The sequence below is a fragment of the Aotus nancymaae genome, unplaced genomic scaffold, assembly GCF_030222135.1.
Source record: "Aotus nancymaae isolate 86718 unplaced genomic scaffold, 86718_ANA_hifiasm-v0.15.2.pri h1tg000039l, whole genome shotgun sequence".
Classification (NCBI taxonomy): Eukaryota; Metazoa; Chordata; class Mammalia; order Primates; family Aotidae; genus Aotus; species Aotus nancymaae.
The window spans coordinates 3,725,266-3,850,660 of record NW_026988453.1 but is presented as its reverse complement, the minus strand read 5'-3'; the positions used below and the strand labels follow the sequence as shown (position 1 = coordinate 3,850,660).

The following is a 125,395-nucleotide window of genomic DNA, read 5'->3' as shown; positions in this document are numbered from 1 at the left end:
TTGAGACGGGGTTTTACCATGTTGGCCAGGCTGGTCTCGAACTCCTGACCTTCGGTGATCTACCCACCTCAACCTCCCAAAGTGTTCGAATTACAGATGTAAGCCACCGCGCCCAGCCAATGTGTCATGATTTTTATGACATTTTACACAATAAAGTAGTCATGGATGCAAAAATGTAAACGATACAGAAAATTCCCAATTGAAAACTGTATTTTATATAAATGTGTGTGTGTGTGCGTGCGTGCGTGCACATACACCCTCACACACAGAAATTATTTTTGGAAGGATGGTAAAAACACAAAGATGATAGCCTATGGGGAGAAGACAGCTAGGAGACGTTCACTGTCCGTCCTTTTAAAATAATGAGCAGATTTCATATTCATTTACTTATGGATAAATAAATATTATTCAATTTCCTTTAAATTCTTTTGGATTTGAGAGTGAAGGAAAAGTGTGGGAGTTTGTGCATGTGCTTTGGTATAAGTAATGTACTTTGATTTTATGGAGAAAGACAGCATTGTGTTAATAAATTAGTTTGTAGCCTTAGCAACATAGTGAGACCCTGTCTTTGCAAAAATATTAAAAAATTAGCTGGGTGTGGTGGCATACACCTATAGTCCTAGCCACTCAGGAGACTGTGGTTGGGAGGATCACTTGAGCCCAGGAGGTCAAGGCTGCAGTGAGCTGTGTTTGAGCCATTGCACTCCAGCCTGGGTAATAGAGCAGGACTCTACTACAAAAAAAGAAAGAAAGAAAGAAAGAAAGAAAGAATTAGTTTGTATATTTGAACTCTCATTAATAAATACTCTTTTTTTGTACATCTGTGGCTAGAAATGAATATTAAATAGTACCTGTAAAATAAGTCATTCAAACCTCTAGAAAATTAATTTACCTTAACGCTGTTGGAGACGTATTGGGTGACGATACATTTTTGACTTATTTATTTATTTATTTATTTTTTGAGACGGAGTCTTGCTCTGTCGCCCAGGCTGGAGTGCAGTGGTGCAATCTCAGCTCTCTGCAACCTCCGCCTCTCAGGTTCAAGCGATTCTCCTGCCTCAGCCTCCCAATTGGCTGGGACTATAGGCATGCACCACCATGACCGGCTAATTTTTGTATTTTTAGTAGAGATAGGGTTTCATCATATTGGCCAGGCTGGTCTTGAACTCCTGACCTCATGATCTGCCTGCCTCAGCCTCCCAAAGTGCTGGGATTACAGGCGTGAGCCACCATGCCCGGCCGACATTTTTGACTTTTTTTTAAAAATAAGAGATCATGGTAAATGATTCAAGGAAAATTCATATGTGTTTTAAAGAAAGACCAAGACTAACGTTGTCCTGGGCACATCAATCCAGGAACTAAGGACTCAGTAGTGGCTCCAAGGTGCAGAAGGTCTAATAGCTTAGATTTCTCCTACCATCTTCTCCTAGCATTTAGTGTGTACTGAAGATAATAGGTTCTGATTGAGCTATATGCTTCCTTTTAAGAATATCTATAAAGTAGGATTCTCAGGATTTCAATTTTCTGTATGTGTAATAGAAGCTTCCATAGCTTTTCTTGATTAATCTTTGAGTGTGGTTTTAATCTTGAATACATAGTACTTTCAAAGAACTAATTAAGTTATTAATCTCCTATTTGTTTTGCAAAAATACTGGTTTTTCCAGTTTTGTTCAGTAACCAAAAGCCGAGATAGCCTTTGTGAGACCAATGAACTCAGTAGATTTATTTAAACAAAAATGCAGACCGCCAGGCAGTGTGGCTCACACCTGTAATCCCAGCGCTTTGGGAGGCTGAGGTGGGCAGGTCACAAGGTCAGGAGTTAGAGATCAGCCCGGCCAACATGCTGAAACCCCATCTCTACTAAAAATACAAAAATTAATTAGCTGGGCACGGTGGCGCGTGTCTGTAATCCCAGCTACTCAGGAGGCTGAGGCAGGAGAATTGCCTGAACCCAGGAGGCGGAGGTTGCAGTGAGCCGAGATCGCGCCATTGCACTCCAGCCTGGGTATCAAGAGCGAAACTCCGTCTCAAAAAAAAAAAAAAAAAAAAAAAAAAAAAAAAAATACAAAAATTAACTGGATGTGGTGATGGGTGCCTGTAATCCAAGCTACTCAGAAGGCTGAGGCAGGAGAATCGTTTGAACCTAGGAGGCAGAGGTTGCAGTGAGCTGAGATCAAGCCATTGCACTCTGGGCAACAGGGTGAGACTCCGTCTCAAAAAAATTTAAAAAAAAATACAGACATCAGCTGGGCATGGTGGCTCACATCTGTAATCCCAGCACTTTGGGAGGCCAAGGCAGTGGGCAGATTGCTTGAGCTCAGGAGTTCAAGACCAGCATGAGCAACATGGCGAAACTCCATCTCTATAAAATATACAAAAACTAGCCAGGCATGGTGGCACACACCTATAGTCCCAGCTACTCAGGAGGCTGAGGTGAGAGGATCACCCAGCCTGGGTGACAGAGTGAGACCTGGTCTCAAATTAATTAATTAATCAACCAATCAGACACCTGCATCAGTTAAATATATACCTATTATAACCACTTATTCTAATACCAAAATATGGGCATAATCTTACAGAAGATTTGTTTTTCCTGATATATAACTGCATTTATATGGCTATTCTTTCACAGGTTTAAAATCAATCATATCAATTGTATATTTAGCAGATTGCCAGAAATCCAGGCCATATCATTGTTGCATAGGACTTGTGTAGATAGGCTATGATGGCGACATCTTGCGATATTCAAACCTTATGATCTTTAATGACCACGATTAACATACGCAAAGATCTTTTACAAAAAGTCAGATTTCTTTATGGATCTGAAAGTTTCAGACAGCTTTTGAAAGCAGAGGCCACGTGTCTGTGGCTTGCTTGAGCTTTCATTACCGTCCTTTCTAATCTCGAGAAAATGCCAGTCACTGGAGGGTTCTGGTTAATTGCATTTAAATTTTTGGTCTCTACAAAAGCTAACCAGGAGAATGTAGAAGAGGTGGGGCTAGAGTTAGAGATAAAGGTTGGACACATGAGAGCAAGTTCGCAGAGCTGCTGGGCAGTGTAACTACGTGAAGAATGCCCCCTTGAGTTGTGCAGTGAGATGTCTGTAAGTTTTGGGGTGTTTGTGAGATCCAAAATGGTGAACGTTATGATAGTAGTTAACTCCCCACAGCATTTGGAATCTTTGGCAGCAACGCCGTGACTAGGAGCTAGGACAGCTAGGATTTGGCTCTTGGCTTCCTCCTGGCCTCTATGAGCTCCTTGGTTACACCCCTGTATCCCCTCACCATTTATATTCATGGCACATCCTGGCATACTGAACATAGCACAGAACACTGGTGAGTCCCTGCAGTTGGTAGTGGGTGTGGGTGTGCATGGAAGGGCAGACATTTGCCAATACCTAAGAAGAAAAATGACATTTATCATGATTTCATGAGCATCAAGGCTTCATTTTTGTGCTCATTATGTCTTTATTTCATGAGATGAAGGAAAATCTCATAAATATAAAATGTTTTAATTCGGTTGAAAGAGCAACAAAGTAGCCAGTTACCATAAAGTTTCATGCTCTGGTGGAGGAACGCTATTTTATTTCATTATTTCATTTAAAATAAGCATGTTACTAAATAGTAACATGGTAATTTTGAAAATGAAATGGTGAAGTTAACAAAACTGTTAATAATAGCAAATAATCATCAGTTAAGTATTTAGGGGACCAGTTCCTAAGCTTTTAACAAAATAAAATGAAAGTGATGATATAGTTATTTTTAAAATAATGTAGTCAATGAAAATAGAAGTGATGAAACAATCAAAGGTCAAAGAAGGTAAGACCATAAAGCAATGAACCAAACTAAATGAGGATGACTGCTATTCTTTTTGATTAGTTTTTTCACTAACAGTATTAGGGGAAAGCAAAAATACACGGCTAGATGGAGCTGCAACGGTTGAAGTAACTGCACTCTCTTAAATAGATTCTGCTTATTATCCACAATTTAAAGCTACTGGAAATGCTAATGATTAAATTACTTCGAAGACAATAGACTTAGAATTCCTTTCTTAGTAGTTAATAGACACAGTTTCTCTGACAAATGAAAAGGAACTATTGTAGATCAGAAATTAGTTACTGATTCTTTAAGGAGCAAAATAATATCCCAAACTTTTAAACTGTTTAGCAAAGGTAATGAATAACACAGCTGTAACATTTCCTTGGCAGGCAGTGTTTTAACTCCTTTTTTTTTTTTTTTTTTTTTTGAGATGGAGGCTCACTCTGTTGCCCAGGCTGGAGTGCAGTGGCATGATCTCAGCTCACTGCAACCTCCACCTCCCGGATACAGGCGATTCTCCCACCTTGGCCTCCCGAGTAGCTAGGACTACAAGCATGAGCCACCATCCCCAGCTATTTTTTGTATTTTTAGTAGAAACAGAGTTTCACCATGGTGGCCAGGCTGACCTCAGGTGATCCGCCCACGTCAGCCTCCCAAAGTGCTGGGATTACAGGCGTGAGCCCTGTGCCCAGCCTGTTCTAACTACGTTTGATGAGTAATTCATTTAATTCTGACAAAAGCGCTATAAAGTAGGTACAATTTTAAATAATCATTTTACAAATTTCAGGGGGGTTACCTAAGGTGCCCAAGGTAAGTGTCAGAGCCAGGATTCAGACCTAGGCAGTCTGGCCTTTGCACCTGTGTACAGAACCACTTCCCTCTGCTGAGTTTTGGGAGGGATAGGACAACATATATCTTCCTTCCTCTGTGCTTTGGGTATTCTCATTTCTTCTCAAAGCAGGTACCATATCCGCTGTCTAAAAACAAAACATCTGAGACCAGAGAGACGACCTGGCCACTTCTTTTTTCCACTCGACTCCCCTGGAGAGGGAAAGTATGAATATCCATGACCCACTGGCAGCTCGCAGACCGTTTGGCGGCCAGGACCAGAGCCCAAGCATTCGGACTTCTTCCATGGCATTTTTCTGCCTACTCTGTTAGTCCTCAGAACCTCCAGAACACTTCTGTGCTAGACTCTCAGCAACTGCTTAGAGAAGCATTTATATAGTGTATAACATAAAAATAAAACCTATTTAGAATATTTATATATTATTAAAATTCATATGAAGTAACACAATAAAACACTATAAATAACATAGTATTTCTTTTTTAGTTTTTAAATTTATAGTCATTAAGGAAAATGAAATTCTGTAATATTTGGCAATACGTAGGAAGCATCCTTAAAACTGAATTCTGTTCTTTTTTTTTTTTTTAAGACAGAATTTTTGCTCTTATTGCCCAGGCTGGAGTGCAGTGGCATGAACTGGGCTCACTGTAACCTCTTGACCCAGGTTCAAGCGATTCTCCTGCCTCAGCCTCCTGAGTAGCTGGGATTATAGGCACATGCCACCATACCCAGCTAATTTGTGTTTTTAATAGAGATGGGGTTTCACCATGTTGGCCAGGCTGGTCTCGAACCCCTCACCTCAAGTCATCCGCCTGCCTCGGCCTCCTAAAGTCCTGGGATTATAGGCATGAGCCAGGATGCCTGGCCTAAAATTGAATTCTAGACTTTTTCCCCTAAAATATTAGGAAGAGAATAGTCATGTACACTTGATCTAGGTTTTCTCATTCTCTTTGTTGATATATAATTCAGAAATTTATAAATATTAAATTCTCAGTTGTGACAAATTAGATTACTATTTGGCAAAGAGCCATTTCCTTTTCCCTGGACCTTCTTGCTCCACTGACTTCGGCTTGGACAATGGAATGAAAGCAAACATGGTAAGAGCAGAGTTTTAAATGAGCTTGCTCCACGTAGCCAGTGCCCCTTCAACCCGATCCCAGAAAGAGAGACACATGAAGTCGACCTGAACCTCACCAGCAACCTGAAACAGAGCCACCCCAGCCAACTCTCAGACCTGTGACCAAGGAAGTGAATGCTTATTGGAAGCCGTTGAAATTTTGGAGATGTTTGTTATGCAGCATTATTGAAGCAGAAACCTGACCGCCATGGAAATCTTCATAGTGGTAGAAGAAAGGAAGTCATGTTTACTAACAACTTACATGTGCCAACTGGTTTCTATTCATTAACCCATATAATCCTTTCAACAACCCCATGTGGTAGAAAATATTACCATCCCATTTTACAGATGAGAAGACTGAGGCACAGAGGGGTTAAGTAACTTCCCCAAGATTACATTGCTGATATAGTAAAACATGGGTTCAAATCCAGGTCTATATAATTATAAAACTTGTGCCTTTTTCCCCACTGTTTCCTCTTATAAGTTTGCATGATTCTTTATTTTATATATTATTATTATTTTTTGAGACAGAGTTTCACTCTGTTGCCCAGGCTGGAGTGCAGTAGTGTGATCATGGCTCACTGCAGCCTTAACCTCCCAGGCCCAAACAATCTTTTCACCTCAGCCACCTGAGTAGCTTGAACCACAGGGGCATACCACCACACCTGGTTAAATTTTTTTTTTTTTTTTTTTTTTTTTTTTTTTTTTTTTGTCGGGGGCCTCTAGTACTTGCCACTGGCTAAGTTTTTATTTATTTATTTTTTAAACAGGGTCTGACTGTGTTGCCCAGGCTGGTCTCACACTCCTGGTCTCAAGCAATTCTCCCCTCTTAGCCTTAATGCTGGGATTACAGGTGTGAGCCACCACGCCTGGCCCTATGTGATTCTTTGAATTCCACATATAAAGCGAGAATTTTTTAAAATAAAAATTATTTAAAATAACACACAAATCAGTATTATTATTCCAACAATAATAAAATATTTTAAAAGGGAAATAACACTGTTGGAAATAGATGCTGGTGCCACAAAGAAAAATTAGCACTGAGACAAAGGATCTTTCAGTAACAGAGTTTTTACTTCCTGGACTGCAGGAAGGGTACCCTTGCTAGCCATCGTGCCACGAGAGTACCTTGAACAAAGGAAAACACACACATTGATCCCTTATGCATTTGGGGTCGTCCTTACTGCTGTGTCTGATCTCCGTTGGCTGGAGCCAGAACTCGCAATCTAAAATAAAACCTGATTGGCTAACAACTTAAAAGTTCTCTAAACAGGTAAAAGCAATGGAGAGCTGGGACATGCCTGTGAGCACGTCCAGCACAGATATTGTGGTTAAAGTACAAGGACATAGAATGTACTACATGCCTGTAAGCATGGCATGTCTAACAGCTACATAGGATGGGGCTTAACAAAGAGTTATTAGCACACTTATGATTTATTTTTTAACAAGAAAGGAAACTTTAAAAAGGAACTTTTCTACTTCCCACAACACCAAAGCGAAGATCAAACATTTGATTCTACATGTTCAATGTTAAACATTAACTGTAAGAATACAGACTCGTGGCAATTGGAATAAACTATTGGAATTCAGACACCTGTAGCTATATCCGAGGAGATAAAATGTTTCTTTGTGGGCATTATTAAAAACCAAATAAACTTGGAGGGCTGTTTTCAAGTTTCTAGGAATAAGAAACAAAAGGTTTATTCTATTCTTGTGGCCAACTGTACCTACTTGTCTTGGGAGTTATTTATGCTTTTATTCATCCAGACAGGCCTTGGGTGAGAATCTGCTCAGTAGATGACCCAGATGCTGTGGTAGACAAAGTCTGTGACATATGGTTTCTGCCCTCAAAAGACTTAAAGTTCCATTGGGAAGCCCAGAAGTGGGTTGAACCATATTGGGTTGCTATTCAACTTGCCCCCGTTTATTTTTGGTGGAGGGTGATAGAGGAGCTAAGGGAGATGCTGACCACAAGGGGCCCTTTATTCAGTTTCCCCTCAGCTGCCACTGCAGATCTTTTTCACTCTTTTCATAGGCAGTGAGAGAACAGGTCTGTTTGCATTCCCTGGTGTCCAGTCCTATGGGGAGGGTAAAACAAAGAGAAAGATGAATTAGCTGGGTGTGGTGGCACATGCCTGTAATCTCAGCTACTTGGGAGGCTGAGGCAGAAGAATCGCTTGAACCCAGGAGGTGGAGGTTGCAGTGAGCCGAGATTGTGCCACTGCACTCCAGCCTGGGCAACAAGAGCAAAACTCCATCTCAAAAAAAAAAAAAGAACCAAAAGAGAGCCTGCATAGCCAAGACAATCCTAAGCAAAAAGAACAAAGCCGGAGTCATCATACTACCTGATTTCAAACTATACTACAAAGCTACAGTAATCAAAACAGCGTGGTACTGGTACCAAAATAGAGATATAGACCAATGGAACAGAACAGAGGCCTTGGAGGCAATGCCACACATCTACAATCATCTGATCTTTGATAAACCTGACAAAAACAATCAATGGGGAAAGGATTCCCTGTTTAATAAATAGTGTTGGGAAAACTGGCTAGCCATGTGCAGAAAGCTGAAACTGGATCCCTTCCTGACACTGTACATTAAAATTAGCTCCAGATGGATTAAAGACCTAAACATAAGACATAACACCATAAAAACCCTAGAAGAAAACTTAGGCAAAACCATTCAGGACATAGGCATAGGCAAGGACTTCATGACTAAAACACCAAAAGCATTGGCAACAAAAGCCAAAATACACAAATGGGACCTAATTAAACTCCAGAGCTTCTGCACAGCAAAAGAAACAATCATTAGAGTGAATCAGCAACCAACAGAATGGGAAAAAAATTTTGCAGCTTACCCATCTGACAAAGGGCTGATATCCAGAATTTAAAAAGAACTAAAACAGATTTACAAGAAAAAAACAAACAAACCCATCCAAAAGTAGGAGGAGGATATGAACAGATACTTTTTAAAAGAAGACATATATGAGGCCAACAAACATATGAAAAAATGCTCACGATCACTGATTATTAGAGAAATGCAAATCAAAACCACATTGAGATACCACCTCGCACCAGTTAGAATGGCGATCATTAAAAAATCTGGAGACAACAGATGCTGGAGAGGATGTGGAGAAATAGGAACACTTTTACACTGTTGGTGGGAGTGTAAACTAGTTCAACCATTGTGGAAGACAGTGTGCTGATTCCTCAAGGACCTAGAAAGAGAAATTCCATTTGACCCAGCAATCCCATTACTGGGTATATATATCCAATAGAAAGGATTATAAATCTTTCTATTATAAAGACACATGCACACATATGTTCATAGTGGCACTGTTTACAATAGCAAAGACCTGGAACCAACCCAAATGCCCACTGACGATAGACTGGACAAGGAAAATGTGGCACATATACACCACGGAATACTATACAGCCATAAAAAAAACCATCAGTTTGTGCCCTTTGTAAGGACATGGATGAATCTGGAAATCATCATTCTCAGCAAACTGACACAAGAACAGAAAATCAAACACCGCATGTTCTCACTCATAGGTGGGTGTTGAACAATGAGAACACATGGACACAGGGAGGGGAGCATCACACACTAGGGTCTGTTGGGGCAGCAAAGGGAGGGACAGTGGGGGTGGGGAGGTTGGGAGGGTTAACATGGGGAGAAATGCCACATGTAGGTGACGGGGGTATGGAGGCAGCAAACCACATTGCCATGTGTGTACCTATGCAACAATCCTGCATGATCTGCACATGTACCCCAGAACCTAAAGTACAATAAAATAAAAAAAAGAGAGAGAAAGATGGGGCAGCAGGGACCCTGGCTTCCCAAGGACCACGACCATTTCTCTTCATCCCTCCTCACACCTTGGCAGTGGATGGAGAGCCAAAATAACCTCGGCACCTTCCCCTCCTTGTTCTGTGCCCATCTCCCTTCACGCAATGCCATCCTCTCCATCCCCTGGAGGCTGGCACTCTTCTGCTGTGGCCTGACGGCCCAAACCCAAGCCCTCCTCCAGGCCTGCTCTCCTCCTCAGCACCAGTGCCCCACACCATGTCCCCCGATTCCTCATGACTAAAGTTTGCTCTCACTCCCATCAGAATCTCTCTGATGAGTTCACTCATACTGCAACTTTGGCAAAATGGCTTCCTTTATTTTTTGCCTGTTTCTGTTTTTTTCTTGAAGGAACAGTTAAATGTCCTATTTGGATAAGTCGTAAGTGGGTGGGATTTCAGGAACCAAGAAGTATGAAATGATAATAGCTAAATGTATAATGTTATGTGGCAGGCAATTGTACTATCTCACTGAATCCTCATAACCCAGTGAGATAGGCACTATTATTATGTCAATTTACAGATGAGGAAACTGAGGCACAGAGAGGTTAATTAAGTTGCCCAAAGCCATGCGGCTAATAAGCAGTGGAGCTGGAATTCAAGCCCAGGCAATGTGCCCTGGAGCCTCACCCTTAACATCTACTGTGAAAGAGGTGAGAGAGATTTCTGGTGTGCTTCATGGCATCCCACAGACCGTATCTCTCGAGTGAAGTTACACCATCCAAAGCCTGACCAAAGTCCTGAGATCAAATCTTAAGTGACGAACATTGCCTAACACTGTCTACTTGATAAGAATGAGTAAAGACAATTATGAAAGCCAAGGAACCCTGGCTCTAGAATGTAACTGACATTATTTTGTTCAACCCCATTGGTTCCCACATGAAGAGATAGAATCAAAGAGGTTTAACTGATTTGCCGGGGCCTCCTGACACTCGTTCTGTGATCTGAAAGTGCCAATCAGTCACCTCCCTCTTCCCTACCCCCACCATAAAACCAGTTTGCCAAATTACATTGATCCTCAACCTCAAAATGCCCGTCCCAGCGATTGCCGTGTTTCTGCCCCTAATGCCAGTCAGGCTGCTCATTACTTCACACCTGTCCCAGCACCTTCTCTGATCTCTCCGCCTGCGATTCTTTTCCCACCCCTCTCTATTTCTCTTAACCATGCACAACTGTCTGCTGATCTTCCTCGAAGCCCAGCTTTTCCTTGAGTGCAAACCTGGGGTACGAAAGCCTGGATTCAAATTCTCATTTACCGTTCTGTCACTGAACAGACCCAGCCATTGCTGTTAAACACAAAACCAGGAGAGGTGTGAGAGATTTAAAAGCTCAGCTTGATTCACTGAATGGGACAGAAGACCAAACTAGCAGTTTGCCAAACTAGCAACCTCAATGAATCAAAATCAGTACGGAGAGACATATGAGTTATGAAACAGCAGTCTTATCTCTGTTCTGAGCACAGTTGAGGGTGAGGAAAAAGAGGGCCACATGGAAGGGGTGGGGGGACGGTGGGGAGAAAGGGAATCCCCACATCCGCTGCCTGTTGCACTTCTCAATGATAACTTCTCCCCTCCCTAGAAGTAGAAGCAGCAATGAAACTTTAGCCAGAGCCAAGGGTTATGGCAGGGCAGGAAGCCCAGAATTAGGAGAAAACTCTGTCTATGAATATGAAAAGCAGCCTCCCCTCTTAACAACTCCAAGGCATTGAGTAGAGACAGCGAGGGAGCTCAGCTCAGAGGAGCCAGGACCCGGCAGCCTGCATTCAGGTGCACCCCACCATCCCAGAAAAGCAGGACCTCTGTCCTCAGTGTGCCATTCTAATTACTCCACGCTATGTACCTTTAAAACGAAGGGAGAATGGAGTCTACTGTGTCCTGAGGTAGGAAGCTAAGTTTACAGATGAATCTGTGATGAAGGAATATCAGTTGCTACATTCTAGGAATGGACCAGATTGCTGAAGATTTAAAGAGTTTAGGGAAATGGGCAGAAACGAGGCTAATGAAATTCAGTCTCACAAAGCCGGGAAGTCATGCATCAAAGTAGCATCCAAGATACGTTTAAATGGAGCTCTAATAGGTAGAATTGCAGAAAATAATGAGGAAAGAGCCCTAGGGCTACATAATAATATCATCAAGAGTCTAGTTGCAAACAGGGGATTTCCTTGTAGAGTGAAGTAATAGTTCCTCTCTGCAAATGGTCTCATATTTCATTTAGAATCCTGGGTGTAATCCTGGGCTTGTAGCTACCCAGAAACTGAGAATTGTGTTAAAAAGAGAACAAAAGAGAAAAAAAGGAAGGGATGGTCTGAGACTCAGGAACATGCTATAATATATATGTATATATATATATTTTGGTTATAATATTTTTAAAGGCATTTTTTTAACCTCTTCCCTAGCTGAATACAAAAAAATCATTCTTTAAACTGTGGCTCAGGGGTCACGAGGATGGAATAGGGGTCCCTGCAATTATTTTATTTATCTACTTATCTATCTATTGGTTGATTTATTTGCAGATGGGATCACGCTCTGTTGCCCAGGCTAGAGTGCAGTGGTGTGATCATATCTCACTGCAGCTTCCACCTCCTGGCCCCAAGCGATCCTTCTGCTCAGCCTCCCAAAGTCTTGGGATTACAGGCTTGAGCTACTGTGCCTGGCCCACACAATTCTTTTTATCTTTTGTCCTCACTCTTTGGCTGACTTGGCGCTTTTCACTGGCATCTATTTTTGAGATAAGACTTCTAAATTAATTACAGGGAGAGAGTGGGGGTTTTAAGCTGAAAAAAAGGAAATGGAATAATTTTGAAGTTAGAATTAATTTCAGCACAGTCAGGTACATATAAAACCAGGTTATTGTAGAACCATCAGTTCAGGGTAAGCCCCAACTTCATGACATCAGAAGCACCTTAAACCACAGTCCTTTGCCAGCGAAGACCAATGAAGACCAGATAGATGAACATGAAGGCCATCGAGTCTGTGGCCAGAGAGACACCAGGAGATGTGGGAATTCCTTCCCTTTCATCCAGTTAGAGTGCAATTCTCTTACTATATTTAATACATTTTGAATCCACATCCTAAGGCCCTGCTATGCAATGAGAGAAAGAGAGAGACTCCTTAGACCTGTGCCATCCAATATTGTGGCTGTTAGACACTTGAAATGTGGCTGGTCTTGGAAATGCTGTTAAGTGTAAAAATATAACTGAGTACCTGAAAGAATGTAAAATATCTGATTTGATTTTTTTTTCTTCAAGACAGAGTCTTGCTCTGTTGCTCAGGCTGGAATGCAGTGTGCCATCTCAGCTCACTGTAACCTCCACCTCCTGGGTTCAAGCAATTCTCGTGCCTCAGCCTCCTGAGTAGCTGGGATGACAGGTGCGCGCCACCACGCCCAGCTAATTTTTGTATTTTTAGTAAAGATGGGGTTTTACAATGCTGACTAGGCTCGTCTCGAACTCCTGATCTCATTATCCACCCACCTCAGCCTCCCATAGTGCTGGGATTAGAGGCATAAGCCACCATGTCCAGCCATGAAAATTTTGTTTTTGATTATGTATTGAAATGATAATTTTTCTAATGTATGAGTTAAATAAAGTGTAGAATTAAAGTCAGCCAGGCACAGCGTCACACTCCTGGAATCCTAGCACTTTAGGAGGGCAAGTCAGGAGGATTGCTTAAGCCCAGAAGTTCGAAACCAGTCTAAGCAATATAGGGAGATCTACATCTCTACAAAAAATAAACTGATTGATTGATTAATTAAATCAAATAAATTGTCCCTTTTCTTTTTACTTTAAGTGGGTACTAAAAGGTTTAAAATTCACATGTAGCTCACACTATCTTGGACGGTCCTGCTTTAGATGTTTTTTTTTTTTTTGAGATGGAGTCTGACTCTGTTGCCCAGGCTGGAGTGTGGTGGTGCTGATCTTGGCTTGCCACAACCTCTGCTTCCTGGGTTCCAGCGATTCTCCTGCCTCAGCCTCCTGAGTAGTTGGGATTACAGGCATGTGCCACCATGCCCAGCTAATTTTTGTATTTTTAGTAGAGACAGGGTTTCATCATGTTGGTCAAGCTGGTCTCGAACTCCTGACCTCATGATCCACCTGCCTTAGCCTACCAAAGTGCTGAGATTATAGACGTTCAAACAGTGGAATAAATTCCAAGATAGCAGTTTGCATTACCCTTGTAAATTTCTGGGGTAAGGGAGTAAACTGATAAAATGAGTTTGTTTTCATTTTCTTTTCTCAGGAATATAATCTCAAATTGCTCAGGCCCAATTGTTGTCAGTTGAAATGGATGTTTGAGTTTAATGAATGCTTGTAGTACAGAAACTTATTAATAATATTTAAAGAAATACAGCTGGGAGAAATACAGGACACAGAGAATGGGCTCATTCTTTAGCATAATTTCATGTGAATTAAATGAAACCCATCAAGTCCACATAAACCTACACCATGGCTTGCAAAAACACTGTTTATCACAGAAGACAGAAAAATGCCATCATTTATTCATCTTTGTACGCTAGAGGAAACAGAAAATGTTAGTCCAAATAGAACACTCAACTCTCTGTTGAACCCTAGACTGTTGTATCTGAAAAAAAAAAAAAAAATAGCAGAACTCTTTCTGATGGTGGATTTTTTTCCCCCTGAGTGAATCAGAGAACAGCCTGTGGTCTAAACCAAAAAAAAAAAAAAAAAAAAAAAAAAGGCTTATGTAAACGGGTAAAGACATGTGGATGGGTGTGGAATTATTCATGAAGCTACAAGACTGAAGAAAAACTCCCCTTTCTCCTCTCTAGGGAGACTGACATGATGCATAATTCTTGAGATCCAGGTGGCTTCTTACTTGACAGTTGCCCTTTTATATCCACGAACATGAGAAGCAACTACTTGACACAATCTTTTTTATGCTGTTTTTAAATTAGAAAATTGTTTTATGTGAATACACAAACTAAAAAGTGATTCTAGAAACAACTAAACGTGTCATTCTAGGCAATTCTAGGCAACCTAGACACTGCTAGTATTGACATGTACCACTGAAAAGAAATGAGATTATGAACTATTTTAGGGTTAGTACAGACAGCTGAGTGATTTGTACACACTCAACAGTCTTACTGAGATCATCTAATACCTCTTTGTAAATTTGTTGAAAGGTAAATGACTTGAAGCTTTTCATTCTCCAATTTAGGAAAACACCTATAATTCTACTTGGAGGAATCAGCAACATTTTCAACAGGATGTCAGAACGACCTTGGGCTATGTTGGCAAGGCACGATGGGAAAAAGACAACTGATTGAAGGTCAAACTAGGCCTTGAAAAAATTTGTTCTTCCTAAGCGAACCTTTATGTAAGACTCAGAGCTTCCTCTATGTAAAAATAGGATACCCACTAGGCTTTGGGGCTGACAATGGTTTTTAAATCTTGCTAATCTTTCCTGGAATGACACCAGCATGACTCAAAGAGAAAAAGTTGATAATATTTTCTAATCCCTGAGTTCTTTTCTTTATATATTAAAAAGGATTACTAGGCTGGGTGCGGTGGCTCACACCTGTAATCCCAGCACTGGGAGGCCGAGGCGAGCGGATCATCTGAGGTCAGGAGTTCGAGACCAGCTCAACTAACATGGAGAAACCCCATCTCTACTAAAAATACAAAATTAGCTGGGTGTGGTAGCGCATGCCTGTAATCCCAGTTACTTGGGAGGCTGAGGCAGGAGAATCGCTTGAACCTGGGAGGTGGAGGTTGCAGGGAGCTGAGATTGCACCACTGTACTCCAGCCTGGGCAAACAGGAGTGAGACTCCATCTCAAAAAAAAAAAAAAAAAAAAAAAGGATTACTAGCCTAACATAATTGTTCTTTTAAAATTACTGGCAGTATTGCTAAATGTACTTAGATTGTTTCACCAAGCGACCACGACTGAATTCATAAAGATTCATCAACCAGACCTGATTTTAAAAAGTGTAAGTATATTATAACGGATAGTTCCAAGACTCTTGGTCTAACATGTATTAGAAATTAGAAGGAGGCCAGGCACAGGGGCTCCCACCGGTAATACCAACCCTTTGGGAGGCCAAGGTAGGCAGATCGCTTGAGCCCAGGAGTTAGAGACCAGCCTGGGCAACATGGTGAAACCCTGTCACCACAAAAAAATGCAAAAATTAACTGGGTGTGGTGGCATGTGCCTGTAGTCCCAGCTACTCAGGAGGCTGAGGTGGGAGGATCACCTGAGCCCAGGGAGGTCGAGGCTGCAGTGAGGCATGGCCATGACACTGCACTCCAGCCTGTACAACAGAGTGAGACTCTGTCTCAAAAAAAAAAAAATTAGAAGGAAAATACAAAATATGACAGATTTTAAAATACTGTTAGGTTCATGCAGTTTAACTCTTGTCCTTATTATAAAGCCATAGGAATTTGAGATCCAGAAAGGGTCTTTGTAAAAACAGTTATACAGGGTAGCGGTCCAGAGCACAGGCAATGGTGCTCAGTTTCCTGAGTTCTGAACCTAACTCCTCGACCTGATAGGTGTATAATGTCAGGCAAGTTATTTAACTCCCCGGAAACCCAGTTTCCCTCATGTGTAAAACAGCAATAATACCTTATAAGGTTACGGAGCTAAATGAGGTTATTTCTCTTGCACAAAGAAAGGACTCAATCCTTGCTGGTATGATGATTTAACCCAGTACTTTTGTTAGCCTATTTCCGTATGATAACGAAGAAGAAAATACCAGAGGTATCTGCAGTGAGGAGACTTACCTCTGGTCCCACCGTTAGGTTGTGACAGATCCTCAGCTAGAATCCAAAGTGGTGCTTTTACCACTTTTCCACAACTTTTGCCTTGTCCGTTGCATTTTAAAATTATTAATTTCCTATTGCTCCTTTTCGTTATAGACCCCAAGTGCAACTAGATACAAACACCAGGGAAATACATCCCACATTTTAATAATTTTAAAATTATGAAATTGGCTAAGTTGCAATAGATTTCATCTTAAGAGACCATTAATTAGCATGAGTTAATCATCTTTCTTTAAACCTTACATAATCTGGAAATCTTCAAATGCGCCAGTTTTACTTCCACTCTTTCCACGTTTTCTTTCTGTTTGTCTCCCTCTGGTGGATTAAAAAAAATACTTGCTTTTATTAGGATGGTGCAAAAGTAAATGCTAATTTTGCCATTAATGGCAAAAATGCCCTTGACAGTTGCCCTTTTATATCCACAAACATGAGAAGCAATTACTTGACATACTTGATATAATCTTTTTTTTTTTTTTTTTTTTTTTTGAGACGAAGTCTAGCTCTGTTGCCAGGCTGGAGTGCAGTGGCACCATCTCTGCTTACTGCAAACTTTGCCTCTCAGGTTCAAGCCATTCTCCTGCCTTAGTCTCCCAAGTACTGAGACTACAGACATACACCACCACGCCCGGCTAATTTTTGTATTTGGTAGAGATGGGGTTTCACCATGTTGGCCAGGATCGTTTCAATGTTTTGACCTGGTGATCCGCCTGCCTTGACCTCCCAAAGTGCTGGGATTACAGGTGTGAGCCACTGCGCTTGGCCGACATAATCTTTTTTATGCTACTTTTTTAAATTAGAAAACTGATGGCCAGGCCTGGTGGCTCATGCCTGTAATCCCAGCACTTTAGGAGGCCGAGGCAGGGAGATCACGTGAAGTTGGGAGTTCAAGACTAGCCTGATCAACATGGAGAAACCCCGTTGTTGGGGCGAGACCCCAAAAGTGCCGAGGCAGGAGTCAGAAGCCTTAGCCTATTTCCGTATAATAATGAGGAAGAAAATTACTGGAGATATAACCATAGTAATTATTCATAGGCGATCTTAGTTATTCATATGTGATCTTAGTTATTCATATATGATTGTAATTCTTTTACTAATGCCTTTCAGGTTGCGAAGTGTGAACCTGGGGTGACACTGTGAAAGGAATGACCCTAACACAAGATGCTCTGAGCCCTCTGTCACGCCAGTGTAAGGGCTGCTGGAGGGCGCCTCAGCTGTGCGGCAGTGCCAGCGCTGGGAAAGCGCCCACTGTTTAGCCAGCTAGGGAAGGAGACATCCAAGATGGCCGAGATGTCTCCTTTCTCCTAGGAGTTAGGAGAAAACTCCGCTCCTCCAAGCTCTTGCGATAGGGCCTGGCGACTGTCAGGGAGGCCCACGGACCTCCAGGAGGCTTGATTGTCTCTATGTGATGCTGTGCTTCAGTGGTCACGTTCCATGTCCACTCTCATGTTCCGCTTCTGCACCTGGTTCCTGTTTTCTTAGAAGAGATAATCAGTAAAAGTAATATAAATCTTAATGTCTTTGTTCTTTCTTGACAAGTAAGGAAAAGCGCTGACACATTAGTCTCCTTACCTCATCTCGGCTACTAAAAAGTCTTGGGCCCCTACCTGTATGACACGTGATGTACTTGACCCTATCCCTGACCACCAGTGCCACGCCCTACCTACTCTGCCCCCAGCTTTGTACTCAATAAAAGTCAGAGTGTGTGGACCGTCGGGACCACTGCTGGACTCCGAGCTTTGATTGGCAGTGGACCCCTGGGCCCACACTCTCTTCTCTGTGTCTTGTGTCTTTTATTTCTACAGTTTCTCGTCTCCACACCAGCAGAGAGAGGCTCACAGGACCCTGTAGGGCTGGACCCTACACCCCGACTCTACCAAAAAAATATATATATATGTATATATATATAAAGAAAATTGATTTATGTGAATATACAAACAAAAATGATTATAAAAATGACTACATTTTTGTGGATGTAACTAATTTATGTGGATCTAGAATGGCAAAAATGCCATTAATGGCAAAACCTGCAATTACCTTTGCACCAACCTAATGTTTTCAGAAGTACTGTATGGATTATTTGGGATAGGCTTTGCTCTTTAAGAGTTTATCTGTTGTGTCCTGGTTCACAGTGCAGAACCTCTAGAAGACTGCCTTGTTTTAATGGGAGTCTTTGCAAAGGCTTCAATTCAGGGAGGGTAGAAACAGGCCTAGGGCACCTGTTCCTTAATACCCACATGAGCACCAGGAAGCACGTGGTATATTCAGAGAGCTACAGTAGCTCGAAGTGACTGAGAAGAAACTACAAGAGATTAGGGGAAAAGGCTAGGGCAGGAGACCAAACAGAAAGGGAAGCGGGGGCCAGATCACGGGGCCTTTCCAGAGATACTTGAATTTCATTTTGTAGACAGGTAATGATGGTTGTATTAGTTAGAATTAGGCTGCAAAAAGGGAAAACTCAGATGAATGGTTTGAAAAAACAACAACAAAAAAAGAGATGTTGGCCAAACACTGTAATCCCAACACTTTGGGAGGCCGAGGCAGGCAGATCACTTGAGGTCAGGAGTTCAAGACCATCCTGGCCAACATGATGAAACCCTGTCTCTACTGAAAACACAAAAACTAGCCAGCTGTGGTGGCACATGCCTGTAATTCCAGCTACTTAGGAGGCTGAGGCAGGAGAACTGTTTGAACCTGGGGGGCGGGGGCTGCAGTGAGCCGAGATCATGCCATTTCACTCCAGCCTGGGCAACAGAGTGAGACCCTGTCTCAAAAAATAAATAATAAATTTTAAAAAACCACAGATGCTTATTTCTGTCTTATGAAAAGAAGTCAGGAAGTAGAAAGTCCAGGGTTTTAAAGCAAGCTCCCTGTCATTAGGGATCCAGGCTCCTTCCAATTCCTCCCGTCCTAGGGTGTGGCCTTTGTCGTCACATGTATTTATCCAGCTGGACCTCCACACTGGCAAGTGAAATTCATTTTTTTTCCAGAAAATAAACTAACTCATTTCTATCCCCAAGACAGTTCTGCCCCTTTGTTCTCTGGCTCCTTGTTTTACTAGAAGGAAGAACAATGAAATGAGAGTGAGAAGGAGGTGAGGGAGACTGGAGCTTGGGAGAGTGAGCATCTCAGGAAACAATAGAGGAGCGCTTTAAATGATGTGAAGCCACATGAAGTCTGAAGCTTAGTTTTTATTAGCGTTAACAGTGAGGTTACTGGTGACCTTGGAGAGGGTGTGTCTGCCTTTTTTCATAGAGCAGAGCCCTGTTTAATGTTGAAGCTCACTGACTAGAATCACACCTTTCTCGTCTCTTACTATGATGATAATGTTGGAATTGTTGGGGAAGAAGTTAGCTGCCAGTGAACTGAGGAGTGAAGGGAAAGAAAAAAAAAGCGGGTAGAGAAAGTAAGAGTCAGCCTTCAGGAAACCCTAATGAAGAGGCAGTGGCCTGTCCTCATCCCTATCGCGCTCAGCCCTATTGGAATGAACAATATTCCTTGGGATTAGCATCCAATATGAAAGAGCTGTGGACTCCTCAGTTGCGTTCATGGAAAAAGTTACTAACTCTTTTACTGATTCACACCTTGGTCTCTCCCCTCCCCTCCCCTCCCCTCCCCTTCCCTTCCCTTTCCTTCTCTTTCTTTCCTTTCCTTTCTCCTTTTTTTTTTTTTTTTCCAAGGCAAAGTCTCCCTCTGTCACCCAGGCTGGAGTGCAGTGGCACAATCTTGACTCACTTCAACCTCCATCTCCTGGGCTCAAGCGATTCTGCTGTCTCAGCCTCCTGGGTAGCTGGGATTACACACATGCACCACCATTTCTGGCTAATTTTTATATTTTTAGTAGAGACGGGGTTTTGCCATGTTGCCCAAGCTGGTCTTGAACTCCTGACCTCGAGCGATCCACCCGCCTTGGCCTCCCAAAGTGCTGGAATTACAGGTGTGGGCCACGACAACTGCCAGTAACTTGATTCTTCTGCTTCAGCTGTATTCCCATGGTTACAGGAATATTTGGGGCCTTAGTGGCCTCTACTTTCCCCTTGGTTTAATGACAGTTTTTACTTCTCAGTACTTTCCTTAGGGCACATTACGTTTCCTTCTGGCTTCTACCACGTCCAGCTTTCCCAGACTGACAGCTCTGACGTGAATCCAAAGGGTGTCACACCCCATCTTGACCTGGTGTACCCTCTCTAAGAGGAACTGAACATGAAGCAAGATAGAGACGGAGTTATCTTAGGTGACTGAAGATTCAATTGGTTCCGATTAATTCACACTTATGTAGTCTTTATGTTTCATGCAACATACTTGGATGGAACATAAGGAGATTATCATACACGTTATCTATTTTCATATACATTTTCTATTTTAACTATCATAAATATATATAACTGTATATAGTCAAAGTGTATCAACTTAGATTTATATACAGTAATATGTCTCATTTTATTTGTTTTTATATTTTGAGACAGAGTCTTGCTCTGTCACCCAGGCAGGAGTGTAGGGGTGCAGCTAGGCTTACTGTAGCCTCAACCTCCCTAGCTCAAGTGATCCTTTTACTGCAGCATCCCAGTTAGCTGGGACTATAGGCGTGCACCACCATGCCTGGCTAATTTTTTGAGTTTTTTGTAGAGACAGGGTCTCACTATGTTGCTCAGGCTGGTCTTGAACTCCTGGGCTCAATCGATCCTCCTGCCTTGGCCTCCCAAAGTGCTAGGATTACAGGCATGAACCACCGTGCCTAGCCCCATATGTCACTTTTAAAAGTATGCCACATATATTATGAAATTTTATTTTTCTAGCAATCACTACTGTATAGCTGGGATGCTAGCCACTGACTCAGAGGAAGTAAGCCTTGAAGGGAACTAAGGAACTAAAGAACTAAGCCTTGAAATGAATTGAGAAGTTAAACACACTTCCCTCTTCTATTGCCTGCCCTAGGAACCTCGTGCTGGCCAGATTCATTTTGTAGATTCCTTTTTCTTGCCTTCCTTCAAAGAGCACAAAGTTCTGAATTTCTAAAAAATGTAATTAAATTGGAGCAAAATCGAGACAAGGACTGCTCCCTCTTAGAGACAGTGTTTCATTGTTCTCTCCTGGTTTTTAATAGAGTACAGGGAGACCATTAAGAAAGGACTCACTATTTCATCTTGTTGGTTATTTCTAGGGATTAAAGCATAATCCTTATCCTTCATAAAATAAAATATGTCATTATCATTATAACGGGGAGCCTATAAAATGCACAATCCCAGTTCCTCAGCACTACTTTGAATAGGGCTTTCCAGTGCCTTGGAGAGTTACATTAGGATACAAAATTTAGTAGCTAACATTATTGAGCATTAATCCTGTGCTGGATTCCATGGCAAGCACTTTGCATACATTATCTAATTTAATCTTCATTACAGCTCTTCAGGGCAGTTAGTATTATTATCTGCAATTTCCAGATGAGAAATTTGAGTCACCCAGAGGTTAAGTGACTCTCTGCTGTCAGCTGCCAACAGGATTTGCAGAGAGAAGCGTCATCTCTGCGTAATAAATAACAGATCAAAATCTCTCTTGTGTAACCTGGAGGTGGCTCACAGGTGACCCTTGATTCTATGGAGTATTAATCCTGTGGTTAGAATTAAATTGGAAGCATCTAAGAGAAAAAGAATAAGAGGAGGGAAGTGGCCGGGCGCGGTGGCTCACACCTATAATTCTAGCACTTTGGGAGGCCAAGGCAGGCAGATCACCTGAGGTCAGGAGTTTGAGACCAGCCTGGCCAACATGGCAAAACACTGTCTCTACTAAAAATACAAAATTTAGCCATGTGTGGTGGCGGGTGCCTGTAATCCCAGCTACACGGGAGGCTGAGGCAGGAGAATCACTTGAACCCAGGAGACGGAGGTTGCTGTGAGCCGAGATCACACCACTGCACTCCAGCCTGGGTGACAGAACAAGACTCTATCTCCAAAAAAAAAAAAAAAAAAATAGAAGAGGGAAATGTGTTTAGTGTTAGATGATGGTCCTGATGGTCCTAGGAAGGCTCCATGTCAGGCACCGGAAGGCAAGGGCAAAATAGACAAGGTCCTGCTTCATCCTGGGTGGGGCATATTATGGTTTAGTCTATAGGCCATCATTTTCTGGCCCTATTTATATTTAATTCGTAATTCTAACTTTAACGGACATTTCATAGTTGTAATAATTTATTAAGTTTTCCTCATTGTTATGCATTGAAAGCATTCTCTCGTGGTTGTGTAGTTCAATTTTTGTTGCCAGTTTGGGACCAATATGGATAGACAATATTCCTACATACTTTTTGGTTTCTACTAAAGTATTTTCTTAGAATAAATTTCTGGCTGGGTGTGGTGGCTCACACCTGTAATCCCAGAACTTGGGAGGCCAAGGTGGGCGGATCACGAGGTCAGGAGTTCGAGACCAGCCTGACCAACATGGTGAAATCCTGTCTCTACTAAAAATACAAAAATTAGCGGGGCATGGTGGCACGTGCCTGTAATCCCAGCTATTCAGGAGACTGAGGCAGGAGAATCAGTTGAACCCGGGAGGTGCAGCTTGCAGTAAGCTGAGATCATGCCCCTGCACTCCAGCCTGGGCAACGGAGTGACACCCTGTCTCAAAGAAAATTAAAAAAAAGAATAAATTTCTGTAGTACATTTACTAGGTCAAAGATATGAATTTCTTTATGGTTCTTCCAATATATTATCACATTGCTTTCTTTCTTTCTTTCCTTCTTTTTTTGAGACAAAGGGGTTGTTATTTACTCAGCAAGTATTTATCCAGCATCAACTATATATCAGGACTTATACTAAGCACTAGGGATGCATTGTAACAGACATGGTCCCTGTCCTCAAAGAAGCATACCAATTTATGTCACTAGAAATGTATACTTTAGGCTGGGTTCCGTGGCTTATGCCTGTAATCTCAGCACTTTGGAAGGCCAAAGCAGGTAGATCCTTTGAGCCCAGGAGTTCTAGACCAGGCTGAGCAATGTAGCAAAAACCTTGTCTCTACAAAAAATAATTTAAAAAAATTAGCCGGAGGTGGTGGTGTGTGCCTATAATCCCAGCTACTTGGGAGGCTGAGGTGGGAGGACTGCTTGAGGCCAGGCTGTTGAGGCTGCAGTGGCCTGAGATCACAACACTGCACTCCAGCCTGAGTGACAGAGTGAGATTCTATCTCAAAAAGAAAAAGAAAAAAGAAGAAATGTATACTTTTAAATTTTGGTGCAAATCACCAGCACCAAAATTATAATTTTTAAAAACTTGTACCTATTTTTTTTTAAAGTTGCACTTAATGGTTGGGTGTTTGCATTCTATTTTTATATAAATTATTTTTGTAGGTATGTGAATTCTTTTTTTGAGATGGAGTCTCCCTCTGTTGCCCAGGTTGGAGTGCAGTGACATAACCTTGGCTCACTACAAGCTCCGCCTCCTGGGTTCAAGTGATTCTCCTGCCTCAGTTTCCCGAGTAGCTGGGATTACAGGCGTGCACCACCATGCCGGGCTAATTTTTGTATTTTTAGTAGAGACAGGGTTTCGCCAAGTTGGCCAGGCTGGTCTCCAACTCCTGACCTCAGGTGATTCACCCGCCTTGGCCTCCTGAAGTGCTGGGATCACAGGCATGAGCCACCGCATGCAGCCATGAATTCTTTTTTGTGTGAAATACCTTTGCCAATTTTTATAGTCCATTTATTTTTTTGGTTCTACTTATGAGCCTATTTTCCTTTTCAAATGGAAAAAGGTTTTTATATTTTCTGTAATGTTTAATGTATATTTCCAGTTACCTTACATTTTTATTGTTTTGAATTATACATGTTTACAATTTTTATGTATTTGAGTTTGTCTGTCTTTTCTTTGATATATCTTGCTTTGTTTCTAAACCGAATTATCATTTTCCCATATATCTGTTATTTATTTATTTATTTGAGACGGAGTTTCGCTCTTGTCCCCCAGGCTGGAGTGCAATGGTGCAATCTCAGCTCACTGCAACCTCTGCCTCCCGGGTTCACGCGAGTCTCCTGTCTCAGCCCCGCGAGTAGCTGGGATTACAGGGGCGCGCCACCACACCCGGCTAATTTTTGTATTTTTAGTAGAGACAGGCTTTCTCCAGGTTGGCCAGGCTGGTTTCAAAATCCTGACTGCAAGTGATCCACCTGCCGTGGCCTCCCAAAGTGATAGGATTACAGACGTGAGCCACCGCACCTGGCCCTGATAAATATTAAATGACATTTTCTGATAGTTTCCCTATACTTTAATTTTAATTGAATTTTAGAATGATTTTTAGAGTAAGTTTCAGAATGACTACTTTATCATTTGTTTGTCTATATAATCGGAGCTACTTATGGTCTCTGTCTCAAGGAATACTTCTCCAATGTGTCTGTAGTTTTTGCCTGTTTAAAAAACATTATTGCTTTACAATATCTATTTATCTAGTCTTTCTCATTTATCTGGTTATTTTTCAGTATGTATTTGTAATTGTGTTTCAGATGTCAAAATCTTATGGGGGCCCAGAGGCATGGTGGCTCACGCCTGCAATCCCAGCACTTTGGGAGGTTGAAGCGGGCAGATCAGGAGGTCAAGAGATCGAGACCATCCTGGTCAACATGGTGAAATCCCGTCTCTGCTAAAAATACAAAAATTAGCGGGGCGTGGTGGCGCGCGCCTGTAATCCCAGCACTTTGGAACACCAAGGGGGGCGAATCATCTGAGGTCAAGAGTTTGAGACCAGTCTGACCAACAGGTGAAACCCTGTCTCTACTAAAAATATAAAAATTAGTTGGGCATGGTGGCGCGCGCGTGTAATCCCAGCTACTCGGGAGGCTGAGGCAGGAGAATCGCGTGAATCGGGAGGCGGAGGTTGTGGTGAGCTGAGATCGTGCCACTGCACTCCAGCCTGGGTAACAGAGTGAGGTTGTGTCTCAAAAAAACAAAACGAAACAACAACTTTTGGGAACTTTTACTGAAACAGAGTAAAATTGTACGGCAATAACTTTGAAGTCCTAGTTATGCCACTGCTAGTTGTCTGATCTTTTACATGTTTAGACCTCAGTTCCTCATCTGTAAACTAGGGATAACATTAATACCTATCTCAAAAGATTTTCAGGACTGAGCGTTTAAAATGCATGTAAGACATTTAGCCTATCCCCTACTTGAACGCCTTGCGTGGGAAACACTAGAAATGTCAATTATTATGATTAACTTGGGGGCAAATGTCCATTTACAATGTGAAGTCTTCGATGCAATGGCTTCTTTCAGATTAAAGATCGACAAGAGCGTCGCTGTCACGCGTCTCGTTTAACACCCGCTTCAACGAGGTGCCCGTTACGCCCGCGACTGCCGCCACTTCCTCTGTTCGGATTTAAAAGGGCCCAAGCTCCACGCTGCAGCGGAACCCGAGTCGGCTACCAGAGCCCAACCACCAGTGCTTCCGGGGGGCGGGAGGAAGCGAAGGCGCGGCGCCCGACGCGACGCCCAGCAGCCAATCAGAAGGCAGGGCGCCCATTCAAATTGCGGCGTTCCTGGGAGCCGACACTGGAGGGTGTGAGTGGTGTGGGGACTGTCTCGAGGGGGTCCCCGAGTTGCCGGACCCTGCGGAGGGGCAAAGTATCGGCACTGAGGGGGCGTGCGGACGCTTTTCCTATAGGCGACCGCTGCGCTGCGGGCGAGTGCTCTTAGCTCCGGTCCCCTATTCGAGTCCTCAGACTTCCAGGTCGACGGCGAGGGGGTCCCGGAAGGAAGGGCGCAGGGCAGCGTCTCTGCTGGGACCCGGAAGCCCACCCCAAGCCTCCCGGAGTCGGTCAGCATTAAGAGGTAATTCTTAGTCCTGGGCCCTGGTAATGACTAGCAGAGAAAGAACGGAATCACCGGATGTTTTGGTTTGCATTGTGTTATTTTCGTTGTATTCCTTCCAGTCCTCTTTAAAATATAGTGAGGAAAGTCCTCAAACAGAAAGCGTGTTGATTTGTGAAAATCGCAAATCGTTTTTAGTTGCAAAAGAATTTTCAGAATCTTTTTGCCTTTAAATTCATTTCATAACAGGAAGATTCTATGTTTTGAGTTGAAACGTTGATGGGAGATGTTTATAACCTGACGAAGTTTTTTTTTTTGTAATGATGACTGTTATTTACGTAAAAATTTAAAGGACTCGCTTAAAAATTACCTTCCATCAATTTGTTCCTCGATAGCAATAATCTCTGCAGTAATTTGAACCAGTGTCATTTTACGGGGTTAGAAACCTGCGTGCAAATTTAAAGTCTTGTTTACATCCTTGTAAGGAGTTGAATGCAAAGTTGACTAGAAACCAGGTCTCTTAGCTGTCACTGCTGTTCCCTTTCTTTAAAACGTTAATGCCTGATAGATATTGTTGATGTATATTTACGTACATCTCTGTCTAATTTGTTGTCTTATTGCTAAAGGGCAGGTTGTCTATTTATCTAATCTTGCATGTTTTTTTCTCAACACAATGAGTCAACTTAACAGTACTTATTGTACTTACTGCCTGTAATACTTGGGAATAATCTGCCTCGTGACACCAATCAATTTAATTTTCTCTGTAGGCATTCCTGTATTCAACACCCATGTAGCAGGTATTTGTGAAAACATTTTGCTTCACACTCTGATTTAGGCGTTAGGGTTTCCTTTAGTCCTTCTTCCCGCTCCCAAGCTGGGAGTACTTGAAAATCTATGCTGACATGCACTTTTTTACATCTCCTAAGTCACTTGACACATTTGGCCTGATATATGGCTTATCTGTATATTTCTTCTAGACTAAGGAAATGAGAATTGTATTCTTTGAAGTCTACAGTATCTATCAGAGGGCCTGGCACATAATGGAAACTTTGTCAGTATTTGTTGAATAATGATCATAAATTCTTTGTGAGACTTGTCTGAAGTTGCTTGGAAGCAGTATCTGAGCTGCAGATTGTGATCTTTTGTAATGTATGCCTCTGGGAATTTGCTTACACAATGGAATATAATATGCTCTCTATAGTTTTAAAGCTTGTTTGTAGTCCAGGTAATCTAAATCTTTTTTTTTTTTCAGTTTAGCAGATATTTTCGGAAATGACTACTTAAGAAATGGCTGGAAACCAAATTAATGTCCAAAGAAGAGCTTAGGGACTTAGTAACATTCTTTTTAAAAATAACTATCTGCCAAAATGTCATTAAACACTACTTATAATAGAAATAACAGCGGCGATATTCTTGCTATTCCTTCTTCCCAAAATAGTTCATCACTCAATACCCTCACCCACGGTAGCCGACTTAAGCTGCATTTGAAGTCGGATGTGTCAGAATGTGAAAGTGATGATCTATTATTGAGATCTGCAGGTAAAGTCAGAGACATAAATAGCACTTACGTTATTTCTGCCAGTAAAAAAGCAGGAGACATGCCCCTTACCCCTAACCCTGTAGGTAGATTGTCACTTCGGAGAAGAACTACAAGGAACAAAGAATCATCTTTGCTTGCTAGTGAGTTCAAAGACACAACTGAAAAAACAGCAGAAACATGTCTTATATTACAACGTTGTGCTAACACAGCTTCTGCAGAAAAGTGGAAAACAGCTGAAACAGATTCTGTCAAAAAGTGGCAAGTGACACCGAATGTGGGAGGCAAAATAGAAAGTAATTGTGTTTCTAAGGAAAGTAGAACAAATGTAAAGACTGTAAATAATGCTAAAAACTCTTTTGTGACTTCTTCTGTACCTTTAGATGAAGACTCAAAAGTCATTGAAATAATGGCTAATAAGAAATACAAAGAAACATTTTCTGCCCCCAGTAGGGCAAAAGAAAATGTTGTGCTTAAGTACTCGAGTAATAGAGCACCCACTGCTTCCTTGAATCAGACTGAAGTTGTTAGATCAGGACACTTGGCAACGAAACCTACTCAGAGCAAGTTGGATATCAAAGTGTCGGGAACAGGAAACTTGTATCATAGAAGTATTGGGAAGGAAATTGCAAAAACTTCAAATAAATTTGGGAGCTTAGAAAAGAGAACACCTACCAAATGTATAACAGAACACAAATTGACACCAAAGTGCAGCACACCTCAGCTTAAGAGCCCAGCTCCATCAATACTGAAGAATAGAATGTCTAACCTTCAAGTTAAACAAAGACCAAAAAGTTCCCTTCTTGCAAATAAACAGGAAAGGTCAGCAGAAAATACAATCCTTCCTGAAGAAGAAACTGCAGGTCAGAACACCTCTGCAGACAAAGACCCCTTAAAAGTAGAGAATAGTCAAGTGACAGTGGCAGTACGCATAAGGCCCTTCACCAAGAGGTATGTGACACCTTTTAAAAATCTAAAGCCAAGCAGTGACATGTAATATACCTTTAATTCCTCTCTGCCTTTGGAAGGTCAGTGTATTCATGCATCTTCAAACTTGTTAGTAATATTTTTATGTAGAAAGAACTTTTAGGTCTAGTTGTCGTGTTGATAATTTTTGATGACTGACTATAAAATTAAAAAATTGAAATCACCGTATTTTGTATATTGAAGTTTCTCTAGATATATTGCTTTTAAAAAGTCTAAATGAGTCACTTAGGTCTCTAATGCAGTCTTCTTTCAAATCTGCAATATATGCTGGAATGTTATACCTATCCCTATAAAGAGCCACAACAGGCCAGCTGTGGTGGCTAATGCCTGTAATCCCTGTGCTTTGGGAGGCTGAGGCAGGTGGATTACTTGAAGCCAGGAGTTTGAGACCAGCCTGGCCAACATGATGATACCCTGTCTCTACTAAAAATACAAAAATTAACCAGGTGTGGTGGTGCCCACCTATAATCCCAGCTACTTGGGAGGCTGAGTCAGGAGAATTACTTGAACCCGAGAGGTAGAGAGCTGAGATCAGCCACTGTATTCCAGCCTGGGTGACAGAGTGTGACTCTGTCTCAAAAAAAAAGAAGAGCTGTAACAAATTACTCGTTCCCTAAAGAGGTCCTTTCAAAACCCTTTCCAAAGTGGTGATTATCATCATCATTGTTTTTGATTACTATATAGTAGTTATAAATGCAGCGATTCATTAGATTTGATTTTGATGGCAAAAAATCTCTCTAAAAGTGATTGTGGGTGGGACAGACACAGATTGAGGATAAGGCTGAAAAAGATGGACATGACAAAATGTGAATGTGACAAAATGTAATTCTTTTAAAATATTTTAATGTAATTAAAAAATACTTTAAGGGACAATAAAAAACTTCACAGGGTTAGTGCTGTGTATCTAAGCAAGTTAGAAGAGGATATGGTGACCACTGCATTGGGAAAGGAACCTCCAGTTTGAACCTAAGGGGTCAGTAGTTAAAGGCAAGTTATATAGTACTGTGCAAATGGGTTAGTATTAAGAGGAGAGAACTGAGGGTGAGTTGGTTTGAGAGAATTGGGATGCCTAATAAAGCCTCAAGAACCATGACAGGAAGAGAAGCAATAGAAGGACCTGGTAGGGACAAAATGCAAGATGGATGACTATACTGAACTTAGTAAGTGTTGGAAGTAAATGCTTTGTGCCACAAAGAAAAATAGCACTGAGACAAAAGCTCTTTCAGCAATGTGGTTTTTACTTCCTTGACTGTAGGAAGGGTACTCTCACTAGCCATCTTGCCACAAGAGTACAATGAATAAAGGAAAACAAACAAATTTATCCCTTATGCATTTGGGGGTCGTCCTTACTGCTGTGTCTGATATTTGTTGGCTACAGTCAGACCTCACAATCTAAACTAAAACCCGATTTGCTAACAACTTAAAACTTTTCTAAACAGGTAGAAGAGCTGGGACATGCCTGTGAGCACGTCCAGCACAGATGTCTTGGTTAAAGTGTAAGGACATAGAATATACTATGTTCCCGTAAGCATGGCATGTTTAACAGCTACGTAGGATAGGGCTTAACAAAGTTGTTAGCCCACTTATTCTTTAACAAGAAAGGAAACTTTAAAGAGGAACTTTTTTACTTCCCACAGTAAGGGACCAAGTGCCTGATTCCAAACTCATCAGACAAGGCTTGAAAGCAGGGACAGGGTAGAGTACTCATCAAATTGACGAGGCAGCTATCTTTTCCAGAATAAATTCTGATTTAAAGCAGAGTCTCAGAGTCGGGAATGGAGGGGTGAGGGAGTATATGTCTGGAGATAGACAAGGAGTAATGACGTTTTTCCGGGCATCTAGAGTAGGTGAAAGATTTCCACCTAAGTCTCAGAGGGAAGAGATGTGTACATGAAGATTCATGATTTTAAGGGAGACAATCTAGAGGAAGGAAGAGAGACCTTTAGTAGCCAAGAGAGACACGATTCAAACTTCTAGTCAACTGAGTTTGTTGAAATTATATTTGCATTTTATGCCAGCTTTATTTAGATTGACGTCTCCCAAATTTGTGTAATAAAGATGTTTCTAGATTTGAACTGAAGGGCATAGATAGATTCTACTAGGTAGGATGGGAAAAGCTATAGTTCAAGAGAAAAGTAAAAGAGGAAAAAATCTTACAAAAGTAGAGTAGGTTTTCTGGAGAATAAATCTGGAATTTTCCCTTTGATTGGTGGCACTGGAACCACAATAAATAGATTTTGGAAAACCACTAGAATTAGGTTTGCTTGTCTGCATTTTCCACATAAAAGTAAAGAATTATCCTGCCTTGGAAGATTGTTTAAATAGTTTTGAGGTCCTTATTATATTCTGTGGGAATAAAACCCATGATAATTATAGTAACTTGATTTTTTTCTTTGTGCTTCTTTCAAGAGAGAAGATTGAAAAAGCATCCCAGGTAGTCTTCGTGAATGGGAAAGAGCTAACTGTGGAACATCCTGACATGAAACAAGTTTACAATTTTATTTATGATGTTTCATTTTGGTCTTTTGATGAATGTCACCCTCACTACGCTAGCCAGACAACTGTCTATGAGAAGCTAGCAGCACCACTCCTAGAAAGAGCCTTTGAAGGCTTTAATACCTGTCTTTTTGCTTATGGTCAGACTGGCTCTGGAAAATCCTATACGTAAGTTGTATTGGAAATGCAATTATCCAGAAGTGTTTAAATATACTTTTGTGAGAAGCAGCATGAGGGTGATAGAAAGAATGTAGTTTTGAAACCACACAGATCTTGGCCCAAATCTCATTTATTTTATATACCAGTTCTGCAAACTTGGGCAATTTACTTAACCTCTGGGCTTCAGTTTACACATTTACCTTGATACAATTCATCTTGTAATTATCATTGGCCCCACTGTACTTTATATATTTTATGTAAACTGAGGCCCAGAGAGGTTATCTTAAAGTATGTTTTTGAGAATTAAAAGTAAGGCATCTAAGCTAGATGTGGTAGCATACACCTATAGTCTCAGCTACTTGGGAAACTGAGGTAGGAGGATTGCTTAAGTGCAGGAGTCCGAGTCCAGCCTGGGCAACTTAGTCCCCATCTCTTTAGAAAAAAAAAAAAAAGGTGGGTGGGTGTGGGCATGTGATAAATGGTAGCTATGATAATAATGTCCTAGAAGGAAATACTCAACATTTTAACAATACTAACATTTGAGTTCTTACTATATTCCAGGCACTGTGCTAAAGACTTTGCTTATATTCTCCAGCAACAATTCTCGGAATTGGATACTTTTATTATTCCCATTTTACAGTAGAGGAAATTGAAGTTTAGTGAGGTTAAGTATCTTGGAGTCAAGATTTGGACTCAGGCAGATTTGGTTCCAGTGTCCAGATTCTTAATTATGAGATTCACTCAACTTACTTCCTACCTCCTTCCCAGCCTATTTCCCCAAAAAGAATTAAAAAAAAAAACTAATTAGTTTCATTTTCCCCTTATTCATAATGTATTTTCCAGGATGATGGGATTTAGTGAAGAACCAGGAATAATTCCAAGATTTTGTGAAGATCTTTTTTCTCAAGTAGCCAGAAAACAAACCCAAGAGGTATGTTCTTATAATATCTGCAAGCTTCTTATCAGAGTAGAAAATAGTCAAACCAAGTTCAAATCAGTCACGGCCACTAAGGAAATACTTAATGGAAGATAGTTCTGATTTATAGATCACTGTTCTTGGAACAGTGGTATGGAGAGGGAGGGTGGAAATTCTAAATTCAGAGTCAATTCCAGCTGGTGGGCAGTGAGAGTGAAGTCGTCCCTTCTGTCTTCTCTACCTTGTTTTTGTTTTACTTCTTTTGTGTATATGTAGAGGCTCACACGTGGTAGTTATGTGCTATTATACATGTCTTTGTAGTCAGATAGGTGCGCAGACTTAACTAAGTAAAACAGGCATAAACTTTTGGACAACGTGAATCAGAAAGAGTAGTGAAATGGGATTTAAACCCAGAGTTGACTTCAAAAGCCATGCTCTTTCCACTGTACTGCACCTGAATAGGCTGTACTGGCTCCCTATGTCACTTATTCATTTACACATCCAGCAAGCTTTTACTGAGCATTCTGCTGTTGCCAGGCAGCCTGTTAGATCATTTTTTTTTTCTCAAATTTACTTGGTCATAAGAATCACCAGGAATTCTTGGCAGGGACATATATGTGTATATGTGTATGCACACTTGCTAAAAATCTCTTCTGGAGGTTCTGAGTCAGTTGGTCTGCTGTACAGCTTGAGATTTTATAATTTTCATGCTTTTCCTCCAGTATTTTTTACGATAAGGGAAATTGGGAAAATTGTGCTAGATTAGGGGTGTAGACTTAAAAGACCCAGTCCCTGTATTCAAAGGAGTGTAGTGGAAAAATAAGCCAGTTAACAGCCAAGTACAATCAATTAAATGCTAAACAAACTAAAGTAGATGCTATAATAGAATATGTAACTAAGAACACAGTAGATTGGAGGGAGACAGATTCAGATTCTCTCAGAGGAAGGAGCAACTGAGTGTATTTTTGAGGGATACATAGCATTATTAGCTTGGTGAAGAAGGGGAGAAAGACATTCCAGGAAGAGGGAGCAGCATATATCAACATTTGAAAGCAAAAAAGTAGGGAACCTTTGGGAAATCTATAAATTATTTACTTTGTTTTGAGGATGAAATTTGAGGGTGGAGAGTGATAAGAGAAGAAACTAGAGACTGGGAGTGGTGGCTCACACCTGTAATCCCAGCACTTTGGGAGGCCCAAGCGGGTAGATCACCTGAGGTCAGGAGATTGAGACCAGCCTGGCCAAAATGGTGAAACGCTGTCTCTACTAAAAATTCAAAAATTAGCCGATGTGATAGTGCATGCCTGTAGTCCCAGCTACTCGGGAGGCTGAGGCAGGAGCATCACTTGAACCTGAGAGATGGAGGTTGCAGTGAGCTGAAATTGTGCCACTGCATTCCAGTCTGGGGATAGAGTGTGACTCCGTCTCAAAAAATAAAAATAAAAATAAGGATAAGAAACTAGAGAGGCAAGCAGAACTTGGCTTATGAAGGTCTATCTTAATAAATATAACTGGTAAGACTTGCTGATTATTGGAAATGGAGGATGAGGGAGAGAGAAATCGGTGTTTCTAGTTGGACAACTGGATTAGATATTGATGGCATTTTTTGAGATCACAAGAGGAAAAGTAGATTTGAGTAAGTGATGAGTTCTGTCTTCTCTGTGGATACACTACCCCTCCTCTGTCTTCTTCTACCCTCAACCTCTCATTCTCAATAATTAAATTGAAAATAAGAGGAGTAGGGGATCAATAGAAGTATGGTGGTCTTGAGACCATGAGATGAGGTATGATTCAGGTCCAAGTTTAGTGGGCATAAGAGAGTGAGAAAGCTGTGGGCTTGTGGGGCAGAGTCCTGTATTGGCTGTTCAGATTTTAGAGGGAGAGAAATTTGAAGGTAAAGCCAGGGAGAGATAGACAAGTGAAGTTGAGGCAAAGGTCTTTGGGATGATTTCAAAGGACTGGGAGGCTCAGATTTTGCGTTGAATGACATAGTGTAATGAATGCTTAAGAGCATGGTAAGCTGGGCGAGGTGGCTCACACCTGTAATCCCAGCACTTTGGGAGGCTGAGGCAGGCAGATCACCTGAGGTCAGAAGTTTGAGACCAGCCTGGCCAACATGGTGAAACCCTGTCTCTATTAAAAATACAAACATTAGCCCGGTGTGGTGGCAGATGCCTGTAATCCTAGCTACTTGGGAGGCTGAGGTAGGAGAATTGCTTGACCCCAGGAGGCGGAGGTTGCAGTGAGCCAAGATCTCACCGCTGTACTCCAGCGTGGGTGACAGACTGAGACTCTGTCTCAAAAAAAAAAAAGTAGAAATGTGACTTTGAACAGTTTACTTAACGTCTGTTTCAGACAGAAGAGATGATATTGACAATATCTTTCTCATTGGTTGTGAGGATTAAATGAGTTGATCTATACAAAAAGTTTTGAAGTGTGCCCAACACATAGTGCTCCCAACTAAATGTGTTTATATCAACTTTGGAATTAAATTAATACTATTCAGGTAGAAGATAATAGTATGTGGATGGGGGTAATAGAAGGTGGTATAGCAAGCCTCATGGCAGGAGCCTTAGAGGAGAAGAAAAAAGTAGGTCCTCTCCAATGTGGCCCCAACTACCTTCTCCAATTTGTTTCCCACACTACATTTTCATTTCTAAGTCCTTCTGGAGCCTCTATAACATAAAATACTATTTTACATATAATAAGCATTATTGCTTGTTTATTGAATTCTGACAGCCCCCATACCTATTCGTAGCATTTGTCAATGACATGATAATTACATGGTGTTCCCATATATCTGATCTCGTTTTCTGGAAGTGTTTTGTTTCTCTCTCATTTCACCAACTGTATTCTGCCTTGTATTACTCATGTACTATGTTGCATCTCCAATTAGATTCTGAGTTCTTTCAGGATAAAAACTATGTCCAGTTTATCTCATGTTTTCCCACAGCTCCTAGAAGAGTGCTTTGTACCTAGAAGGGCACAATAAATATTTGGTGAATTGAACTTAAATCTCTTTGACACTCCCTTGAAGCTTCCAACTCTGTTAGATGCTTGCTAACTCACTTCTGGGTCAGCGGATGAAATTTATTTCTCTAATAAGGAAACTATGCCCTAACTGTCAGAAGAGCTATTTGGAAGCAAAATTTCCCCTTTTGGCCTCTACGCTGTATCTTTCTAAGTCAAAAGGAGGAGAATTTCAGCCCCACTCAGTCTAATGATTGCTTTCTGCCCCAATCAGGAAGAATTGTTGATTTAAGGTTTTATCTTACTAGATCAAATGTCAACCTACAGGGTGTCTTTCCTATTCTCAGCACATGTGACGCACAGATGCTGTTGTCCTTACCCAAGAATGCCCTTCCCCCTCTTTCTGGTTCAATCTGCTGTGTCTCTCATGCCTCACATTCTGTTTACTCCTTCCCTGTTCTCTCTGGCCATCCTAAATATTCCCCTTTCTGATTAGTCATTTTATTTATAGTCATCTCATTTTTTTTTTTTTTTGAGACAGTGTTTCGCTCTTGTCGTCCAGGCTGGAGTGCAGTGGTGTGATCTTGGCTCACTGCAACCTCTGCCTCCTGGGCTCAAGCGATTCTCCTGCCTCAGCCTCTCAAGTAGCTGGGATTACAGGCATGTGCCATCACACCCAGCTAATTTTGTATTTTTAGTAGAGATGGGGTTTCACCATGTTGGTCAAGCTGGTCTCGAACTCCTGACCTTAGGTGATCCACCCGCCTCGGCCTCCCAGAGTGCTGGCATTACAGGCATGAGCCATTGCGCCTGGCCATAGTCATCTCATTTTGATTCTTTTCTATTGCTCTGTTTTATCTATTGGAAGGTATGTTATATGTCTCTGAGGTGTTAGCCTCATAGGCAAGAACCTTGACTAAGACTTCTTTATGTCCTTCTGACAATAACCTAAAGCCATACACATAGTAGGTAGGTACTTAAGAAATGCTTATTGGATTGAATTGACCCTTATGTAGAAAGTAAGAAGAAATGCAAGGACTTTTGTTATTGTTCATATTAAATTTTTTTAAATTGAGATAAAATTCATGTAACATCAAATTAACCATTTTAAAGTATACAGTTCAATGGCATGTAGTAAATTTATAATGTTGTACAACTGTTACCTCTATCTAGTTCCAAAAAAATTTCATTGCTCTCAAAGGGGACCTTCTACCCATTAAGCAGTCACAATCCATTCCCCCTTCTCCCCAATCCCTGGAAACTACTAATTTGTTTTTGTTCTATGGATTTACCTGTTCTGGAAATTTTATATAAATGGAATCATGCAACATGTGATGTTTTGTGTCTGGCTTCTTAGCATAATGTGTTAGGGTTTATCTATATTGTTGCATACACAGTACTTCATTTCTATTAATGGCTGAGTGATATTTCATTGTATGGATATACCAGTTTTATTTATCCGTTCATCAGTTGATAGGCATTTGAGTTGTTTATACCTTTTGGCTATTGTGAATACTGCTGCTGTGAACATTGGTGCACGTTTTGTTTGAATACCTGCTCAATTGTTTTCTAAATTTCTATGGTAATCCTATTTTTTTTTTTATTTTTTTGAGATGGAGTCTTGCTCTGACTCCTAGGCTGGACTGCAGTGGCGTGATCTCAGCTCACTGCAACCTCTGCCTTCTGGGTTCAAGTGATTCTCCTGCCTCAGCCTCCCGAGCAGCTGGGACTACCATTGCCCACCACTATGCCCAGCTAATTTTTGTATTTTTAGTAGTGGTGGGGTTTTACCATGTTGGCCAGACTGGTCTCGGACTGCTGACCTCAAGTGATCCACCAACCTTCACCTCCCAAAGTCCTGGGATTACAGGTGTGAGCCACTGTACCCAGCTCAGTAATTCTGTTTTTAACCTTTTGAGGAACTGTCAGTTATTTTCCAGAGTGGCTGTACCTCCACTATCGATGGAGGAGGGTTCCAGTTTCTCTACACCCTCACCGACAGTTGTTGCTTTCCACTTATTATTATTATTATTGCCATCTTAGTGGGTGTGAATTGGTTTTTCATCATGATTTTAATTTGCATTTCTCTACTGCGAAGTGATGTTGAGCATCTTTTCATGTGCTTGTTTGCCATTTGTACATCTTCTTTAGAGAAATGTCTATTCAAGTCCTTTGTGCATTTTAAAATTGGGCTGTTTGTCTTTATGTTGTTGAGTTGTAAGATATTTTTATATATTTATATATTTTGGATACTAGATCCTAATCACAGATATGATTTGTAAAACATTAAAATAAATTATATGCTGTTTCTATTCCTACTAGGTCAGCTATCACATTGAAATGAGCTTCTTTGAAGTATATAATGAAAAAATTCATGACCTTCTGGTTTGTAAAGGTGAAAATGGGCAGAGAAAGCAACCAGTAAGATTAAAACAATTTATTATTGGTTTTGAATTTCTGTTATTATAAATGCATCTAATTATATGAGTTCTCCAGATGATATAGCTTAAATTTTTACTGTAATTCTATGATAGCATATGCTTGAAACTGCAGTCTAATTTAGGAAATAAGCAGAACATTGGCCAGGTGCAGTGGCTCACCCCTATAATCCCAGCATTTTGGGAGGCTGAGGAGGGTGGATTGCCTGAGTTCAGGAGTTCGAGGCCAGCCTGGGCAACACAGTGAAACCTTGTCTCTACTAAAATACAAAAAAATTAGCTAGGCATGGTAGCGTGTGCCTGTAATCCCAGCTACTCGGGAGGATGAGGCAGGAGAATTGCTTTAACACGGGAGGTGGGGGCTGCATTGAGCCAAGATCGCTCCACTATACTCCAGCCTGAGCAACAGAGTGAGACTGTCTCCAAAAAAGAAAGAAAAGAGGCAGAACATTATCATTAGTAGAAATTAAATTAGTTATTAGATTTAACCTCTTTATATTGATCAAGAATTGTGTAAAACTAAAGATAAAATATTTGTTCCAAGATTTAGTTGGACCTCATAAGTTGAACACCAGATTTCTAATAGTCTATAAGCCAAAACATAGTAAAAGTTTTAAAAATTGTATTTTTATTATAGAATATGTATTTCAGTGGATTATTTAGCAAATTCATACCTTGTAGATAATCTGTGAAATAGAAAGTTTCACAATTATACATCTTTTTAAAAAACTGCTATTCAAATTTAAAATTTTTAAGTTTGCAGTGAACCTTGGAGCACAATAAAAAAAAATCTAAAGACGTCAGCTGCCTTCTTCACTTGCCTGTGGTCATGCAGTTTACTATTGGCAAGATCAAGAAGCTTAAACAAAACTTGACATTTGCTTCTATAATTTCTATATGTTTAAGCGTTTTTTTGAGACAGAGTCTCTGTCCCCCAGGCTGGAGTGCAGTGGTGCAATCTTGGCTCACTGCAACCTCCACCTCCCAGGTTCAAGCGATTCTCCTGCCTCAACCTCCTCCTGAGTAGCTGGGGTTACAGGCACTCACCATCATGCCCAGCTAATTTTTTGCATTTTTACAAAAGAGATGGGGTTTCACCATGTTGGCCAGGGTGGTCTCAAACTCCTGACCTCGTGATTCTCCCACCTCAGCCTCCCAAAGTGCTGGGATTACAGGTGTGAGCCACCGTGCCCAGTCAGAAATATTTTAATGTCTGAAATTTAACAAGTATGTTTTAGAGAGCATTTAAAAGTGTATAAACCATAGCTACGCAAGATTTAACATTCAGATGTCTTACTGGAAAACTAGGAAGACAAGCTGGGTTCAGCGGCTCATGCCTGTAATCCCAGCACTTTAGGAGGTCGAGGTGGCAGGATTGCTTGAGGTCAGGAGTTCCAGACAGGCCTGGCCAACATGGTGAAACCCCGTCTCACCATGGCTACAAAAGTTTGCCAGTGTGGTGCTGCTGTCTTGTAATCTCAGCTACTCAGGAGGCTGAGTTAGGAGAATGGCTTGAATCAGGGATGTGGAGGTTGCAGTGAGCCAAGATTGCACCACTGCACTCCAGCCTGGGTGACAGAGTAAGACTCCATCTCAAAAAACAAAACAAACAAGAAAACCAGTAAGACATCTGCTCTATTAGACAATTCTAATAGCAGTCTTTTAAGAATAAAAAACTAGTGAGACATTTGATGCTACACTATGTTGTTGCATATTGTGCTACTATAAACAGTTTTTTATATCTAAGCTGTTTCCTAATGCCTTACAGATTTGTTTTTGTGAGAGCTTTTGTGTTATTTTTTTTCCCCCTGGATAAAATAAAGATAAATCTCTTACCTTAAACTCAAGATACAGAAAAAGTGAGCATTTAAAATTATATGAAATATCTGTCATACTCCTAATGATTCATGTATTTGCTTCTACTAGCTGAGAGTGAGGGAACATCCTGTTTATGGACCATATGTTGAAGCACTGTCAATGTAAGTGTTTGGCTCAGCAAGGGCAAGGAGGATAAAACGAATAGAGTGAATGTTACTCTCCCATAGTCTTTATTGTATTCCCATTGGCCTTCCTAGCTTGGAAACCCTGGGTAAGTATTTAGACTTCTACCCTTGATATTGCCCAGTTAAGTTTTCCCTCTTTCCATAGAGTGTTAGTTATTTGTTTTTACACTTGCTTGTATCTTTCACAGTACCTGTAAAGTATCTGGCATGGAGTATTCATTATACTGAGTATGAAGTAAATATTTGCTTTTTCTCCCTTTTACCCCTTCCTTTCATCATTAATTAAATCTTCCCTCTCAACCTGCTTTTTTATACCTATGACTCTAAGCTAAACAGAAGGTAGTAACAAGAGTTAAGAGTTTGATACTTACCAAGAGTCACTTACTTTCTTTTTCAACACTCCAAATTCTTTCTTAAAGGAAAGGAAAAGTGATTATTAACTCAGCTGCATTTAATACATCTGGGATTGTATTGGGACCCACATACACCCACATATAAATATGCCTATGCATATACATATGTGTTAAAGTATATCTTTTGGTATTGTGATTTAGACTTGAATATTGTGTTAAAATGCTAAGGTGCTTCATTGTGTTAAGAAAAATCATACTTTTTGTTAAGATTAAAGCATTGTTTCATTTCCTGTCCTTTAAGAATGGGAAAAATAAAAGATTCTGGGAGAATCAGCAAAATAATATTCATGAATTAGTCCGTTGTGATCTTCAGAGAGTAATTATGTAATTGAAATGTTATCATTACTTTATGGAACAAGAGTATAACCATCAGTAAAATTGATTTTGTCTTTTCACTTCTTAAAAATAGGAATGTTGTCAGTTCTTATGCTGATATCCAGGTAAGACTGATTGTATTTTGTCTTCTTTTCACTAGATAGAGCATAATCCTAAATATTCATAAGAATATTTTTTCTTAATTGTTGTTTTACAAATAAAAGATTAGTTTCCTTAATTTATCACAAACATTTGTTTGTTAAGTTTTAATCAAAATAATTGCTCTTCATATTTAAAATAAATACTGACCTTCATGTAAGCTTAGAGTTATATGCCTTTTAAAGTTATTATTTCCTGCCTCAGATTTCTACGTCAGAAAAAAAGGCAATGATAATACAAATTATTAAAAGATAAATACTCATTTAATTTTATAAATTAATTACAAATGTGTATATGTTACCTCTCTTAATTTTTATACTAATGAATTACAGTCTGCTGATCTGATCTGCCTTCCTTTTTTCTAATAAGAGTTGGCTAGAACTGGGAAATAAACAGAGAGCTACTGCTGCTACTGGTATGAATGATAAAAGTTCCCGATCTCATTCAGTTTTCACCCTGGTGATGACCCAGACCAAGGTATTTTTTTTCCACAAGCAAGATAGTAAATACATTTAAGTTTCATGTTTTTCTTATTGTCTTCTTTAAATTAAAACATAAAAGTACAGTCGTATAAATATATACACTTAATTTGATTGTAGGAAATATACCTAAGTTTGAATGACTTTTGGTCAATGACCAAATGATGTACAGCAGTATACTGTTTACCAAATTTTTAAATCAGTAATAGATGCTTGTTATCGTGATATCATTGATATGAGCATATCAACATATTATAGTATATTTTACATAATATATAGTAATTATGCAAGTATTTAGAAAAACATCAGAAAGTAAAAGACTTTTAAAAATTTAGCCACAGGTTCTACTATTCAGATAAACCCCTCTAAACATTTTGGTATATAATCTTTCAGGTTTTTTTTACCATCACAATTAAATTCACTAAAATCACACTGTTAAAATCTGTAACAATTTTATGTTATTAAAATTTTTATAAAGTAATTTTTAATAGGTGTATAATATTCCATTAGCTCTTACAGTTCCTCAAGGTTTTCTCTACTGTTGGACATTTGTATTATTTTTAAATGTTTTGCTGTTATAATGCTGGGATAAGCAACATCTTTGTGCATTAAACTTTTTCTCTATTATTATTTCCATAATATAACTGAGTGGTTACAGATTTTAATCTCTAAAGCAATTTCTTTTATTTTGGCATAATCCATCCACTGCTCAATATATTCTTTTCAGTAGACCATGTGAATATTTTTATGTTATAAATTATCACAGATTTACCAAGGGATGGTTTTAGGCCAGCTGCGGTGGCTCACTCCTGTAATCCCAGCAATTTGGAGGCCGAGGCAGGAGGATCTCTTGAGCTCAGGAGTTTAAGACCAGCCTGAGCAACATAGTGAGACCTTGTCCGTACTAAAAATAAAAAAGTTAGCAGGTGTAGCAGTGCATGCCTCTAGTCCCAGCTACTTGGGAACCTGAGGTGGGAGAATTGCTTGAACGCAGCTGATTGAGGCTGCAGTGAGCTGTGATCATGCTGCTGCACTCCAGCCTGAGTGACAGAGCGAGACCCTGTCTCAAAAAAAAAGAAGGGACGATTTTAAAAATAAATGACTGATGCGTAATCTTGTACAACTTTCCCTTTATAAAACCTCTATTGATAGCAAGTCATAGAACTTAAATTATTTTCATTTAATATCATTTTGCTGTAGACAGAGTTTGTGGAAGGGGAAGAACACGATCACAGAATAATGAGTCGAATTAACCTAATAGATCTGGCAGGCAGTGAGCGCTGCTCTGCGGCTCACACTAATGGAGATCGACTAAAGGTAAATGAGATGCTTTTCTCCTTTTGATGAAATGTATTCCTGAGGTCATTATTTTTAAGGAGAATACAAACTTAATACACTTAACCCCCCAAAATGTATCTTTATCTGCAGTTTATAGACTGCAATGCTGTGGTTGGAAAAGAGATACATACTTTTTGGTTATGACTAATTTTTAAAGAATAAATTTTTGGGCCGGGCGCGGTGGCTCAAGCCTGTAATCCCAGCACTTTGGGAGGCCGAGGCGGGTGGATCACGAGGTCAAGAGATCGAGACCATCCTGGTCAACATGGTGAAACCCCGTCTCTACTAATACAAAAAATTAGCTGGGCATGGTGGCGCGTGCCTGTAATCCCAGCTACTCAGGAGGCTGAGGCAGGAGAATTGCCTGAACCCAGGAGTCGGAGGTTGCGGTGAGCCGAGATCGCGCCATTGCACTCCAGCCTGGGTAACGAGCGAAACTCCGTCTCAAAAAAAAAAAAAAAAAAAAAAAGAATAAATTTTTGCCTAATGTGGTGGCTCATGCCTGTAAAGCTGAGGCAGGTGGATTACAAGGTCAAGAGATCGAGATTATCCTGGTCAACACAATGAAACCCTGTCCCTACTGAAAATACAAAACTTAGCTGGGCATGATAGTGCACACCTGTAATCCCAGCTATTCAGGAGGCTGAGGCAGGAGAATTGCTTGAACCTGGAAGGCAGAGGTTGCAGTGAGCCCAGATAGTGCCACTGCGCTGCAGCCTGTGACAGAGCAAGACTCCATCTCAAAAAAACAAAAACAAAAAAGGAAAGAAAATAAATTTTGAGTCATAAGAAAGTTGGTAGTTTATAGAAAAAAGTATTTATAGACAGGCGTTGTGGCATGTGTCTGTAGTCCCAGCTAATCAAGAGACTCAGGTGGGAGGATCACTTGAGCCTGGATGGTCGAGGCTCCAGTGAGCCGTGTTTATGCCACTGCACTCCAGCCTGGGCAACAGAGCGAGACCCTTATCTCAAAAAAAAAAGAAAAGAAAAAAGTATTTACTCAGACATATGAGGGGAGAAGTATGTTTTGTAAAATAAATTTCTTGTTGAGAAGTTATTTTAAGTTTCTTTTTTCCTTGTATGCAGGAAGGTGTGAGTATTAATAAGTCCTTGCTAACTTTGGGAAAAGTTATATCTGCACTCTCTGAACAAGCAAACCAAAAGAGAGTTTTTATTCCTTATCGTGAATCTGTTCTTACATGGCAAGTATCTTTCGAATTACAAAGAATTGCATAAAATATAGTGAATACTATGGGGAAAAGAATGATAGACTGACTTCATTAACTTTGGGATGGAGAAAAGTGGTAAGCATTATGAATTCTAGAGCCAAACTACCTGGATTTGAATCTCAGTTTAACATCTTAAAAGCCCTGTGACTTTGGGCAAATTACTTAATATTCTAGCCTGTTTCCTCATCTGTAAAATACGGACAAAATCAATACCTTTTAGGGGTAAGTGAGGATTAAATTATTAGTGTAAAATTCTTAGTACATAATATGTACCATATGAGTGTAAATAATTATTCTTGTAGTTAACTATTATTTGTCCCTGATGTTTGAACGTATATGGTACTACCAAACATATTGCTAGTTGTATAAAGAGAAATTGAATCATTTTGTTTGCGTAGCACACAGTGCTAATATGTGGGTGCTCAATAAATGTTTTCATTAATGAATGTAGATTTAATTTTCAGTATGTTACATTCAGATTACATCTGTATGGATTTAATATTCAGTTCTGATATTAATACACAGTTAGTATACAGGCATTAATATACAGTTATGGTAAGGACTGCATCTCTACTTGAGGGTAATCTGTCTTTATAATTGGTTTATTATTATGTGGTTGCCACCTTGAAACCTATAAGGGAAAATCTTATTTTTTTCATGTCTTACGAAAGTTAAAAATAGTGACATTCCTTCTGCACTAATACATGTTTTAAGTCTCATACTCTCTTTTTCCTCTAAAGATTTTGCATATAGTACAATATAGAATTTTTGTTTCAATGTTCATTCATCATTTTCAACATTTATTGAGCACCTGCATCAAAAGGTTGTGATAGCACTGGAAATACAAAGATGACCAAGCCACATAGTCCCTTCCCTATGTAGCTCACAGTCTTGTAAGAGGAGAGGTATCTTAAGAAATATTGGGGGGTTAACCACATTTTAAAGTCTGCACAGACTATTACCTCATGAAACAATATAAAAAGTGTAAGAGAAAAAAAGTGTTTATGAGATCTAGAAATCGTTACAAATACCAGTAAAAGTTTTAAATGGTATTTGAGTAGACTATAATAATACTGTATTATATACCCTATTAGTTTGTTTTGTGCTTTCTAGATAATTACTGTTATTAGATTGTTGTAGAAGCAAAGTCTAATTATGACTTTTTTTTTCTTGCAGGCTGTTAAAAGAAAGTCTGGGTGGAAATTCAAAAACTGCAATGATTGCTACGATTAGTCCCGCTGCCAGCAACATAGAAGAAACATTAAGCACACTTAGATATGCTAACCAAGCCCGTTTAATAGTCAACATTGCCAAAGTAAATGAAGATACGAATGCTAAGTTAATTAGAGGTGAATATTTTCTCAGAATTTAAAAAGTATTTTGCCACAGTTTAGTCTCAAATATTAGTTGTAGTCTTAAAATATGTAATTTATGAAAATCAAAGGTTTTTTTCTATACCTATTTTAATAGATTCTAGTCATTAGCCTATAGTGATGGAGTATGATAGGTAGAAGGACAGAGTGAAAGAGAATAAGTAATAAGGAGGAAAACAATCAGAAAAAAACCCCACAGAAAACAGAATATGGGTAAAGGGGAAACAGCAAGCATTAAACAATAAATGTACATACCGAGTCATAGATGTGTACAGCAAAATACCAATGAAACTATTTGTTATTTTTCTTTTATGACCTTTCTTCCATTGTCATTTTATGTACTAGCTCTGCTCATGCTTAGTTCATTGATCCAAAGGCAATTTAAGCTTGAGTTTCTAACATAGGCTGAACTTACTGATGCTAAATACTGCTTTCTCTTTATCTCTAGCTAATCATCAATTTAGAATAGATTTTAATGCCTGCAAGATTTCTTGATGTGTACAGTTCTATCTTTGCTGATATAGAACTATCATTTTTTCATGACCCTTTGTCTTCTGGCCCTTTTTAGCAGCAGAAGGTGATAGACATTTCAGATGTGTGAGCCAGGGAAGAATCTGTTTTCTCTGTTCTGATCCATCCTTTCACTTTTGGATCCCTTCTATTTCACGAGTGGGACTGTTTTCATTAAAAATAAGTATTCCAGGCTGGGCATAGTGGCTCATGCCTGTAATCCCAGCACTTTGGGAGGCCAAGGCAGGCGGGTTACTTGAGGTCAGGAGTTTGAGAGCAGCCTGGCCAACATGGTGAAACCCCATCTCTACTAAAAATACAAAAATTATCTGGGCATGCTGGTGGGTGCTTGTAATCCCAGCTGCTCAGGAGGCTGAGGCAGGAGAATTGCTTGAGCCCGGGAGGTGGAGGTTGGTTGTAGTGAGCTGAGATTGCACCACTACACTCTGCCTGGGGTGACAGTGAGACTCTGTCTCAAAAATAAAGTAAAATAAAATAAAATAAGTATTCTGAATTCTAGCTTGAAAAATCTTTGATCTTGGCTGCTCTGCCTAGCGAGTAGGCATTCTTTTATTCCTTTACTTTTTAAATAAACTTACTTTCACTTTAACAATTCCCCCTTTGCCTCTCAAAAGTGTCCCACTTTGGTCAATATATTATATAGCTTTTCTACTTATGAACAGGGAAAGATCATTAATATGGGAGCATATTTCATATTAAGACTAAGTAAAGATTTATGGGCTATAAAAGTAAAGCTGATTTTTCCAATATTCTGTTTTATTTAGTGATACTGTATTAAAAACCTCAAATGAAATAGAAGATTGTAGGATTGTGCTTACTTTGGAAATCATTATATATTAAATGTAATTTTCATGCATCTTTGTATAAATCTTCAGAATTGAAGGCAGAAATTGAAAAGCTAAAAGCCGCTCAGAGAAACAATCGGAATATTGACCCCGAACGATACAGGCTCTGTCGGCAGGAAATAACATCCTTAAGAATGAAACTGCATCAGCAGGAGAGAGACATGGCAGAAATGCAGAGGTAGAATATAGTCAGTCCTTTAAATGTTAAGTGTGTTGCTCTGGAATCATAGGACTGGTAGGGACCCCAAGAGGATACTGAGTGTTTTTCCCTACCTTCCTTATGAATAGAGCAGCCCAGTCCCAGACTATCATATTTTAAATATTACTGGGTAGTTCCCTAATTTTCACTGATTGTCTCTTGACTCTCAATCTTATATATCTGGATGTTTTTAACTCTTATTTTCTTTGTCTTTGGAAAGAGTATGGAAAGAAAAGTTTGAACAAGCTGAGAAAAGAAAACTTCAAGAAACAAAAGAGTTACAGGTATCATTTCAACTTTCTCAACTGATTTGAAAATAAAAGAAATATTCCAAGAAATAAATATTGCCAATATGCCAATGCATGTAAATTTAATGTTTCAAATACTTACTGTATACTGCCTCTGTACAAAGCAATACCATAAGGAAAATTAATATAAGAAATGTTAAGATCAAGATTGATTGCTTAGAGCTAGCCCATAAGCTAGTTGAAAAGTTAAGAGTATGAATAAACCATCTTGTTATATTTACTTTGGTTTCACAGATACATATTAAATGTCTATGCCATGCCAGGAACAGGGGAAGCCAAGGTGATTAAATACAGTTTCATCCCTCAGAGAGCTTGTGATCCAGAGAGAGATTTACAAAATGTAAATAGAAGACTAAAATGCAACATGATTTCATTAGATTAAGCCATAAGCAATTCCATTTTTGTAGGTAAAGAATGGTTGAACACTGGCAGTTTCATATGGTTGAAACTTATGTAATGAAAAGTATTTCAAGTGATTGGCAGTGGGACAGTACTATAAGAATTCAGGAGAAGGAAGGAAAATTCCTTGGGCATGGCCAGTCCAACCTCATAGAAGAGGTGGCATTTGAGATGGGCTTTGAAGTTTGCATAAGATTTTAATAGGAAGAGAAAAGGAAGAGAACATTCTCTGGAGAGGAAATTTTGTGAAAGTAAAGGTAGAAAAGTTTGAGGTGTCTTTAGAAAGGGTGTGTAGATCATTTTTATTGGAAGTAGTTTATATTAGATCATAAGGAGATAAAATTGGAAAGATACGTTATGATTAGTTTATGAAGGACTTGATTTCCAGGCCAAGGAAATCAAGTTTTATCCTGTCGGAAGTGAGAAGCTGTTGAAAGTGACCAGGGAATTTACATTTTGAGGGTACCCTTTCAAGAGAATTAATCTGGCTTAGGATATGAGATGGCTTGATAACAGAAGGTGTTGACAGTGATCAGGAGACTGCTTCAGTAGTTTTGGTGTGAGTTGACAGGGGCCTGACTAAGGTGACGGCAATGAAGATGCAACGAAAGAAACTGATCTATTCTAAAGATGGCCAGTCAGTAAGAATAGACAGAATTTAGTGATGATAGATTGATATATGAGTAGACTGAGGATGGTGAAGGACAAAGAAGGTAACAGTTACAGGGAGGTCACAAAGGAGAGATTCTAAGGAAGGAGGAGAGAGTCTAAAAAATGTTTATGGCCGGGTGTGGTGGCTCACGCTTGTACTCCCAACACTTGGGGAGGCCGAGTCGGGTGATCACCTGAGGTCAGGAGTTTGAGACCAGCCTGGCCAACGTGACACAACCCTGTCTCTACTAAAAATACAAAAATTAGCCGGGTGCAGTGGCACGTGCCTGTAGTCCCAGCTACTTGGGAGGCTGAAGCAAGAGGATCCCTTGAACCTGGGAGGCAGAAGTTGCAGTGAGCTAAGATTGTACCACTGCACTCCAGCCTGGACGACAGGATGAGACTCCGTCTCAAAAAAAAAAAAAAAAAAAAAAACGTAAAAATCTAGTTTATTGAGACTTCTTATAGAATTGTTCTAATGTTTAATATAGACTATTTGTTTTAGGTAAATTTAACAATTTCATACTGTGATTAAGATTAATTTCTTTTTCTGACTTCTACCAGAAAGCAGGAATTACATTTCAAATGGACAATCATTTACCAAACCTTGTTAATCTGAATGAAGATCCACAACTATCAGAGATGCTGCTATATATGATAAAAGAAGGAACAACTACAGTCGGAAAGTATAAACCAGACTCAAGCCATGATATTCAGTTATCTGGGGTGCTGATTGCTGATGATCATTGGTATGTTAATCCTCTAAAAAAAAAAAGGCATCTGTTCTATATCTTGATAACATGTGGTTTCCTTCATGGCATATTCATTGATGCTGACCGTTTGGTATAATTCTTCAAGCTTGTTGTTTGGCCAGGAAAAACATACATTCTGAATGATTTGTAAGGATGATAAGGTCAGTTACTCTTAATATAAAGTGCATTGTAATGCTCTCTCTGTTTTTGTTTTGGCGTACTTGATTGGTTGATTGAAGAATAATATCTTTTTTGCAGTTATAATGATGCACATGAAAGTAGACCATCTATCTTACATAGCAGAATTTTTGGTTAGATTGACCAATTTAAAAATGTTTTATGTTAATTTTGTTCATATGAATGGAATGATACTTGTATATGTTGTTGGAATGATAATGTATGTAAACTTTTGTGACTCCGCATTGTGTTTCTGAGATTTATGTACATTGGTCCTGTTTTATTTTCACTGCTATGAAGTATTCCATTGTATGAATTTATCTCTTATAAAATTTAGGAAGCACTTTTTAAGAATAAAGATAATAGGTTGTAGAATATGTACATATTCAACTTTAGTAGATAATTTCAAATTATTTTCCAAAATGATTACCAATTTTTATTCCCATTGGCATTGTGTTCATTTATTTTCCACATGAATAGCCGTTTCTCCCAGTACTGTATATTAAATAGTTTATTGCTTCTTTTGGAATCTATAGTACTCCTACAAAAATTTCTAAAAATATGGGAATCTGTTTCTTCCTACTAATACCCGACAGTCTTACTTACTTGAGCTTTGTAAAGAATCAATCTTTCTTTCGTTCTTTTCTTTTTTGATGGAGTTTTGGTTTGTTCAGGCTGGAGTGCAATGGCACCATCTCAGCTCACTGCAACCTCTGCCTCCTGGGTTCAAGCAATTCTCCTGCCTGCCTCAGCCTCCCGAGTAGCTAGGATTATAGGCACCCACTACCACACCTGGGAAATTTTTGTATTTTTAGTAGAGATGGGGTTTCACCATATTGGCCAGGCTGGTCTCAAACTCCTGACCTCAGGTGATCTGCCCATCTCAGCCTCCCAAAGTGCTGGGATTACAGGTATGAGCTACCGCACTTGGCCTGTAATGAATCTTTATATCCTTTTTTTTTTTTTTTGAGATGCAGCCTCATTCTGTCACCCAGGCTGGAGTGCAGTGATATGATCTTGGCTCACTGTACCCTCCAGCCCTGGGTTCAAGCGATTCTCGTGCCTTAGACTTCCTAGTAGCTGGGATTATAGGTGCATGCCACCATGCCCAACTGATTTTTGTATTTTTAGTAGCAACAGTTTTGCCATGTTGGTCAGCCTGGTCTTGAACTCCTGACCTCAGGTGATTCACCCACCTTGGCCTCCCAAAGTTCTGGGATTATAGGTGTGAGCCACTGCACCTGGCCATGAATCTTTATATCTGGCAGGGCATATCCTCATTTTCTTTAGGTTCTTTTGTTTTTCTATTAATTATGTTATTTAACAAATAAATACAGTATTATTAACATCTGTGGCAAAGATACAGAACATGCTCCCAAAGAGTTAAGAGTCCACTAAGGAACTTGGAAGCCCCCTGCTTGCCTCTAACTCTCTACTTTCATTTTTATTCCGTTCGTCAGTTTATCTCATTCAGTAGACCATGAACTTCATGAGAGCTGGTTTCGTGTCTGTCTTCATTGCTGACACGTAACTGGCTCTTGGAGGCCTAATGAATGAAAGAACTCCATGGCTGAAGCTGGTCATGTGAAAGGGAAAAAAAGAACTTCAGTGTCCATTAATGCATATTAAGTGTTAGATGAGTACTGCATACTTACTACTTAAAAGTAAAGAGAAGGCAGAATTGACTTCTAACTTAAGCCCTAAAGAATAGCTTCTTGGAGGACTCTAAGTTGCACCTTCAAGAATGGTTGCAATAAGGGAGAGGATGTGACTTTTCGCAACCTCTGGAAGGAATGACTCAAATAAAGGAAAGCTGGCATTAAGGCAAATTCAGAGTATTCATATGGTTGGTTGAGTGTGAAATGGAGTTCTTATGGGAAAATAGTGGCAGATGAGGGAGGTTGGTGGTTGAAGCCAGATTGTGGGGAGTCCAGAATGGTAGGCCATGGAATTTTGAGAGCAGAGTAGACAGAATTAGGAAAGGAAGGGGATCAGAACAAGCACACATGGTGTAAACCTTCACCTGGATAAGACACTAGACTGGTGGGAGGGATGTAGTGCCTAAGGATGAACTGTTTTTTTCTATATACTTTTCTCTAGATGCTTTAATTGAACTATTATTCTCCAATTACAGATCTTGGAGCCTAATCAACAGCTAAAAAGGTCTTTGGTTAGGACTCAGCTTTTGTCACAGTTTTCCTTTTCTTTCTATCCAGTTAATCCAAAGATGAATTGGACTTTGGAGTTTATTTCCTATTCTCTGAATAAACAGACTCAAAGAAATATATAGCACTTATAGCTGATTTTCCACAGTATCACCTTATCATCCAGTTAATTAGGTGACTTGAGTATGTTTTCATCTCCGTGCTTTTCTTCCTCTGTAGTACCCCACTTTTTTCAAGAGGGGAACATATTTGTTCTTTCTGTTTTTAAAGCTCATATGTAAAACCATCAGCTTAGAAAATTAAAAAGCACTTAAAACTGTTTTATGTTTTATTCAAAAGAAATCATTGTCAATGTGTTAATGTTTTTTCCTTGAGGTTTTTTTTTTTTTAAATTTTGGGGGGAAGTTTTTTGTTTGTTTTTCAAAGAAGTTGTAATGAAAATACACCCAATGAAAAATGTTTCCACAACTGGTGGATCGGATTGCTAGAGGCCAGGCTTTTTACACCAAACTTCAAAATCTAGTTGGAGGCTGGGTGCAGTGGCTCATGCCTGTAATCCCAGCACTTTGGGAGGCTGAGGAAGGTGGATCACTTCAGGCCAGAAGTTCGAGACCAGCCTGGCCAACATGACAAAACCCCGTCTCTACTAAAATACAAACATTAGCTGGGCATAGTGGTGGGTGCCTGTAATTCCAGTTACTCTGGATGCTGAGGTGGGAGAATTGTTTGAACCTAGGAGGCAGAGGTTGCAGTGAGCTGAGATTGCACCACTACACTCCAGCCAAGGCAATAGAGCAAGACTCCGTCTGTCTCAAAACAACAACAATAACAAAAAATCTAGTTGGAGAAAAATAAAATAATCTTAAGTTATTGTTACATATTGGTATGAACCTTAACACCAAAGGAATAGCTCAAGAAGAATTATTCCATATTGCCTTTTTCTTATGTTTTAGTGTGTTCTATAATTGTAACAATGTGTTTCTTATTTTAACAGTACTATCAAAAATTTTGGTGGAACAGTGAGTATTATCCCAGTTGGGGAAGCAAAGACATACATAAATGGAAAACATATTTTGGAACTCACAGTATTACATCATGTAAGTGGATGGGTGCTACAATATAAGAAGCTGTTTGACTTTAGACAAGCCATTTAATTTCTTTGAGTTGTAGTTTTCTCTATAAGGTAAGGGTGTTGAAGTAGATTAAGGACTTTTTTGTTTCAAAAATTAATTTTCCTATTAATTGCTTTCTTTTGTGCAAAGACAGAAGTTACATTTATATGAATCAGAACCTGAAGAGCTGACCACTAACAGTATCATTATGTGTCCTATAAAGAACTAGGCTTTAGAATCAGACTAGATAGGGTTGAAACCCTGGCTTTGCCATTGCTATGTGACTTTTGGCAATTTATTTAACTAGGTGATTAAACAATATCACCCAAGTCAGGACACTTTTGAGATCATTATTAATCATTACATCAGGAGAACAAATGTCAGCAGTATATTGCAGGCGAACCCAGACACATTGTGATTTTATATATCCTGCCTTTCAGGGATAGCGAAGGATCAGCAGAAATAATAATTTGTGTGTATAGTTCTTAGAACAGTATCTGCAAATATTAAGCTCTCAAAGAATATCCGTTGTTATTAAGCTTTGTGCTCTTTAGTTTCCTCATTCCTAAAATGGGCGTGCTTATATGTATCTCACTGAGTTGTCGTGAGTCGTAAATGTGATAACCTGCAGTCACGCACCTCAGGATGATGCTTTGGGTAGTGAGGGACCACATATACAACAGTGGTCCAATAACACTGTAACACTGTATTTTTACTCTATTTTTTTCTGTTTAGATATACGAATATTTACCATTGTGTTATAGATGCCTACACTCTCCAGTACAGTAACATGCTGTACAGGTTTGTAACTAGGAGCAATAGGCTATACCATATAGTCTAGATGTGTAGTAGGCTATACCATCTAGGATTGTGTAAGTACATTCCATGATGTTCACACAACTATGAAATCATCTAACAGTGCATTTCTCAGAACATATCCCTGTTGTTAGGAGACATACGACTGTATATGTAATGTGCTTAATGCAGTGTTTGGTATATACAGAGTAATAAATGTCGGGAGGCTGAGGTGGGTGGCTCACTAGGTCAAGAGTTTGAGAACAGCCTAGCCAACATGGTGAGACTCCATCTCTACTAAAAATGCAGAAATTAGCTGGGCATGGTATCATGCACCTGTAATCCCAGCTACTCAGGAGGCTGAGGCAGGAGAATTGCTTGAACCTGGGAAGCCGAGGTTGCAATGAGCTGAAACTGCCATTGCGCTCCAGCCTGGGTGACATAGCAAGACTCTGTCCCGAAACAACAACAAAAAGTAATAAATGTTAGTTGCTGTGATGTTTATGTTTATCATTAACACTAGACTATATTGAATTGTTGGGCATAATGAATTTTCTCGTGTAATTTTTGGTTGAGACTCACCTCAAGTAGTTAATTCTTTTGTGTGCTTTAGGGTGATCGAGTGATTCTTGGTGGAGATCATTATTTTAGATTTAATCATCCAGTAGAAGTCCAGAAAGGAAGAAGGCCATCCGGAAGAGACACTTTTATAAGTGAGGGTTCAAAAGACTTCGAATTTGCAAAAAATGAGTTGCTTATGGCACAGAGATCACAGTAAGTATTGCTGTTAATATGAAATAGTAAATAGTAAGTGTATGAGAGAGAACTACAACAGAGTTCATCACATTGTGCCAATCTCTAGTAATTAAATCTTTGGGTGCTGGTTTCTAGTGATATTATTTTTTTCTCTTGGTACATTCATTAGTTCAGTAAATATTTATTGAGCATCTATTATGTGTCTCACTGTACCAAATGCTGGGGATATAAAGAGTAAGGGTTGAAATTTAGCTCATGTCCTGGAGGAATTCATCATCTCAAGGGGCTGACAGTTTTAACAGTGCTATGATACCGTGCTCTCAAAGAGTCCTGCACTGTGTGGTATGGAAGCTCATGGGGTGACACCTGGCCCTGACCAGTTATCAGCAAAGGTTTCTGGAAGGTGAGAAGATGTTCTGTAAAGGAGAATCCCAATAGACAATTCGAATTTAGCCAGAGAAAGACTGGGAGCGTGTACTTTTGTTTTCTTTTCTTCTTGTGCCCCAGTTTTAGTTCATGCAGTATTGTAGGATTTCTGGCATAAGCACTATCCTTGTAAGCTAACTGGTAAAGTATATACAAATAAACTGCTAAAGAGTTTGGACTTTCTCTTAAAGGACAAGGGAAACGTTAAAGAATTTTGAGCAGATGTGAGACACTCATAATCAAAATCACATATTTAGAGAGATCACCAACACTGAAATGTGGAGAGTGGACATGGAATGTGACCACTGAAGCACAGCATCACATAGAGACAGTTAAGCCCCCGGTCATCTGTGGGCCTACCTGACCACCATCAAGCCTTACCACAAGAGCTTAGAGAAGTGGAGTTTTCTTTAAACTTCCCTAGGAAGGAGATGTCTTGGCCATTTTGGACATGTCTTGGCCATTTTGGACATCTCCTTCCCTAGCTGACTAAACAGCGGCGCTTTCCCAGCACTGGTGCTGTGCCACAGCCGAGGCGCCCTCCAGCAGTCCTTATGTGGGCATGACAGAGAACTTAGAGCAGCTTGCTTTAGGATCACTTTGTTCACAATGTCACCTCAGTTCCATGCTTCATAACCCAGTAATCATCAGTAAAATTAAAGGTTATATTGAGTATATATCTTTATGATTATAAGTGAGTAACTTTAAGATTTTATATGATTATATAAAGGAATAACTATGTGCCTATATTTCTAATTATTTTCTAAATCAATATTTACATGGGAACAGGCTCAGGCTTCAGACCCTTGCCATGGCACTTGCGGGGTTTCCCCCCCACATCATGATATATAAAGAATTCTTGGAGAGAGATCCAAGATGGCTGATGATTAGCAGCTCGGGCACGTACCTCCCAGTGAAAGCGCAAAGAACGAGAGGACGCCACACTTTCAGACGAATATTAGTTGCTCACGGACCAGGAGATTCCCAGTGGAGGAGCTCCACGGGTCGCCAGGGCGACTCTTGTGGCCGGCGTGGCGGTTTTGCTGGTGCCTTAGCACGCCAGTTCTTGGTGCAGAGTCCGGAGATTCCCGGGCAGAAAAGCACCATCAATCTTAACACCGCTGTTTTGGCCGGCTCAGTGGATTGCTCAGATTTCGGCACAGGGAATCAACAAGTTGGACGTCAGAGACCCAGTTAGAAAGTCGGTAATTATAAAGACGACAGACGGACAAATATATAATGAAGGGAAGAAACCAGCGTAAAAAGGTAGAGAATACGCAAAACCAGAATGCCTCTCCCTCTACAGGGGATTGCAATTCCTCATCAGTAACGGAACAAGGCTTAATAGATTACACGTGTGTTCCAATAACAGAAGCAGGCTTCAAAACGTGGGTGATAAGAAACTTCTGTGAATTAAAAGAACTTGTTCTAACCCAATGCAAAGAAACTAAGAACCTTGAAAAAAGGTTTGACGAAATGTTAACGAGAATGGACAATTTAGAGAAGAATATAAGTGAATTGATGGAGCTGAAAAACACAACACGAGAACTTCGCGAAGCATGCACAAGTTTAAACAGTCGAATTGATCAAGCAGAAGGAAGGATATCAGAAGTCGAGGACCAGCTCAGTGAAATGAAACGAGAAGACAAGAATGCAGAAAAAAGGATGAAAAGGAATGAGCAAAGTCTCCAGGAAATATGGGACTATGTGAAAAGACCTAATTTACGTTTGATAGGTGTACCTGAATGTGATGAAGAGAATGAATCCAAGTTGGAAAATACTCTTCAGGATATCATTCAGGAAAATTTTCCCAACCTGGCAAGGCAGGGTAATATTCAACTCCAGGTAATACAGAGAACACCACAAAGATATTCTTCAAGAAGACCAACCCCAAGGCACATAATCGCCAGATTTATTAGGGTTGAAATGAAGGAGAAAATACTAAGGGCAGCCAGAGAGAAAGGTCAGGTTACCCATAAAGGGAAACCTATCAGACTTACAGCAGATCTCTCAGCAGAAACCCTGCAAGCCAGAAGAGAGTGGGGACCAATATTTAACATCCTTAAAGAAAAGAACTTTCAACCCAGAATTTCCTATCCAGCCAAACTAAGCTTTATGAACGAAGGAAAAATTAAATCTTTTGCGAACAAACAAGTACTTAGAGAGTTCACCACCACCAGGCCTGCTTTACAAGAGCTTCTGAAAGAAGCACTATACATATAAAGGAACAACCAATATCAGCCTTTCCAAAAATATATCAAAAAGCAAAGAACTTTAACACAATAAAAAATTTACATCAACTAATGGGCAAAACAGCCAGCTAGCATCAAACGCCGGTATTAAACTTATATATATTTTAATTGGATAAAAAGCCAAAACCCATCGGTATGCTGCATCCGGGCCCATCTTACATGCAACAATACATAAAGACTCAGAGAGAAGGAGGAAGATTTACCAATCAAACAGAGAGTAAAAATAAACTAATAAACAAAAAGCAGGAGATGCAATTCTCGCCTCTGATAAAGTAGACTTTAAAGCAACAAAGATCAAAAGAGGCGAGGAATGACATTACATAATGGCAAAAGGATCAATGCAACAAGAAGAGCTAACGATTCTATAGATCAACGAGACAGAAAATTAACAAGGACATCCAGGACTTGAACTCAGACCTAGAACAACTAAACTTAATAAACATTTATAGAACTCTCCACTTCAAATACACAAAACATACATTACCACCTCACACCTATTCCAAAGGGGACTATATAATTGGAAGTAAATCACTCCTCAGTAATCGCATAGCATTTCATAGGTTTAAATGAAATATTGGTTGGCTGTTTGTTTGTTATCTTCTTCCGTTATTCCTTCCTGACTACATCATTAAGTATAATTATCAGTATAAAAGAGGTTTTCAATACCCATTACTAAATTGCATTCTAGCCTGGGCAAGAAAGCAATACTCCCATTCTCTCTCCCTCTTTCTTTTCCTTCTCCCTCCTCCCCATTCTCTCTCTCTCTTTCTCTTCCTTTTTCCTCCTTCCTATTCTCTCTCTCTCTTTCTCTTAAAAAAAAAAAAAATCATTTCATTAGTTGCTAAGTTATTCTTGCTATGTTTCTTTTGGGGGGGAAAGACTAAATCTATATATTCATATTTCCCCTCCTTTATTACATAAAAAGCACCATAACATATGCTCTGCTCTGTGACTTGCTAAAAAAAAAAAAAAAAAAAAAAAAAAGAATTCTTAACATGTACCCTGTAAACATCTTGCTACATTGTAGACTCGAAGCAGAAATAAAAGAGGCGCAGTTGAAGGCCAAGGAAGAAATGATGCAAGGAATCCAGATTGCAAAAGAAATGGCTCAGCAAGAGCTTTCTTCTCAAAAAGCTGCATATGAGAGCAAAATAAAAGCATTGGAAGCAGAACTGGTAAAAGGCAGATTTTTTTTTTTTCTGACAGCGTACCCCAAATGATGTGCTGCCTGTAAAGTTGATTATGTCCCTGTAAGGGAACTGGGGGAGATCAGAGATTAGTGACTCAAAGCTACAGTGAATCTTCGTCTTCTTTATTTTTACTTTAAGAAATAAGTCGGGGCTGCTGGGCATGGTGACTCATGCTGTGATCCCAGCACTTTAGGAGCCTGAGGCAGCAGATCACTTGAGCCCAGGAGTTCAAGACCAGCTAGGGGCAATGTAGGGAGACTGGACTCTCCAAAAAGTTTAAAACAATAGCTGGACGTGGTAGCAAGCACCTGTAGTCCCAGCTATTCTGGAGGCTGAGATAGGAGGATCATCTAGCCCAGGGTAGTCAAGGCTGCAGTGAGCCTTGACAGAGTAAGACCCTGTCTCAAAAAAAAGAAAAGTGATAGTAGACAATGGCTACTGGAAGAAGAAGAAAAACAAACAGAGAAACTTCTGTCTTCTAGCCACTTGAGTCATGGCTGTCTCCATGGTTTATTGGAAATTGTGTATTCCCAGAAGCCCATTTTAGAGAATACTCTAAAAAGTTTGATTAGTGATATTTATTTTTAGTTAACCTGAATGAAGTAGAGAAGCTCTAATAGGGCAGCTTTTCTATTAGTGAGTTGTTGTACATTGATTAGAGAAAGGGATTTTTATACTTTTTTGTTACCATTTTTGCCTGAGTTATTTTTTATTATTGTTCTTTAAAGAGAGAAGAGTCTCAAAGGAAAAAAATACAGGAAATAAATAACCAGAAGTCTAATCACAAAATTGAGGAATTAGAAAAGGCAAAGCAGCATCTTGAACAGGAAATATATTTCAACAAAAAGCGATTAGAAATGGAGACTTTGGCTACAAAACAGGTGATTTCATTGTATAGCCAGTTTGCTCTATTCTGAGAAAAAGCAGGTTTGTTTTTTTTTTTCCTAAAAGAATTTGCTTATAGTATGTTGACAGAAGAGAGCCAAATCGGGGTTTGTAGATGTGTAGATGAGAAAAGTTCTTCTTGCCTTATATCCTGGTGCTGCTCACAGATCTGCTCACACATATCACATAGAGATTTTGAAAGAGACAGACTTGTTATCTCCAGCTAGTTCCACTCCAGTTTTCTCTTTTTACGCATCTACAACTATCTGGTCATCAGTCATGCCAAGTAGTTTGAATAAGTGAAATAGTACTAGGGCACATAGAGGAAGGAAGAAAGGCACAGCTCCTACGCTGGGTCACATCTTGATGTCACAATGAAACATCTGCTTGTGGAAAGAGCAGCAAGCAGGCTGTTTCCTAGAAGAACTCACAGTATGGCGTTTGTTACCTCAGTCTTATGAGCTCAGGCACCTGCTGTGTCTTTGAGGACAGAGGCATCTCTCACACACAGGCCACCTCACACTAATCAATTTCACAAGCCTAAGGGATAAAACCAGCATGTTAATACCTTCAGGCACCTTACTGTCAACATTTTTGGTCATTCTTTCTATGAGTGGTTCTTGAAGTGTGGTCCCTAGACCAGCAACTTCAACATTACCTTGGGAACATGTAAGAAATGCAGATTTTTAGGCCCCACTCCAGAACTTCAGCAGAAACTGGGAGTGGGGCACAGAACCTATTTTAAGAAGCCCTGTGGGATATTCTGATGAACACTAAAGTTTGCAAGCCACTGTTTTGATTCCTTATATCTTAATCTTTAGGTTTTACTCTCTCAAATGGCAATTTTACTTCTTTTTTTTTCCAAGTTTGTGGGGTCGAGGAAACTAAGGTGGGAGTTAGGGTGGAAGAAAATACTCCTAATAATTGCAAAGTATGGGTACCATAATACAGTTATTATACATCTGCTAGTCAACTCCTGGACACAAAGTGGCTAGTGAACCACCTCAGAGAGTTTTAGGGGACTTGAACAACAATTATTATTACTGGGCTTATAATACTTATTTGTGCTAAACTAGATTTCTTGTGTCTTTTAAATTTAAATTATTTAGTCAACAAATGTTCTTGGGTATGGCCTTTTTTTTCTTTTTAAAACAGTTTGTCCTTTCTTCTTTTTTTCCTGCTTTGTTGGGTTTTCTTATTTTTAATTTTTTATTTCAATAGCTTTAGGAGTACAAATGGTTTTTGGTTACGTGGATGAATTGTATAGTGGTGAAGTCTAGGATTTTAGTGCACCTGTTACCTGAGTAGTGTACATTGTACCCAATAGATAGTTTTTCATTCCTTGCCCCCTCCCACCCTTCCTCTTTCTGAGTCTTCAGTGTCCATTGTATCAGGGGTCCCCAACCCCTTGGGCCACACAGTCTGTGACCTGTTGGGAACCAGGCCGCACAGCAGGAGGTCAGCAGCAGGCAAGCAAGCATTACTATCTGAGCTCTGCCTCCTGTCAGATCAATGGCAGCGTCACATTCTTATAGGAGGGCAAACCCTATTGTGAACTGCACACACTTCACAATTTAGGTTACACGCTCCTTATGAGAACCTAATACCTGATGATCTGAGCTAGAAGCGTTTCATCCTGAAACCAACCCCTGCCCCACTGTCCGTGGAAACATTGTCTTCCACCAAACCAGTCCCTGGTGCCAGAAAGGTTGGGGACTGCTGCTTTATACCACTCTATATGCCTTTGCATACCCACAGCTTAGGTCTCACTTATAAGTGAGGACATGTGATATTTGGTTTTCAATTCCTAAGTTACTTCACTTAGAATTATTGCCTCCAGTTCTATTCAAGTTATTGCAAAAATTTCATTCTTTTATGGTTGGGTAGAATTCCATGGTGTGTGTGTGTGTGTGTGTGTGTGTGTGTGTGTATCACATTTTCTTTATCCACTCATTGGTTGATGGACACTTAGGTTGATTCTGTATCTTTGCAATTGTGAATTGTGCTGTGATAAGCATATACATGCAGGAGTCTTTTTGATATAATGACTCGTTTTCTTTTTTTTTCCTAGTTTTTTTTAACTTCTATCAATGAGAAGAAAAAAGATTAATTTATGTCATCAAAAATCTCTAATGATATTGTTGTGGGGAAAAATTATAAGGAAATTTTATAAATAATTTTTAAAAGCTTATTGTGTTTAATAAAACACATAAAACATGTTAACTAGGCTGGGCACGGTGGTTCACGCCTGTAATTCCAACAGTTTGGGAGGCCGAGGCAGGCAGGTCACCTGAGGTTGGGAGTTTGAGACCAACCTGACCAACACGGAGAAACCCCATTTCTACTAAAAATACAAAATTAGCCGGGCGTGGTGACTTGTGCCTGTAATTTCAGCTTCTCGGGAGGCTGAGGCAGGAGAATTGCTTGAATTCGGGAAGCGGAGGTTGCGGTGAGCTGAGATGGTGCCACTGCACTCCAGCCTGGGCAACAAGAGCAAAGCTCCATCTCAAAAGCCAAAAAGCAAAACCCAAAAAACCATGTTAACTATATAGGCTTAATAAAACGTGTACTATAAAATGAGGTTTGCTATAGTGTGTTATTATTATCAATCTGGTGTTTTCTAAAATAGGCTTTATTGTGTATATTTAAGTTATACAATGTTATGAGATATATAAATAGTAAAATGGTTACTATAGTGAAGCAAATTAACATGTCCATCATCTCAATATGGTGTTATAATTTCTCTCTTTGCATATTCTCACGCGGGGGTCTGTATGAATGAATATCAATTAGGCTTTAGAAGACCATAGCATCCGCCATGCAAGAATTCTGGAAGCTTTAGAAACTGAAAAGCAAAAAATTGCTAAAGAAGTACAAATTCTACAGCAGAATCGGAGTAATAGGGATAAAACTTTTACAAGTGAGTGTATGCTGATTTTAGTAAATATTTTCTAAAATTATGCATGTTTTTATATGTAAATAATTACTAAAATGTTAGCATTAGTTGCCTTTATATATTCAAACTATTTTATTCTAGTTTTTAACTTTTCTGGATCTAAATACATTTGTATGAGTAGTTGTTTTTGAATATTCAGTTTTTGGAATATTTATTATATCAATGCTTTAGACTGAATGTTTGTGTCCCCCCAAAATTTATATGTTGAATTTATCACCTCCAAGGCAGTGGTGTTAGGAAGTTGGGGGCTTTGGTAGGTGAGTAAATCGTGAGGGTGGAACCCTTATAGAATTAGTGCCCCTATAAAAGAAATCACAGAGTGTTCCCTCACCTCTTCCACCAAGTGAGGACAGAGCATGAAGACGGTAGTCTGCAACCCAGAACAGGGCCCTCACCTGAACCTGACTGAGGCTGGAACCTTGATCTCAGACTTCCAGCCTCCTGAACTGTGAGCAATAAATTTCTGTTGTTTATAAGCCACCCAGTCTGCCAATTTCTTAATAGTACTGCAACTGAGCAAATAGTAAGCAAAATTTCAATGTGCAGCATGTCTTTTTAAAAAACATCTTATTCTAATTCTTAATCCTTGTTTTTATGTCTGTTAATAGTTGTGCTTAATCATGGAGCACTTTGTGTTTTTTTCACTTAGACATTTTTTTCTTAAGAGATAATTTTTTTCTAGCTTTACTGAGGTATAATTAACAAATAAAAATTATGTGTATTTAAGGAGTACAACATGATGTTTTTAATACATTGCAAATGATTACCAAAATCAAGCTAGTAACATATTTATCACTTCACCTATTTTTTTTTTTTTTTGTCATGAGGACACTTAGGATATACTCTCTTATTTCAAGTATACAATATAGTATTATTAATTATAGGCAATTTTCTGTATGTTAGACCTCCAGAGTGTATTCATCCTGCATAACTGAAACTTTGTACCCTTTGACTGACATCTTCCCATTCTCCTGTCCTGTATTTCCTGGTAACCATCATTCTACTCTCTGTGCCTATGAGTACAACATTTTTAGATTCCACGTGTAAGTGAGATCATATAGTATTTATCTTTCTATGTCTGGCTTATTTCACTTTTGGTAGTGTTATTAGAGTTTTCTACATGTAAGATCATGTAATCTGTAAACAAACAATTTTACTTCTTCCTTCTCAGTTTGGATACCTTTTATCTCTTTTTCTTGCCCAACTGGTTTTGTTGGAACTTCCAGTACTATGTTGAATACATGCCACCTCCCTGCCTATTTTATTTTATTTTATAGAGATAGGGTGTTGCTAAGTTGAAGGCCTTGAACTTCTGGCCTTCAAGTGATCCTCCTGCCTCAACCTCCCAAAATGTTGAGATTATAGACATGAGCCACTGCGCCCAGTCAGAATCTTAAATTCAAATTAGGAGCTGGGTGTAGTGGCTTGTGCCTGTAATCCTAGCACTTTGGAAGGCTGAGGCAGGCAGATTGCTTGAGCCCAGGAGTTCAAGACCAGTGAAACCCCATCTCTACAAAATATAAAAATGTTAGCTGGGTGTGGTAGCATGCACCTGTAGTCCCAGCTCCTTGGAAGGCTGAGATGGGAGGATCACTTGACCCTGGGGAGGTCGAGGCTGCAGTGAGCTGTGATCGAGCCACTGCACTACAGCCTGGGCGACAGAGTGAGACCCTGTCTCAAAAAAAAAAAAAAAAGGAAAGTGAAATTGTGCACCAAATTATTTTCCTGTTTTACTTTAATGTTCTGACATATATATGTCTGTGTATGTGTGTGTGTGTGTGTGTGTGTGTATTTAATTTTTAGGCAAAATACAAAAGGATGTGATTCTATATAAGTAAGGCTATAGAATACCCAATACTTGAAAGAATTTAGAAATGAGAAAGAAAAAAGACATTAGAAAAAAAAAATTTGTAGATATTAGAAAGAATATAATTGTCTTTGACTTATCTTTTTTATATCAACTAATTTTCTTACATCTTTCCACAGGCAAAAGACCTCATTTTATAGGAAGAATGTTTTATTTCACCTAATTACTCAAATATCACTTATCCTTTTGCAACACAGAGTTAAAACCATTCATTTAAAATCAGAAATTTGTTTTTTTAGAAATTGTTTTGCCTAATTGTTAGTGCCCATGTATGTATTTTGAATCTTTTCTATGTGCTTTTTATTAGTACAGACAACTTGGAGCTCTATGAAACTCTCAATGATGATTCAGGAAGCCAATGCTATTAGCAGCAAATTGAAAACATATTATGTTTTTGGCAGGTGAGTAATTAATTATCCTGATTATAAATGTTTTCAACAAGTTGGCCTTTATATCATTTAGTTTCTCTAAAGCCCATTCTACAACTGTAGAAACTCTCAATGATGATTCAGGAAGCCAATGCTATTAGCAGCAAATTGAAAACTTACTATGTTTTTGGCAGGTGAGTAATTAATTATCCCGATTATAAATGTTTTAAACAAGTTGGCCTTTGTATCATTTGGTTTCTCTAAAGTCCATTCTACAGCTGTAGGAAAGAACTGGTATCAGAATCCCCAGTGAAGCTTAGACTCTCCTTTCAGAGCTCATTCTGGAGTAAGAGAGATTTCAACAATTAATATACTAGTTATTTATAAATAGAATAATTTTAGTTGTTTTAGGAATTTGCTCATTTTCTTTTGAGCTGAAAAGTTAGGCTGAGGCAGGAGAATCACTTGAACCCAGGAGGCGGAGGTTGTAGTGAGCCGAGAGCGCCATTGCACTCTAGCCTGGGCAACAGTGCAAGACTCCATCTCAAAAAAAAAAAAAGTTTATCAGTATTCCACTGTTCAAAAGGAATATACCTTATTAGAATTTTTTATTTTAAAAGAATTTTATGTTTTTTTATATGGTATATACTTATATGATTAGTACTATAATAAAAATACTTAACTGTGGAAAGACTTCATCAGTGGACACAATTTTTAGGGAAATTATTCTACTTTAGAAAACTCTTAGTATAAATGGATGTGTATGTTTCAGGATAATCTTTTTTTGTTTGTTTTTCTTTCAGACATGATGCGTCAGATAAAAGTAGTTCTGACACTTCTATTCGGGTTCGTAACCTAAAACTAGGAATCTCAACATTCTGGAGTCTGGAAAAGTTTGAATCTAAACTTGCAGCAATGAAAGAACTTTATGAGGTTTGGAATATTATTAAAATCTCTATAAACTTTTTAAAATAAAAAGGTATAAAAGTTCAAGTATCTGCTTTTGGTGAAAAAAAATATATGTAAAAGTGACATAGTCTCCATATAGAAATTTGGAAAATAAAAGGCAGTCTGTCAATTCCTTAAACCAACCAGTATTAACAATTATATATATTTACTTTTGCATTTAAATGGAGTTTTATTGGGTTGTTTTAATACAGTCTAGGTATAATAGAGAAATTTAATAGCTGAATCTATTGTTATAATTGTATATTTTTAAATTTTTTACATTTAAGTTAAGGAAAGAAGAAATTTGTTAGACATAAATCATATTACATCATTTGAAATGATCTTCTTATGCCTAATATACATTTTTGCATATTTACATTTCTCTGTTGCTGTGCTTTGCGTGCTTCCAACTGTCTACTGCCTATTATAGTCACAACTAAAAAATCTCTGTACATATTAGTTTTAAATATCTTATTTTCCCATCTTTTATTTTCCAAAATGAAACTAAAAATGTGAATACATTTGGATGCTCACCAACAAATTGCTTGCCAGAAATACTGCCATTTACCAATGTTACCAGTTTGCATTTTACCAGTGTGTGTGTGCGTGTTTTAATAGAGACAAAGTCTTGCTATGTTACCCAGGCTAGTCTTGAACTCCTGGCTTCAAACAGTCCTCTCAGCCTCCCAAAGTGTCGAGATTACAAGCATGAGCCATTGTGTCCAACCTGTATTTTAATACCTAGTAAATCTGGCGATTTGACTCTTGTTTCTTTATGGGTTAAGTATGTGTTCATGCCCTTTGAATTTTTTGTTAAATGAAATGTAGGAAATTAGCTAATATAGCTATAAAAGTTATTTCCATATTTTGATAAGCCTTTATATTTATCATATATATTTTTTTCCTGATTATATCATCTTTTTTTGGTTTCATTTTGTTATGCAGGCATTTTTAATTTGGTAAATTTGAATCCATCTATTATTCCAGAGATCTTACTGCAACATTTTACAACCCCTGCATTTTCTTTTAATTAAAAAAAAAAAAATTCACATCTTCGAATCACATGGAATTTATTATGGTGTTTTGTGAGTGGTATGAATTTAAAGTTTATGTCATTATCTAATTGTCCATAAAATTATCCCTAAAAGAGTTGCAACATATATTAAATTGTTGCATTGCTACTACTTGTCAAATATACTACCTTTAAATAATGTGACTCTATATTGAACTATATACTACTTAGATCATTATAGTAATGAAGGTATTATATGGAAAAACTTAGAGGATGCTGCCAAATTGTAGCCTAACACTTGAATTGTTTAATGGAAAAATGAAAATAAAAATAAAATAAAACAAAGGAAAACAATTAAATTCATTTTATCATTATAAGATAAAAGCCATAATTAATGAATTAGAAATTAATAAATATAAGTTCTTATTCTTTGAAAATATAAATGTGATTTCAGAAATGAGAAGTGGCATTTAAGTAAACATAAAGAAAACATTTAAAAATTATATTACCTATAAAACTTTATGCTAATAAATTTGACAATTTCCTACAAAGAAGAGACTTTTTAAAAAAAGATAAATTATGAAAGTTGACTTGATAGGTGAATAACCATGCAGTAATTTGAAATGTTAGTCAACAGACTGCCCTCAAAAAAAAAAAAATAAAAGTATAGGAAGAGAGGTGATAATCTCAGACACTCTTAGGAGTAAGCTCTTTTAAATTGCCAAAGAACAGGTCAATCTTATTCTGTTTAAACTGTTCTAGATTAAACTATTCTAGAACATAGCAATAAAGTATCGCAGTTTATCTTATGCTTGAATAACTGATTAAAAACAAAACAAGCAAAAACTACAAAAACTGAAATGATGACTCAAAAGAAAATTACCAACCAATCTTTTTTTTTGAGACAGAGTCTTGCTCTGTCGCCCAGGCTATAGTGCAGTGGTGCAGTCTTGGTTCACTGCAACCTCCGCCTCCCAGGTTCAAGTGATTCTCCTCTCAGCATCCCAAGTAGCTGGGACTACAGGCACACACCATCACAACCAACTAATTTTTGTATTTTGAGTATAGTTGAGGTTTCACCATGTTGGCCAGGTTGGTCTTGATCTCTGGACCTCCTGATCCTCCTGCCTTGGCCTCCCAAAGTGCTGGGATTACAGGCATGAGCCACTGCACCTGGCCTACCAACCAATCTTAATATGAACACAGCTATAAAAATTCTAGAAGAAATTTTAACAGGGCCGGGCATAGTGGCTAACGCCTGTAATCCCAACACTTTGGGAGGCTGAAGCTAGAGGATCACTTGAGCCCAGGAGTTCACGACCGTCTGGGTAGCATAGTTTTTGTTAGTTTGCCTGTTTGTTTTGAGATGGAGTATTGCCCTGTTACCCAGGCTGGAGTGCAGTGGTGCAATCTTGGCTCACTGCAACCTCCACCTCCCAGGTTCAAACGATTCTTGTTCCTCAGCCTCCTGAGTAGCTGAGATTACAAGCACATACCATCATGCCCAGCTAATTTCTGTTTGTATTTTTAGTAGAGTCGGCATTTCACCATGTTGGCCACACTGATCTCAAACTTCTGACCTCAGCTGATCTGCCTGCCTTGGCCTCTCAAAGTGCTGGGATTACAGATGTGAGCCAGCATGCCTGGCCAACCTTGTCTCTTTTACAAAAATTCTAAAAATTACACAGATGTGGTGGTGTGTGCCTGTAGTCCTAACTGCTTGGAAGGCTGAGGTGAGAGGATTGCTTGAACCTGGAAGGTCAAGGCTGCCTTCTAATCCCAGCACTTTGGGAGACTGAGGTGGGAGGATCACTTGAGCCCAAGAGTTTGATACCAGCCTTGTCTCTACGAAAGGAAAAAAAGAGAATCTTACACCATCAAGAAGTAGGGTTTATTCCAGAAACGCAAGGGTATATTCATAAGAGAAAATCCAAAAAGGCTGAAAGGAATCATACCAAAGTATTGATAATATTTATGTATAAATGATGGGTTTATGAGTGGTTTTAATTTTTTTCTTTGTGTTTATATGTATTAATAATTTCAAAATTTTCTACAATTAATATGAATTGCTTGTGTTTTTAGAACAACAAAAGCAGTATGGAGGTCATTTGATTATGCTTGCCTTGATACATACTTTAAAACCTAGTTGTTGAATTACCCTAGGTTTAACTTACGTCTTGCTTTTAACCATTCATTGCAATTGTTTTAACTCATTTTTCTGTTTAATGATACTGTCTCCGAATCAAGTTCTATGTAGCATTTTGGTAGAATTGTAATTATTATTACTTTAAATATATAAAATATAGATTATAATCCTGATCAATATATTCAACCAGGAAGTGACTATCTCTTAATTTTGTCAGGTTATTCTTTTATGTCTCTGCTGAGGATTCTATTGTTTGTGTTTTTATTATTCTTATGAATTCCAAGTTTATTATTCCTGAATTATTTAATGATTTCTATTGTTTTTATTAAAAGTAGATATCTTTTAATATCATCCCCATCATCATATGATTGATTTTTAATTTGATCAGGAATGATTTTTTTAGACCTATCAGATAATATATAATCTTGCTAATTTTATGGTTTAAATGTAACAAAGGATTTAATCTTTTTTTCTTAGTTGCTAAGCATTTTTCTCCCCAAATTAACTGAAACTGTATATTGTATTTTTCTTAGAGTAATGGTAGTAACAGGGGTGAATATGTCTTTTGTGATCCTGAAGACGAATGGGAACCCGACATTACAGATGCAGCAGTTTCTTCACTTTCTAGAAGGAGGTAAAGACATTTTTATTACTGGTTTTCTTGCTTTGTGTGTGTGTGTGTGTGTAAATTGTATTATTTTAAAAGAACTGTTGTCATGGTAGATATGTCTGGACAAAAAACCCAGAAATATAAGAGGAATAGTATGTTAATGGTCATTACAGCACTTAGGGCATTAAATGGTTTATTAGTCAGTTATAAGATAAACCAAATATGGTTGTTTCATCATATAAGCCTTAAGAGCAACTTAGGGTAGCATAAATTAAATTTTCCATAAAAATGAGTAGTATTTATTACTTTTAAATTACCCTTTATCAAGAACTTGGCGTCTTCTATGATATTTTCTTTTAAGTTACAGAATTTTAAATGCAGTGAAGTTAGTATGAACTCCATGAAAGAATAAATCATGGTGATAGACCACTTCTATATATAACAAATGTTGCTTATTAACTCGAAACATAAAAGACTTCCATGGTGAATAATGGATGCTTTTCAAGGAAAAACTAGTTCTGCTTAGACCTCAGATGCTTAGATTATATAGAGAAGCAAAATGGTATCATGGAAAGGCCTTGGAGCCAATTTAGCCTCCTAGTTTGGTTTGGTTTTTAAGCGAATGTTTCTTTGATGACTACTGTCTGCCATGCCCTGAGGAAGCAAAGATGAATACAAAATATCCCCTGTCCTGAAAGGCCAGGAATTGAGGAAAGTAGAGGCAGGAGCAGTTGACAAAAACCTGAACTGAGGCTGGACAGAAGGATTTTAAATGCAGTGAAGAGGAAAGTCGAGTTTTCTGCTTATTCAGGCTGCAGAATCAATAGGATGTGGAGACTGGCTATTGGGCTGAAGGTGTGAGGGGTGCAAGGATGACTCCTGGTTTTAAATTGGGTGACTGCCAGGAGGGAAGTGGTGTTGCCTGAGATGGAGCATAAGAGGAGTTTAATTTTAAATATGAAGAATTTGAAATATTCTCAAGGGACATCCAGGTGTATATTCAGGTTTAGAACTTTGGTGGATGGAGCTGGGGATTTTCAGGATATAAGGGTCAATAGTGTTCATCTGTCAGCAGAAGCATTATAGTTATTAAGAGCATTTATTAAATACTTACTAAGCCTTGTCTCACCTAGTACTCACCACAAACTATGAAGTAGATATTGTCATTACCCTCATTTTACAGATGAAGAAACTGAGAATTTAGAGAATTTAGAGAATTTAGAGACATTAAGTGACGTGTGCAAAGTCACAGCACTGATACGAGGAAGAGCTGGTACTCAAATCTGATTTTCTTAACTGCTATGCCATATCGCCTCTTCATTGCATGTGAAAGAGTAGCATCCTCTGTTTAAACGAATTGTTTTATGTTTTCTTAAACTTCATTGCCTTCAGCTGCAGATCAGGATCCATTTGGTTTTTTTTTTTTTTTTTTTTTTTTTGAGATGGAGTTTCACTCTTGTTGCCCAGGCTGGAGTGCAATAGCGTGATCTAGGCTCACAGCAACCTCCGCCTCCCAGGTTAAAGTGATTCACCTGCCTCAGCCTCCCAAGTAGCTGGGATTACAGGCATGGGCTACCACACCCGGCTAATTTTGTTAGTAGAGACGGAGTTTCCCCACGTTGGTCAGGCTGGTCTTGAACTCCTGACCTCAGGTGATCCACCCGCTTCGGCCTCTCAAAGTGCTGGGATTACAGTTGTGAGCCACTGCACCCAGCCTCCATTTGGGTTTCTAAATTGTTTTAGGCCTATAGCATTGTTTTTGACTTGGCTTATTTTAAACTCATTTATAATTTTCCTTAAAGAGTTGAAACTATTTTATGGCAACTTTCCCCCTATTATTTCTGCTTTGTCACATGCTAACCTCTAAGCTACAATAAGAAATTGCTAACACATAATAAGCATTGTATTTCTGAATGAAATACAATGCATATCTTTTACACAGAAATGATGTATAGGGAACATCACTGAGTATAGGGAACATGTCTGTATCCCCTACCATATAGCATAGTAAAAAGGTCACAAGCTCTGTTATCAGGGTCCTGGATTCTAATCTATGCTCAGTGTGGTCATGGACAAGTGACATTACATCTCTAAGCTTCAGTTTTCTCATCTGTAAAATGAAGACAGTCATATATACCTACTTTATAGGGATTTATCATTAAGATTAAATGAGGTCCTATGTATAGAGCATCTGCTGCTCCTGCTATGTCTGCCGTGACCATCATGATTGACAACATGGGGCTGATGATGATCATGTTGCAGAGTTGTTACAAGGATTAGAGACAGTACATATAAAGCTCCTCTTACAGTGGGTGGGCATTCAATAAATGGCAGTTCTGATTATTATTGGATGCTTAATATGTATTGAATAAGATTAAATCTTAGAATACAGAGAAGCTATGGTTTCTGTCCAATACTGGTAACAGATGATAATATCTTCAAGTGATTTGTCTTGAGGACTTGACAGAGCTGGTCTCTGGCACTGAAGTGAGCTAAAAATGGTCCTTAGGTGAAATTGGGTAGATAGAGCTTGAGATATTTAAGCCAACCTAGAAGAACATAAACCTCCCCAAAATGTAAACCAGACCAACAAATTCATCAGAGAATGATTTATGAATATCTTTGGATTTTAGGATTACTAGTTTTGTATTATTTTTATTATAAACAGATTTAAACTTTGTATATTTAGAAATGTAAATCACAATATGACCATTGATAATTAATGAGCATTAAACTTTTAGCCTACTGAATGTTGGTAATTTACATCTTATTTTCTGTTAACTTTTAAGTAATAATAGGGAATCAGCAGAAGTTTTAAATGTTATCAAAAATCAAAACATCTCAATATGTTCTAAGATTTTGAAATTGGGTATTTTCATTTGACAGAGATATTTTTGGGAACTTCTATATTTTAAAAGTACCATATTTAAAAAAAATGAATTACTCTTAGTCTGAGACCTTGTATATGAAGTTTCAGCCTTGTAAGAATGTTTATGACAGAATTCCAAACTCTGAGAATGCCTGCAGGTAATGGAAACGGTGACAGATTCTTAATTATAGAACTTCTACTGGGCAATGATATGCCACAGTTGTTCTGCAATAAAATAGACTGGTTTGGCTCCCTATAAATTTTGATATATACTGTTGACAGTTAAAAGTAAATTTCCTCCTGAGGTTAAGTAAGAGCTCTTTGAAAGGAATATGACAAGCATTTTATTTGGGTTTAAACATTGTTTAACTATGATATTGTTGCAAGAATAACTGTTTTACTAGTTTAGATTTGCTGTAATCATATACCCTTTTTTCACCCCTAGTAGAAAAACTGTAATATTTGAGAATTGATATTTTCTTTCCCTTTTATCAGTCCTATTTCTGTTTTTTTTTTTTTGTTTTTTTTTTTTTGTAGGAGTTCATGGGGTCAATTTTATATTTGCAACATTTAGGCTACTACTGATTGAATGGTTTGGCTTAATAATCTTTTCAACAAATAGTATTTTTCTTTGAGTGGCTAACAGTAGTAGAGAGTTCTGTTAGGAAAAGTGCTTCAAAGGATCCACTCAGTTTGGATTTAGATCACTGCTTGAGTAGTTTCATTGACATAGGAGTTGGAGTTTGGTTTTAGAAAATTTATAGATGAATGGCAATATAGAGGTAGGCTGCTTTCTCCAGTAGCAGAAAGGGTAGCCTCCATTTTCAAGAAGCAGACAGAAAGAAAATAACACCTTGGACAGTCAAGCAAACTCAAAGCAGAAAGTGGGGCATTTTTATATGCTGAGGAAAAAGAGGTCAGCAAAAAGAGCAAATGGAGATAGAAACATTTCTTCCATTGGTACTACTGCTGCACTTCACAGGTGTCATGCTTTACAGACAGTGTAGCAGATATTTACTTAAATGTTTATTTACCTAAATCACATCCCTGTTTAAAATCTTTCCTTGAAACATTGAGTATACATGGACACAAAGAACTGAACAATAGACACTAGGGCCTATTTGAGGGTGGTAGGTAGGAGGAAGGTGAGGATTGAACAACTGTTTAATACCATCAGGTATTACACCTGTTATCTATGTGACAAAATTATCTGTAGACCACACCCCCACAGCACGAAATTTACCCATGTAACGAACCTGCACATGTACCCCTTAATCCTAAAATAAAAGTTGGAGAGAAAATAAATAAATCCTAACTTGGCCACTTAAAAAAATAAGATAAAATCCTTTCCTGGATAATTTGCTCAGGATAAAATCCCAGCTTTATTGACATACGAAGACCACCTCAAGCTGGCCCCTGCACACCTCCCAGCCTCATCCCTTGCTGCTCTGTCTCTTACATCATGGGCCGCAGTCCTTCTGAACCTTGTTTGGTTCTTGGCATTCATTTATCATCGTCTTCCTTCCTGTTGCTTGTGTCTGAGACACTATTCCCTGCTTACGAGGCCTGCCCTCTGTTAGGCTTTTACTCATCCTTGAGGGTCCCTGCTCCAAGGAGGCCCCCCTGACTTCTTGGGCCAGGTCAAGTTCTTTTATAGAGTCTACCACAACACTCTATGCCTTCATCACATTCATCACTTTATTGCAATTATTTGCCTAATTGATCTCTTTTGTTCTGCCTGGAACAGTGCCAATAAACAGTAAAATTCTTAATTAACCAAATGAATTTTTTCCTTTGATAAAAATTTTTAATGAAAAACACACATATGAATGTCCATTTTCTTAGAGAACTTATAAATATTCTTAATATTTATTATCCCATGTGGTATAGAACTAGTAATCTTATGGTTTGTCTTTTTCAGGAGCAGGAGTTTGATGAAGAATAGAAGAATTTCTGGTTGTTTACATGATATACAAGTCCACCCAATTAAGAATTTGCATTCTTCACATTCATCAGGTATTTTTTTCCCCACATTTTTTGTATGACGAGAAAAGCATTAAATCCTAGCTCTACTGTTAAATTTTTTCTTACCCTTGTGCAAATCATTTCATTTCCTGGAAGCTTCTATTTCCTCTAAAATGAGGAGGTTGGATCAACAGCCCCTTCCACTTCAAAAATTCTGTGCTCTGTATAATTTATTTCAGAGTCTTTTAGTAGAGTAACTAATTCAAATGTGGAAGACGTGTATGTTCCAAAATATATGAGAATATTACTTCCTTATAAGTGAAAAAAAGCAAAGTGCAGCAGATTACGTATTCTATCATTTGTGTGAGGAGGAGAAAAAAGAAGATGTGGACACAGATGCCTGTAAATGAATAAGATCTCTCTGGAGAACTACACCAAAACCCCAAAGTGCTGGTTGTATATGGGAGTGTGGGGTTAGGGACAAGACAGGAAGGAAGACACCCTTTTCACTGCATACCCTTTGGTTTCTTCTGAATTTTCATAATGATCTATGTATCATCTATCCCAAAATTATTTTAATTTTTTTAAAAGTTAAGGAATTATTCCTCTGAATAATTATTTTGTACCAATACTTACTATAATGTTAGTTTATCTGTAGAAGGAGAGGATACACTGTAAATTTTGTATGTGTAACTACCTTTAATAATTACAATTTAAATATTACTACCTGCCGGGCCAGGCTCAGTAGCTCACACCTGTAATCCCAGTACTTTGGGAGGCCAAGGTGGGCGGATCACCTGAGGTCAGGAGTTCAAGACCAGCCTGACCAACATGGAGAAACCCTGTCTCTACTGAACATACAAAATTAGCCGGACATTGTGGCATATGCCTGTAATCCCAGCTACTTGGGAGGCTGAGGCAGGAGAATGGCTTGAACCCAGGAGGCGGAGGTTGCAATGAGCCAAGATTGCACGATTGCACTCCAGCCTGGGCAACAAGAGTAAAACTCTGTCTCAAAAAAAGAAATTATTACCTGCTAACAATAGAGTACTATGTAGCAATGAAGAAGAGGGAATGACTGATTCACACAAAACCTGGATGAATTCCAGAAACATAACATTGAGTGAAAGAAGCCAGATCCAAAAGAGTATATACTGCATGATTCCTTTTATATGAAGTTCAAAGACAGGCAAACTAAACCATGGTGACCAAAGCCAGAGTAGTTTAGAATTGAATAGTGTTTACCTCTGTTAGGAGTTAGTAACTGGGAAGAAGAAACCTGTTGGGTTGGGATGGGATGGTGGAAATGTTGTATACAGTACATTGAACTAAGTGGGGTTACAGATGTATGCATATATTAAAAAAATAATCTGTACACTTAAGATATATGCACTTTACAGTACACATATTATACTTAGTAAACAAAAATTTTAAACTAATTATGTAACATAATGTATTTGATAAAGGTTCTGATGGAATATGAGTAGCCATAAAAGGTATTATATCTCATCTTGACTTTAAATTTTAGAAATTAGTGTTTCTTTCAGGAAGATAATTATGATCCTACTACTTATTTAATCTAAGGTAGATTAAAATATGCTGTGGATTTTTTATTACTAGCAAAATAAAAAGGTATATCTGTGGTAACAACTTATTTATTCAAGTATTATTTGAGTATATATTTTACAAAAATAATTTTAAGGAAAGTCAGAGATAGAAAAGGTCTTTGCTTATTTGCAGTTTGCAAAGACAGAAATGGAAACCCACATGTGAACTTAGTAGGACCCCATCTGGGCAGCTGGGAGTGGTGGAAGGGGGACCAGGCCTGGGGGTGAGGGGCTGTACCCTACTGTCTAGCACTTTCTAGCTTTGGGAAGTTGAGCAAGTATCTTAACTTCTGAAATTAAGGGCCATATTTTGCCTGTATTTTTGCAGGTCTTTCTAAAATGTTTTTGTTGTATTTTGGAATGCATTAATACAATTATCTTCTTAAATACAGAATCTATAGTAACTGTTCTCAATGACTATAATATAGTCATTATCATCATAATGTTACTGAGTCATCGTTACTCTACTCTAGCTTTGGGTTTTGTAGCTTTTCTTTTTTCTCTTTCCAAACCAAACTCTTACTTCGTTCTAGTTTTTTTTATATTCCCCACCCTATGCCTTTATTCTACCTCCTTTTAGTTTGCTGCTTTTAAACACCTATAAAGTGGACCAGAAAACTTAATCTTGCCTTAAATAAGAATCATTATACTCATATATTAGCACTCCAGGATAAAGTTATTTCTAGGGGCTCTGAATGAGCTCTTTCAAGCTTTTCATTTACTTCTGGTTTAGACAGTGCTTAGAAAATCCATTTCCCAGAGATGTGCTATATTAACTGTAAATAATCAGTTGGTTTTAGCCTATCTTGATTGTAATATACCTTGAGGAGGAACTATGATAAAGTAGAGGTACTGGGACATTACTTTTGTTTGTTTGTTTGTTTGTTTTGAGACAGAGTTTCACTCTTTTTGCCCAAGCTGGAGTGCAATGGTGGGATCTCGGCTCACTGCAATCCACCTCCTAGGTTCAAGCGATTCTCCTGCCTCAGCCTCCTGAGTAGCTGGAATTACAGGTGCCCACCACCATGTCCAGCTAGCTTTGTATTTTTAGTAGAGATAGAGTTTCACCATATTGGTCAGGCTGGTCTCGAACTCCTGACCTCAGGTGATCTGCCCAACTTGGCCTCCCAAAGTACTGGGATTATAGGCGTGAGCCACCGTGCCTGGCTGAGACATTACTTTTAATATAGTTTATCATTGTTTACTTTTCCAGTTTATGAATCCAATTAAATTTCTAATTTTATTTTATGTAACTGTCATTGGTTTCATCAATTCCAGTTCTTCCGGTGTTAGAGAAAATTAATTCCACTAGACGTAGTGGCATGTGCTTGTAGTCTCATCTACTGTGGAGGCTGAGGCCAAGGGATTGCTTGAGTCCAGGAGTTTGAGGCTCAGTGTGCTATGATCACGCTTGTGAGTAGCCACTACATCCCAGCTTGGGCAACATAGCAAGACCCTGTCTTTCAAAAAAGAAAGAAAGGAAAGAAAATTAATCCCTACCAAAAAGTAAGAGATTAAATCAATGGTTACGTGGGATATTTGGATTCTCTCTTGTCTCATAGTGCAGTTAAGGAGCTACTAAATCTATGGATTGATGCTACTGAGAGGTTAATTGATCCCTGCATGGAATTGTGTTTTCACTTTGGCATATAGAAATCAAGCTGAATTGAAATAAGTATAGCGCCTACTTTGAATTTATTGATCAGTGATCCTATAATATTCTTGCATTAAAACATTTGTTTGAAAGTATTATACCTGAACATTTTTGGAAGAGAAATAGTATACGAGTAACATTAGCAAGCAGCAGAGGGGTAGTTTCTGCAAAATTAACATTATGGAGCACCCTGGAAATGAACATATATAAGTATAGCATGAAAGATATACTCTCAAGTACAGCATAGCATATGATGTTGTAGATACTAATGTTTTTGTTTTTCTAATTCCACAATGAATACAAAAATGCTTTCTTGTAATATATTCAAATAATGCAAAAGTACATAAAGTAAGGATCCCTTTTTTTTTTTTAAAAGAAAGTATTATTCCTGAAAACAAGGCTTAAAATGACTGTTTTCTGTTGATGTAGGTTTAATGGACAAATCAAGCACCATTTACTCAAATTCGGCAGAGTCATTTCTTCCTGGAATTTGCAAAGAATTGATTGGTTCTTCATTAGATTTTCTTGGACAGAGTTATGACGAAGAAAGAACTATAGCAGATAGCCTAATGAATAGTTTTCTTAAAATTTATAATGGGCTACTTGCCATTTCCAAGGCTCATGAAGAACAAGATGAAGAAAGTCAAGATAACTGTAAGAAATCCCACTGCTTTTGTTAACTCACATAAATAATTATTTTCTGCACATTGCACTTTGTTTTGAATGATTATTTGGCACATCTGGCATGCATCTTTTAACTGTGTCAAAATGTTTTAATGTGATCATATATGAGTTATTTTATTTGGATATTATTTCTTCCAGTAATTTTTCTTGTTCTTTCAAAGTGTTTTCTTCTGATCGAGCAACCCAGGCACTTACTATTCAGACTGCATGTGCTTTTGAGCGGCTGGTAGTGCTAATGAAACACTGGCTGAGTGATTTACTGCCTTGTACCAACATAGCAGGACTTGAGGATGAACTGAGACAAGAAGTTAAAAAACTGGGAGGCTACTTACAGTTATTTTTGCAGGTAAATTGATTTGCTTAGTATCATTTGAAGGATTTGTTTGTTTAATAATTATTTATTGACTTTTTTTTTTTTTGAGATGGAGTTTCGCTCTTGTTACCCAGGCTGGAATGCAATGGCGCGATCTCGACTCACCGCAACCTCCGCCTCCTGGGTTCAGGCAATTCTCCTGCCTCAGCCTCCTGAGTAGCTGGGATTACAGGCACGCGCCACCATGCCCAGCTAATTTTTTGTATTTTTAGTAGAGATGGGGTTTCACCATGTTGACCAGGATGGTCTCAATCTCTTGACCTCGTGATCCACCCACCTCGGCCTCCCAAAGTGTTGGGATTACAGGCGTGAGCCACCGTGCCCGGCTATTTATTGACTTTTTACTATCTGTATCTTCCCCCAAATTAGCTCAGTATGATTTTCAAAAGTATATTCTGTTTTGAAGTCCTGAGACAGTGGACGTCTGTAATTGATTTATTGAACAAAGACTTACATGGATGGCTTTCTGTGTACGAGTAGTCCTAAGTGATTTACAAATATTAACTCATTTAATCCTTGTAACAACCCCAGCATTGGGCACTGTTGTTATCACCGTCTTGTAGATGAGGAAATGGAGGCACAGGGAAAATAAATATTCCATCCAGTGTTACCTAACTAGTAAACGACTGAGTTGGATTTGGACCCAGGCAGTCTTGGGCCCAGTTAATGCTCTACCATTATACCATGTTGGCCCTCAATAAGAGATACTGGGAAGAGAGACAGAGTCTTGCTCTAGGTATGGGATTGGGTTTCAACTCATGCTGAATTGGCCATAATCCTGCTGACACAGAGACAAATAATTTTGTTTTCCTGCTTGTCTTGTATCAGATAAGATTAGGTTTGGCTGTGAGAAGAAGTAAGATAAAAGCTTATTCTCTCTCACATAAAATCTAGAGGTAGGCCTGGTGACTCTGCTCCAGAGTCCTCAGGATCCAGGCTCATCCCAGTGCTCCCCTCCACCATGCCCAGAGTGTAGCCCCTGATTTCATGACCCACCATGGAGGAGCCCACCTGAGCTCAGTGCAGCGGGGTGGAAGAAGTGGTGAGAAAGATAGGGCTGAGTTTGCCTTCTTTTAAGGGAAGTTTCTGGAAATCACCATATGCCACATCTATTTATATATCTTTGGCTAGAGCTTTATTATTTGACTACATCTAGCTGCAAGTATCATGAGGAAATGTATTTTTTTTTTTTTTAATTTTGTTTTTTTAAATTCTGGACACTTATGTGCTGAGCCAAAAATCAAGGGATCTATGAAAGAAGTGGAAAATTGATATTGGAGAATAGTCATCTACAAAGTAGCAAATTCCTTCATAAAAATTCCTTGAATATACAAAAGGAGCAGATAAGAAAATAATGGCTGAGTACAGTGGCTCATGCCTGTAATCCTAGCACTTTGGTAGGTTGAGGCAGGAGGATCAGTTAAGCCTAGGAGTTTGAGACCAGCCTGGGCAACATAGTGAATAATAACAAGTATCCAACTTGTTGGATACTCTGTCTCTAAAAAAATTTAAAAAAAAATTAGCCAGCTGTGGTGTCGTGTACCTGTGGTCCCAGCTACTTGGGAGGCTGAGGTGGGAGGATTGCTTGAGCCCAAGAGGTCGAGGCTGCAGTGAGCCATGATTGTGCCACTGCACTCCAGCCTGGGTGACAGAGTGAGATCATGTCTCAAAAAATAATAATAATAACAAAAAATAAACAATTTTAAAAAGAAAATGTTAACAGGATTAGATTTCACTTTTTAAAAAGGATAGACTGTATAACAAAATGTCCTAGAACATTTGGACAAATTTTATGTTATAGTGCCCACCAAAAGACTTTCCACATTCTATTATCGCAGTAGAATTTTTGTTGTGTCAAATACTTTCTGAATGGGCTAATTACTAGCTGGGATATGGAAATCTTGAGCTGATCTAACTAGTAAGCTTGAAATCAGATTATTGTTTTTAATGTCCATTATTCTCCCTCAGGAGGATTTTCTAGGTCTCCCTAAGACTTGGTTGGGCACCTCTCTTATTTGCTTCTCTAATAACCCTGAACTTCACCTGTTAGGCCTTTTAATATAACATGTATTTTATAAGCCTGTACATCTCAATGGACACTTAGCTCTGAGAAGGTAGAGGACTGTGGGTGTCTTTTTTCACAGGGCCTCATTATATGATAGATGTTTGGTTGGATACTTGTTATTAAATTAATTATAAATTCATATGGGATGAAGAATCACTTTGGATATAGGTAATGAGGAAGTAGGATGACTAAGATGGGGGGTCGGGGGGACGGTGGACTGCAAACAGATGTGGATGAAGTAGAATTTCTGACGAAGGAGAATTTCTGACAGCATAGAACCATGAAAATGAAAGGTAGATTGGCCCGAGAGCAGAGCTAGAGAGCCAGAAGCGAAGGGTGTGACTTAAGTTTGAGCCTAGAAAAGGAAGCTTGTTGAAGGATGGTCAGTGCTTAGCTGGCTCTCAGCTTTTAGAGGCAGTACTAGAATAGTGGGAGAACACACACAAAACAAAAGCTCACTATTGGCCCTTGAAAAACTGATGTTTGAACCACGGTAAATTAGTTGTGTGTCCTTGGGCACACTGCTTAAATTTTTGAGTCTCCTATTTCTCACAGGAAAATAAGTATAGAAATGCCTACGTGGCAGGATTGCTGTGAGGATCAGAGGAATTAATGTTAGAAGAATGTATCTTGGCCGGGCACCGGGCATGGTGGCTCACACCTGCAACCCCAGCACTTTGGGAGGCCAAGGCAGGTAGATCATGAGGTCAGGGATTGAGACCATCCTGGCTAACATGGTGAAATCCCATCTCTACTAAAAATACAAAAAATTGGCCAGGTATTGTGACACACGCCTGTAGTCCCAGCTGTTCAGGAGGTTGAGGCAGGAGAATCGCTTGAACCCGGGAGGCGGAGGTTGCAGTGAGCCAAGATCCTGCTACTGCACTCTAGCCTGGGTGACAGAGCAAGAGTCCATCTCAAAAAAAAAAAAAAAAAAGAATGTGTCTCTTAGAGTAACTGGTGTATAGTTTCTTTCCTTCTGAGAAGAACACTTTGAACTGAACTTACAGATTTCAACTCATATCCCTGTGAGAAATGTCTTATACAAGGAATCAAGGATGGAGAGAACAGGTGACTTGGAGGGGGAGTTAGATTAAACTAAGGAGAGACTTGTGTTAAGCTGGCAAACCTGAATTTAGTGACTACACTTTCTAAGTGTGGTTTGAGAATCCTTTTCTTATAGCAATACAATTAACATATTCCACAAAGCAGGCCAAGAGAAGTATTTTGAAGAGACACCATAGGGGGCGGGTAACAGAAAGAAGAAAAGCTCTAGAGAGGCTTCCTCATTCCTTTTTTATATGTGTACTCTCAGTGCATGTGGGAAGTCTTTTGTTTCACGGTGTTTGGGTTTTCCTCCTCCCCACTTTTGCTTCCCCCCGCCCCCTGCCTCTCTCTTTATTTTCCCCTGAGAAAATAATGTCTTTACTAACTGTCAGATGGTTATCAGAACAGGAAAAGTTCAAAGGCCAAAAGAACCACCCTTCTTTTTCTTTCTTTTGGCTTTCACTTATTAATTCTGTCTTATATGTAGTTAATTTTGCATTTACCTTATGTGTTATTAGTGTGTAAGGTCTTTGAGGGTGGAGACTATATCTTACTCATTTTATCACCTTTAGTAGCCACAGGGCTGCATGTTTTCTGGTTCTGACTGAGACATTTACGAAGTGAGATCACCGTATCAATAAATGCAGAACTTATTTTCTCCAGATCATTCTCCTCTTTTCTTTTCTCTTTTCTTTTCTTTTTTTGAGATGGAGTCTCACTCTGTCACCCAGGCTGGAGTGCAGTGGCACAATCTTGGCTCACTGCAACCTCTGCCTCCTGGGTTCAAGCAATTCTTGTGTCTCAGCCTGCCGAGCAGCTGGTATTACAGGCACGTACCACTATCCCTGGCTAATTTTGGTATTTTTAGTAGATACAGGGTTTCACCATGTTGGCCAGGCTGGTCTCGAACTCTTCACCTCAGGTGATCCACCCACCTTGGCCTCCCAAACTGCTGGGATTGCAGGTGTGAGCCACCGTGACTGGCCCTTATCTCTTCTTTACCACCTGTTATAATCTCATGTATCTGATATACTTGTCCATCTTTGTCTTACAGGGATGCTGTTCGGATATTTCATCAATGATAAAAGAGGCCCAAAAGAATGCAATCCAAATTGTACAACAAGCTGTGAAGTATGTGGGGCAGTTAGCAGTTCTGAAAGGGAGCAAGCTACATTTTCTGGAAAACAGTAACAATAAAGCTGCCAGCGTCCAGGTAATTTAGCAATGTTAGTTTAGAGAGACTTCATCTAAGGGAACATTAGACTTTTGATAATAGTATAGTACTAAACATGACAAGTTCTTTTTAAGTTTTCAAAATAGCTTGTACTTTTAGTAGTTTTTCTGTAAGATTTAAAACCATTTAGGCCAGGCGTGGTGGCTTATACCCATAATCCCAGCACTTTGGGAGGCCGAGGCAGGTGGATCGCTTGAGTCAGGAGTTCGAGACCAGCCTGGCCAATATGGCGAAACCCCCGTCTCTACTGTGAAAATATAAAAATTAGCCAGGCATGGTGGCCCATGCCTGTAGTCCCAGCTACTCAGGAGGCTGAGGCAGGAGAATCACTTGAACCCAGGAGGTAAAGGTTGCAGTGAGCTGAGATCGTACCACTGCCTTCCATCTGGGTGACAGAGTGAGACTCCATCTCAAGAAAACAAAAACAAAATAAAACAAAAAAATCTGCTTTAAATATATTGGGTTATTTTACAAACCTTATTTTACCTTTTAGATCCTTAATTTGATGCTAGCCATCTACCGTGGAGGGTTTTCTCAGCCAATCAACACGTGAAAAACTCTGAAATACTAGATAATTTGTATCTGCTTGCTTTCACTATTTATGCTATTGAAAACATTGTATTATGTTAGAATGTTACTATGTTCTGGTGGTGGCTCATGCCTGTAATCCCAGCACTTTGGGAGGCCAAGGCAGGTGTATTACCTGAGGTTAGCAGTTCAAGACCAGCCTGGCCAACATGGCAAAACCCTGTCTCTACTAAAAATACAAAAATTAGCCAAGTGTGGTGGTACGTGCCTGTAATCCCAGCTATTCGGGAGACTGAGGCAGGAGAATAGCTTGAACCAGGGAGGTGGAGGTTGCAGTGAGCCAAGATCATGCAATTGCACTCCAGCCTGGGCAACAAGAGTAAAACTTTGTCTCAAAAAAAAAAAAAAAAAAAGAAGGACTGTTTCTGTGTTCTAACAATACAGAGCCCTGCTTAAAGATGATAAACATTCTTTATAATATGTTATATATATATATGTTATATATATAAATCACGTATTTGCTAATTTTATTTCTTTATAGGCTACAGATTGTTAGTGCTTATTCCAGCTTTAGTTGAACTTAATAAACTTTGGATGTATTATAGTCCTAAAGTAAGCAGGAAAGATAACTTAATTACTTGATAATTTAAAATATATAAAATTTAAATTTAAATAAATTAAAATATATAAAACCTAAATTTTCTAGTTAATGCTTAAATACTTTTTCTAGGAGGAATTCATGGATGCTATTTGTGATGGTGTAGGCTTGGGAATGAAGATTTTATTAGATTCTGGACTAGAAAAAGCAAAAGAACTTCAGCATGAACTCTTAAGGCAATGTACAAAAAACGAGGTAAGATGAATAAAAGAATATTCCATATTCCACTAAACAATATATGAAGTTGATTTTTTAAATCAACAAATTAGATTTTTATAAATTCATATGTTTTAATTTGTTTTGAGTTATTTTTCATTGAGAGGCTGACATCGTGATTTTATGGTGGTATTTTCTCAAGTTATTCTTGAATCACTGCAACCTCTAGTGTTAATATTTTGCTTGGTCCTGTTGCAGCTGTTATGAAGAATTCAGTCTGTAAACTCCGAAGCAGAGCGTAGAGTGTGGTAGACACCTACTGTTCGCTTTCTAGTTGTCACGTTCTTCCTTAGCTTTGTTCAGGCCTCTCTTTTTCTAAGAATGGAAACTATTAGTAACATTTCTTGATTCAGTATCTTGAACTAAGTATTTTTCCAGGGGCATTCACTAAGATATTTCATATCAAGATACAGATCAATCAAGGATTTCAGTGATTTCCTAAAATATGTTTCCTCCCCTCCTCCGGCTAACATTACTTAGTACCTTAGGAAAGATCTGGGTTTTAATATTAGAAGACTTGTATTTGAAACCTGGTTCTATCACTTTCCCTTATCATTTAGCAAGTCACTTAATGCTCTGACCCTGTTTCTTTCCCTGTCACATGTAAGCATACTTACATCACAGGCTGTAAACTATTTATTTATTGATTCATTTCCTGTGACAGTTACTGGACTAGGTGCTTTACATGTAACACTGGTAAATCTTGGCCATTTCTGTAACGGATTTTTACTTTGTCAGTAAGAAAAAGCCCTATGAATATCATGTTTCATATTCATGTCACTTTTTAAGGTAGGAATTAATATTCATTGAATTGGAGTATTTTGCCTAATTACCCAACTGTTAAGCCCTGAGCCAGGATTTTATATTCTGCTTGACTCCAAAACTCATCATGCTACATAAATAAGTTTTTAAAATCATTGTTCATGGATTAATTTTCTTTATTGACAATAACTATTAGTGAAGTGGGGATTAGGAAGATAAAAGTTCATATTCTTATGAGACTGAATTTCAGAGACTTGTCTGTTCTAGAATCTTGTGACAAGATATTAAAACCATCCCTGGCCAGGCACAGTGGCTCATACCTGTAATCCCAGCACTTTGGAAGGCCAGAGCAGGAAGATGGCTTGAGCCCAGAGTGTGAAACCAGCCTGGGAATCATAATGAGACCTCATCTCTACAAAAAATACAGAAATTAGCCAGGCCTGGTGGTGTGCACCTGTAGTCCCAGCTACTCCAGAGGCTGAGGCAGGAGTATCACTCTAGCCCAGGAGTTCGAGGCTGCAGTGAGCTGTGATTGCACCACTGCATACCAGCCTGGGTGATGGAGCAAGACCTTGTCTCAAACAAAAACCAAAAACCATCCCTGTCTATTGCATTTCTCTTGCTGGAGTCAGGTGGCTGGGGCAGTGCTACCTGGGGACATTTAGGTGCCTGAGATCTTAGCTATTAGGTTCCTGAAATCTTAGCTGGGGACATTTAGGTTCCTGAGATCTTAGGATGTCTCCTCATTTACATACATATTGATTGATCTAGAAAAGTAGATCATGTGGAGTACTGTTGACTTCTGTCCCTCTGTGTCATTGTTTCCGGAAAGGCATGAGTAAGCTAGTTTTTTTGTTGTTGTTGTTTAGTAAAACCTTGATATTAATGTACTTCTAGCTCATCTTAGCTGAGGTGAAACTCTGTGTAAGCCACAGAGATTTTCCATCCCTTTGCTCGTACTACAGGGCTATGTAGATTTCTCTCTGCCCAGAAAAACTCCATATCAGGTTAGGAGAAAGACGTGCAACATTAAGCTGCTCTCCTACTGCCTGTGTATCCTTGAACAATTTACCTGAGCCTCAGTTGTTCCATTTTTAAATCAGGATGATTATACTTATTTCATAAAATTGTTCTGAGAATTATATGAGATTAAGAAACAATATATATGAAAATGCTAAAAACGTAGTGCCTGGCAAATCTTAAGTCATTCATCTTACTTGCATGCGTTCTCTTCTTCTCAGTACATGTCTGCCTCTCTCATTTTGTGTGTGTGTGTTTTTTTGTTTTAAAGATAAAAACACATTGTTACCACATTTAGGAGCTCATATTGTCAGTAAATCAAGCTCATGTTCCAATAGGCATGAGGCTGATTTCAGTTCCGTAGTGCAACTTTGAAGAAAGGGACATATTGGGCTGTCAAAGTCTCAGACCACCACTGACATCTCAAATTCGGTTTTGCTCAGCAGCAGCACCAGTTATCATTAAAATACTTTACCATCGTTGCAAAGTGATACTGCTTTTGCAGTCTATCACTATTGCAAAGAATTTCTGCTGGCAGTAAGTGCAAAAGGGTATAGAATAATTAATGAAAAGTGTAGATGAAATAATATATGGGAATGTGCTTAGTAAGCTGTTGAAGTAGGTGCAGATGTTAGCCTTGGTATTGTTTTGAGGAAATAAAGAGCAAAAGGGCCAGGCCCATTCTGTATACAAGTTACACTATCTGCATACCTTCCTTTCTCTTGTTTTCTTTTTACAGTGTGACAAATGTGTACTTTGTTACTCATGATAGGGTTTTAGTTTATCTATTCTTGTAAGTTAAAACTCCTCTAAGAACCTATAGAAGAATAATAAAAAATCCAAAGAAAAAATAAGCTGAAACATAAAAAGCATTGGAGCTACAATTTTAAAGCTGGAGTCAGGAATGAAAAATAATTTGGATATTCTTTTTTTTTCTTTTTTCTTTTTTAACCACATAGAGCAAATCTGAATTAAAGCTAGCGAAGAGCTCTGTGGGTAAAGCCAATGAAATACTGAAAAAGAATCCCCTGGCAGAAATTGAGCAGGAAGGCACCTTAGGGGGCAGCATTAGACAGAATAAAAGCAAAGGCTTAGAACTGAGATGTGGGCTTCCACCCTAGTTCTCAGTCTTAGGAGTTAGGAACCACGGTCCGTTTCCTTAGTTATGAAATGAGATGCGCCATGGGCAGCGTAGGACTGTAATGGAGAAAATGAGATGCGCCATGGGCAGCATAGGACTGTAATGGAGACTCAGATAACAAAACATTTGTGAAGTTGTTAGAATGTAGTGTTTGCTTGATATGTTACCCCCTTCCAAAGGAAATTTTAGAAATTTCATACCTATAAATATTTAAGTATAACACAGATTCTATTATAACAAACATTAGAGGGTGTCCCTATTTAATATAGAAATCAATGCACAGTTTATTTTGAAAGAAATTATTAGTGAATACAGATGAATTAGACTGATTATTTTCCCAAGTCACAGGTAAATAGAAAATACAGATAAAGTATATGATCAATATGTTTAAAAGGAGAGTAATTGCTTTGTCTTGAAATTTTTTATGAAATAAAATAAATGAGATTATAAAGTTGACATATTAAAAGTGAAATAAACTTATTTGGAAAGAAATGAATGTGCAATTTATCTTGAAAGAAATTTTACATATATGATTTAAGTAACTTCAAGCTATTTAATTGCAAGCCCAGAAATAGAACTCCAGTCTTTGGGCTTCTAGACTAGAACTCTGTAAAAGTCTGGTCCCATGCAATTTAGTGATTTTTATATTTCTAAATAATAAAGTGTAATAAAATATTTTAACATTTTCTACAGGTTACCAAAGAAATGAAAACAAGTGCCATGGGATTGATTAGATCTCTTGAAAACATCTTTGCTGAATTGAAAATTGTAAGAGAAGCTTTAAATTGATTTTGTTTAATTTGGATTATTTTTTATCATTTCGCTTGGTTCAAATGTAGATATTTTTATTTCAGTTTTTAATCCGTAGCCACAGACGACTCTTGCATATGTTTAATTGTGGCATGTAAGATAGCTCTTTATCTTTTTTGTGTGTGTCATAACTTACTATTTTTAGTAACAGATAAAGGATTATATAGAAATTTATTAATATATCTGTTTCTTATTGCAACTGATTTAGTAACTATCAGCTTTTGCTTGAATGATCTTTATAGACTAAAAAATTGTGTTTAATCATCATTGTGCTCAGAGATTTTAAAATACAGGTGAATTAGACAGATTATTCACATGTCTAATGGTAAAGAGAAAAATATAACTAAGTATATGATCAGTGTTTTAAAAAGGAGAGTAATTGCTATGGCTTGAAAATTTTTATTTAAATAAGTGAGAACTATTGTAAAGTTGAGCTCTGAAAAATGAAATAAATTTATCTTTTAAGGTATTGGATAATAAATGGCACTGTTGCTTTATTCCATTCTCATGTAATAGATGATAGACTTTGAAAATTTAATTAAATTCTGATTTCTTTTTAAAACAGTAATTAATATTGTATTTTGGTCTTGCTTATAGAAATAGAATTAAGCACTAGTAAGGAAATGAAACTCTCTTAAAGAGAAGATTCTGGCAATTGAAATCATATTGACTAACCCTTACTGCCATCGAGCCTGTTAATGTATTATTTTAAATATTAACTTTATTTATACAGAAAAGTTTCAGAAGGCAAGTACAAGAAGAACACTTTGGACACCAAGATTTCAAGAAGATGGTTAATCGTGCTCCAGAATTCTTAAAGTTAAAACATTGCTTGGAGAAAACTATTGAAGTTGTTATTTCTGCACTGAAAGGTATATTCTCCAAATGGAGTTTTAATCATAATTTTATATTTGAAGAAACCTTTTTGTTTTTCAGACAGAGTCTCACTCTGTCACCAGGCTGGAGTGCAGGGGTACAGTCTCAGCTCACTGCAGCCCACCTCCTGGGTTCAAGTGATTCTCCTGCCTCAGCCTCCCGAGTAGCTGGGATTACAGGCGTGCACCACCACACCAGGCTAATTTTTGTATTTGTAGTAGAGTCGGGGTTTTACCACATCAGCCAGGCTTGTCTCGAACTCCTGACCTCAAATAATCCACCTACCTCAGCATCCCAAAGTGCTGGGATTATAGGCATGAGCCACCGCGCCTGCTGACATCTTTTCTTTTTATTTCTAGCCTTTTCATTTTTGTAGTCATTAACTAAAGCCTACCCAGTGCTACTTCACTGATATTAGTTACCAATATAGGAACTTGTATTGATAATTAAATTTCCACCTAATATGTATGTCAGTACTTCTGCCTAAATAATTAGATCCTGAAAAACCAGGTGCTTACCTAGCAGAGAAACACTTTAGTTGACTAATCTTAAGTAGTTTGGAACTGTTTTGATAAGGTCACTTTGACTTGAAAGATATCTAGAGTCTGTAAAAGTCGTAAATGCCTGATGAAAACTGAAAAGGTTAATTAACTTTTCCCTCTTTCTCTTGCATGTAGGATGCAGTGGTGATGTAAATCTTCTCCAGAATTGTGTTGAAAGTATTTGCAACTTGGCCAGTGATTTTTACAGAGACCTCAGTGTGCCCTCTACTTCTGTTGACAGCTATGAGGGTAGAGTAACTCACGTTGTCCACAAGGAACTAGAATCTCTAGCTAAGTCTCTTCTCTTTTGTTTTGAATCTGAAGATAGACCTGATTTGTTGAAACCCTGGGAAACTTATAATCAAAATACCGAAGAAGAACACCAGCAATCTAAATCAAGTGGGATTGACGGCAGTAAGAATAAAGGTGTACCAAAGCATGTCTATGAACTCCATGGCTCATCCCCAGCATTGAGCTCAGAGGAATGCACACCCCGTAGGATTGAGTGGGTGTGAATGCTGACGTGTAGGCACTTTTATGACCACCAGGGTATAAAGAGAAACCAGTACAGATATTTCAAAAAAGTCCATGTCTTTTTATCTTTAAAATATTTTTTTATCTTTAAAGTGTTTATCTTTAACATTGGTATACTAGCTGTGGTTGGTTCATTAGTCTGTTTATAAAGGGTTATTTTTTCATGAGTGGAAACCGGAACAGTCAGTTACCTTTGTGCCTACGCCTTCTCTCTCCTGCAAACAGCTTGGATGACGTTTATGGTGAAATGGCCTATACGAGTTTAACTAAGACAGCTTAACTTGCATTGTTAATCAAACTCTTTTCTCAAAGGTTTATCTAGTTGCCATTTTGAATAATATGCTCAAGGGTGTAGCTTCCTGTTTCTCTCCGAATTATAAGTAGCTACCTAAATATAGCGTAATTATATATTAATAATATGGCTTGCTGGCATAATAGCTTACTGTGTTATCTTTGTTCCATTATGGGGGCTGTATTAATATAATTTAAAACTAATTAAATGTTGCCAGAATCATACTCAACTGTTGGACGAGGTTAGGAGATCAGAGGCTGGACCTTCTCTTGATAATGCTTGTTTTGTTAAAGGCATAATGAAATAATTCGTATATGATTTGATGAAGATTGAAGATCTTTATATTCCACAGCTTCAAGAAAACCCTTTATTTATGATCAAGTAATAAAGATAATATTCTACTTGTGGGATCTTACATTAAGGAAATAGTCTGACATTTTTGACGTCAAGAGTATGTATAATTTGAAGAGGTAGTAACTCTGCTTGGGTGATTTTGAGCAGTTCCCGGAGAATAATTCATCTAAATCCTATTCATTTAAATAACCTGATCCTTTTCAAATTTACAGATACTACTTGGCATAAGTAGTTGAAATTGGCCATTAGCACCATGAATAAATCTGGTAATTTCTTTGTTAGGAAGAGATTGTAAATAAATACTGGTCACTGCAGACAGAACAGTATTAGTGAACCTCGTGTGGTGTTTTCAAGCTCTTTAAAACGGTGCAGTGTAGCACGTTTGCTTTCACTTTCTTTTTATAGTTTTGGCATTTGACCTTGTATTCTTTCTGAGGCTCTCTGAATATTTTTATTAGTCAGTACTCTGGCAAGTAGCACTTTGCCTGTCCAGTTTGCTGGACTGTAGATGTACATATGAGGATTTCCCGGGAGGTGCACTTCTTTGAAGAACTTCCTAAGGTATCTGTATAGTAGTTTTCATCTTAATATTCAGTATTTAATCTTCAGTTTCTGCTTTGTAAACTCATGACTTAATTAGTCAGAAACTTTTTAGTGTCTTTATAAATTTTGTTTATATATTTATACTAAATACATTGTTATACTGTATTTGAAGGAATGGTGGGAAAATATTTTGCTATTGGAATCATGTGTACTGACAAATGTTATAAAGAGAATGCCTTTAATAAATCTTTTCAGCATTAGAATTGCCTCTTGGTCTATGCCTTTTTATTTTATTGATTTTCTTTGTTTGCTTTACTCTTCACTCAAACTAGCTCTGCCTTGATAATAGCTAGCCTAATGTTGCAAATCAAATTAATAACTAGGAAACAGTAAATAGCGGCTTCGCCCGGCCTACTTTTTTATTTTTATTTTTTAGTGTTGTTCTTCCTGTCTTTAGTTGTTAGGCCTGGAATAGATTTATCACCATGTGCGATGTGGAAAGAGCATGAGCTTTGGAGTCTGACATATTTTTCACATGTTTGGTGTGTGAATCTCAGCCAGGCTGCTTAGTAACACAAGTTAGTTACTGTCTTCACTCCCATTCCTTCATCTGCAGAAAGAAAAGTAATACCCACCTCACAGACTATCTATGAGCATTTAGTGAGAAAAATGTAGGAATAACTCCTGGCAAGTAATAGACTGTTACCAAATTTATTTTCTGTCCTTTTCATTACCAGCTACAAAACCCTTGTTAGGTATACAAGATCACACTTGGTACAGTCATATGCCATTTATAACATTCTGCCCAGGTACCAAATTGTATTGCAGTTCTTTAAACATGACATATTTGAGCCTGGCGTGGTAGCTCACACCTGTAATCCCAGCACTCTGGGAGGCTGAGGTGGGCAGATCACCTAAGGTAGGGAGTTCAAGACCAGCCTGACCAACATAGAGAAACCCCGTATCTACTAAAAATACAAAATTAGTCTGTAATCCCAGCTACTTGGGATACTGAGGCGGGAGAATTGCTTGAACCCTGGAGGTGGAGGTTGCTGTGAGCCAAGATTATGCCACGGCACTCCAGCCTGGGCAATAAGAGTGAAACTCTGTCTCAAAAAAAAAAAAGGTGTATTTGAAAATATATCTTCTATTGTCATTTTGTTCCACGATAATAAATGGACAATAAAGATAACGTTACCTCACTGCTCTTAAATAAGGTATAATGTGCTATGTGTCCTCCATGGAGTCCATCTGAAAGTTTTAGCAAAAGGTTATTTTGTCTAGTTAGCTAACTAGCATACTTGAGTTTCAGAGCCTAACTATGTGCCAATAAGCATTTCAAAGTTTGCCCTAAATATGGAAAGTAAGAATTAATTTATCACCGGTGAGGGGAAAAGGTATCAATAGTTTGGTTCAGTTAAAAAAAGGTTATGGCCAGATGCGGTGGCTCACCTGTAATCCCAGCACTTTGGGAGGCCGAGGTGGGCAGATCACGAAGTCAAAAGGTTGAGATCATCCTGGCCAACATGGTGAAACCTTGTCTCTACTAAAAATGCAAAAATTAGCCAGGCATGGTGGTGGGTGCCTGTAATCCTGGGTACTCAAGAGGCTGAGACAGGAGAATCGTTTGAACCCAGGACGGGAGGTTGCAGTGAACCAAGATCATGCCACTATGCTCCAGCCTGGGTGAGACTCCATCTCAAAAAAAAAAAAAAAAAAAAAAAAGGTTATGTGCCCAGCTTCCTGTGCGTGATTTGTTGGTAAATTTGTGCTCTGGATTTTGCAAGTTACAGTCATTGCATGATGTAATCAAGACTGAGCCTTTTCATCTTTCTTCCTTTAGCCAATATTAGTTTATGGGATTTTTAGATGTGGAGCGTGGTCAGTTAGTTTGTTTTAACATCTGACAGCTAGGATCATTCATTCATTCCAATAATTATTTAATGCTAGGTATGCTTTTGGTGTTAAGCTATAGCAGCCTGAAAAAGACTAGATTGCCTCATGGACTTTTGAAAGGTCCAACTTGTTGGATCCCAGTTGTTCATAACGTTATGTTTCCTCAATGCCAAAGACCTGGGTTGAGTGTTTACACTCAACCCAGCTGGGCGCAGTGGCTCATGCCTGTAGTCCCAACACTTTGGGAGGCTGAGACAGGTGGATCACTTGAGGCCAGGAGTTTCAGACTAGCCTGGCCAACATGGTGAAATCTCATCTCTATTAAAAATGCAAAAATTAGCCAGGTGTGGGGGTACATGCCGGTAATTCCAGCTACTCAGGAGGCTGAGGCAGGAGAATCGCTGGAACCTGGGAGGTGTTAGGTTGCAGTGAGCTGAGATCATGCCACTGTACTCTAGCCTGGGTGACAGAGCAAGACTCTGTCTTAAAAAAACAAAAAAAGTCCAGGCATGGTGGTGCATGCCTATAATCCCAGCCACTCAGGAGGCCAATGAGAATCACTTAAACCTGGGAGGCAGAGGTTGCAGTGAGCCAAGATCATGCCACTGCACTCCAGCCTGGGAGACCAAGTCAGACTGTCAAACAAACAAACAAACAAAAAAACCAACCAAACAAAAAAGCACACTAAACTCAAACATACAGGAGAACCACCAGAGAATCGCTGACTTATCGAAGACAGAATTCAGGGGTAAAGTGTAAGCAGATGGCAACTGGAAACTGCATATTTCCTGTTGCCAAATGGTCCTAAGCTCAGAGAATCTAATTTTTTTTTAAGAATTTAAGAGCTATTCTGTGGTAAGTCACAGGCTTTTTCTGAGAATGAATCAGGCTTTTGTTTCTCTGGCTAAAATTCAGTGAAAACCTTTGAATTTGTCTAAAGAGAGAGCATCTGCCTATTAGGGGCCTCATTTTCAAGAAGAGCAGATTGTGCTGTCCACTAAGAAGATGAAGAATCTGAAATTTGGAAAATGGGTATCACTTTCTATGGACCTACATCCCCCTCTTTTTAAAATGTTTATGGGCCAGGCACAGTGGCTCATGCCTATAATCCCAGTCCTTGGGGAGGACAAAGTGGGAGGATTACTTGAGCCCAGGCATTCAAGACCAGCCTGGGCAACATAATGCAACCCTATCTTTATTTAAAAAAAAAAAAGTGGCCAGGCGCGGTGGCTCACGCCTGTAATCCCAGCACTTTGGGAGGCCGAGGCGGGTGGATCACGAGGTCAAGAGATTGAGACCATCCTGGTCAACATGATGAAACCCCGTCTCTACTAAAAATACAAAAATTAGCTGGGCATGGTGGCACATGCCTGTAATCCCAGCTACTCAGGAGGCTGAGGCAGGAGAATTGCCCGAACCCAGGAGGTGGAGGTTGCGGTGAGCCGAGATGGCGCCATTGCACTCCAGCCTGGGTAACAAGAGCGAAACTCCGTCTCAAAAAAAAGTTTTTCCCCAGTTTTATTGAGGTATAATTAACAAATAAATTGTATATATTCAAGGTGTACAATGTGATGATTTGATATACAAATACACGTGCAATCGTTACTACAATCAAGTTAACATATTCATCACCATACATAGTTACTGTTTGTGAACGTGCACGTGGGGGGTGGTAAGGACACTTAAAATTTAGCGCATTTCAAGTATAGTATACTCGCTATACATTAGACTCCCAGAATTCATTCATCTGACAAATGAAAGTTTGTATCATTTGATCAATATCTCTCCATTTTCCTCATCCAACCCTCAACCTCTGACAAACCACCCTTCTCCTCTCTGCTTCTGTGAATTTGACTTTTGTAGAATCCTCATACAAGTGAGAGCATCAGTATTGGTCTTTCTGTGTCTGCTATTTTACTTAGCACAATGTCCTCAAGCTTCCCCCACGTTGTGGAAAATGGCAGAATTCTCTTTTTCTTTTTTTTAGGAGTAGGAGTCTTGCTGTGTCACCCAGGCTGGAGTGCAGTGGCATGATCTTGGCTCACTGCAACTCAAGCCATTCTCCTGCCTCAGCCTCCTGAATAGCTGCGGCTACAGGTGCGTGCCACCACGCCCAGCTCATTTTTCTACTTTTAGTAGGGACGGGGTTTCACCATGTTGGCCAGATGGTCTTGATCTCTTGACCTCGTGATCCACCCGCCTTGGCCTCCCAAAGTGCTGGGATTACAGGCGTGAACCACTGCACCTGGCCAGACTTTTTTTTAACCCAACCTAGAGACGGAGGTGAGAGCATTGCTTGGGCCCAGGAGTTCGAGATCAGACTAAGCAACATAGCGAGACCTCGTCTCTACAAAAAATGGAAAAACAAAAAGCAAACAAAAACCTTAGCCAGGCATTGTAGTGTGCACCTGTGGTCCCATCTACTTGGGAAGACAAGGTAGGAGGCTCGCTTGAACCTGGGAGGTTGAGGCTGCAATGAGCCGTGATCACATCACTGCACTCTAGTCTGGGTGACAGAGTGAGACTGTCACACACACACACACACACACTGATTTTCTAACCATTCTCTTTCCAGAAAACATCTCTGGGGACTCGCTGAACTGACTTGCTCAAAAACCTCTCCCTGGCAGCAACTTGGAAATCAAACTTTGACACAGGCTCACAATCACTTGAGACACTGCATGGCCATTGTGAGGGGATTCTGGGTGACTATTTACGTAAAGTGGAGGCTAAAAATAAAACTCACTTTTTTTTTTTTTTAGACAGAGTCTCTCACTCTCTTGCCAGGCTGGAGTACAGTGGCGTGATCTCAGCTTTTTGCAACCTCTGCCTCCTGGGTTCAAGTGATTCTCGTGTCTCAGTCTCCTGAGTAGCTGGGATTACAGGCACACACCACCACATCCAGCTAATTTTTGTATATTTAGTAGAGACAGGGTTTTACCACTTTGGCCAGGATGGTCTCAAACACCCGACCTCGTGATCTGCCCGCCTCAGCCTCCGAAAGTGCTGAGATTACAGGGGCAAGCCATCCCGCCCAGCCAGAACTCACTTTTTACATATTTAAACATTTAACTTTATTTTTTAGTGCTTCTTTGTTTTCACTCTTTTCACAAAGTAAAAAGGAGTTTGGGGAGAAGCTATAAAGAATACAAGAAAAGTTGGAGCAGAACAGAGTGCTAGGGCCTCTGCTGCCCAAAACAGCTTATGAGAAAAGACAGAGGCCGAGGGTAAAAAACCAAACACACAGAAACAAAAGCGCAACCAGAAAGGGCGGAGTTTAGGGAGGCAGCACTGAGTGGCGAGAACGTGGGATTTCGGGCCAGCCACACGTGGGCTGGAGTTTCTGCCTGGTCTTTCACTGCGTGACTCTGGTCAAGTCGCAGCCTCCCTGCATCCCACGTTTCTCATCGTCCCCAGAGATGATCATACACTCTCAAGGGGTCGTCGCGAGAGAATTGAAATGTTAAGCCGTGTTAATTGCCTAAGACAATGACTGGCATGCAGGTTTCACTAAATTTATTATTATGGGTGTATTAATATTATCTACCCTGTTCCCAGCCCCAGACCGTGCCGGGACTGCCTCCTGTCCCTGCTGGGTCCGGCTTTGGCAGCCAGGGGCCTTAGCCCCCGAGCTGTGCCGGGGAGGCCCGACTCTCCATCTTCACCTGCTTCTCGAGGCTTCATTCCCTTCACTCTCTGTGTTTTGTGCTCTTTATGCCTACACCTGTGCTTCCTCTTCAGGTTTTTCTGGCAAGCTAAGTCCCAGTCCCTCAATTCTGAATCCACCATTTTTAAAGCAATCTAACCCAGAAAAAGACTGCCAGGGTCAGGTATGGTGGCTCACACCTGTAATCCCAGCACTTTGGGAGTTAGAGGCGGGTGTATCACGAGGTCAGGAGTTCAAGATCAGCCTGGCCAACATGGTGAAACCCCATCTCTAATAAAAATACAAAAATTAGCCAGGCGTGGTGGCGCATGCCTGTAGTCCCAGCTACTCAGAAGGGTGAGGCACGAGAATTGCTTGAACGTGGGAGGTGGAGGTTGCAGTGAGCCGAGATGGCACCACTGTACTTTAGCCTGGGTGACAGAGTAAGATTTGGTCTCTAAAAAACGGACTTGTAGCCTCTTCACAGTTTATCCTGGTAACTCACCAGTCCGATCAGTGTCGATGTCCAGTGGGCATTCTTTTCTTTTAGGAGTCACTGGACACACCCATATATTAACGGCATTTCTCCCTGCTGACAAATGCAATCATAGCTAACACTTCCTGAGAGCTTGCACTGTGACTTTGCTGAGTTCTTACATGGGCCAGTGTCTTACAAACATGAGCTCATTTAATGTTCACAATAATTCAAAATAACACGCAATATACCATTATTGCCACCATTTTACAGATAACAAAATTAAGGTTCAGAGATGTTATATATCTAGCACAAGGTCACACAGCTGGAGGAGGCATCAAGTTTAAGATTTTGGTTTGTTGCATACCAAATTCCGTACTCTTTGTCACTACGGTACACTGTTACAGCTCACCATTTGTGTTGTGTTGTGTTGTAATTATTTATTTTGAGATGGAATCTTGCTCTGTCACCCAGGCTGGAGTGCAGTGGTGCAATCTCGGTTCACTGCAGCCTCCGCCTCCCAGGTTCGAGCGATTCTCCTGTCTCAGCCTCCCGAGGAGCTGGGATTACAGGCACACGCCACCATGTCTGGCTAATTTTTGTATGTTTAGTAGAGATGGGGTTTCATCATGTTGGCCAGGCTGGTCTTGAACTCCTGACCTCGTGATACACCTGCCTCGAACTCCCAAAGTGTTGGGATTACAGGCATGAATCACTGTGCCCGGCCTGTATTGTATTTATGGTCAAGTCTGGCTCCTGCCTCCCGACTCCCATTTCAATTACTTTTAGAGGGAAGAATACAGTTTGCAGAATCCTTAGAATGACACAGAAGCCTTAGTACTAGTCTGAAGTTTTTGCTTATATAGAGATCTTTCTTTTTGCATTTATCTCAGTTTCCATATCCTCCCTAACCAACAGGTTGTCACATTATCCTGAGGCTAAGGGATTAAGAAATGTGAAGAACGTGGCCCCATGGCCACGCAAGTTCACACTGGCCCGGAATATGTGACCGGAAACTTATCAAAAGCTTAAGCACTCAAGTGATATCCACACAGACTAGATTATGGGAAATCCCTTCTGAAGTAAAGTAAAATGTACTAGACACTAAGGGAAATTTCCAGAACAGCAACCCAAGTTCCTACTAACCCATGTGCAAATTAGCAAGGAGTTTCTGAGTTATTTGCAGAGCGGTACTTTCAGAAGGGTCTTCACAAGAAAAGTGAATAGTCTCTGGGTCTTCTGATTCTTCTTGGTCTTTCTGCAGCACGACATGCCTTAATTAATCCCTCATCTGCTCCAGGACATCTCCCTCCTCTCCATCTTACCTAGTCCCATCCATCCCTCAAATTCTAACTCCTTTATGAAAATCTTCAATCAAACATGCATGGAATGCCTGTGGTGTGCCTGCTGCCCACTGAGATATTGTAGAAGGTTCCAGTTCTCTCTCTCTCTCTCTCTTTTGAGACAGGGTCTCCCTCTTTTACCTGGGCTGGAGTCCAGTGGCATGATTATGACTCACTGTGGCTTTGAACTCCTGGGCTCAAGCAATCATCCCACATCTGGGCTCAAGCAATTCTCCCACCTCAGCCTCTGGAGTAGTAGCTGAGATTACAGGCATATGCCACCTTGCCCAGTTTTTTTATGTAGAGATGGGAACTTACAATGTTGCCCAGGCTGGTCTTGAACTAGCTTCAAGGAATCCTCCCACCTCAGCGTCCCAAAGTGCTGGAATTACAGGCATGATCCGCGTGCCCAATAAGGCCTCTCTTGTCGTTGTAGATGGCCGTCGTTTCCCTGTCTCATCACATTGTCATCCCTCTACGCATGTCTGTCTCCCAATTTTTCCTTCTCCCTCCTTTTTTTTTTTGAGACAGAGTCTTGCTCTGTCTCCCAGGCTGGGGTGCAATGGTGTGAACATGATTCACTGTAATCTCAACTTTCCAGACTCAAGCGAGCTTCCTGCCTCAGCCTCCTGAGTAGCTGGGATTACAGATACATGCCACCACACCTCATTGTGTGTGTGTATGTGTGTGTGTGTGTGTGTGTGTGTGAAGACAAGGTCTTGCTATCTCGCCCAGTTTGGTCTCAAACTCTTGGGCTCAAGCGATCCTCCCAACTTGGCCCCCAAAGTGTTGGGAGTATAGGTGAGAGCCCCCGTGCCCAGCCAGGCCTCTCTTTTCGGCTTGCAGATGGCTGTCTTTTCCCTGTCCCTTCACGTCATCACCCCTCTATGCGAGTCCATCTTCCAATTTCCCCTTTTGATAAAGACGTAGTCATACTGGATTAGCATCCAACCTAATGACCTCGTTTTAATTTGTAAAGACCTGTCTTCAAATCAGATCACGTTCTGAAGTACTGGGAATTAGGGCTTCGACATACGAATCTTGAGGAGAACACAATTCAACTCATAAGAGGAGAAACAGTAAACTTAGTTTTAGATTTGTTGATTTGAAGGATCTTGGCACAGTCACAGTGTGATATGGAGTAGGAAGGTGGAAATATGTGTGATAGCAGCGGCTTTATAGGTCTTTTATATTTCCACACTGTGGCTTATCTCCTTCTGCCATACAGACCTTCTCACTCTGATAAGTAGATACGTTGCCTCAGGGGAGTTTAATGAATCATCTACTTCTCTTTTATTTATTTATTTACATTTCGAGATGAAGTCTTGCTCTGTTGCCCAGGCTGGAGTGCAATGGCGCGATCTCGGCTCACTGCAACCTCCGCCTTCCTGGTTCAGGCAATTCTCCCTGCCTCAGCCTCCTGAGTAGCTGGGATTACAGGCACCCGCCACCACATCCACCATATTTTTGTAGAGACTGGGTTTCGCTATGTTCACCAGGCTGGTCTTGAACTCCTGACCTCAGGTGATCCGCCCACCTCAAGCTTCCAAAGTGCTGGGATTACAGGCGTGCGCCACCGCCCCGACCAGTTGAATCATCTACTTCTCATAGTAGTTTCATAATGTAAAGATAAGCACTCTCTCTCATTTTACCAAAGAATAAACAAAAAATGTAAAGAATTTGAACTATTTGTCCAAGATTACACAGGCAGAAAGAATTAGAATTAGGTCTCAAATACTGGTTTATAAACTCCAAATGCCACCCTTCTTTATAAATCTTCATGGATGAAGTGGTGATAAGAAGACAGGGTTGAAAGATGAATGGAGGAATGGGTGGGTGGGATAGATGGATAGGTGAATACCTGGGTGGGTGAATGGATGGATGGATAAATGGGTGGATGGGTGGGTGGATGGATGGATGGGTAGACGGGTGGATGGGTGGATGGATGGATGGATGAATGGACAGGTGGATGAGTGGATTGGTGGATGGATGGATGGGTAGGTAAATGGGTGGATGGGTAGATGGGTGGGTAGATGGATGGATGGATGAGTGGATGGGTGGATGAGTGGATGGGCAGATAGGTGAATGGATAGATGGGTGAGTAGATGAATGGGTGGATGGCTGGATGAAGGGGTGAGTGAATGGACAGGTGGATGAGTGGATTGGTGGGTGGATGGATGGGTGGGTAGATGAATGGGTGGATGGCTGGATGAATGGGTGAGTGAATGGACAGGTGGATGAGTGGATTGGTGGGTGGATGGATGGGTGGGTAGATGAATGAATGAGTGGATAAATGAATGGGTGGATGGGTGAATGGATAGCTAGATGGGTGGATGGATGGGTGGGTGGGTGAATAGATGAATGGGTGGATGGGCAGATGGGTGAGTGGATAGATAGATAACAAGAGCTTGCATTTGTTGAACACTTACTATTAGGCAATTACTAAGCTAAGCAGTGTATATGCAACTGCTCGTATAATCATCAGACAGCTCTGTGAAGGAGGTACCATTGTAATCTTTACCAGCCTGCTTAAAGAAACTGACACTTGGAGCAGTAATTCTTCTAGGTTATAGGGTGAGGAAGTTAGTAGCGTGCAGATTAGAACTCCGGTTTGTTGGAGAATTTTGATCCTCTCTGCTAATTACTGCAGTATTCTGAAAGCATAGATGCCACTCCCAGACTCAAATCCTCTCTGGTTTATTTTGAGTATATAATTAGTTAGCAAGCACTTTTTTTTTTTTTTTTGAGACAAAGTCTCACTCGGTTGCCCAGGCTGGAGTGCAGTGGCGCAATCTTGGCTCACTGTAACTTGCACCTTCTGGGTTCAGGTGATTCTTTTGCCTCAGCCTCCCAAGTAGCTGGGACTACAGGCATATTCCACCACGCCTGGCTAATTTAAAAAAAAAAAAACACAATTTTTAGTAGAGATGGGGTTTCACCATCTTGGCCAGGCTGGTCTCAAACTCCTGACCTTGTGATCCACCCACCTCGGCCTCCCAAAGTGGTGGGATTACAGGCCTGAGCCACCACGCCCGGCCGTTAGCAAGAATTTTTTATGTTTATTTGGGGACAGAGTCTCACTCTGTTGCCCAGACTGGAGTGCACTGCAACCTTAACCTCCCAAATTCAGGTGATCCTCCCACCTCAGCCTCCTGGGTAGCTGGGACTACAGGTGCATGCTGCCACGCCCAGCTAACTTTTTTTGTATTTTTTGTACAGACGGGGTTTCTCCATGTTGGCCAGAGTGATTTCAAATTCTGAGGCTCAAGCTACACTCCCACCTCAGCCTCTCAAAGTGCAGGGATTACAGGCATGAGCCACTGTGCCCGGCCTGTTTGTTTTTAACTGTAGGTGGGCAAGACTAAATCAACTCCCAGAGGGAAACTCCTTCCTTTCTTTGCCCCTCTGAATATCTGTCCTGCTGTCACTCTCTCTACCATCGTGCAATCATGAATGTGCTATGTGCTTATCATGAGCTTTAAAGCATTCCTGTTTTAAATGTCTTCTTATTTTTTAATCTGCCCCGGGCATGTCATGCTACTTTGCATGGTCAGTTTTCTTCAAATAAACTTTTTAATTGAAGCATAACAAATATATAAAATGCAGAAACTATGTGTCCTACAATAATTTTCACTATGTGAATGCATCAGTGTAGCTGCTACTCAGATAAATAAATGGAATATCACAAACACTGGAAGCCCTTCTGATGCCTGCTCCTAGTGATTGATCCCAAAAGTAACCCCCACCCTGACTTTTAACACCATCACTCGTTGTGCCTGTTTTTGAGGTTTCTTTAAGTAGAATTATACCTATGAACTCCTGTGTTTAACTGCTTTTGCTCAGTATTATTTTTGTGAGATTTAGGTCGTTATGGATAGTGATACTTCATTTTCATTGCTGTATAGTATTTCATTGTATGACTGTCACAATTTATTCATCTAATAATAAGTGGTGATAAATTGCTTTTTTTTTTTTTTTTTGAGATGGAGTGCAGGCTGGAGTGCAGTGGCACGATCTCAGCTCACTGCAACCTCCACCTCCCAGTTTCAAGCAAATCTCCTGCTTCCTGCTTTGGCCTCCCGAGTAGCTGGGACTACAGGCATGCGCCACCATGCTGGCTAATTTTTGTATTTTTGCATTTTTTTTTTGAGACAGAGTCTCACTCTGTCACCAGGCTGGTGTGCAGTGGTGCCATCTAGGCTCACTGCAACCTCTGCCTACCAGGTTCAAGTGATTCTCCTGCCTCAGACTCCTGAGTAGCTGGGACTATAGGTGTGCGCCACCATGCTAGGCTAATTTTTGTATTTTTAGTAGAGATGGGGTTTCACCATGGTGACCAGGCTGGTTTCGATCTCTTGACCTTGTGATCCACCCGCCTCGGTCTCCCAAAGTGCTGAGATTACTGGAGTGAGCCACCGCATTCAGCCAATTTTTTTATTTTTAGTAGAGACGGAGTTTCACAATGTGCCAGGCTGGTCTCAAACTCCTGACCTCAGGTGATCCACTCGCCTCAGCCTCCCAAAGTGCTGGAATTACAGGCATGAGCCACCACGCCCGGCCGATAAATTGCACTGCTGACCCTCCTTCCTTTATCCATACCCTTTGTCATGTAGCTTTTCAGTGCCCTCCCACTGAGGGCCACGTGCAATTTCCTGCCTTGGGTTCGAGCATGTGATTTCCTTTGGTTACAAGGATATTAGCAGAAGTTATGCCATCTTGAAAAAAGTGCTCTGAAGATTTGGTTTGCTAGCTCTTGTTTCTCTGCTGTTGCCGTGAGACAAACAGGTATAAGCTGGTCCTAGGAGCAGGATGAGAGATGTGTAAAGTGGCTCCTCCCTTGAACCCTCCAGAGTCCAGCCTGGAGGAGCCGGCCACAGAAGCGTGAGCTAGAAAATACGCTCTTGCTGTATGCCGCGGGGATTAGTGTGGCCATAGTTAATTGGCACTGCATTCTGCAGTTGATGGACCTTGGTGTCATTCTCTGTTTTTGGTAATTACAATCATGTTGATATCAACATTCTGGTACATACCTTTTGGTGCACACATCTGCAGTTTCCCCCATTGCTCAATAATGTAAAAATTAATAATATGTCCTCAAGCAATTTCCTTTATTCATTTTATTATGAAATATATATCCAAAAAGTAAAAGTAACATCCTTGTGGCTTTGTTTTCATCTAAGCCTCTGGAGAGATTTATAGTAATTGCAAACAATAATTTCTACGGCAAAAGTGGTTACGACCTCACTCTTTAACTGTGTGTATAGCTGCTTACCTTCCTGCAAATAGAAGGCCTTGGGAGGCCGGTGGGAACATGGCCTGATGGGATCTAAGGCGTGTTTCTCTTTGCCTCTACAATCTAAACCGAACCCACTTTGAACTTGTTCCCTCCCAGGTGGTGCCCTTGTCAGGGCATACATCACCAGCATGCTTCCCCCAGACGACCATTTCCACTGTACATCATCGAAGTGAGCTGGGCTCTCTTAACGTATTGCTCTTATACATCAACGAAGTGAGCTGTGGCTCCAGTAACCTATTAGTGTAATACACCAGCAGCGCGAGGCGTATTGATAGAGCAAAGCTGGTCGATCTGTGAATTGTGGATATCTAGGAGTTCGGGTCAAGAGAGTAATGCAGATTTCAGGTTGGATTGATGTGGCTATGAATGGTATTTGATGATATAAAGTTTACCTCTGATTTAGAAAGTAATTTAATGTGGGTGACAGCTCAGGTTCGGGCTAAGAGAGGTCGACGTGGTAGATATCTGTAACTCCTGGAAGATGTATTTCAGGAATAAATTACTGTTCTTGATACTTTTATTTCATTTTGCGATATGTCATTGGGGGCACCAGAAAATTGGCCTGGGAGGAAAGTTTTGCACATAAAGCAAAACGGGCTCATTCTGCTGCCTGCCAGGTAAATAAATACGAGGGGAGTGTGGCCTTTGGAAGGCTCAGTTGCCGTCTGTTTCAGTTGGTCAGAGCTGCATTCTCAGGGTCTTGCTCTTGACCTAATGTTTATGTAACATTGCAGCACTTACAATGCATAAATTGTTACCCGTTTCTGCAAGACCTCAGAGATCAGAACTGTAGCGTTCAGGCAGAGGAAAAAGAGAATACAGAAAGTACAATGACCAGACCCCAATGGGTGGTTCAAATAAATGAGGCCCCACATCAGGGGCACATAGCTACATTTGCTGCTCAGGAGAGAAGCAGCTCTGTTCTGTACCATACGCATAACAGAACCATACGCATAACTGGCAGCTTCTGATGGGGCGTGGAAAGAATCTTCTGAAGACTCTCAAAGGTTACTCCCAACTTCATTAGATATAAAAACAATGATAGCAAACACTTCAAATAACTATCCAGGCCAGGCGTGGTGGCTCATGCCTGTAATCCCAGCACTTTGGGAGGCTGAGGTGGGCAGATTGCAAGGTCAGGAGTTCGAGACCAGCCTGGCCAACATATGAAGCCAGGTGATCTGGATCGAGACATTCTGCTTTTAGCCACTAAGAGCAGAGTCCCAAACCTAGCTGCACATCAGTATCACCTGGGTAGCTTTTTTTTTTTTTTTTGAGACAGTGTCTTGCTTTGTCTCCCAGGCTGGAAAACAGTGGCTATGATCTTGGCTCACTACAACCTCCACTTCCCAGCTCAAGCAATCCTCCGGCCTCAGCCTCCCAAAGTGCTGGGATTACAGGCATGAGGCACTGCTTCCAGCACTGGGTAGCTTTTTAAAAATACTAATACCTGTCTGGGTGCAGTGGATCACGCCTGTAACTCAGCACTTTGGGAGGCTGAGGTGGGCGGATCATTTGAGATCAGGAGTTCAAGACCAGCCTGGCCAACATGGTGAAACCCCATCTATACTAAAAACACAAAAAATTAGCCGTGTGTGGTTGCTGGTGCCTGTAACCCCAGCTATTTGGGAGGCTGAGGCACAAGAATAGTTTGAACCTGGGTTGCAGTGAGCCGAGATCACGCCACTGCCCTCCAGCTTAGGCGACAGAGTGAGACTCCATCTCAAACAAACAAACAAACAAACAACAGCAACAACAAAATGGCCGGGTGCGGTGGCTCACGCCTGTAATCTCAGCACTTTGGGAGGCGCAAGTGGGCAGATCGAGAGGTCAGGAGATCGAGACCATCCTGGCCAACATGATGAAACCCTGTCTCTACTAAAAATACAAAAATTAGCTGGCTGTGGTGGTGCATGCCTGTAAGTCCAGCTACTCAGGAGGCTGAGACAGGAGAATCGCTTGAACCCAGGAGGCAGAGGTTGCAGTGAGCTGAGATCGTGACACTGGACTCCAGCCTGGTAACAGAGCAAGACTCCGTCTCCAAGAGAAAAGACCCTGACTCTTAGAGATTTTGATTTATAATTGACCTGGGGTAGGAATGGCCTGTAAATATGTTTTTGCAGCTTATATTCTATTGTGCAAGCAAAGATGAGAAATAACTCGATATCTGTCAATAAATGGTACTTATTTTTATTATAATATTTTAATGCAAATGGACCTGAAAAGGTCAGATGTCACTTTCCAATCAGCAAGCGAGACGCAGTGCCTGCCACCTAGGTAGTGAGTCACTCTTTGGCTCAATGGCGACTCCTATAGGCGAAGACAACAACTGCAGATTACCATGAATTGCCCAGCTTAGACATCAGACGCCCGCTGCCTCACAGGGCCTAGAAGTCATGGACTCCCTCCTTTTTTTTCATGAACCCCTTTTAAAAATAGAAAGTGAGACTGGGCACAGTGGCTCACGTCTGTAATCCTAGCACTTTGGGAGTCCAAGGCAGGCAGATTGTCTGAGCTCAGGAATTCGAGACCAGCCTGGGCAACGTAGTGAACCCCCATCTCTACTAAAATACAAAAAATGAACCAGGCATGATGGCACGTACCTGTAGTCCCAGCTACTCGGGAGGTTGAGGCAGGAGAATTGCTTGAACCCAGGAGGTGGAGGTTGCAGTGAGCTGAGATTGCACCACTGCACTACAGTCTGAGTGACAGAGTGAGACTCCGTCTCTAAAAAAAATAAACGAATAAAATTAAAAGTAGAAAGTTGGCCGGGCGCGGTGGCTAACGCTCTGTAATCCCAGCACTTTGAGAGGCCAAGGCAGGCAGATCATTTGAGGTCAGGAGTTCAAGACCAGCCTGGCCAACATGGTAAAACTCTGTCTCAACTAAAAATACAAAAATTAGCCAGGCGTGGTGGCACGTGCCTGTAGACTCAGCTACTTGGGAGGCTGGGGCAGAAGAATTGCTTAAAAGAAAAAAAAAACCCAGGAGGCAGAGGTTGCAGTGAACTGAGATTGTGCCACTACACTCCAGCCTGGGCAACAGAGCGAGACTACACCTCAAAAAAAAAAAAAGAAAAAAAAAAAGTAGAAAGACTTTAAAAGTAAAAGTACTTTTAAACTTAACAGCAATTTTTAGAAAGATTTTAGAAATTTCTCTTTATCTCAAAGGCAATGAGTATTTTGTTCCAGCAGAGATGCCTTTCATAGTTCGTATGAGTCATGACTAACAGAGCTTGTGTTTTGTCATTTCGGGCAGCTGAGACAGAACCTTGTGCCATTTGAATGGGGGCTGCCTTACCTCGGGTGTGCGTACTCGCCCCTGTGTGGGGAGTCTTAATGCTGCCTTGTTCTAGTTCTTGCTGCCCGAGAGCTCCAATCTACACTGCAGGCCAAATGGAAAATGGCACAAACCCAACTCATTCATACATCCATTTGGCATTTGCAATGCAAATCAGGAAACATGATTCTTCCAAGGGTTTTCTATGTAATGAGGACAGAATACGGATAAAAATGAACATCTTAATATTGTAAATTCTTTTGAATAATATTTAATCTTTCTTATGCAATATAACCAGATGAAATTACCTGAAACTGACCCTTAAGCTTTACAATACTAATATAGAATATAGATCTTTCTGTGCAACTTTGATTTTAACACAAAGCTTTAAATCCTATTAACATCTAAATGCCGCATGAGGCTCTAAGATACACATATGTAATTTTGGAAACTGAAACAGATAAGCTTTTAAAATATAATTGAGGATACCTGTAATCCCAGCACTTTCAGAGACCAAGGTGGGCACATCACTTGAGCCCAGGAGTTCAAGATCAGCCTGAGCAACCATGGCAAAACCTCATCTCTATAAAAAATTACAAAAAAATTAGCCAGGCATGGTGACATGTGCCTGTAGTGCCAGCTACTTGGGAGGCTGAGGTGGGAGGATCAACTGAGCATGGGAGGTTGAGGCGCAAGTGAGCCGTGATCACAGCACTGCACTCTAGCCTGGGTGACTGAATGAGACCCTGTATCAAATATATGTGTAATCGAATACATCTAAACTGCCCATAAAATCTTAATTTCATAACTGTTCTGATATGCGTTTTATATAACACCTATACTATACTGATACTCATAAGTGCTATGGAGAAAATAAAGACTTCACAGGACAGAAACTGCTAGGGTAGCTGGGTGTGCTGGCTTATGCCTGTAATCCCAGCACTTTGGGAAGCCCAGGCAGGCGGATCACCTGAGGTCAGGAGTTCAAGGCAAGCCTGGCCAACATGATGAAACCCCGTTTCTACTAAAAAGACAAAAATTAGCCAGGTGTGGTGGTGAACACTTGTAATCCCAGCTACTAGGGAGACTGAGGCAGGAGAATCATCTGAACCTGGGAGATGGAGGTTGCAGTGAGCTGAGACCGCACCATTGCACTCCAGCCTGGGCAACAGAGTGAGACTCTGTCTAAAAAAAAAAGTGCTAGGGTAGAATGAGTAGGGGTTGCTATTTTCTGTAGGGTGGTAAAGGAAGACCTCACTGATAAGATGCTGTAAGAGCAGAGACCTGCCAGAGATGATGAAGCCAGTCATGCAGATACCAGGGAAGAGCATCGGAGGCAGAGGAAGCAGCAGGAGCCAGGGCCTGAGGCAGCACGGGGTCCCAGGCTCTCGAGCTGCCGTGTGTGGGAGTGGCAGCGGGTGATGCGATTATTGAGGGGAGAGGACAGAGCACAGAGGGCCTCACAGACGTTTGGAAGGACTTTGGTTTTTCTGTTGTTTGTTTTGTAGAGACAGGGCCTTGCTGATTTTGCCCAGGCTGGTCTTGAACTCCTGGGCTCAAGGGATCTGCCCATCTCAGCCTCCCAAACTGCTGGGATTATAGGCATGAGCCACCACTCCCGGCCAGGACTTTGGATTTGACTCTGAGTGGAGAACCACTGGAAGGTCCTAAGTAGAAGAATGGCGTGATGTGACTTTTTTTTTTTTTAGAATATTCAATCTTTCTGTTGTTTGGGGAACAGACTGTCGGGAATAAGGCCAGAAGTCAGAAGATACACAAGGGAGACACAGTGGTGGCCGTCAGGTGCTGCCCTCCCACAAACTCCAATAGACGATTCTCCAGTCACTCAGGACCAAACTCACAGGGTTAATAAAATGAACCTTTGGCAAGGATGCTTTCCCAGCACTTGAAATCATTCGCACACATCTCTGGGGGTCAGGAAATCCTCCCTTGAGGCTCTGTTGAAGTCTAAGCTTATTAAACAACCATGTAATATTAGAAACCAGTACCAGGACCCATCTAGGGAGCAGCTTGGGATCCACAAAGTTTGGGACAATTGGCTATGGTTTGTAAGGCAGGAACAAGTCATCCATATGAGTGTCAACGTGACTGTGGATGAAGAGTCTTGAGTATGTTGGCTCACGCCTGTAATTCCAGCACTTTGGGTGGCCGAGGTGGATGGATCACTTGAGACCAGAAGTTTGAGACCAGCCTGGCCAAAATGGTGAAACCCTGTCTCTACTAAGAATACAAAAATGAGCCGGGCATGGTGGTGGGTGCCTGTAATCCCAGCTATTTAGGAGGCTGAGGCATGAGAATCCCTTGAACCTGAAAGATGGAGGTTGCAGTGAGCTGATATTGCACCAGCCTGGGCGACAGAGAGAAGCCAGAGGGCAAGGGAACCCCTTGGAATGGGCCATATGGGTCAGCCTCCTCAGCATAGAGCCAAGTGGAAGAGGATTTAGTTTAGACCCAGAAAAGCAAATAATTTCATGGTACTATTGGGAGTGTGGAGGAAATGCCCTTCCCAGCCTCTTCCCCCATCGGAAGGGGAATTCAAGAATTAGGATAGAGAGCCAGGCGCGGTGGCTCATGCATGTAATACCTGCACTTTGGGAGGCCAAGGAGGACAGATCGATTGAGAACAGAAGTTCGAGACCAGCCTGGCCAACATGATGAAACCCCGTCTCTACTAAAAATACAAAAATTAGCTGGGCATGGTGACAGGTGCCTGTAATCCCAGCTGTTTGGGAGGCTGAGGTAGGAGAATCACTTGAACATGGGAGGCGGAGTTTGCAGTTAGCTGAGATCAAGCCACTGCACTCCAGCCTGGGCAGCAAGAGTGAAAACTCTGTCTCAAAAAAAAAAAAAAAAAAAATTAGGATAGAGAGATGGGGCATAGTGCTTGCCTCCAGTGTGAAATTAATGGAAAAGGACTTTGTAAGGAACTCTAGGTGGAATAGGGGACAAATGTTTTGTTAACTTAATAAAGTTAAAGTCGTGTTAACAGAGGAGTTGATCTTGAATGAAGACTTGATAAGGGTTATTAATAGGATTGACTTTTCCCCTCCCTAAGTGATAATCAAAGAAAAACAAATGGAGGGGAGAGAATCTACCAAATTGCACCAAGGAGAAGAGGAATCATCCCACGGGGTTTCTTCCCCGCCCCTCTCCGCTACTTCTTGGGACTAGAAGCTGCTCCATCTCCTCTACCCAGCAGCCGGAACTGAGAGGGAGGCTGAGGCCCACCCTCCCACCAGGGGCTGTGAAGACGTGCAATTCTCTTGAAGACACTTGAAACCCGTTCACTTCTTGGGGAAGGAAAGTCTGCAGAGACCAAAGGAGACAGGTCTTCAGAGAGAGAGGGCGTAAAGGGAAAAGGCCGTTTAGTCTGTTGCAGGAGCGGGGAGACTGTGAAAGTGACTCAGCACTGTGCCCAGGTGCAAAGTTAGTGCCAAGTAAGTGTTAACTGCGGCTTTCTTTCTTCTCTCTCTCTTTCTCTCTCTCTCTCACACACAGACACACACACGCACGCACGCACAAGCAGATTCTACTACAAATGCTTGTCTTCTGCTATAGGACCCTACTGTCACCTGACATCATACTCAGGGAAGTGACATGGGTGAGGTGTGAAGGACTTTAATAGTGTCCTCTCTGGGATCCCCCGGGACAGGGTACGGTAAGGCAGCAGGGATGCCAATCTCACCAGTCATTCAGTGCAAAATTTTGCTTCTTTGGAGGTTTTGGCTTAAGGTGGGCTCAGTTCCATTTCACTTCTACAGAGTGCAGACGATGTGGTGGTGTGGCCTAGATGCTTTGAACTGGCCTGAACACAGGAGCCCAGGGTCCCGGGGAAGGATCACAGCTGCACTGTGGGGTCACAGGGGGTGCAGCTGCTTAGCTGAGCAGAGTGGGTGTGGCTGCAGCGGCCGGTAAAGGTACTTGGTTTCAGGGTCTTTATGCAGATAAAATACGGCTTGCTGACAGGTTAGGGAACACACCTGGCTTTACACAGAAACCAGCACTGCCATGTTAATTTATTTCTGTAAGGTTTGCGGTCACCTAATGGGGTTGGGTTTACAGAGTGGGCTTTTAGCCCCTGCATTTTTTTTCCTATCAAGTCAAGAAGCCTGAAATTCCTGTTGCAAACATCAAAGGCTCTAGGAGAGGCAGAAAGATGACATAGAGCACAGAGCCAGCCGATGCAATCCGCGAAAGTAAGAGTGTATATGCTTAACCATTCAGGAAATACGATAAGCACATTTATTTTATTTTATTTTATTTTATTTATTTAGTTTTTGAGACAACTCACTCTGTTTCCCAGACTGGAGTGCAGTGGCATGATCTCAGCTCACCGCAACCTCCTCCTCCTGGGTTCAAGAGATTCTCCTGCCTCAGCCTCCTGAGTAGCTGGGATTACAGGCGTGCACCACCATGACTGGCTGATTTTTCTATTTTAGTAGAGAAGGGGCCGGGCATGATGGCTCACGCCTGTAATCCCAGCACTTTGGGAGGCCGAGGCGGGTGGATCACCTGAGATTGGGAGTTCTAGACCAGTCTGACCAACGTGGAGAAACCCCATCTCTACTAAAAATACAAAATTAGCCGGGTGTGGTGGTGCACGCCTGTAATCCCAGTTAGTTGGGAGGCTGAGGCAGGAGAATCACTTGAACCCGGGAGGTGGAGGTTGCAGTGAGCCGAGATTGCGCCACTGCACTCCAGCCTGGTCAACAAGAGCAAAACTCGGTATTAAATAAATAAATAAATAGAGATGTGATTTCACCATGTTGACCAGGCTAGTCTCGAACTCCTGAGTACAAGTGATTTGTCCACCTCAGCCTCCAAAAGTGAAGCACCACACCCGGCGGGTAAGCCATTTAAAGAGATGCCCACACACTTACATACTTCCTGACTGTTCATTAATCTTTACAGGAGCCCCTTAAGCTCACCATTTAATATACGGAGAAGAGGTTAAACCATTTAATATACGGAGAAGAGGTTAAAATTCACACAGCTCACAAGGGACGGGGCTGGGATTTGAACCCAGAGCACTCCACCCGATGTTAGAGGTGACCCCTTAGCAAGATTTGCAAAAGGTGCTACAGTTTAGTAAAACTCCAGCGCTTCCTGATTACTTTCCATTCTTCTTAGTCATTTCCTAGGTTCTGCCAGCTTTTGTCACTGGTTAAAATGGTAGCCACTTTCCATTCTAAATGAATCCTGCCCTCTAATTAGTAACCTTAGAAGGTGATGCAATGCAGGTAAAATTTAAAAGGAAAGATTTTTCACACTCACTTCTAAAATGTGAAACCATGCAGGCAGCTCTGAACCAGTTTTATAACCGTCAGGTCTCCTCCCATTTGTGCCATACCCAGGAAATCAGGCCACCTCACCTTTCTGAGCTTTCAGAACAAACAAAAACTCCAGTTAACCTGGTTTGTTTTACATTAGTGACTCTAACTACAACCAAGGGGACCTGTTCCCTCTTGCAGACTCTGAGACCTTAGGTTAATGTGAGCGCTTCACGGAGTCACTCATGGTATTTTCAGTTATGCAGTTTTTTTTTTTTTTGTAAACCTGATTTTCTGCTGACACTATTTCTTAAAGTGGCTCTGCACTTCTCTTCTTTTGAACTTGAGCCATGGCTGGAACAGGAGGCGGTTAGTTGTCAGCCCTGGGCTTGGTCTTTATTCTTTGAATGATGCGCCTCAGTTCCCACGGGCAGGGACAAAGCAGGGGACTGTCCTGGGCTGTGGCAATCACTCACAGCCATGTGATTCATGTGCTCAGTCCAAGCCGGGCATGGCCCAGTGGCTGTGATTTTCACTTGAGTAGACCCAGCTTCGATAAGGATACCTGGAGGGCTCCCACCCAGCTTTTGTGGAGACAACCCCAGAATAAGGTAACTGATCCCACCCTAAAGTAATGATAGAGTTAACTTCCCAGCTCTTTAAAGCATAAGTGCCATTTGAACAGAGAGTTACTGAACACAGTTCAATGACAGCATCATCCTAGTTCCCTTAGCAGAGACCACATGATTGACATCAAGGACTGATGAATCACAGAATAGCAGAACTGGAAAGAACAGGAAACGCATGTGCTATACCTCTTTGTTTCAGTTTATTTTATATTTTATTTATTTATTTATTTATTTATTTATTTATTTATTTTGTGATGGAGTCTCGCTTTGTCGCCCAGGCGGGAGTACAGTGACATGATCTCCACTCACTGCAACCTCCACTTTCTGGATTCAAGCCTATTCTCCTGCCTCAGCCTCCTGAGTAGCTGGGATGACAGGTGTACGCCACCACGCCCAGCTAATTTTTGTATTTTTAGTAGAAATGGGGTTTCATCATGTTGGCCAGGCTGCTCTGGAACTCTTGACCTCAGGTGATCCACTTGCCTCGGCCTCCCAAAGTGCTGGGATTACAGCTGTGAGCCACTGCACCTGGCCTATTTTATTTTATTTTTTGAGACAAGGTCTTGCTCTGCTGCCCAGGCTAGGGTGCAGTGGCACAATCAGGGCTCACTGAAGCTCCAACCTCCCCAGCTCAAGCGATCCTCCCATCTCAACGCCCCACCACATACCCCTACCACTAAGTAGCTGGGACTATAGGTGTGCACCACCATGACCAGCTAAATTTTTTTTTTTTTAATTTTAGTAGAGATGAGGTCTCACGATGTTGCCCAGGCTGGTCTCAAACTCCTGAGCTCAAGCAATCCTCCTGCCTCAGCCTCCAAAAGTGCTGGGATTACAGGCATGAGCCACTGCACCCAGCCACTTCCTTATTTTAAAGTACCCAAAGTTACACAGCCAGTTGGCAGTCCAGCAGGCACAGTAGAATTCTTGTGTGATTGGCTCTACACGTTGTGTCTCTAGGAAGTAGCATGAGAAATCACAAAGCGCCTTCAGGAGGGGCAGTAGGAAGGCATTGTATCAAAAGCTGAGCCTCAGGAGGGCGGTCTTCATAACTGACTGACAGCCAGCCAAGTATCTGTGGTGCGCCTGACGAGGCTGCCCTGAGTGTCTCTGTCATCTGGAGTATGGTGGGGCATATTTTTCCTTAGAGATCAAGGATGAGTGGCCACAGTAGCTGAGAGTGGAACCCCCCGTCTGAGAAGCTCCTCACTGTCTTGTAGTGAATAGTGAATTTTTTTTTTTCTGTCTAGCATCCCTCATGCATTTGGTGAACTGCTTTTTCCTTGTCCTAAATCATATGACTCTGATTCCAATTGCAGGGTTCCCTCCTTGGCCGTGGGCATGTGGCCTAGGCCTGATCAAAGAGAGGGAGAAAGAAACAGAGGCCTGAGGATGTCAACTGAGTTCCCGGATCCAGCTGTGTCTGAAGAGAGGGTTTGCTCTTCTGGGCTTTTGGGTTACTTGAGGCAATTAAGTTTCCATGGTTAATAACCAAAAGAGTGCTAAGGTCTGGGGGCTGGGAGAAGGTTACTGAAGGGGCTCAGCTGGTACGTGTGGTCCGAGGCAAGCAGTTCCATGGTACACAGTCCAGCCAGCCCATGCCTGCCCTCAGCCAGGCCCAGAAGCCCCCAGTGTGGAGGCCTGGCAGGCTGTGGGGCCCTCTCTGAACCAGGTCACCTATTGCCTGAAAAGCCTTTCTTACCCCAGGAAAGACAGAGCTATGGGCTGAAGCAAGTATCTTTAGCTTTTCCAGGAAACAGCATGGTGGCCAGTATGGAGACAGAAAGGGGTATGACTCTACTGCTAACTTGTCTAAGGAAAGATGAGGCCTTTTCTGACCTTAGTGATTCCTCTTCAGTCCCTTGGGGGAACCCAGGAAGACATACAGGCCTTGACTTCTTGGAGCTTTGCTTTCAGAGTAGAGTGGAGGCTCGGGTGTCAGAGCTGCGGGGGTGCAGGGCCTCTCTAGGCTTCTGGGCTGATTCACAGCTGCACCCGTTCTCAGCTCCCCACAGGGGACCAGCAGATGGGTAGCAAGCCAGCCGTTGGAACATACACAGCCCAACGTGTCAAGCTTTGAGTGGACTTCAGGAGTATTTCTACTGATTGCCCTTTCTGTGGCAAAACACACCTTCAACTCTTGCCCCCTGGCATCTGCTGCAGGCATAAATGTGCTTCTTGGCATTTTATCACTCTCCTACAGCGGGGCTGGGCATTCTGCAACCCACTGTCAAGAGGAAGAATGCTTTTTCACTTATTCGCTATAGGATAAGCCTTCCATGAAGGTCTAAAACCTTGATCAGATGACTCCTGTAAGTGCATTGCTACTTTGGCATTGAAGGATGGCTGAAATTTCATAGATTTGATACTCATGGCTCAATACTCAGAAAACAATGTTGGGAAATACATGCAAAATGTCAAATTTGATTAAAGGTCATATCAATATTTCTAGGAAACACTGTAACTGAAGCTACCACGTTTCTGGTGACACTGAGATCAATTTGCACCTTGTTGGTCATGGGATTAGTCAACTGGGTTAGTCATAAATGCACGAGTGCTTCCCAAAGGCTCCTGCCGCATTTTATCTATGCTTAGAATTTTCCAGTTTACCCTCATTGCCTCTGAAATAGACATGCAATTATCAGAAAGTTCAGTGGAACAGTACAGTTCATGTTTCCCTAGTTCTTCTTTTTCCTTTTCTTTTTTTATTAGAATTAGAATAAGCACAACAACATTAATGAAATTGACTCAGCAGTTACAATGCTATCTTCTCAGTGGCTGGTTTCCTTGCCTCATTCTTTAGAAGAAATTTAAGTATTCACAGTGACACTTTTTAATCTACCAGCTGCAAAATATAATCCTGGTAATAACTGTTGGAAAATGCACGTGTTGTGATGTAATCGATTTTTTACTCACTAGGTATTTTCTAAATCCTCGGGGTAAGAATGGGTCTCCTTTATAGTTCCTAGTGATTTATGCAGAGAGACTTGGCTCCTGGATGTTCCTTGAGCTATAATCACACGGTATTAAAAAGGCATTTGGGGAAGAAGTCTGGGGAAGTCATCTTTGCAGGGATTTTTGGCAACGTGGAGAAGCCCTTTACTTAAAAGAACACACAATGGGAACCGGAGAACTCCAAAGGTTTTTCTTTTCTTTTTTGTCTATTCAGCTAACTTCAGAATAGATTTGTGAAGAGAAAAGGCAGGGCACTAGTTAATGAGGCATGATTTCTAGGTAACCAGTGCTGTTCCTGGTGAGGCCTGGAATGCTCACTCAGCCTCTTCCCCGTCAAATCCTCTTGTCTCTCCTGGAGTCACTTCACTGCTCCTGAAGGTGTTCTTCAAATATCCTCACCTCCAGGTTCCCAAGTTCAAACCTGACAGGTTCTTGGCTGATGCTGCCTTCTGCAGCTGGATGCTGGCTAACAAAGAGAGACTGTTTCCCATGTGATGTGGTCGCCGGGGGACTGGAAAGATCTCTCTCTCTCTGCTCCCCAAATATCGAAATGGCCTTCTCGACTGCTAGGATTTCCACCATTAGTCATGACTTTGTGTCAAAATTTAGGTCCGTAGCAGAGGTTGTGGCCAGGTGCGGTGCCGAAATGAAGACTCGTGAATCCAGGATGGGGTTTTATTTTACTTTCATTTTCATTTATTTTAGTTCAAATATCTTTTTTTTTTTTTTTTTTTTTTTGAGATGGTGTCTCACTCTGTCACCCAGGCCGGAGTACAACGGCACAATCTTGGCTCACTGCAACCTCCACCTCCTGAGTCCAAGCGATCCTCCAGCCTCAGCCTCCCGAGTAGTTGCAACTACAGGCGTGAGTCGCCACACCTGGCTAATTTTTGTATTTTCAGTAGAGACAGGGTTTCACAATGTTGGCCAGGCTGGTCTTGAACCTGACCTCAAATGATCCGCCTGCCTCAGCCTCCCAAAGTGCTGGGACTACAGGCATGAGCCATCGTGCCCGGTCCAAGTATCTTTCTAAATTGTAAAAATCTGTACAAAATTAAAGGCTAAGCAAGTAGATGTCAAAGTCTAGAGAAAAGTCAAAGCTGTTTTCAATTTTTTTCCTCTTCTTTCCCTAGCTCCCTTTCTCAAATTCTTGCTTCTTAGAGATAACCACTTCCGAGCCACCCCACGGCACCTAGTATAGGGCCTCCGTCGCAGCCAGCACGCTCTCAAAGGCTCCTCTGAGCTCTTCACCTGCTGTCCTTCCTCCAGCAAGCTGGAGCCCGCCTGCTGCTAAAGAATATCCGGGAGCAGTCAGGAGTTAGAGGAGGCACTGGGGGGTGTTTGTGAATTAGCTGTTGTTTACTCACTCAGCTACAGTGCTTCATTCTGGAGAGGTGCTGAGTAGAAACTGCGGTTTCAGGGAAGAAAAGTCTGGCTAAATATACTCATGTCAGGAGGGGAAGCAGTGGCTCGGCTTTTCAGAACTGCCCAGCAGGGGGACACGGGATGCCAGGGTCACCTGGGTGTCCATCGCACTCCAGTCTGCCCTCCACGTTATGTCCACTGGAGTGGTGGCTCATGCCTGTAATCCCAGCACTTTGGAAGGTTGAGAGGTGAGCCCAGGAATCTGAGACCAGCCTGGGCAACAGAGTAAGACCTCCATCTCTCCAAAAAAAAAAAAACCATCCAGGCGTGGTGGTGCACACCTGTAGTCCCAGCTACTCAGGAGGCTGAGGTGGGAGGATCACTGGGGCCCCGGAGGTTGGGGCTGCAGTGAGCAGTGACGACACTACTGCACTCCAACCTGGGTGACAGTGAGATCCTGTCTCAAAAAGAAAAAAAAAAAAGGAAAATCAGATTAGGACAACTAAAATAAAAACAGCAGAAGAAAGAGAATCAGTGACTTGAGCTTAGGTTCCAGCTCTGTATCTTTTTTTTTTTTTGAGACAGAGTGTTGCTCTGTCATTCAGGCTGGAGTGCAGTGGTGTAATCTTGGCTTACTGCAACCTCCAGCTCCCTGGTTCAAGCAATTCCCCTGCCTCAGCCTCCTGAGTAGCTAGGATTACAGGCACATGCCACCACACTCAGCTAATTTTTTTGTATTTTTAGTAGAGATGAGGTTTCACCATGTTGGCCAGACCAGTCTCAAACTCCTGACCTTAGGCAATCTGCCCACCTCAGCCTCCCAAAGTGCTGGGATTATAGGTGTGAGCCACCCTGCCCGGACCCGGACTCTTTTTTTTTTTTAATACGGAGTCTTGCTCTGTTGCCTAGGCTGGGGTGTAGTGCATGATCTCAACTCACTGCAATATCCGCCTCCCAAGTCAACTGATTCTCCTGCCTCAGCCTCCCAAGTAGCTAGGATTATAGGCATCCACCACCACCTCTGGCTAGTTTTTGTATTTTTAGTAGACATGGGGTTTCACCATGCTGGCCAGGCTGGTTTGGAACTCTTGCCCTCAGGTGATCCACCTGCCTTGGCCTCCCAAAGTGCTGGGATTACAGGTGTGAGCCACTGCGCCTGGCCAGGCTGTTTATCTTTCTGTACCATCTTGGACAAATAACGTTCCCTTGTGGTTACTCGAAACTCTGCATTGCAGAGTCATAAGGACCACATGGGATAAAGTCGCAAAAGTGCTTTGAGAGGCTGCTCGTGGATCTGCAGTTTGGCGCTTCGCACACCATAGTGTGCTCATGAATCACCTGGGGGTCTCGTTAAACTCAGATCTGACTCAGTGGGTCTGGGGCAAGGCCTGAGTCCGCCTTTCTAACAAGCTCCCAGGTGACGGCAATGCTGCTGGTCTATGGATCACATTGTGAGCTGCCAGGATTCTGTCAAAGGTTTATCACAGGTGAGGCACATCGGAAGTGTTCCAGAGGTGGTGGCTATCATCAGTAGTAATATTCAGAATAGCTTTGCTCTTGTTTTGATCTAGAGAATTGCTTTCGGATTAACCTCCCACGTCCACCACCAATCTGGTTGATAAGATATTTTGTAGTCCTAGCTGTGCACGGTGGCTCACGCCTGTAATCCTAGCACTTTGGGAGGCCCAGGCAGGTGGATTGCTTGAGTCCAGGAGTTCAAGACCAGCCTGGGCAACACAGTGAAACTCCATCTCTATAAAAATACAAAAATTAGCTCAGTGTGGTGGCTTGTGGCTGTAGTCCCAGCCACTTGGGAAGCAGAGGTGGGAGGATCACCTGAGCCCAGGGAGGTTGAGGCTGCAGTGAGCCCTGATGGCACCACTGCACTCCAGCCTGAGTGACAGAGTGAGACCCTTTTTTTAAAAAATGCAGTCCTAAGGAAAATTTATAGCACAAGCTCTTTTTCCTGAAGAACACCCCTTGGACAACCCCTTGAGAGTGAGAAGTTTCATGATTATATTTCTAGAAGGAAGGTTTCTTTTTTTTTCTTTTCTTTTTTTTTTTTTTGAGATGGAGTTTTGCTCTTGTTACCCAGGCTGGAGTGCAATGGTGTGATCTCAGCTCACCGCAACCTCCGCCTCCTGGGTTCAAGCAATTCTCCTGCCTCAGCCTCCCGAGTAGCTGGGACTATAGGCGTGTGCCACCATGCCCAGCTAATTTTTGTATTTTCAGTAGAGACGGGGTTTCACCATGTTGACCAGGATGGTCTCGATCTCTTGACCTCGTGATCCACCCGCCTCGGCCTCCCAAAGTGCTGGGATTGTAGGCGTGAGCCACCGCACCCGGCCAGGAAGGTTTCTTTCTTTATCCCTTGCCATTATCTCTGCTCTTTGAATGGGTTGAGATGTATCAAATCTGGATTTCTGTGAGGTCTGGGCTTGGAACAAATCTTACGCCACCTTCAAAGGAGATGTGAGAGTTTACCAAATTAGGTCAGGTACCTACTGGGAGATCTGCTGAGACAGGAATCAGGAGTCAGTGTTAACGCTGTGTTCATCTTCTGTAGCCCAGTCAACACCGCTCAGGAAGACGTGGCTTCTTCCAGTCTGACACAGAATAATCAATGCGTGCAGAATCCAGTAACCTCAGGGGCCTCAACAAAATCTGAGGTCTGAGGTATTTTCCTCACTCACCTTTAATCATTTTTTAAAAATTAAAATCCAGATCCTGTACAATAATCATTTTTAAAAATAAAATTCCATATTTATACTGAACCTGACAGGCATGCAAAAATTTTGTCCTGGGTGAAGTAGGAAGGAAATTTGTCCCTTTACCCGCTCTCTCAGACAGGCATTGCTCCTGTTTTATCTAAGCCTAAGTTGTATTATTAATATCCTTATTTTACAGATGAGGAAACCGAGGCTCGTGTAAGTCAGGTGGCTTTCCCAGCAACAGCTGGTGCCTGTCAATTGACCAGGAAGATGCATTTGCTGGCCACAGGCTCTGAATAGATGATAGAGCAAGTCGAGGTGGGATTCTGGTTCCTTCTGGAAGAATGTGGGTTCATTCTTTCTACTCCTTCCGTTTGTTAAAAGCCTCTACCTTTTCCCTTGATTGTCCTGTGACTGTGTGTTGTTTTTTTGAATCTGCATTCCTCTGGTAAAATTAACTTTTTTTTTTTTTTTTTTTTTTGATACAGGGTCTCACTCTGTCACCCAGGCTGGAGTGCAGTGGTCTGATCTCAGCTCACTGCAACTTCAGCCTTCTGGGTTCTGGTGATTCTCGTGCCTTGACCTCTTGAATAGCTGGGACTGCTGGTGTGCACCACCATGCCCGGCTAATGGTAAAATTAACTTTAAAAGAAGCTGTGGAGGCTGGCTGCGGTGGCTCATGCCTGTAATCCTAGCACTTTGGGAGGCCGAGGCAGACAGATCATTTGAGGTCAGAAGTTCGAGACCAGCCTGACCAACATGGTGAAACTCTGTCTCTACTAAAAATGCAAAAAATTAGTTAGGCATGGTGGCACACACCTGTAATCTCAGCAACTCGAGAGGCTGAGGCAGAAGAATCGCTTGAACCCTGGAGGTGGAGGTTGTAGTGAGCCCAGATTGTGCTGTTGCATTCTAGCCTAGGCTACAGAGCAAAACTCTGTCTCAAAAAAAAAAAAAAAAAAAAAGCAGCTCTGGGCTTCTGGTCCATCTGGACTGTGCAGCATTTAACAACTGCCACTTTTCCCCCAGAAGAGGCTGCGTCTCAGTAGCAGAGGCTGTGTCCCCAATATATAATTTATCTATTCTTTTATAAAGCACTTTAGGGTCTTTGGGGATAGCGAGGGCTGTGTAAATATGCTATTTATTATTCATTAACTCTGTCCTCCTAATGGTCCCCCCTAACAGGTCTGAATCAATAGAGAGGCGTCAGGTTGCAAGAAATGCCACAGAACCTCCTTTGTTGGTGAGAGGCCTGGCCACCACCCACACATGTCCACAGGATGGGTTGTGTTCAAGTGAGCAGTTGACCTGAGGTGCTTTTGATCCCTGCAGCAAACTCTGTTCGTCACAGAAATGTTGTTCAAAGCACAGGAGCCCTCAATTCATCGGTGAGGAGGGGAGAGCAATGGTCTAGCAAACCAAGTGTTTTTGTTTCAGCGCTTCAGAGTCGCTGGAGATCTTGCCCATACTCATTGCTCCTAGCTAGTAGAGTACACGAAATACAAATAAATCATTATTTTCTTTTTCTCTCTTTCTTTTCTTTTCCTTTTTGAGACAGGGTCTCACTCTGTCGCCCAGGCTGGAGTACAGTGGCGTGATCACGGCTCACTGCAGCCTCAACCTCCTGGGTTCAGGTGATCCTCCCACATCAGCCTCCCAAGCAGCTGGGACTGTAGGTGTGTGCCACCACACCTGGCAAACTTTTGTATTTTTTTTGGGGGGGGGGACAGGGTTTTGCCATGTTGCCCAGGCTGAAATCTTTTTCTTTTCTTTCTTTTTTTTTGAGACGGAGTCTTGTTCTGTCGCTCAGACTGGAGTGCAGTAGAGCAATCTTGGCTAACTGCAACCTCCGCCTCCTGGGTTCAAGCAATTCTTCTGCCTCAGCCTGCTGAGTAGCTGGGACTACAGGTGCACACCACCACGCCCAGCTAAGTTTTTGTATTTTTGTTAGAGACGGGGTTTCACCATATTGGCCAGGCTGGTCTCGAACTCCTGACTTCGTGATCCTCCTGCTTTGGCCACCCAAAGTGGTGGGATTACTGGTGTGAACCACCGCACCTGGCCAGGCTGAAATCTTTCTAAAAATTAGATTTTGTTTCTGATTATGAAAATATTAGGCTGGGTGTGGTGGCTCGCACACCAGGAGTTTGAGGCTGTAGTGAGCTATGATCGTGCCACTACATTCCAGCCTGGGCAATAGAGTGAGATTCTTTCTCTAAAATAAATAAATAAGCTGGGTGCAGTGGCTCGTGTCTGTAATCCCAGCACTTGGGAGGCTGAGGTGGGCGGATCACCTGAGGTCCGGAGTTTGAGACCAACCTGGCCAATATGGTGAAACCCTGTCTCTACTAAAAATACAAAAATTAGTCAGGTGTAGTGATGGACACCTGTAATCCCAGCTACTTAGGAGACTGAAGCAGGAGAATCGCTTAAACCAGGGAGGTGGAGGTTGCAGTGAGCCGAGATCATGCCATTGCACTCCAACCTGGGCAACAGAGTGAGACTCCATCTCAAAAAATAAAAATAAAAATAAATCCAAAAAGCACAAAAGGGTGACCAAAGAAAAGCCTTCCTCCCTCCCTAGCCAGTTTTGCCAGTTTCTTATGTGTCCTTCCACAGATAGTTATGCATTTATTAGCAAATATATATAATTTTCACCTTTTAAATCAAATAGTGTGTTCTGTATACACTCTTCTCTACCTTACTTGGTTCCCATAGCAATGTCTTAGAAATCATTTCAAAAGCAGTTCATAACCAGCTTCCCATTCTATTTTACAGCTGCCTGGTATTCAATCGTCTGGGCCGTCATATAGTCAATCCATCCCTCATTATTGTATTATTATTACTATTTTCAGACAGCGTCTCACTCTGTTGCCCAGGTTGGAGTGTAGCGGGATGATCGTAGCTCACTGCAACGTTGACTTCTTGGGCTCAAGCCATCCTTCTGCCTCAACCTCCCGAGTAGCTGAGGCCACAAGGACACACCACCATGCCTGGCTAATTTTTGTACTTTTTGTAGAGACAAGATTTTGCCATGTTGCCCAGGCTGGTCTCAAACTCCTGGCTTCAAGTGATCCTCCAGCCTTGACCTCCTAAAGTATTATAGACGTGAGCCACCAAGCCTGGCCTCACCTCTTATTAATGGACATCTAGGTTTCAATCTCTTATCATTACAATGCTTCAATGAATAACAGTATAGTTCATTACTTTATGAGGGAATAATATATGCTTTAGCATCTCACTACATGGATCTGGAAGTTTGAAACGGATAGGAGGAATTGAGGCAAATATCATTTCATGTTGAAATGAGGAGGAAGCCGGTGTGTTCAGCTCTTTTTCTACTGGGAACAAAAGTAGCCTGCCCAGATGAGTGTCTAACAGGGTAATAGCACAGCGTAGGCATTACCGAATTTCAGTGCTTAGCTCTTTGCCGTCTGACCAACTTAGAGAGGTACAAAGCAGACAATCCAAGGTACGTGCATTCTCCAAGACGTTTTCTTTTATCCTCTCTCTTTACTCAATCCCATTTTCTTGTATTTTTAAGGAATCAAGAATAGGCATCAAACACTCTAAACACTGGAATGTGGAGTGCCACCAGTCCTCTGTCTGTAGCTTCAAAAGGGACCTGAGCCTCCAGCTGTCGGTGAGCTCTATTCCCTCCCTTTTCCTTCCTCCCTTCCTTCTCTCTCTTCCTTTTTTCCTTCCATCAGCCACCAACTAACCAGCCTTTACTGAGTGCCCGTCCTTTGCAAGTCCTGTGCCCAAATCCCTGCCCAGAGAGGGCCTCCATTATGGTTGTGTAGTTTGGAGGACACTTCCTGGAGGGAGGTGGGCCTGGAGAAGACCTGGTGGGCAGAATTGAGGTGGGGGGATCCCAGGCAGGTGGGTGGAACAGAACGAAGGAGGCCGAGGGGGAGGTGTGCTCCCCAGACACAGAGAACATCACAGCGGTGCTGGAGAGAGGAGCAGACGTGACTGGGAAGGGTGGTCTGGGGTCAGACTAGGTCTTTGAGATACTGGGGACCAAAGGTTGTGTGAGCAGTTGGAGGGGAGAGGTCAGAGCTGGAATGACGTCCCTGCCATCCTGTGTAGATTGACTGCTACTCCAGCTGGGGCGATGGAGTGAGACTTGGCCTCAAAAAAAAAAAAAGTTTCCCATTTGGGGCAGGGCACAGTAACTGACACCTGTAATCCCAGCACTTTGAGGGACCAAGGCTGGAAGGTTATTTGAGGCCAGGAGTTCAAGACAAGCCTGGGCAACATAGGGAGACCCCATCTCTACAAAAAATTACAAAATTAGCCAGGTGAAGTGGTGCATGCCTGTGGTCCTAGATACTTCAGAGGCTGAGACGAGAGGATCACTTGAGCCCAGGAATTTGAGGTTACAGCAAGCTGCCACCACACCACTGCACTCCGTTGCCTGGGCAACAGAGTGAGACCCTGTCTCTTAAAAAAAAAATTCCCATGTGTACTCCAGATACCACATCATAAACAATGGAAATAATTTTTCTGAAATGTCATTTGGGTAGTTTGAGTACGAATCATCTGAAAAAGAATCCCAAGAAATGTTACTGCACTTCCCAAATATATTACAGATCATTTCAAACTAACATTGAAGGAACAATGGCCACACAAATAGCGTCTTAAAAATGTAAACTTTTTATATTTTTAATAATTGAATTCTGCTGTGGAAAAATTTACAAAGGTAGAAAAAGAACAGGATAATCATCCACAATTTTACTTCCCAGGGAAATTATGTTAACGTTTGGGAATCTTTTTATCTTTGTTTGTTTAGGTCTCAAATGTAATATGTACTGCAAATACACGTACATACGTATGTAATATGTACCCCGCTTTTTTTAAATTATTATCGGCGTTTCCTCATAGCATTCAATATTCCTTTAAGGCATTGTTTTTACTGATGGCATAAACCCATTTCTATGAATGCACCGTAATTTATTTAGCCATTTAGCGTGGGCGATTTGTGCTATTTCCAGTTTCTCCCCACTACAGACAATGCTTCAGCAGGCATTTTGGTACATGAGGACATGTCATAGAAGCGGGATTATCACATCCAAGGGTTTGGAATTTGGTTTTTGTTGTTGTTTTGTCTTGAAACAGGGTCTTGTCATTCGGGCTGGAGTGCAGTGGCACGATCATGGCTCACTGCAACCTCAGCCTCCGGGCTCAAGCAATCCTCCCATCTCAGCCTCCTGTGTAGCTTTCCCAAACTACAGGCAAGCACCACTATGCCAGCTAAATTTTCAATTTTTTTGTAGAGACGGGGTCTTGCCATGTTGCCCAGGCTGGTCTCAAACTGCTGGCCTCAAGCAATCTTCCTGCCTGAGCCTCCTAAAGTGCTGAGATTACAGGTGTGAACCACTGTGCCTGACTAGATATGAAATTTGCAAAGGAGTTTAATATGCATTAATAAATTTATACTTCCATCACCATTATATGAAAGCATCAGTCTCAACATAGCCTTATCAACAATAAGTATTATAATTTTTTAAAATTTTAAGCTGTTTGATAGGTGAAAAATCATATCTTACTTTGGTTCACTTTCATGCTTCAGCTAACAATGAAGTTACACATCTTTTCCATGTGTTAATTGACCACTTATATTTTTCCTTTTCTTTCCTTTTTTTTTTGAGATGGAGTCACTCTCTGTCACCCAGGCTGGAGTGCAATGGCGCTCACTGCAACCTCTGCCTCTCGGGTTCAAGTGATTCTCCTGCCTCAGACTCCCAAGTAGCTGGGGTTACAGGCGTGTATCACCACGCCAGGCTAATTTTTGTATTGTTGGCCGGGCTGGTCTCGAACTCCTGACCTCAGGTGATACGCCTGCCTGGGCTTCCCAAAGTGCTGGGATTACAGGCGTGAGCCACCGCACTCAGCGACCACTTATAGTTTTACTTTTATAAAAAATTGTTTTATGCCTTTTACTCACTTTTCCATTAAGCCATTTATGGGTTTTCGTTTGGTTGTTATTTTAGTTTGGCTTTTATTTTGGTTTGTTTTTGTGGCTTTATTTACATTAAAAATATTACATTTTTTATATGTATTTCAAGTGTTTTTGCACTTTTTAGTTTGCCTTTTATTATCTTTTTGAAATTCAGTAATTTAAAATTTCACAGGGTCAAAATTGATTGGTATCTTGTTCCATTGTTTCATTGTTTCTTTCTATAAATTTTACGCTTAGAAAATCTTTCATCATCTTCAAATTGTATAAATAGTCACCATCATATTTTTCTACTCTTTTTAATGCTCTCACTTTAAATTCTTTTTTTTTTTCTTTGAGACAGGGTCTCACTCCAGTTGCCCAGGCTGAAGTGTAATGGCACAATCAGGGCTCACTGCAGCCTCAACTTCCCTGGGCTCAGGTG

The 125,395-nt window shown here is 40.7% G+C and overlaps 1 protein-coding gene across 1 annotated transcript; it reads left to right on the top strand.

The window, feature by feature from the left end:
- The first annotated feature begins 25,923 nt into the window (after positions 1 to 25,923).
- On the top strand, positions 25,924 to 90,380 carry KIF14 (kinesin family member 14). The gene is made up of 30 exons (XM_012459565.2): positions 25,924 to 26,208; positions 27,440 to 28,675; positions 31,121 to 31,375; positions 32,210 to 32,297; positions 37,575 to 37,673; positions 39,617 to 39,669; positions 40,516 to 40,546; positions 40,950 to 41,057; positions 42,260 to 42,376; positions 43,484 to 43,599; positions 44,803 to 44,975; positions 46,406 to 46,553; positions 46,795 to 46,858; positions 48,497 to 48,681; positions 52,021 to 52,123; positions 53,547 to 53,707; positions 57,395 to 57,542; positions 58,286 to 58,438; positions 61,236 to 61,362; positions 63,573 to 63,666; positions 64,437 to 64,566; positions 68,273 to 68,373; positions 73,140 to 73,234; positions 76,874 to 77,098; positions 77,290 to 77,474; positions 81,668 to 81,826; positions 83,106 to 83,228; positions 86,866 to 86,940; positions 87,716 to 87,854; positions 88,536 to 90,380. Exons 2-30 carry the CDS (start codon positions 27,555 to 27,557, stop codon positions 88,913 to 88,915), a joined length of 4,956 nt encoding a protein of 1,651 aa, XP_012314988.2. The 5' UTR covers positions 25,924 to 26,208; positions 27,440 to 27,554; the 3' UTR covers positions 88,916 to 90,380.
- Positions 90,381 to 125,395: the final 35,015 nt, after the last annotated feature.

Bases quoted from the DNA above. Each gene is read 5' to 3' on its own strand.
- KIF14 (XM_012459565.2), top strand. From the start codon at position 27,555: ATGTCATTAAACACTACTTATAATAGAAATAACAGCGGCGATATTCTT. The intron at 28,676-31,120 runs GTATGTGACACC...GCTTCTTTCAAG, and splicing joins ATAAGGCCCTTCACCAAGAG to AGAGAAGATTGAAAAAGCAT. The intron at 48,682-52,020 runs GTATGTTAATCC...TTATTTTAACAG, and splicing joins CTGATTGCTGATGATCATTG to TACTATCAAAAATTTTGGTG.